Source organism: Agelaius phoeniceus, chromosome 12, assembly GCF_051311805.1.
Source record: "Agelaius phoeniceus isolate bAgePho1 chromosome 12, bAgePho1.hap1, whole genome shotgun sequence".
In the NCBI taxonomy this organism is placed as follows: Eukaryota; Metazoa; Chordata; class Aves; order Passeriformes; family Icteridae; genus Agelaius; species Agelaius phoeniceus.
This window is the reverse complement of record NC_135276.1, coordinates 15453270-15563840: the sequence shown is the minus strand read 5'-3', so window position 1 is coordinate 15563840 and position 110571 is coordinate 15453270. Positions and strand designations below refer to the sequence as shown.

General features: G+C 48.1%; 7 protein-coding genes and 2 non-coding genes across 11 annotated transcripts; 3 read left to right on the top strand and 6 right to left on the bottom strand.

Moving 5' to 3' along the window:
* Nucleotides 1-1376: 1376 nt before the first annotated feature.
* On the bottom strand, nucleotides 1377-4478 carry PLLP (plasmolipin). The gene is made up of 4 exons (XM_054640955.2): nucleotides 4038-4478; nucleotides 2571-2744; nucleotides 2076-2195; nucleotides 1377-1990 (listed from the first exon to the last, which is right to left on the bottom strand). Exons 1-4 carry the CDS (start codon nucleotides 4461-4463, stop codon nucleotides 1877-1879), a joined length of 834 nt encoding a protein of 277 aa, XP_054496930.2. The 5' UTR covers nucleotides 4464-4478; the 3' UTR covers nucleotides 1377-1876.
* Nucleotides 4479-5014: 536 nt separating this feature from the next.
* Nucleotides 5015-5097, top strand: TRNAL-CAG (transfer RNA leucine (anticodon CAG)). The gene has a single exon. It is a non-coding gene; the product is annotated as a tRNA-Leu (tRNA).
* Nucleotides 5098-5249: 152 nt separating this feature from the next.
* TRNAL-CAG (transfer RNA leucine (anticodon CAG)) lies at nucleotides 5250-5332 on the bottom strand. The gene has a single exon. It is a non-coding gene; the product is annotated as a tRNA-Leu (tRNA).
* A 1033-nt stretch (nucleotides 5333-6365) lies between these two features.
* On the bottom strand, nucleotides 6366-9190 carry THAP11 (THAP domain containing 11). Its single transcript, XM_054640587.2, has one exon. It carries the CDS (start codon nucleotides 9188-9190, stop codon nucleotides 8459-8461), a length of 732 nt encoding a protein of 243 aa, XP_054496562.1. The 3' UTR covers nucleotides 6366-8458.
* Nucleotides 9189-22369, top strand: CENPT (centromere protein T). Its single transcript, XM_054640582.2, is given in 14 exon segments — nucleotides 9189-9374; nucleotides 9377-9514; nucleotides 10085-10211; nucleotides 10747-10840; nucleotides 11012-11145; nucleotides 11950-11983; nucleotides 12983-13125; nucleotides 13593-14018; nucleotides 16696-16872; nucleotides 17196-17396; nucleotides 18000-18087; nucleotides 19338-19502; nucleotides 20239-20343; nucleotides 21969-22369. Coding segments are annotated over 14 exon segments (2142 nt in total). The 3' UTR covers nucleotides 22093-22369.
* A 1870-nt stretch (nucleotides 22370-24239) lies between these two features.
* RANBP10 (RAN binding protein 10) lies at nucleotides 24240-88137 on the top strand. Of its 2 annotated transcripts, none has more exons than XM_054640584.2 (14): nucleotides 24240-24570; nucleotides 25453-25564; nucleotides 40561-40613; nucleotides 58509-58676; nucleotides 65916-65938; nucleotides 72194-72378; nucleotides 74004-74116; nucleotides 76423-76531; nucleotides 77546-77694; nucleotides 78486-78681; nucleotides 80032-80156; nucleotides 80956-81098; nucleotides 81572-81683; nucleotides 82904-88137. In XM_054640584.2, the coding sequence occupies exons 1-14, from the start codon at nucleotides 24366-24368 to the stop codon at nucleotides 83032-83034; spliced, it is 1824 nt and encodes a 607-aa protein (XP_054496559.2). In that variant the 5' UTR covers nucleotides 24240-24365; the 3' UTR covers nucleotides 83035-88137. The 2 variants fall into 2 exon arrangements, with proteins under 2 accessions (XP_054496559.2, XP_054496558.2); XM_054640583.2 differs by having other exon boundaries at nucleotides 24241-24570; nucleotides 80953-81098.
* An 851-nt stretch (nucleotides 88138-88988) lies between these two features.
* LOC129125548 (C-C motif chemokine 3-like) lies at nucleotides 88989-90625 on the bottom strand. The gene is made up of 3 exons (XM_054641032.2): nucleotides 90340-90625; nucleotides 89654-89759; nucleotides 88989-89317 (listed from the first exon to the last, which is right to left on the bottom strand). Exons 1-3 carry the CDS (start codon nucleotides 90485-90487, stop codon nucleotides 89209-89211), a joined length of 363 nt encoding a protein of 120 aa, XP_054497007.2. The 5' UTR covers nucleotides 90488-90625; the 3' UTR covers nucleotides 88989-89208.
* A 2274-nt stretch (nucleotides 90626-92899) lies between these two features.
* LOC129125551 (C-C motif chemokine 5-like) lies at nucleotides 92900-98431 on the bottom strand. Its single transcript, XM_054641036.2, has 3 exons — nucleotides 94008-98431; nucleotides 93585-93696; nucleotides 92900-93222 (listed from the first exon to the last, which is right to left on the bottom strand). Exons 1-3 carry the CDS (start codon nucleotides 94072-94074, stop codon nucleotides 93117-93119), a joined length of 285 nt encoding a protein of 94 aa, XP_054497011.1. The 5' UTR covers nucleotides 94075-98431; the 3' UTR covers nucleotides 92900-93116.
* A 124-nt stretch (nucleotides 98432-98555) lies between these two features.
* Nucleotides 98556-106089, bottom strand: LOC129125393 (uncharacterized). Of its 2 annotated transcripts, none has more exons than XM_077185019.1 (3): nucleotides 105648-106089; nucleotides 102793-102915; nucleotides 98556-102139 (listed from the first exon to the last, which is right to left on the bottom strand). In XM_077185019.1, exons 2-3 carry the CDS (start codon nucleotides 102810-102812, stop codon nucleotides 101050-101052), a joined length of 1110 nt encoding a protein of 369 aa, XP_077041134.1. In that variant the 5' UTR covers nucleotides 102813-102915; nucleotides 105648-106089; the 3' UTR covers nucleotides 98556-101049. The 2 variants fall into 2 exon arrangements, with proteins under 2 accessions (XP_077041134.1, XP_054496794.2); XM_054640819.2 differs by having other exon boundaries at nucleotides 102768-102915; nucleotides 105648-106081.
* Nucleotides 106090-110571: the final 4482 nt, after the last annotated feature.

The following is a 110571-nucleotide window of genomic DNA, read 5'->3' as shown; positions in this document are numbered from 1 at the left end:
TTTCTGCAGTGCCCTGCTGCTGCTGCAGGGAGCCTTTTGCGCTCTGTATAAAGTGCCTGAGCTGCAGTTCGAGCTCCTTGTTCTTTGTCCTGTCTCTGCTGAACACAGAGAACAGTTTATTCCTTCTGTTCCTGCAGCACCATTGCTTAACTGGAAATCATCCAGTTCCAACCCCCCTTCCACTAGAGCAAGTTGCTCCCAATCCCATCCAGCCTGGCTTTAGGCAGTAAAAGATGCTCAATTCTCAGGGATGTGGCTTTAACTGAGAAGTCAGTGTGTGCAGGGAAGGTTTTTACAAGGTGCCAAGGCAGAATTCATGCTGATCAGCCATCAGCTACTTTATAGGGACAGCACATAATTTCTTTGGTCACATCCTTCCCAGAGAGACATAGATTCTGGAGCCTCAGTTGCCTGGTGATGCAGTTGAATCCAGAGAAATGCTAACTAAATTAATTTGGAACATTTCAGAGTTTGGAAGGCTGAGACCTGTGTCCTTTATCAGTGTTTGTAAGTAAATTTTCTGTCTAGATTTTGGAATTCAATAGTGACCTCCCCTGTTAATTTCTATCAATTTTGATTTTATTTTCATACTGTTCCTGTTATATATATATATATATGTCTATATATTCATAACTGTGGAAATTTGACCCTTGATTTACTTACTGACAACCAAATAAAGGCAGATGTGTCATGGGCCAATGCCATGTGTCCAGTTCCTTTTCAGGTCTCACCTCCCATCACTGCAGTTCCATTTCCTGATGGTGCCTCTGCAGACAACCTGGTAAAACTTTTCCCCTGCAGAGCATGCAGTAAGATTTGCAGTGTAGCTCACCATGCACCAGCTTTGGAACTCACTGAATCTGCTTTTACTACCTTGTACAAGGAGGGTGTGAAAGGAAAAGCTGCTCTGCCTGGTTGGGCATCACTTCTCATTCTGACAAACTCCCAAAAGGTGAATTTGTGGTCTGCAGCACAGGGGGAGCAGCGTGGTTCTTCCCTCTCCTGAGGCCCTGATCCTGCCTGTGTTCCCAGAGCCTTTGCAGACTTGATTGTAGTTTCTGAAAATGACCTGCAGCTAATGGGCAAAAGTGACTTGCTGGTTAATTGGGTGAACTCAGGAGTGTGTGGTGCTGAGCCAGGAAGAGGGAGTGATCAAAGCCTTGGCACTTTGTTGGTGTTCTTGTGGTCTTGGCTGCACACTCTGAGCGTGTGTGTGCATAAAGCAACGAGAGGTGAACCCTGTGGCCTTTTTCCTTCCATAGCCCACATGGAGTGGAAAGGTTCAGCCACCTCTGCAGTGACATCTCTGCTGTCCCCACCCTGCTGTGTGCGCTACTTCCTCACAAAACAAGTTTTCTCATGACAGACTCCAGTGCTGGATTGAGGAATGTTTTTATTTAAAGCATAAAATTTCTATTCAAATTGTTAGAAATCAATACAAGAGCAGTTATTACTGCTTCTCTGGCTTCACTTCTCATCTTCCAGCTCTGCCACTGTTTCTGCACCCCGTTAATTACATTACTTACACTGTAGCTGTGAATGAGCAGAGAGGGGAGCCTGGGCTTGGGTTAGTCAGTTTTAGTATTGCACAGTGCCAGAGTGGCTGAGGCCCCTGAGTGGAGCTGCTGTGGTGAGGATCCAGATGAACCCCGGGGATGAGCAGGAGCTGCAGCCCCAGCGAGTCCGTGTCCCCGTGGCGATGCCGTGGGGTCGTGCTGTGGGCACGTCAGCTGGGAGCATCCTCAGAAACCACAGGGCAGCATCCACGTCAGCCAGTGCTGCTCCCACAACGAGCCCTGGTGGCACACGAGGCTCCGAGCCTGGCACAGGCCGGGGCAGGGTGGCCCCGGGGTGGCCGGGCTCTGCTGCCCCCTCCTCACGCGTGGTCGCTCACTTGGCTGGTGGCCGCGTTGCTGCCCAGCCCCTTCCATGCGCGGAAGCTGAAGAAGGTGCTCACGCCGTAGGTGATCATGGTGACACAGGCGAAGAACTGGAAGAGGAGCACACATCCATCCCCGTGTGAGCCGGGGGCTGCCCCGGCCCGCGGCCCTGCCCTCCCTCCCGCCGGTACTCACGGAGGCGGCGGCTCGCCGGTTGTAGTCCCACTGCCGCCAGGACGTGGGCTGCACGGCGGCCGCGCACGTCACGAAGGCGGTGAGGTACAGCACGGTGGCCACGGCGTTGCAGATCATCAGCTGGGGAACAAAGAGGAGCTCCTGAGGTCTCGGCTCAGGCTCGAGCATGCTGGGGCAAAGCAGCAGCAAAAGGCTCGGGTTCACATTCCTCCCCATTCCCCAGGAGAACGCATTAAATGCTCCCCAGGTTGTGCTGGGAGGTTTCTGGATGAACCCACAACTGCAGCAGTTGGTGGCTGTAACTTTCTGGATTGACACAGGACTTTCTGGTTTGAGCATTTTCTAAGCAATTCAAGGGCAGAATGAAACAACGTCACTGTGCAAAGTGCAGGGGACTTGGTTCCATCAGCCCAGGAGAGACTGAAGCCTTCCCAGACTACCTTTCCAAGATGTTTCCCTCGTGGGATCCCCCCTCACTCCCTCTCAGCTACGCACCAGGAGGGGCCAGGGGACCATGTAGAACTTCTGATGAAGCTGCAGGAGGTAAGTCACCAAGAAAAGGAGTGTTAGGATCCAGAAGAAGAGGGACACAAACATCACCCAGCCGTACGCCGCGTGCAGGTGATACGTTGTGGCCGCGATGAGAGACCACACCAGCAAACCGAGCACCTGTGGGGGAAAAGGGGAACCTCTTCAGGGGCTGGCTCCTGCAGGGGGAGCACAGAACATCGCCCACAAGCCCAGGCACACCAGCACCAACAGCAGTTGGGTTCCCCTCACTCCAGGAAGGGCAGGAGAAGGGCTCCTTGGAAAGCCGCGGTGCCCCTGTGTAAGCCCGCACCGCCCATTGTCATGGAAGGAACACAACAGCCTTTGTCCTGCCCGCATCCAACGCCCTGGCTGCCCCGACAATGCCTCCTTGTCTGTCACATCCATTTCTAACACTCGTGATCACAAAATATGTGCTGGGGAGAAACATGCAGGGGGCTCCTGCCGGAGTGGGAGGTGGCACGCGTGAGCTGCTGCCGAGGAAAGCAGGGGGAAGGTTTGACAGTGTGGGCTGAGCGCAGAGGTGGGAGCAGCTGCAGAGCTGGAAGGTCTCGGCTGCTGGCCTTGCTTCCATCTCTCTTTCCTGGCGCTCCTACAAGGCACCCGCAGCAGCATCCTGCCCAGCCCCTACCCTGAGCGTTTGTCCCTATGCCACCACCAGCTCAGCCATGCCCAGAGGCTGGAATCTGGAGCCAGGAGCCAGAAGCCGGGGCTGCGCCAGCTGTTTCACAGTGGCTGCTCAGGGCACATCCCACAACGCTGCCCCGAGGAGAGGGGACAGGCGAACAGGCTCCCAGGCCCAGGGCAGCACCGTGGGGAGGTCACGAGTGGCCCAGTCCGCAGCCGAACTCCCTCCCCCGTGTGTTCATGCGGCACCGCGGTCCCGGGGACAGCACCAGCGGGAGATTCTTGTGGCTGCCTCCGATGCTGAAGCAACAGGCAGTGATGCTGCTGCTCGATATGATGACAAGGACCCTTGGGCTCCTTTGAGAGCCGGGGAGGACAACCTGGAGAGCTGAGAGTGTTCCAGGGAGTGTGAGAACCTCAGGGGCACTCCCAGCACAGCCCCCCTGGAGTCACCGGGCTTCACACCCCCCGACCCATCGGCTGTGCCCTACGGAGATGCCCGCACGGATCAGCCCGTGCCTGGCACTGGGAACCACCCACCCGGCACTGAGCGGAGTTACAACCGGCAAGGGGAGTGAGGACGAGAATCCGATTTTTCCTCTGGTTTTAGAGGGAAGGAGGAGAGAGGAGGCTGCACTATCTTAGGGCTGGAGATTACCCAGATTAGACAGCGGAGATGGGGTCGGAGTGGCAGCCGAAGAGAGCCCGGGCTGTTTCCAGCTGAAGAAAAGCGCCCAAGTGGGCGATGCCCTCCCCCCTGCGCCGCGCCCCCTCCCCGGTACTCACGGCCTGGGCGCACATCAGCCCCCCGAGCGGCGAGAGCAAGAAGGAGCCGTTCAGGGCCGGGGGGGGGCCCGGCGAGGCGCTCCGGGCTCTGGCGGCGCCGGGCAGCCCCGCCATGCCGCGCACCGGCCCCGGGACGGCCCCGGCACGGCCCCTCCGCGGGCGGGGCGCGGGTGGCTCCGGGGCGGCCGGGCTGACCCCGCCGCTGCCCCCGCCCCGCCGCCCCCGGCAAGCGGCGGAGCCTCCGCCCGGCGCCGCGCTGCGCTCCCGGTGTGCAGCCGTGTCCCCGTAGCGGGGCACCGCCGACAAAGGGCGGCCCCCACCGTGACAGTCCCTGCTCCCCGTATCCTGGCCATGCTCTGCTGGAGCAGCCCGGGGCACCGGAACCTTCCGTGCAGCCGTGTCCTGCTCGGTGCTCACCGGGGACATTCGGTGGCCTCCGGCGCATCCCGGTGCCTGACGTTGCTCCTCTGCGGGGGCCGGGTGACACGCGTCTCCTTGTTAAATCCTGAAATAATTTGGGTTGGAAGTGATCTTAAGGCAACTCGTTCCAACCTCCTGCCATGCAGGGACACATTCCACTAGAGCAGGTTGCTCCAAGCCCGTGGACTTATTCCAGCGTGGCCTTGAACATTTCCAGGGACAGGGCAGCCGCAGCTTCTCTGGGCAAACGGCGTAGCGCCTCATCAGCCTCCACCCTGGGAGATTCCTGTCAGCCCGTATCCCGGGCTGGTCCGGGTCACTCCGGGTGACAGCAGGACCCTCTGGACGATCAGCCACTGCTCCCAGTTTGGTGTCATGCGCCCAGGGCGCCTGGACCCCATCATGCAGGTCGTTAATGCAGCCCGTGGCTCAGGGCTGGGCCCGGGGCTGTCCCGGGCTGTCCCGAGGTACCCCGGGCTGTCCCAGGAGTGACCAGACACGACAACTCGATCGCGATCTGGGATGGGGCGCAGCTGCAAATTCTAGTCCAACGGCAGGTCAGGATGGCCGAGCGGTCTAAGGCGCTGCGTTCAGGTCGCAGTCTCCCCTGGAGGCGTGGGTTCGAATCCCACTTCTGACAGCTACTTTTGCGCCGCCTGCGGGCGCTTTTAGCTGCGGAAGGCGGACGGGAGCGGGAATGAAAAAAAAAAACCTAAAAACTGACCAAAAGCGCGTAATTAAAAGCAATCAACTAAACAACTATAACCGAGCGTAATGCAAAAATATTCAAGCTGTCAGAAGTGGGATTCGAACCCACGCCTCCAGGGGAGACTGCGACCTGAACGCAGCGCCTTAGACCGCTCGGCCATCCTGACACCGCTGGGCGGCATTGCCGGCCTGTGCTAGTTTTGAGGGCATTGAGCTAACGTTCCGTCGCTTCTATCAGACCACAGGCTGTGACACCGCCCTGCTGTGACACCGCCCTGGGGAGCTTTTTCCTAAGCCCGAGCACCCTCTGCGTGAAGCACCTTTCCGTAACATCCAGCCTAAACCTCCCCTGACACAGCTTCGGCCATTCCCTCAGGTTCTATCCCTGGTCACAGACAGCAGCATTGCCCCTCTAGTGCCCCTCCTGAGGAAACTGAAGCCCACAATGAGCTCTGACCTCAGTATCCTTTGTTCCAGGCTGAACAAGCCACTCCTCACATGGCTTCTTCTCTAGACCCTTCACCATCCTCACAGCCTCCTTTAAATGCTCTGTTACAGCCTTAGATACTTCTTGTACTATGGTGCCCAAATCTGCTCCCAGAACTTGAGGTGAGGCTGCACGAGCACAGGGTGGAGTGGGACCATCACCTCATCACCTCCCCATCCTGCAACTGCATTTAACATTCCCAGTTCAACCCAAAAATGGGATGGTTGAGGCGCAGCTGAAATTTTTTGCTGCATACATTTGCTTGAGACTAATAGCTCTAAACCAATCTGAAACCAGGAACTCTGGCAAGTGGAATTACAAGTTCTAAGAGTATATGCAAGCTCTTCCCTACACTAGGCTGGTTCATGGGAGGCCATGCCTTCTCCTTCCTCCACCAGGCATTAGACAGGAGAGTCATGCTGGGGGAAGCCCTGGGGGAAGCCTGGTTCCCTGCTCAAATCCCTCCAGGTTGCACAGAGAGCACCCTGTGACTGATGGCTCATCAAAATGGCTCCAACCTCTGCGCAGGTAGGTGTGTGGTACACTGAACTGACCTCAAACTCCTCTTCCTCACCCTTCATGAATGTAAAGATATTCCTGCTGTTCCAGCTGTGGAGCTGACAATGAAAAAAAAGGTGTTACAAAAGAAAAGACAAAGCTACAGCCACAACCTTTCAGAAATATATATAAAAACCACAAGGAGACAGGAAACGTAAGAAAACAAAATATACTTTATTAAAATTAAGCATGTTAGCACCTCAGTGTAACCTGGAGAAGTCAAACAGTCCAGCAGGTAACCAGTCCAGCAAGGCCAAATGGCTGAGTATCCTGAAGTGCCTCCTGATGGTAGAAAAAGTACCATGACTGTCAGGACATGCACGCTCTGAATGGGCTCAGAGGCACAACCAGCCTCGTTTGCAAGGAGGGATGTTGTGCTGCCTACTGTCTTGATGGGAGCCTCTAGAGCTGCTGGACCAATCACATATGTTAGATCCCATGGTGGAGCAGGTATCTGCTTGTCCTACAAAAGAAACCAAAAACAAACCCAAAACAACAAGCCAAACCAACCAAACGAAAAAATCTCCGCTAACTCGACTCGCAGAAAAATCAGTATAGCACAGAGCTGGAGAGCCACATATCAGATTGGAGAATAAATTAAACTGAAGTAACAGCAAGGACTTGGTACATGGATAGACATGTAGCATCCTCACAGATGACCATCCAACTTGGCACACACGTTAATAAAAAATGACCCATGCATCACATAGCAGGCTGTGACAACCTGGAGCTGAACTGGCTTCAGGATCTACAGAGAAACCTCCGGCTACAAAACCCCACGGTGCCCTTTTGTTCGGTTGTATACAGTGTTGAAGCTGATGGTTGTAAAGCTACATTAGCCAGTGTTACAAAGATTACATAATTTCAAACTAAAGATACTTTTTACATTTAGAAAATACCTCTATAAAATTTAGTAAAAGTGACATCCAAATCTACTGAGCACAACGCACTCCGGTTCCAGAAGGATCTCACAGAGCCAGGGAACACCTGGGAATTCTTCCCTCCAAGGTGAATATGGGCACACTGTGGTGAAGTGCCCTTTGTTCTTAACATCCATCATCATTTTCCACTGCCACAGGGCCATGCTGGGGCACCACACACTCCCCTTCTCCTCCTCCTCCTCCAAACTGCTGAGGGATGTGTTCCACCAGCCAGGCTGGAAGTGCATAACCAAGCCAAACCCGTGGCTTTGCTACCCTCACTCCACCCTCTTTCTAGCCAACGCTGATTTGGTTTCCTGTTGCAGAAAGTGAAGGGACTGATGCTGGCTAGAAACAGAAACTACACAACCATTCCACATAGATTTGTTACAATACTCGTAAATCTTGGTTTAGAACACACAAGCAGGTTTTAGTATGGTCTTGCCTAATGTACAGATTATTAGTCATGCCAACTAGTTTAGGATTAGACAGGAAAGGTTTGCAACCACTGCAGGTAAAGTCACTTCTGTTTCATCCTGGATCTCAGAACGAAAGCCAAGGATTGAAATTCCAATGTGTTACAAAGCCTCCATTTCATTAGAGGGAGTCTTAAGCCAATGAGATAAACTACAGCTGTTAAGTGCCACCGTGTTCCTTGTACCAGACTGTAATCCTTACTGGTGTCGAGAGCATGGAGACATCTGTAACCAATTCACACACGCTGCAGAGAAAGCAGAAACTACACGGTACAAGAACACTCTTTAATCTGGGGGTTCTGTCACGCTAGGAACAGCAGTCTTTTATGGCATCAGTAATTTACTGAAGAAACACATCACCCTGAGAGGGTTTCTAAAGCTTTCCTCCACTGAGCGAGGCTGAACGCGACATCGCCGACCATCCTGCGATGGGGACAGCGCCCACGGCAGTCGGACACGCCTTCTCCAGGGTAGTGTTGCTGTTACCTCACTTGACACAGAGCGAGTTTATTTGCTGAAAACCGATACCCTACGTCCACTTAGTGACGGCTCGGGTCCCATCCACGCTACGAGCAGCGCGTTCCGACGCCGCACACAGCGGGTTTGATGGGCCCGGGGCGAGGTGACACCGGAGACAACGTCGGGGCGATAACGGCGCTGGGCACCGAGCTGTGATCCAGTCCAGGCAGGGGAACCCGACGGCCTTGCCCGGCCGGGGGCTGCTGTGGCGTGGGCTGAGCCGGGCACGGAGGGGCCGCGGTCCATCCCATCTCTGCCGTGCCCGGCACCGCAGCGGGGGCGGCGGAGGCTCCGGGATGGAGAGCCCCGCTCCGGGCCGGGCGCCGGCAGCGCTCAGAGGCCGTGGCGCTTGCGGGTGCCGGCGCTGGCGGCGTGGAGCAGCCGGTCCTTCTCGCGGATCTCCTCGCGGAGCTGGGCCTCGGCCAGGCGCAGGCGGCGGATGCTGCCCTTCATCTCCTTCATCTTCACCTCCAGCAGCGCGATGATGTCGCGCTGCTCGTTCAGCTTCCTCAGCAGCTCCTCCGACGTGGTGCCCGACGACAGCGAGTACGAGTGATCGGGGGGGCCGCCCTCCACCGGGCTCTCCTCCCCCGCCGCCGCCGCCGCCGGTACCGGCACCGGCAGCCGCACGGGGCTGGGCCCGATGGTGGCGGCGGCCCCGAGCTCCACCTGCACCGTCAGGTCGATGGGCTTCACGTCCTCGGCCGCGCCCCCTGCAGGGGCCTCGGCGGCGGCCGCGGGGCCCTGCGGGGCGGCGGCGGCGGCGGCGGCGGGGCGGGGGCGCCGGGCCCGCTGAGCCTTGCGCTCGTTGACGCCGCGCAGCGGGAAGATGGTGGGGACCCGCACCAGGTAGGACTTGCGGCCGCCCTGGAAGTGCTCGCTGCAGACGCGGTGGCCCGTGGTGGGCTGGAAGGTGCTGAAGCAGCCGCTGACGCCCGCCCGGGAGACGTTCTTGAGCCAGAGGCGCCGCAGCTCCTCGTCCTTGGGGAAGGTGTAGAAGTGCAGCGCCTTGTCGCGGTGCGAGTTGTTGTAGCAGCCCGGTACGCAGCAGGTGAAGCCCGGCATGGCCTCGCGGGGCGGGGGGACACCCGCGGCGAGCGGGGCGAGCGGCCCCGCCGAACTACAGCTCCCACAAGGCCCGCGCGGCCTCTCGCCGCCGCCGCCGCCGCCGCCCCGGAACTACGCGGACCACAATGCACCGCGCCGCCGGCGGAACTACCCGCCCCACACTGCGCCGCGGCCCCTCCCGGCGCGCGCGCGCGTGTCTCGCGAGAGGCGGCGGGAGGCGGGAGCCGTTCGGCCGTTACCGGGCCCATCATGGCTGACGGGCGGTCCCGGGCTAGGCCCGGCCTCAGGCGCAGCGGCCACAACACGCGGGCGGCGGCACAGGTGCCCCGAGGGATCTGCAAGGGCAGGCGGGAGGGGAGGAAGAAAAGAAAGAAGGGAGGAAAGGAGAGTCGCTGTTGGGATCGACCGTCCCGTGGGACTCGGCCGGTGCCGCCCGCCCGGTCGCTCCCGGTTTGAGACAGCAGTGATGCCTCTGAAGCAGGAGCGGAGGCTGCTCCCTCACCCTTGTTCGCCTTTAATCGTGGAAAACGGGCCGAAAGGCCTGACCCAAAGGCGCTCGGCAGGTTTAGGTGGCGGCTGTGCTCTGAGGCCACTCAGGATTCCGTCCACAGGAGGGTTTTATGCTGGAACCCCCTGGATCATTCCACAGGAGGGTTTTATGCTGGAACCCCCCTGGATCATTCCCCCAGCTGATTTGTCTCCCGTCCACACGGGAAGTGCCACCTTTGTCAAAAAGCCAACACGCGCAATTTCTCTTTGGAATTTGGAAAAAGTTTCTTACCAGCTTGCCTAGCTTGTTATTAGAACATGGGTGGTGGATACTTTTGATGTTGCAGTCTTTAATAATGAAAATACTAGCTTTGAATTGCTTGTCTCTTGATTTCCCTCTAGACTGGATCGAGTGTAGAAAATAAGAGTAAATCTGTCAGGAGCACCTTGGCAAAGCAGAGACTGGGAGTGTTCCCTGATCTCAGAAATGGCACCCCACGGCTTATGCTCAAGAGAGTCATGCAGAACCGTAAGTGTCTTTTTTTCCAGGAGAATTGAGAACAGAAAAACAATGGTTTTGGAAAAGTTAAGAAAACAGAAGGTGTTCCTTGGTGGCCCATTATCCTTTCCCCATTACACAAAACAGAAATCAGATTGTTGTATGACTGATTTGTGTAACAGAGGAGTCACTGCAGGGCACCTGAATGCAGAATGCAACTGCTTGAGAGATCAGGCCTTGCACTGGTGAAATCAGAGCTTTGAAGATCCCCTTCAAAACCCTCTTCACTTGGTCTTCTTATTGTGGTGACTGAGCACATAATCCTGGTGCTGCCTTTGACTGTAGGATCAGGTGTGAGTTATTCTGCTGCAGTGCAGGGAACCCCCGTGCTGCCCCCTGTCACCACTGGCTTTGTCACTGCCAGCCTTCCCAGGAGTAGAACCCAAACAGTTTTCATTAGGTCTTTATTTTCACCTGCTAGCAAATGTTATTTACAGCCTGTAGCATAGGTGTGACATTCTGCTGTATTGAACTGAGGAAAGGAAATGTTCTGGTTTGTTGGCAGAGCCCCAGGTTTCACCGCTGGCACCTCAGATATCTAACCATGAAGACACAGAAGAAGCTCATTCAGAAGTCCCACCTAAGAGGGTTTCTAGCATGTAAGTAGGGTTTTTTTACAATTTACGCTTTTATTACACTATTATTAGAGCTGCAGTTTCTGTGGTGGGATTGGGGAGCAGGACTTCTCTACTTGTGTTTCAGTGATCAGAATTGCATCTTGTCAGGTGAGATTATCAGAAATTCCTCTCCAGCCTGGTTTGTTTTGGCAGGGGGGAATTGCAGCTGCCAGATGTTGCTCCTGAGGACACATCTGTCACTGTGTTCCACATGAAAAAGAAGAGAAGGAAATTCAGCATTTCTGAATTTGAGAAAGCAGCAGAGAGACGACTTCCCCAGTACCAAGGTAAGGTTGCAGTCAAGAATTGCCTTGCTCAGTGCTGCATTTGCTGTCAGCTGGTTCTCACCTGCTCAGCTCAGTTGTCAGGACCTGCCCAGTTGGGCAGTTGTAGGTTTGGAATCCAGATTGCAATATCTCATGCAAAGGGGAAAATGGAGAAAGTAAAAGCCCCCATCCTATCAAATTTAAAATAAACCTTTTAAAGCCAAGTTCTAGGCTCTGCCATGACTGTATGTAATTTCCTGACTACTTTTGCAACTTGGTGCTTTTTGAGCTTTGAAGTGTCTCCAGAGGAACCCTGTCTTCTTCTCAGTTCTAGAAACTTTAAAATACAAGCAGCAGCATACTTTCAATTGCAATTATATAAAATAATGATAAAGTTCTTTGTGAGCAGAACATGTTTGAGTTCTGGTTTCATCAAGAGGTGGAATAGGTATCTGTGTAAAACTCCAGATGTGTTTGGGTTGGGTTCCTGAAGGGTGGTTGTGACCAAGACCTAACATCTTGTTATCAGTGTGGTAAAAGAAAAATTATTAAATCTGAGAGTATGTGCCATGTTAAATTTTCATTGAAATAACTTATTTTCTTACCCTTTCAGAAATTGCTTATTAGATTTCTAATATACAATTCTGAAATGTAGACAAGAAATGGTAAAATGACCTCATTATCTAATTCTGTTTGCACCAAAGTAATGGTGTTTGAGGATTGTAGCATGGCTGGCTCTGAAAAGAGGAAGATCCCTTGGGATGTTCCTGTAGCCTGGTGTGTAAAGGGTAATTTCTCAACTAATGTGCCATCCACTTTTTCTAGCTCAGTCAACGTTGGACAGCACAGTTCTGACTCGGTGAGTTTAACCTAAAACGTCTTAAATTCTGTCTGTCCTGGCTGTGATCACATCTGAAGGGGTGAGGAACAGTGCAGATGCCTGGGTTCATGTTCAAGACCTGTGTTAGTGTTATAACACAGGCATCTGCCCCTCTGCTGATGGAATTTCAAGATGTTGCACCACACACCTTTTGATTTTCAGAAACTGTGCCTCTGCACTGTGTGCCTGGGTTGGTCTAACTTGTATTGCTACTATTGCTCCTCTTTTCACTTGCTTGGATCATTCCTTTTTTCCTTTTGTTCTCATGCTTCCAGCAGTAAATCAGCACACAATATACCTTAGAATGTTATGTAAATCAGTACACAATATACCTTAGAATATTATGTAAATCAGTACACAATATACTTTAGAATATTATCCCTGCCTGTTCATAGTTTTATTACATCAATTGCATCTATGCAGTATTTTCTGGACTTTAAAAGCTTTTTAGTGAATCAAAGAATTTACTTTCTGGTGTTGCCTGTGTACTTTGCAAAGGACCCTGGCCAAAATCAGCCCAGCCCAAAATCACCTTACTCACTGCAGCCCTTGCCTGGGGTGCCACACAAGATGCTTTTTGGGGCTGCATTTGTATTTCTGTCTTTGAACCCTCTGAACCCCCTTTTTAACTGGCTTGCCTGGAGAGAGGGGCAGGAGGTCATTGAGCATGGCCAGTCTTCAGGGTGCAAAACACCTGCAGTGAGAAACATTTCCTCTGCTTTAGGTGTTGCTATCAGCTCTCTCTTAAACCAGTCACAGTGTGTTGGTAGCTGTACTTTGCTGAGAGTATTGATAATAAGAAGATTCTTAAACTTTTTGGGAAGTTCTCCTACCATTCCATTGTTGTCTAGGGTATATCTTTACTCTCAAACTTTTTTTTCCCCTTTTTATTTTTTTTAAGATTTATAAAATTCCATCATGTATTCTGAGGGGGAAAGTGGGGTGTGTGATTTTGACATTTCCCCCCCCTTTTTACAGGTCCCTTCGTATGTCTGTGGGTTCCTTGCTGGCCCCAGACACCGTTGAGAAGAGGGGCTTGCTGCGGAGGCCCAAAACCCGCAAGGCTGTTGACATGCAAGCCTTTGAAGGCAGGGTGGAACAGAACCTGCTGAAGAGCAAAGGTTTCTTTAGTGCTGTTATTTCTCTTTTGGGAGGCAGTGCCTTACTTTAAAGGGGCTTTTAGTAGCATTTACTGAAGCATGGTCTGTGTTTTTAGAATTTCAAATTTACTAACACATTGACAGAAATAGAGTGGGATTTGGGAGGCAAGATTAGAATGAGGTTCTGCCTTGGCAGTTCCTTTGATTCTATGCACTTAAATGTGTACTTTGCCCAGTGTGGTCGTTTAAACCACAGGAATTGTTGGGGATCATCTTCATCTGTGGGTACTGAGGTCTCTGTTGTTTGGTAGGGAGAGTTGTGGGCACAGAAGTGGGGTCATACAGTGTCAGTGTTGGATCTGTTGAGGAGGAGTAAAATTTGGTTGAATGACTTAAATAATGAATTACACAAGTCCTGGTAGTACAGTGTGTCCCTATGACCTTGAACAGTTTTTCACACAAAATTTGTTTTAAAACTTTCTCAACAGGACAGAATGATCTTGTGGACTCACAGTCTGCATCTGGGATTCGAACAAGCATGCTGACCAGTGATGCAGAAATGATGATGAATAGCACAGAGCTCTTTGTTCAGCCCCAGCTGGATGAAGAGAGCCAAAATAAATTGTCTGCTCTTGAACCCCAGCTGTCAGATTCAAAAACTTCAGCACAGAGGAGCCCAGTTTCTGATGCAGATCAAGAGGCAGCAAGACTGGAGGGCCTGGTATCCAGTGTGAACACAAACCAGGGAACCAAAAGATACTCCAAGAGCTCAAGCCTTGATGATGAGCATGTTGAAAGAGTGACTCATGTGTCTCCAGAAACCCCTGAAAAACAGGGAGAAGAAAAGCAAGATCACTCCCAGCAGAGTAACCCAGGGGCACAGATTTCTGTTACTGAAGAAGAGGTGGTTTGCAGTGAGTACTGTGGGTTAAGGCTTAGCAGGTGTTATCTGAACTCACAGAGTGGTTGAGGTAGAAAGGGACCTCAAGGTTATTTTCTCCTGCCCCTCTGCTCTGGCAGGGCCACATAGAGCAGGTTGCCCAGATCCAAGTGGCTCTTACGAGTCTCCAAGGGTATTGACTGCAAACTGTCTTCCTTCTGTTCAGATGGAGCCTCCCATGTTCCAGTCTGTGCCTTTTCTCTTGGCACTGGGCATCAGTGGGAAGAGTCTGGCTCTGTCTGCCCTACACTCTGCCTTCAGGCACTTGTGTATATTGGTAAGATCTGCCCCAAGCCTTCTCCTCCTAGGCTGAACAGTCCCAGCTCTGTCAGCCTTTCCTTCTAGGAGAGATGCTTCAGTCCTTTAACTGTCCTGGTGGGCCTTTGCTGGGCTCTCCACTGTGTCCATCTCTCCTTTGTACTGGGACCCCAGAAGTGGGCACCCTAAATTGGTCACAAAAATGAGGAGATAATATATAGGACATGTAGACAGACTTAGAAGGAATCTCTGGAAGTTCCTAGTTCAGACCTTCACTGTGGTATGGTCACTTATTTGTCACAGCCAACCTCTCCATTGTCCCCAGGGCCTTAAAAATCTTTGGACAGAGGCAGTTGCCTCCCTGCTCACTCTGTACCAATGCTTTGCAATTCCTTTTGCTTGCCAGTTTTCCCCTGGTACCTCTCCTTGGCATTCATTTCCCTGGGCTTGTCCTGGTTGTGTAAATGGAAGCAGATTTTCCTCATACAGTTTGGATCAGGCAAAAGTTGTTTTGAAAGGACAAGGGAAGGAATGAACAGAAAAAGGTTAGTTGGTCAGAGAGCTCCAAAGGCAGGCATTTTTAGGACAAAGGGAAAGATGATACAGAGTGTGGAGGATGTGGAATAGGGGACTGGATCCCATGAAGGGAAGAATAGGGGGAGTGAGCTGATCTTTAAGATGCTGGAGTTAGTAAGGCATTAATGTCAGATCGTAATGGTGACAGTTCTGCTCTGCCACAGGAGGCTGCTGGTGGTGTTGCTCCTCAGGGTCAGCTGAAAAACAGTTGCAAAGATTTTTCCAACTGGTTCCTAAGGTCGATGCCAACTCCCTAAACTTCTTGAAGTACACACAAATGTTTCTTGTGTGTCTTCTTCTCCCTCCTTGGTTGGTTTTGTATTTACCAGGAAAGTTAAGAGAAAATTCCAAAAGTTACCAGGACACACATTAATGATCTGTTCTAGGTGTTTATAGATGGAACTCCTCTCTGCCCTCCAAAAGTTCAAGTACCTATTTGGGATCCCCAGTCACTCTAAATGTTTCCCGCATGTATTTGAGACAAGTTGTGTCCCATATAATCGAAGACCTAGAAATAAGTGATACAGAAGAAGAGATGATTAATACAGAGAATGGAGTGGAACAGGAAAAGATTTTCCAAGAGGGTAAGAAGTACTTTCATTGTAGAAAGGGAATGGAGTAAAATCTGATTTAAACAGAGTTTTTCAGGTGACTTGTAAAATAAAACTTATTTTACTCAGATTAAAATAAGACTTAATTGTACAGTAGATGCTGGAAATAATTTAATTCAAGGCATACCAGAAATACTTGGTCATTTCCAGACAAGCTCTCTAAAAGTGGGCTGTGACTGGAAGTGGAATCAAGGTTCATATGTTTTGGCAGATCTGTACTACTGCTCAGCTTCCCATAGGAAAGATGAAGAGCCCTCATCTGGCTAATCTAAGCTGCTTAATATTTCACTTCATTTTAGGCCCTGTGTTGATGTAGGCAGCCCAATATTGTGGTTAGTGAAATTGATATAACTGATTTTTGCACTACCTTTGGCCACATTTCCTTGTGCCCTTCACTTGGGCTTGGGGGTCCCAAGGCCTTGCCACACTTGAACTTTTCAGTGTGAAAACTCCCAGTTGCTGGAGAAGATGGTAAAAGTGCAGTTTGACAGCTTTTGGTTCTGGACTCAGCCAAGATTTCCACACCCTTCAGCAAGTGACAGCATTGTCATGTGTGTCATGGTGTCAGAGTGCCCAATTTTCACAAAGTAATTACCTGTGTGGCTTTCTGCTTAACTGAGCTACATAGTAACAGATATGTGAACTATATATGTAGTATAAAGGAAAAAGGAATACTTAAGTAGTCAGTAGCTCAAGTTTTTAAACACAAGCAAGTCATGTGTCTGTATTATTTCTCATCCTGCATGCCAGAGGCTTGTCCTGCATGGTTAAAACCACTCTAGGCTCTCTTCTCTCTACAATGGAATATATCTCTTATAAAATTGTTTATTCAGAAAAATGAAGGAAATGAGGAGGAGAATCTGAGCACAAACTCCAGGTATTGTTAGATTTAAAGGAAAAGAAATTGGTCTTTTACACAATCACCAAAATTGAAAATGGCCATAGAGATGGCAGATCTGGAGGAGCTCTGCTTACTGTAAGTAAAATTCCTTCACTGGGATCTGATGGGCCCCTAATTAGGTGGCTGTGGAGCAAACACAGGAAAAGTTGGGCGTTTCTCAGCTATGAAGGGAACTGCTTCTGCTTTTCTTATTTAGAGTTTATGGCTAAGTTTATTTATCACAAATAAATTCCAGTGGTGGTTGAACTGGTGGTTGGTTGGGGTTTTTTTGTAGATAAGATGTATGATAGAATTTCTTATTTTAGCTGCAGAACATGGTGCAAGTGCGGGACATTCAGAACATTTGGAGAAGAAACTGGCTGAAAAAGCAGAATTGCAGATAACTGCAGCACAGAACAGCAGAGGTGAAACAGAAATGGCTCCTTCAGCAGGAGAGGAAGTGGAAGAAGGCAGCACTGGAGCCCACAGCTCTCCCAGAGCTGGTGAGGACACCTCTAATGCTGGCAGCTCTCTGTAGTGCCAGAGTGCTCTCGTGCTGCATGGCTGGCATCAGTGCTGAGAGACACTTTGCTTCCTTTGTCTTCTGGAAGCTGGGCTAATTACTGGGGAAATATCAAACTGATTTTGTCATTTTAAGCTGGAAGACTGCAATTTATTTAAAGGGAAACCAAAACTGTACTGGCAGTAGTGTTTGGAAATGTATAATTACAGCAGGTATCTTCGATTAAAATTGACTAGTGGAAGTTCCAGAATCAGGCAAAGATCTTTGTTTCAGTGCTTTATTTTTTCTGTTTTGGAAATCTAGAACGTGAGATTACTGGAGGCATTGGAGCTGAAAGTCTGGGCAGGCACTCTCATGCCTTTTCCTCATTTAAAAAACCTGAGATGAGTCCAGTAAGTGAAACTGAACAAGGAGATGAACTGCAGGACCAGGCTATGATGCTGAATTTGGATAGTTCAGTGGAAGAGCCTGCTGAGGATGAAGCTGAACACCCTGCAAGTGAAGGTAAGGAATCTGCTCAGCATCTCTGTTACATTGTTTTCTTTCCTGCTCTCGCTTGTTAAGAAGTGAAAAAGTTCAAGAGTGAAGTTAATGCAGATTAGACTTGGGGGAAACTGCTATGGGTTCATAGAGAACAGGTGAGATGCTGGTAACAGGAGCCTTGCCTGGAGGGACTCATGAAAATCTGCAGACAGGGACAAGTTTATAGTCTGGCCCTTGCAATGTGACTCTGTAGCTCAGCTTGTCCCTTTGGCCAGGAGAATTTGCCAGTGGCTTAGCAAGATGACAGAGGTAACTTCCAGACTTTGCAGTTCTCTCTGGTTAAAAAGGGTGCAGCTTTGTGGCACCCTGAATTAACACAGCCATCAGCCACTGCAGTCTGGTCCTGATGTGTGTCCCTGCAGCCTGGCCAGCCCAGGGGCCCAAGGGAGCCACCAGCCCGTGTGACAGGAGCTGGGGGGTGGCACTGCAGCAGCTGTGCTGGCTCAGGCTGCTGTGGGGCACAGCCATGTGGGGAGCTGGCTGGGTTTCTCTCTGCTGTGGCAGCACTGCCTGCTCCAGGAGCTCTGGAAAGACACTTCATTTCCTCCAGTACTTTTTTCCCAGAGGTTTCCATGAAGACTCCTGCGTTTGTCCGTGCTCCAGCCCACAACCTCCTGCTGTCAGCAAAACCTGCACAACCTGCTGCTCCCAGGTAAGCCTAGGCCTTGTCCAGCCTGGCAGAGCTGGGGCTGGGGGCAGAGCAGAGCCTGGCTTTGCCAGCTGCTCTGGCAGCTGCCACAGGGAGTGAGCAGTGCTGAAGTCTTTGAGTGAATGTCAGTGCTCTTCCAGGGCAGTCTGATGCCTTGAGGCTTTCCAATGAACCTTCTTGTAATATTTTCTTGTGCTAAAGGCCAAACTTTTCCTAGGAGTTTTTCAGTTGGTAAGCCACTCTGGAGCCATAGACTCCAGTAAGGGATGCAGAGGCCCTTGCAGAAGAGGGGGAGTTACAGATGGCAAGACACTGATCACATGGAATGACATACTTGTATTGACTGCAGAAGCCTAAAGCTGTGTGCAGTTGCCATGTGCTGACTAAAATGGAGCTCTCTTAGAGGCAGAAGGTGAACCTGTCCTCTGCATTACTCCAAATTAGTTAACACTTGCACCCTCTTGACTAGAAATTTGGTTTCATCAGAAGCACCAGCAGTGGGTCCTAGGGAACCTAGGAGGAACCATGACTTCAGAGCTTTGTCTATTAAAGCAATAAACAAGAAGACAAAATTCTTTTGCCCACATATGGGTGGACTGGAGAGAGTCAAGTGATCCACACACCCTCTCTAGGGTTTTGCATGTGTTAGCCTGAGATTCTAGTTTTTTTCTGTTGTTTTCCAATTCCATATGAGTGAATCCATGGATTTCATTTAACTGTTCCATATTACATTTTTTCCTATTTTAGAATGGAAGACAATTGTAATTTCCTTTAGGACTTACAGCCTTGTTTAATGGAGGGGTGGGAAACCCTACAACCCACAAAAAAAGCCCCCACTGAAGTTTTTAATAGTGTAGAAGGATTCCCTGCAGAGCAGCTTCCCCTTCTATAGATGCAGAGGTGACCTGTGGTGCCTCAAACTTTGTGCACTACTGTAAAGGGAATACTGCAGGGATGCAGTGGAAACTGCAGTCATGTGTGGCAGAGAACTCCAGTTTGCTGACAGTGTGTTACATGAACACTCTAGAATCAAGGCAACTTGAGGCTGGATTGCTTCTCTCAAGGCCATGGTGCCACATGAACTGTTTGCAAATTGCCCTGTGTGGGCATGACAGTTTTGAAGAATCGGGAGGGAGAAAGAATGAAGAGCTCAAGGTAGTTCTTATCCCTTCCAGTTCAGGTTAGGGTTTCTCCAAACTCAGCCTGGTGTTCTCTGCCTCTCCCTTCTTCATTCAATGTGTGAATTTTCAAAGGTCTCCCCTGAAGCTGCTGCAGCCTAAGACAGTTCCAAAGAGATTGGGAACATCCCAGAAGAAACCACGGGAGCCTCAAGTACCAAGGAGTTTGATAAAGGAGATATTCAGACATTTTGCTAAAATGCCAGTAACCAGAGATGCAATCCAAATTGTTGAAAAATGGTATGTAGCAACAAACTGCTCTTTCCATTATTTTTACTATTGAGGTTTTTTCCTTTATTTTCTCCCCTGAAGTAAACTTGTTGAGAGTGCTACTGACAAGCTGACAGCCATCTCTCTTCAGCTGGAAAAAGTCTTGGGAGGCTTGATAAAAATGGGCAGAAATGTGGAAAGTGCTGTGCATTGCCTTGTGGGTATCTGATCAGTGCTGCCTTTCAGGTGCATCTGGGTTTTGTCCCACCAAACTGTAGCACACAGATTGTCTGTATCAATTCCATGAGCAGGGTGGCTCTGGACAGTGGCCATTGTGCTGGGCACAGTGAGGGTGTGCCATGTTTCACTGGAGTCCAGGTTTCTCAGCTTTTGCACCCTTAGACCTTGTTGCTTTCATGAGGAAAATCTGTGTATTGTCTGAACACTGTCACTGCAGCAGCCAATATCTGCCCCTCAGTGCTGATTTCTCTGTCACTGGTGTCAACCCCTGCTCCTGCAGCTGTGGGAAGTTTGGAAAGGGTTCTGGTTGTGCAGCTGTTTCACAGCTGTCTTGGCACTGAAGTTCCAGGGAGGCTGGGCTGAGAAGCCCAGCTTTGTTCATGGGCTGGAGAGTTTCTTCTCCCTCAGCTTTCCCTGGCAGGCTGTGACCTGCACAAGGAGCAGCTCTGGTGCAGCTTGCCCTGCAGAAGGGAGTGAGTAGCTGGTATTTACAGCAGCTTTGATGTGCTTTGATTTCCCCCCTCAGCTCAGACAGATACTTCAAGCAGCTGAGTGATGATCTGGAAGCTTACAGCCACCATGCAGGGAGGAAGACAGTGGAGGCAGCTGACCTGGAAGTCCTCATGAGAAGGTAATGGAAGGGTTGTTACTAATCTGCAGTTGTGTTTGGTGGTGCTTTGATAGCCCAGAAACACCTGGTTGTTGCCAGAATGTGCCACCAGCAGTGTTTGCATAGGAAGTGTGGGATCTGGGATTTACTCTGAGGCCACTTCTGTCCCAGGAGACATCCCTGGACTTGGGTTGCACCACTTGGTGATGGTGGAAGGGCAAGGGGAAGTAGTGAGGGGTTGTGAGTGCAAGGAGTCATCTGAGGAACCAAGAGGAGAGGGATTTGTGTAGAATGTGTAGAGGAAGTAGAGAAATGCTAAGAGGGAGGCTGGCCTGCACTGTTTGCATCCTCCAGTGAGCTCTTTGATGAAATCATCTGCAGCTGACACTATGAGCATTTTCACATGTCCTGCTGTCTCTTTTGGTGACTTGCTCTTCCTGCTGCTGCACAAGCTGATCCTTGGAATCCAAACTGACAGTTCCTCTCAAGAGCAGGAGAAAGAGCCCCCAGCCTGGGTGGGCAGGGCTGGCCTCTCCTAACAGCAACCTTCCTGGACAGCAGCCTGAAGAGCTGTTCTCAGAGCTGCCTCACTGCTGTTCTGTCCTCTGCACATTCACAGCTGCCCCAGCTCCTGCCTGGATTTACTTTATTCTGTGACCAAAACAGAAGGGATTTATTCTTGGTGTGGAAGCCCTCTGTGAGGCCTGAAGCAACCCACCACTTTTCATTTAAAGTCCTTACTCTGAGTGGTTGTTCTTAATCTCCACTGGAAGAGTTTCAAATGTGAAGTTAAAGTCACCTGGGGGATAGTACAGGGCACAGCTGATGACTCTGGCTTTGCATGGGCCTCTGTAGGTGAGCTGGTGCTGCTGCTTAAAAAGAATAATCTGTTGTTGTCCTGATGCAGAGGTTTTGTTTTCCCACCTGACTGGTGTGTGCTGAGGTATGAACAGGCCAGGAGGCACAGTGGGTTACTTGTCCTGGTGTGAGAATTCCATGCACTTGTTGTTTCACCTTGTTCTAGATGTCTTTATGCCTTTTTACTGCCTCATAGAGAGATCAGGAATTGTTGCTGGCTCATTGCATAAGAACAGCATCTCCCTTCCTTCCACATGGGAAGTATGAATAAATTTTGCACTTCCTTTCTTTCTACAAAACTGGGAGATGCTGATTTTTTTCAGGCCAGTCAGCTAAATGGTGTACAGGAAAACTCCATAGCCTACCCAGCTGGCAAATGCCAACCACCTCTGAGTTGTGACTGTAAAAAAATCTGGGTACTGAGCTATTTCCTTCTGTCCCATCATTCTGTGCACATCTTCAAAGGGTAGAATTTATCCCGTGGTAGGTGGATTGTGAATTTAGAAAGAATGAGCCTCTACTTTGGTCCTGATCAATACAGATGAATATCCCCATGGTAAACAGTGGGAAGCTGCTCTGCAGGACCTCTCTGGGTCTGTCTGCTCTGCTGTGTGGGCAGTCCTGCATGGCACCTGCAAACACGAGTCTGGAGCTGTATGTCACGAGCAGTCAGAGCATTTCAGCTCTTAAATGCAAACACAGCACTGCAAGAAAGCTTTACTGTGGCATTGAGTGGAAACACATTTCACTAACAGCTCTTGTTTCTTCCCTGCTCTCTCTGGCTGAAGGCAGGGGCTGGTGACAGACAAGATGCCTCTGAGGGTGCTGATAGAGCGTTACCTCCCCCTGGAGTACCGCAGGCTCCTGATCCCCGTGGCAGTGAGTGGAAACAAAGTGCTGCCCTGCAAGTGAAGGTGCAGGGCTGCCCCTGGCCTGGGCTGGTGGCTGCTCCCAGGGGCTGACTGGCTCTGGGTTCTTCATGTCACTGCTCCAGGTGATGCTTTTCCACACGCACCCAGTCAGGCAGCCACTGCTGGATGTTCTCCTGAGGGCTGGCAGCTTGTGTTGTGGCCACCACACCACCCTGCTGGGTCTCACCAGCCTTTGTTACAAGTAATTTGACTCTCCATATTTTTATATGTTACCTTTGGATACTTGTACAGCTCTGATAAATAAAATGTTACATGGGGTTTTTTTGTGATGCCAATGCTGTTTATGCCAGTGAGCTGAGAGGCTCCTGCATTGTGGTGTTCAAGTTGTTCCTAGCAGGCATTTGGGTGCTCTTCATGCCAGCCATGGTGCCCCTTTGTTTTCCACTGGTGTTCCTGTGCAGGCAATTGCTGCTTGGAGGAGCTGGTCCATGCTGTGCTCCTCACATGTACCAGTTTAGAGGGATGGAGATGGATACTGGATTTTCTCTTCAGTTCCTTCTGGGCAGTCAGTGTGGCACAAGTTGTTTCTCCCCATCTGAGGCTGTCCTAAACCCTGCTGCAAGTGTGGATCCATCCTCCTCCCCTCTGGGTTATGCTGTGGGTGCAGTACAGTCTCCTCAAACCACAGCCACGTGGCACAAATTTATAGGGACTCCTGGAAATCCAACCCAGCTCTTGGCAGCAGGGCTGGAGGTTAAACAGGTTCTGAACAACACTGAAGGAGGACACAATGGCCAGTGCAGTTAAAATCTCTTCAGCAGGCAGTGCCACTCCAAATGGCAGGCATTTTTCAAGGATTTTCTCAAAGCATAATTCCATTACTACAACAAAGAGCATTTTTTGCTGATACAGTGTGACTGAAGTGTTGGAAAGAGAAGGGTCCTTTAAGAAGCTCTGCTGGAAGCAGTGTCTGCATGTCCTGCATGGGTGGGATTCCCTTCTCCAGGGTGTGTCAGAGTTCACTTTCTTCTCAGCAGGAGCAGGAGCTGCAGCTCCCGAGGGGAGGAATGGAAGCAGGCAGTGCTTTGCACCTGCTGCCTGCCACGTGTTGGGCTGACGCTGGGGTTGGATGTTTCATGGGAATTCTTCAACTCACTGGAGCCTTTTCCTTAGGCTGGGTGTATTCCAAACAGTTGATACCTGTTTGGCAGCCTGGAGCCTCAGAGGCTGTAACTTTTTGTATCCAACTGGCTTGAACAGATACCTAAATATATATATTACAACTATAGATGTAGTCTAAATATAAAATCTAAATATATAACTATATAAATATTCTCACAAGGAAGGGAAGATCATTCTGTCAAGAGTACCTTGTGTCAGACCTGTAACTTCAGTGCAGACCAAGAGAATGCAGCTCTTGCCTTAAGCAGGTCCCCAGTTGCTCTGACAGTCACGGCTTTGGAATGATGACAGGGGCCTGTTTATTGCTATGGAGACATGGAAAAAGAATGGAAACATGGAATTACGTGTGTCATACACAGAAGAATGAACTCATACTAGAAGTCTGCTCAAGGATCTTGTTTTTCTTCCTGCTGGCCGTGGCTTCACAGCAGTAGTTCAGTTTTTGTGTACTCTCAAGGCATAATTGCATTTAAATTTATTATATATATATATATATATATAAATACATACGAAGACTATGTAGCCATATGGATCCAGCTGGGACTCGAAGGATCCTTTGTGAGCTGCAGGGCTCAGCCGGGGTCCCTGGTCCCCGGTCCCTGGCAGCGGAGCCGCCGGTGCTGTCCGAACTGTGCCCGCTCCGTTCCGCCATGGCGCGCGCGCTCCGTTTACCCATCGCCATGGCAACGGCCACGCCCGCAGGACCCCCTCGCGCGCCGCCATAGCTGCCCACGCAGCGCCTGACGCGCGGGCGCCGCGCGGTGGCCGAAACCGGCCCGTGAGCGGAGGCGGCCGGCGGGCTCCTGCAGGCGTGGGGCGGTCCTTGGGCTCCGCGCTGCCGCGGAGCACGCTGGGAATGGGAGTCTCGCACCCTACGGCGCTGAAGGGAGCAGAGCGGAACGGGGACACGGTTCCCAGCGTGCAGCGCGCCGAAGGGGGGGACGGGGCTTTGCACGCTCCGCCTCTCGGGAGTTGTAGTCTCGGTGAGAGACAGGGACGGGCGGACCGGAGTGACGAGGACTGCGCTTCCCGTCGGGCGGCGCGTCCCCATTGTGGGCACGCTCGCAGCCCATTGGCTGCCGGCCGCGGCCGGGCCTCGCTCCCCGCCCGCTGACACAAAGCGGGTCCAAGATGGCGGAGGCGGGCGCGGGGAGCCCGCACGGCGGGGACGCGGCGCCGCCGGGGCCGCCCGAGGAGCAGGAGCTGAGCCGGCGCCTCCGCCGCCTCTACCCCGCCGTCAACCAGGACGAGACGCCGCTGCCGCGCTCCTGGAGCCCCAAGGACAAGTACAACTACATCGGCCTCTCGCAAGGCAACCTGCGCGTCCACTACAAAGGTGCCGGGCTGGGGCGTCGGCGCCGAGTTCGGCCTCGGCCCGGAGCGGGACGGCCCCGGCGGGGCCCTCGGCCCGGCCGCTCCGCGGGGCCCTCCGGGCGCGGGCTGAGCCGGCAGCGGGTCCGGCGGCCCCGGGGCAGGGGCGCTGGGGGCAGCGCGGGGACGGGCGGCGCCGAGCTCCGGGAGCCTGCTCGGCCCCGAGCCCCGGCTGGGCTGCTCGGGCCGGGCTGCCGGGGCTCGGGAGCGGAGGCGCTGGGGAGCCGGGGGCTCTGCCCGGCGGGGTGTGTGGCCTTATATAACGCTGTGCTGTGCCGCTGGACCGGGCCCGGTGCGGGCAGACCGGCTGTTTACTCTGTCATCCTGCTCAAAGGCAGCCCAGCGCTCGGATGGCCCCGACACGCTGCCTGCCTGGGCTTTGGCTCCTCGGGTTTACACCACTGAGCTGCTCGCTGACTTGTAGTGCGATGTTTTCCTTGCTCGCTGTTGGAGCTGTTCTCCCTACCCACCCAGCGGAGAAGAGATCATTCCTTTTCCAGCCTGGCTAGTAAACACTGATGTCATTCCCTTCTTGTGTAATCATTTTTGTCTTCTCTCTGTGTACATTGGTCTTCAAATTGTGTCTGTGGAGAGGGGGAGAGGTGGTACTGAGAGTCTTTCTCAAAAACTTCCTGGTGAAAACAAAGGGAAAGCTGAAATGCTTGTGCCGTAGGAATTGTTCTTGGTGGCAGTGCAGAGTTGTGTATGCTGGTTCTCTGGAACGTGTACTTTAAATGGCTGGCTCCGTGTAGAAACAGATCCCTGCTGGCTTCAGACAGCGAGGCTTTAGATCAGGATACATGAGAGGCCAGATCCCCTCAGTACTTACATTTCTGTTCTTTCTTAGGTCACGGTAAAAATCACAAAGATGCTGCCTCGGTCAGGGCCACTCACCCCATCCCTGCAGCCTGTGGCATTTATTACTTTGAAGTGAAGATCGTCAGTAAAGGTAGAGATGGGTAAGTGCTCCTTGCAGCCCAGTGCCTGGGATGTGTGGCTGGCAGCTCTGCTGGACTCTGGCCTCCTTTCCGGAAGGGTTCCAGCTCCCTGTTCCAGGCAGGCACAGCACGGGCAGGTTTTGTCTCCTGCTGAATGGATCCAAACGAGGTGGAATGCCCTGGAAGCAGAGGCACTGGCACAGCTGTGTCCTGAGCTCTTGGAGATGGGGACTTCTAAAAAAAAAAATTCAGTAGATTGGGGGTCTCTGGTGTGATATGAATTAAAGTAGGTTTTCTTCTTGCTGGCAAGGTCTGGTCACTCTGGTTTCTGGAATTGTGATGCCTCAGAAATGAAGTGAAGCAGAAGGGAGGAGCCTTGAGCTTAATTTTGGACTGCTGCAGTGGTGTTGATGTGGTGAAGAGTACTGGAACACTGGGGAAAGCAGTAAAGGGGCATTTCTAACAAGGTCTGGAGTTCTCTTGTTAATGTGGGTTTAATTTTTACTCATTATGAAGGTGTCAGTCTGCTCTGTGTGGATGGCCCTGGCATTGTTTGTTGTTAAATGATGAATATGGCAGGAATATTATCTGGAAGGCAAAGCCACACAGGAGGAGGGATTTGGTGTAATTAATTAATCCAGTCCTTCAGGTGTGACATTTGAACTCCGACCAGTTTAAGGGTTGTGGGGAAGGCAGCAGATGTTCCTACTAAAAACCAAACAAAAGTGACAACTTGTTACAGTTGATTTTTTTTGCTATCATTGTTGAAGTGAGAAGTGGCCTACTTGTAAAGGGACTTGGAAGGATCTTGGTTTGTGCTGCATTTAGGCCCTTGATAATTACTAGGTTATCTGCAAAGGTGGATGCTGGGCTGAATTCCTCATAAATGCAGGGAAAAGACCATCCTTATTCCTTCATTTCACTGACCTGGCTATTAACTGCTTGTCTGTTTTGAAACACTGCCCTTGATTAGTTTATGTAACTGCTAAAATTGAAATAATTTGCAGTGAGCTTCAAGACAATTTTCCAAAGAAATCACATTACAAAAGGTCACTGAACAGCACTTAATCTTTACTGCAGTCTAGATCAATCTTAAAGGGAGATAATGGATTTTTCTGCTTGTCTCCCAAGATCAGAGTTTTCTGTTTTAACAGTTTGTTGTTTTTATTGTATTCTGTAATTACAGTGATTTTCCAGGAATAATTAATTCCAAAGAGACAGACCCATGTGTGTTAACACCACAACCTGAACAGGAGCTGCTGCTAGCTCTGATCTGAGGTTGGGCACTGGAGGGGCTTTGAGAGCCTCCCTGATGTCTGAGCCATTCCTGTGCCCTGTTTTTCTTTTGCTGGTCGAGACAGATCCAGCTTTTATCTCATACAGGGTGGTGCTGGGGATTTGTGGTTGTGAATTTCCACTGTAGCTGCTGCCTGGCTGTCACTTGAGAACGTGTTTTTGTGTGTCTCACCTTTAATAGTTTGAATTGTTCCTGCTGGAGGCTCAGTGTGTTGTACTGGTGAACTGTGGCAGGGATCTCTTCTGGGGAGGCTCCCCAGTGTTGATTCCATCATGGTGGTGTCAGTTCAAAGGATTGATTGAAGGTGCAGACATCTAAAGAAGGGATTGAGGGAATGAAGTTCTGAAGCAGTGTAAGTGGCAAAGCCTGTCCCTAGGAACAACACTTTAGCAAGGGGAGAGGAAGAGGAATCCTTCTTTCAGAATGGGTGTTTCAGCCTCTGCCCTAGAGCTGGTTATTTGACTTCTGTGTGAGGTAAGGATGTGCAGTTATTCCCTGTGTATCTCCTTCTGGAGTTTGTGATGGCATTTCACATTTGGGTTTAAAATCTGAGTGATTTGGTTTCAAAACAAGACTTACTCAAGAAAGGCTTTAGTGAATTGAATTTCAGGAAGTGTTGAGGAGTCTGATTTTGCTCAAAGCTGTTGTCTTCCTGTGCTCAGCATTGTTAGTTTAGGGCACTGCACTCTGGTTAGATACTGATACTTGCTAATAAACAGCAGAAATGAAGGTTTCAGATAAGAAATGGGATGGAAGCTCCCAGTGGCTCTTAATGGAGAATAAGAACCCCAGAGCTCACCCAATGCCTTCCTGCAGCCTGCCAAGGGATGTTGCCTGTGTGTGACCTGCTCTGATAAGAGCCTTCTTGAGCTGGCATCAGGCAGTGCCATTTTGGATTGGTGATGTCACTGTGGGAGAGAAACCTGAGCTATGGAGATGACTCGGGTGTCAGGACCACCTTTTTAACTTCTCCCCTGCTTTTCATTGGACTGAGAGGAGACCAGTGTGCTCTGGTTCTCTCCTGTTTTCTCCCAGTACATCATATCCTAGCAGGCAGAGCACACATCCCTGCCTCCTGCTGTTTTCCAGGCTGAGAACTCCTGTGCTCGCCCCAGAGCCAGCACAGGGGAAGAGGGAAGGAGGGATTGCAGCAGCACAGACACAATGTTGCTTTCTCCTGCCACAGCTGGTAGAAAAACTTCTTTTGCACTGCCCTGTCTCCCCTGCGCCTTAATGCACCTGCCCCAGAAAGGTGCTTTTGTTAAAGAAGCAAACAATGATTTATGAAAGCTCTGCCTTTGCCATCATTGGACTTTTCTCCCTCAGCATTGGTAAAATCCTTTGCTGGTGGATATTTCAAAGCAACTACAGCATCCAAAAATTCCATTTAGTGCATGTAAGAAACTTTTAAGACTGATCAGGCTTTCTTAGTTTTGGATTTTCCACTGCTCATGAGATAAAACCACAGTTCTTTGAGAAGGACAAGCATGAATCAAACTTACTTTTAGTTGAACAGTAGCTATTTTTTATCCTGGTGGATTTAGTCTTAATTGATAAGAGGTCATGTTTATTTACCAGGGTTTTTTTGTGTAGTTTTGTTTGGTTTTTTTGTTTTTGTTTTTTTTTTTTTCTGGGAGAGGGGAGGCTTCCAGGATACCATTGAAAAATTGTCTTGACAAGGTTTCTAGGTAGCATGGAACAAATCAGATCTGTCAGTCTGTTGATCTGTTGCTACTTCTTGATGGGGGAGATGGTTCTTATCCTCGGAGAGCAGAGCAGAACTCAGTTTGCAGTCTCTGGTCCCAGCCCTCCTGTCACCTCCTTGTCTGTGCTGAGCACACAGGGAGTGGTTCTACAGCACTTGGGGGTGATACATGTCAGGGCTGTGGGATTCTGCCCTTGCATTTGCTGTGTGTTTCTACCCCTTCCCTCATGCAGACACACTGCTGCCCTGTCCTATGGAGAGCTGGTTCAGGGAGATAACTGGTGGAAGGCTGGCCAAAAAATAATGGATGATGATTTCATCTGTTGATGTCACTGTCAGAAATTACTCCTTTTTTTTTTCTCTTTAAATTGAGGTCTACTTTTCAGGGTTCCCTTTATTAATTGAAGGCAAGTCAATGAAGGGATGGCCTGAGCTGGCAGACAAAAGGGTAGGATTGCAGCAACCCTCAGTCCCATTCAAAGGGTTGTTGAAGAGTTTTGTTTTAAGACTTGCTGGTAGTTAATTCCTGAGCCATTGTGTGCTTGTCTCCTGAGTGTTGTCGACTGGAACAAAAGGACAAGAGGCAATGGGTCACAAGTTGTGGCAAGGGAAATGCCAGCTGGACCTAAGAAAGAATTTTCCTTTGTGAAGATGGTTGTGCTCCTGAACAGGATGCCTGGAGAGGCACTGGCATCTCCCTCATCACGTTTGCTGGGGGAGCCCTCAGTCTGCTGCCTGAGAGATGTTTCAGAGTTCCTTATGCTTTGGGCAGAAGGGTGAAGAAAGAATGTCCCAGGGTCCCTTCCTGTCCAAACCTCTCCACGAATCTGTGGTTGGCTTGCTTCCAGCATTCCTCAGATGAGCAGATTGGCAGAAATGCCTGTGACTCCTCTGTTCCTGAGCTGCCACAAATAACTCAGGCTTTCATCCCTGTGCTGTTCATAACAGCTCAACCTTAGCAGTATTTGAAGGCCTGAACTCTTGTCCTCTCTCCCTCCAGTACGTGGTTCTGCTTGGTGTTGATTTGTCAGCACATCTCACAGCCTCTGTTCCCCCACTCCATGATCTCTGCTTGGTAAACAGGAACAGGGACACACTCACCAGGGCAGGGCAGCCAGCCCACAGCTTAGAGGCTGTTGTGACTCAGAAGGACAAGTCATCCTTGTTGTCCTCTTTGTGCTGGGGCACCGTGAGCTGTCTGTGGGTGACACTGTGTGTTCCTGACCACCAGTTTGGTTTCTTGACTGGTTTTACCTCCCCCAGCCACGTGCTGGGATTGTGATGGAGTGTGACTGGGGAGGATGTTCCAGAGGCCAACCCTGATGATGCATGGGTTCTGAATTCTGGCAGAAGTCACCTGTCCTGCTGCCTCCTCTCCATTTCTGAGCTGCTCCTGGAACAAACAGCCCAGCAGCCTGTGGATTGCCTTGGCTGTCTTTTCTGGGACTGGTTTAGTCTTGGATAGCTGCTTACTCATGGGTGCTTTGGTGTGCTGGCATCCTGACCTCTCTGGTGGGGACAGAGTGACTCTGTGCAGGCACAGCAAGTGTGCTCTGTGGGCAGAGGAGGTGCCAGGATGGCCCAGTGGTTTCATGAGGACTTTGAGCCATCCCAGGAAGCATCTCAGGCTGGCTTTTCTTTTTGCCATGCTGTGTTTTTGTGTGCCAGCACTAATGACTGTGTCCTGAGCTCCATTGTGCTCACAGTCTTTTTGCTGGATCAGTACCTGAAACTGATTTCTGCATTAGGTGAACACCCAGAAAGGCAGGAGAGGGAAGCTGGAAAGACATAAGCCACAGGGAATGCTGGTAACCTTCTTCCAGCCTCATTCCAGTTGCTTTGAGCTGTGCAGCCTGTTGTCCAGAGATGTTGGTCAGCACTAGCTTAGGTTGAGGACAGTTTACTGGGAGAGGGAGAAAAGAGTTCTTAGAGGAGAGTGGCTGAAGAGCTAATCAGCTTAGTCCATACCATAGTTTATTCTAAATCTTCCTTTAGCTTTCATACACAAGTGCTATAAGCCAGACTTAAAAATAGCTTAGTTTCTCTCTGACTGAAAAAGAAAAATAAAGGTCAGATGTGTTGGTTGGTTGCAGTCTGTACATTAGTAACAAATCATCTGCCCCTTTTCCTTGCTTATGTTTCTCCTTGCCAACTTTCCATTTCTCCTCAGCATATGGTGAGTGTGATGGCTCTGTGAAAAGCCATTTGCTTGTGTTCTCTAATGGTTTCCAGATGCTGCCAGAGGCCTGGCCATGGAGAGCTCTGACAGCACTGGCTGCCTGTGCTCAGGCACCTTGGAGTGCCTGTCTGGATGTGGCTGTAGGGAAGGGTAAGGGATATTCTGTAGGAACTGAGGATTTCTTGTGTGATCCCTGATTTGTTACTGGGAAGCCTGTAAATAATTTATTTCCTTCCCCCCTTTTTATTTTTTTCCATCCTGGTTTCCAGGAATCCAAAACCAACACAGAGAGGGGGTTGTTCTGATTGCAGGTAGGTCTGCTTGTTTGAATTTATGATGTTCTGCAGACACTCATTTAAACAACCCAACACATAAATAAAGCCCCCAAGTAGATTCCATAAACAGTTCCTGCCTTGCAGATTGCCCAAGCAAGTCCTCCTTGCTCAGCCACCAGCTGTGCCTTGGTGTAGAGACTCATTTTCTGCAGAGGTTTTGTGTCAGTTGATGACACCTCACACAAGTTGTCATTGTTCTGCTACACTCTTCTCAAAGAGAGTAATATTGAGAGCAGCTTTTCAGTATAAAGGAGTCATGAGCTTGGAATATCTGATTTGCAGTTGATAGCTTTTTAAATTCCTTTTTTATCAATGAAGTGGAAATTTAAACTGAGTGTTTTATAGCAGTATCATGGGCCATCCATTGTAATAGTTGAGTATCAATTTATCATTAAAATTATTTGTGAAATAAGGCAATGAAATGGAAGCAGTGATGGTGATATGTGACTTGTCCACTTGTGATGTGTGGATTTAGGTATGTCTGAGGTCTGAGATTTCCTAGATTTGACTGTGATAATTATTTTTGTTGTTGGGTTTTTTTGTTCAGCTTCTTATGAAATTTTGCACAGTAAAGAAGAAAAATTTTGGGAAGAGGTTATTTTTGTTTGGTTATTTTTTCATCCCCCCCGCCCGCTATTTCAGAGTATCTGTTATAGAATAGGTAAGAATGTGACAAAAGCAAACTCTAGCAAAATCAACATCTTTAGAATATATGTAAAACATTACTGTGCTCAGTTCTTCAGAATATGCTTGCAGTTAAATCACAGAATAATGGGAACTAATTATTTACATATTCTAAACTTGCAGATCTAAGGAATTCTGTTTACTAATAACTTTTGTAAGCTGGATAACTTATGTAGGAAAACCTTTTTCTTTCACTTGAGAAGCCTTGAAATGATGAACTGCTGAAGAATTTATCATCCAATGTGAAGCTTTGACTCTCTTTCTTCAGCTCTCCACTGAAGCTGAATTGTGTTAGTTGTGTTCTGTCAACTCTGTGGCCAGATTCATTTTTTATCCTGCTGTTCTAGCAATGGGATTTACATTGTACCTGTGATACAAGACTGGATCTCTGTTTCCACACTACAATCTGCCTGCTTGTTTACAAGTTCTTTGTATTGATGCTCTGGTCCACATGCAGCCTTTGTCCCTTGTTGTAGAGATGTCAGTGTGTGAAGATCTGTGAGTTCAGTGTGTGCTGCTTTCCCAGCACTCACCCAGTTCTGACTCTGCTGCTGTTTAAAGAGAAAGTGTTCTTATTTCACCAGTACAGCTCTTACAACCTCAGGTGTTACTTTTTCTCTGAGATGTGTTGCACATAATTAATCCTCCCTCCAGATCTCATGTAAATATTGCAGCTACTTCCTTCTGTAATTTCATTAATTATTATTAGGAGGAAAGAACTCCTCTTTTCATAGGAATTGTTACCATCCAAGCCTAAAGCAGAGGAAATTAGCCTATAAGGATGTGAGAATACCCTCTAAGAGACAGCTAGCTGGTGGTGGAGTGTTTTCTTGTGATTTGGGTATTGCATTTATATTATCCCCCTGTTTTTCAGAGGGAAAACAGGGGCTCAGGGTGCATTTCTAATCTGGCTGTCTGTTATGATGGACTGAAATGCAAGATTAGTCACCAGAATGAAAGAGTCTTCAAATGACTTGCCCTGTTTTGGATGCTTTTCTGTTAGACATTTGTGGTAATTCTTAGCATTGTTTTTTACTGTTTTCTAGGCTTTATTCATGGCAGAAAAAATGTTCTATTACTTAGAGTGGCAATTAAACAATCTTAAGTCCTTTCAGTCATGGAAACCTGTTTAACTTCCCTAATACATTTTCAGTGACTATGAGCAGTGCATTTGGAAGTGAGGTTTGTTAATCAGCAGGACAACCTGAACAAAAATCCTACTTATTCAGTTGGGTGTAACCAGAATAAATAATCAGAGAATGAGTATCAGTAATGCTTTGTGCTGTTCCCAGACTTTAGGCACCATTTGCCACTGAGATGGTTTGTGTGTGAACTTTGTTGGATATCAGCTGACTTGGAGAACGAGTCAGCTGCCAAGAGTGAAAAAAATAATAAATTGCTGGGACACCTCTGCTTCAGCCACATTTGCATTTGACCACAGGGTTTGGGGTTCTGTTGCACGTGGTGATGCTTGGGGTAGCAGATGGAGCAAGTGGTTATTCTTGACATATTTTAGTGGTGATTTTACTTACCCTGGTGCTTGTATTTGGCCTTTTCTTTCTTAAATGGTGCTCAGATCAAGTCTTCATCTCTGTATTTTCCATCTTTCAGTATTCTACAAGCATTGTTAATCTACATCATCAGTCTTCCTTTCCTGAAGGTAGCCCAGGCAAGGGACACTTTGACCCCTCTTACAGCTGGCAGATACCACTTGAACGTGATCCTAAAATTAGAAGGGAGCTGGGAATATGATACCTTGGTCTGTCAAAAATAGCTTTTCATTCTTCCTCTTGTCATTTTATCACTAATTACTCATAACCACCCTGAGAAGATGTTATGTTACCAGATTGCTGCCTCTCAGTTTTGTCCTGCTCACTCACCTTCCCTTCCACAGCCTTCAGCTTTTAAGGATTCTCTGCCTTTCTAAGGCTGATGTACACTGGACTCCTTCTTGCCTCAGGATACTTGTAGTTGTTTTTAATGAGCTCTTCAAAATTTTATTTTCTTCCCTTTATCCCCTTCTTTTCAGCCTTGCCTAGTTTGTCTTTACTGACCTCTTCTTGGGGAATTGGGATTCTTCCTGGAGCCCATCAGTGCTATTTCTGAAGCACCATCACAGAACAGCACAGTATGCACAAATAAAACCAGAACCTTTTCCACTCTAGAGATTATATTCCATTATGAAGTAGGTCCAAAATATTTGTTGTTAGACTGAGGAATTGGAGACTGTTGGAATCCAGCGTTTTACATGGCATAGGTAATTTTTCTAAGCAGATGTAACTTGTTTTTTCACTGCCTTAAAACAATGTTCCCCTTCCCCCACCAGAACTGCCACAATGTGGTTTCAAGTGGTGAGTTGATAAGGGTTATCATTTCTAACCACTCTTTAAACCTGGCATGAAGTCAGGACCCACCTCAGACAAGAATGATAGTTCAGAGCTTTGCAACAAGAGAGTGTGAAAGTCTCTGAAATGCCACCAGTGTGGTGTATTATTCACCTCTAACTTGATGATTTATTTGTTTATTTTAGATTTAACTGTGCATGTTGAAAGAGTGAGGTGCATGATAGCTGGGAGGACAGGATTCCTGCCACATAGGTGTGGTTATTAGAAAAATCTGCAGGATACAGGAAGCCTTTGAATCACAAACCTGTGGAAGACTGAGACATCCCTTGTTTAACTCATGGCTCAGCAGGATTGCTTGGCTTTGGCTGAGCCATGTAATAAAATGCCAATCCCAGGAATTTCTACTGTGTGTTGTGTTAATGCTGGTTCACAACTGCTTTACTGGAAGTCATGGCCTTCAAAACAAATTATTCAACCTCTCTGGTCTTAACTCTTTCATGTTTGGACCTTGGTGCCTGTTGGCATCCCTGGCAGTGTCATTCCAGCCTCCTTTACTGTGCCAGGGTGGGACTGGCTCAGGAAAGAAGAGTTCTGGCCTGGTGGCTGTTACCCAGCAATGCTAAACCAATGTATTTTTCCCCCCTTTGTTTCCCCAGCTTTCAGATGGGTTGAATTTTGTCTGCCATCTGGGTGAACCTCACAGCCACTTGAAAGAAGAGTGGCAGGGATTGTTTCACCATCCTGACTTGGTACCTTTCAACAGGTTAAACAATAAATACAGAGGAAACCTGTATTTATTATTTATACTGCCTTTCTTCTCCTGGCAGAGCCTTAATAAATCTGCCTTGCTAATTGTCAGCTAGTGTTAGAAATGAGTACTCAGTCCAAGTTCATTGGAGAAAGTCTTGCAGCTTTTTAAGGAAAGAAATACTTCCTTTTGTTTCAAGTATACTCCAAGTCCATGGGCTAATTGCATTTTCCCTCCTTCTGCCCTGCCTTTATTTTGCACACAGTGCAAAATTATTATTATTATTTATTTTGCACACAGCAGTGCTTCCCAGGTGCTGGGTGCTTTCCATGGAGATGATCTTTGCTCCTGGGATTCCTGAACCTAAAGGATGTAGTTCAGGTCTGCATGAGTTCTGTTGCTGTGTTCTCCTCTGTTCTACTCAGTGAGTTCTTCAATCCTGCACTGGAAAAGCCAAATAGATGCAAATCCTGGAATTTCAGCATTAGCCACTTGCTGTCAAAGGGCAGGTCTGTTCTGAAGGTTTTCTGCTGGGTTCACAAGGATTTTTGTGGGTTTGCTCATACAAAGTAGCTTTAAACTGCACAAAAAAACTTTTCTTACGTTGTCTTTTTGGCAGGTTCTCTGAGTATCATGTTTGTTCTGGAGAAACATCTTTTGACTCAAAGAATTGCTTCTCATATGGGTGGATTCCCCTTCTGGGACAAGCTAAACAGAGCCATCAGTGTCTCCCCTACTTCTGGGACTCTGTAATGCTTAGAGCAGCCTCATTAAGAGATCTCTTTGTTTCAGTTTAGGTCAGTCAGATGTTGTCACTCCTGTGAAATAACTTTTCTCATTGTTTTTCAGATGATTTCTGCCCAGTGACAATATATAATTCTTCCTGACTGAGTCACTGCATTTGAGATCTTTTATATGTTTAAGAGTTAAAATTTAATTCCGAAATGCAGTCATCATTTTGATTTTCCATATCTTTTCCAAGGGAAAGTCTTTTATTGACAGAAACAAAAACCAAATTACATTTTTTTTTTTTAAATATACAGATTTAAAATGTAGCTTTGAAAATATCTAAGACAACCCAAGTTGTCGTAGGGGCCAGAAGTGAATGCTCTTGTGTTTGGATGTCACTGTGCTGGAGCAGCTACATGTTGGTGTTCCCTGCTGAAGTCCTTGGCAGCTGGGAAGGGACCCAAAAAGCTTTGTGTCTTTGAGCTTAATCTTAGCACAGTCATGGTGCTCTAAGACCTAGAGGAAAAAACCCTGGGAATACTGCTGGGTGTGTGTGGGGCCAGCATCTTCTGCCATGAGAGCTTTTTACCAAAGTCCTTCATTCTTCTGAGGCCAAGGAGAGGCAGGGAGGGGATGGAACAGGCAGAGCTGATGTTGGGGCTGATTCAGGCACATTTTCTAAAGCAGCCAGTGCTGGGCAGGGCTAAGGTGGAGTAGGAGTCTGGAAAAATTTGGTGCTATGGTAACTGCCAGGGCTGCTGGTGAGTGGAAGCAAGGCTGTTCTGACTGAATCACCAGCATGTGTCTGCGTTTATTTTTGCCAGTCTGCTCTATTTGGAATTGGTCTAATGATGCAGCATTTTTGAAGCTTCAGATTAGGTGTGGGGGACAGGTCCAAGTATTCAGTGTTCACTGCTCAGAAGATGGTTTTAGGAGGTCACTTTAGCTTAGCTTTGCAGATTACCTATGATGCATAATGGATATAAGTGTATTATTGCCCCCAAAATTATTTTTTTCCTGTTTCCCGTTTGACACTGGGTGCTGACATTCCTGTGCATCCTTTTTTTTTTTTTTTTTTTTTTAAGGGGCTCTTTGGATCTCTCAAAAAGGAGCTCCAGTTAAGGGATACCCCACAGGGAGTCTGTCCACATCATTATGGTCTGAAACCAGGGGTGAGAACAGGCAGGCCACAGAGGTTTATGTTGAATGATATTCAATATAATAATTGATTCATTATTAAAAAAAAAAGGGTAGTAGTGTGCTCTTGATGATGCCCACAAATACTGTTAAACTAGTATTGCATTTGTTGCATACACAAAACTGATTTGGAACATTTGGAATCTAGGAAGTGAGAAGCTGTTCTGCACCAAGAAGTTCAGAAAGCATCTGGTGCTTTTGGGGGTGGTGGAGTTGAAGATTTAATTTTTTTCCCCTCCCAATTTTCAAGAGAATAGAGTGATTCCATTTTATTGATTTTAAAGCTCATTTCATCCATTACTTCTGGTACATAAATTGATTGTAGATGATAAAAGCAAAATAGCACTTTCTAAAACAAAACCCAGCAGTCAAGTCTGTGACAATTTGAAGTTCTGGATATAAGCTGTGGGCTGTGGAGTTGAAACTCAGCATGGTGAGGGAGTCTGTTTTTATTTTAGGTTGTCTGCAAATTCTGTCTACAGTTCTACAGCCATTATGGTCTTATTTTTAAAGTTTGTCTTGAGCTTTAAATGGGAGCAGAAGTTGAAGAGCAAAAAACTGTGAACCAGGAAGGTTTGTGGTCATGTTGCTTTTTTTTTTTTAGCAACATATTTCCATGATCTTGTGTATGTAGATTAAAGTGTAATCTTAAATTTAGAATTTGTGGAGTTGTAGTGCTTGCTTTTTATAAAAAAATACAACCTTCCAGTCTCAATTTAAAGCTATGTTGTCTGAAAATGGAAAGATACAATTGTATAAGTTTTGTATTTGGTTATGTGCATCAGATTTAGCCGTACACAAAAGAGGGGGGATGAGTCTGCATAGAAAATAATGAAGTTAAGCAGGATAAGCTGAAGTGGGTGATGACCTATTTTATCTGAGTTTGACAATTAGGTTATTTCCTCTAATTTCCAATGTTTTCCTTGGTGTTGCCACCCTTATGGTGCAATACAGAGCAGAGACCCAGCGGGGCATGGGGACAAAGGGCACCCCTGGAAGTGCTGCAGCTGGGGCTGTGGTGAGGCTGTGCCAAGGCTGTGTGCAGAGCTGTCCTCCCTGCTCAGTTCTGGGTCTCTTCATGTCAGCAGCAGCAGAGGGATCACACAAGCACCCTCAGGCAGCAAGGAGGGATGGAGCTGCCCCCTGGCCCTGTGCCAGCAGAGCTGTGCTGTGTGATGCTGAAAGGCAGGAATCTGACACCACCACATGACAAAGTGGCCACAGTTCTACAGGGCTTTACCTTCAGCTGAGCCAAAGAGATCAGGACATAAGAAACATTCCCTGTGCCAGGAGGTGCATCCTGTTCTTTGAACCAAGTTTGTCACATCCAACAAATTCAGGAGGTCTGCAGCTTGGTGGTGTGACCTGGTGAAGTTGGTGGGATGGTCTTTGCTAAGCAGCAGAATGGTCTTTGCTAAGTGTTTCAGACCTGCCAGTGTCAGGGTGAGCTCTGGTGTTATTGCTTCAGGCTTAGATGATGCTTTTACACCGAGTTGAAACAATTGGGAACTTTGAATCACAGCTCCCCTCAGGCTTGAGCAGTTGGTTGGCAGAGGTGGCACTGAGGTTGTCGCTGCTCTCATAGAGCTGAGGGCAGTTTTAGCTGTGGATTGGATCCTGGCTGCTTGCACACAGAGATGGAAAAAACACATGGCAAACCCCACCATGTTGTAAGGAAATCTCAGTAGAAATAGAGAAATTGAATAAGAACTCTCTTATCTGCCAGTGCACTAAGAAGGTGGCAAGGAAGAGCTGGAGTAGTCCCTGCAGATATAGGAGAGTCTTCTATATTGTGCCTGGAAGGCTGTAAAAATATCTCCAAATTCAGTTTATTACAGATGCATGTATGTCAGATGACACTGGGAGGCTGAATTTTTAGATGCCATAAATGCCTGCTGTGGAGAGGCTCTTGTGAGTCAGGGAGCTCATGGGGATGTAACTTCTGACTCGTGCTCTGAGCAGTGCAGAAGATATTTACAGCAAAGGTGTGTTCAGAAGTTGTTCTGCAGCACTGACCATAATCACTCATCTTTGGTATCCTTTGAGAAGTGCAGTAAAAGGCCCCCAGACCCTGCCACTTTAGTATTCATCCAAAACCCCCACCACCCAACAGCAAAAAAGCCAGAAAGCAAACCTTACAAATTAAAGAAGCTTGTTTAAGAATAGCTAATAAAATCAGAAGGGTAAATTTTTTGAGATGGTAGAGAGACTGTTTAAGAAGACATTTTATTGGAGGATCAGACAGCTGATCAAAACACCTGACAAAATTAGACATAAGGATGAGAGGCAATAGGGATACACACCTGAAGTTTAAATTTTATTCAATGAGACAAGTTGAAAGAACAAACTTCTAAGCTTAAATAACCCAATAAGGTTGACAAAATTAGTTGAGGGACATGTGGCTAAAGGTCTGAAATTTTAAAGGAATATTTTTCCTTCCCAGCACGTCAGGGATGGGAAGCAAGCTGGAGTCTTAGGAGAACTTCTCATGAAGAACTCTCAAAGCATAGGAATGTTTAGAGGTTCACAAATGCCACTCTTTTGCTTTTAAAGGATTATCATTCTGAGGTAAAAGAATTAATACAGCAACAATGTTGTTTGACAACAAAAAAAAAAAAAATTACAGACCATGCAAATTAACAGAAACAGAAGACACAAAATGGGAATGGGCTTAAGCATTGCAATAAGGAAGAGGAGAGTTTGTGAAGGCTGGGTTTGCCTTACTGTCCTGCTGGATAGGTGCACAATGATTTGTATGAGGATGGAATAAACAATCCAAACTTTATACAAAAAATGGCCTCTGAGCTGCCATTTTGAGTGCAGGGTCAAGCTGTGTCCCACTTCATGGAGAAGTGAGTTCAGTTCTCCTCTGCAGTCAGAACATAAATGGAATAAGAGACCAGGAAGGGGGGAATAGAAACCAAAGCAGAGAACATTGTTATGCTGTTATCTGTAATAATCACCTTAGGCTTGTGTTGTGTGATGCTGGTGGCTCTGGTTATTCCCTGCTTCTCAAAGAAGTTACAGAACTGGGAGTGTAGCAGGAGCACTGAGCTGGAGATGAGCTTCCATGAGAACAGCTGAGCAGACTCTGATTAACCAGCCTTGAGAAGAGACCTTTGGGGAGGGGTGTGAATCGGGACTTCAAAATCCTTGAGAAAGTGGTCAGGGAAATGCTTTTCCTCTTTCTTCCAATTTTAAAATAAAAAATAGGTTGGGCAGGAATTGAATGGAGGAGCTGTGGGATGCTGCCTTTTCAAAGAGCTTCCAAAGGTTCAGAAAGTGAGATTGTGTAAAATATATGCTGAACAATGAAAGAGTGTTCTTGGAAAGTACAACTGAGTGCTCTGTCCTCTGCATCCACTGTCAGCTATTTTTGGGGACAGTACATCAGGCTGGACAGACATCTGTCCTCATATACTATATCTGCACTTAGGTGTTTTTTACTGCCTTCTTAATCACCTATATAAATAGTTTTTTCTGATATATGAGTAAAAATACCCTACAAATACCAAATTGGGAATTAAAATGCTGATTGTTGTCCAGTCCTTTTCCTACCAATTAAGAGCCAAAGAGTAACTGTAGCTGTACATTGGAAAGCTGTCGACTAGAGGAGATTGATCTTTTATCTTGGATTCAATAAAATACATAAGTAATGGAAAATCTTTAGTAATTTTGTCATTCTTCAGTAATTTTTGTGTGGATTTGGTTTATTTTAGTGCTATATTTCTGCTGCAGGGAATCTTGTGCTGTGACCATTCTTTTGCTTGACTGATATTTTATTTGCTTTTTTTGAAGGTACATGGGAATAGGACTTTCTGCTCAAGGAGTCAACATGAACAGGCTTCCTGGTAAGTCACTGTTAAGGTTTGTTTTACAATCTGTGTTAAATGTTCATTTGAAATAAAGATTTTTCTTTATATATATGTATTAGTGAATGTGTGTTTCTATTAATAAAATTGCATTACTATAATTGTCTTATATCTGGAAGCTTCAAACCATTGAGTGTTATCTGAAATTGAGTTACTGGTGTTGTCAATGCAGCCATGATGATTTCAGCAGATAATAGAGATTAAAGCTAAACTAATAGGTAATGGGCAAGATGATGAGCTTTCAGACAGGCAAACTCTTTTTTGTGTCTGAAAAGTAAGTAAGAAAATAATTCTGCATTTAATCTGTATACTCCATTTGACAAATTTACATGAAAGAATCTGGAAATGACAGGATAATTGGCCTGTTGTATTGTCTGCATTCTTTCCTTCTTCCCACTGAAAGACTACAAAAATGTGATAGAGTGGTATTTCCAGTTAAGATTGTTGCTTCTTTTGTTTGAAATGTGTGTTTTCAGGTTTGCTGCTAAGTTGGTCAAGTGGCTTCTTTATCGAAATAAATAATTGGTAATCCTTCCTTGACAATATCCAATTTATTGAGCAAAATAACACTTTCTAGATATATATTGATGTAGTGACTTCTATGCCAGAAATTCTTTCAACTGAGCTTGAAATTGGAAGTTTGTATTTGGTAGAAAGTAAATGTTCTTCAGATCTCAAGTGAATGACAGCTGGTCAGTGGTGGGGGCATTCTTGGCCTTGGGTGCTACTTCTGGTGAAGTTGTTTTAAAGATGAAATTGAGCTCAGCCCTTATGGATCTTGGTGTCTGGAAAGGAGAATGTTTTGTGGGTGTCCTAACAAAAGAAAGATCTGTCTTGTGGAGAATGCTTTGAGTGACACCTGTGCTTCAAAGAATTTGCATCTTACTTCAGTCTGTATTTGTTAGTAATTGTTATGACAACTGCACCAGTCAGTCCTACTCCCCCCCAGCCCTGATCCAGGTGGGTTGTGTGCCATGTACAAGGCAAAGCAGGAATTGAGTCCCATCATCTCCTTCCAGGGTTGAAGTTCTTGGAAAAAGGCTTGTTTGGTTGTTAATGGAGCCTGTTCTGCTCAAGAAATGGCTCTGTGGTTTGTGTGATGGAAGGATGGGGGAATGTTTTGTAGGCTTGGCCTTGCAGATGGTTGGTTGGATTTTGCTGTTTTTAGGATTCCCCTGGGGTTGTAGCACAGGTACATCCAGGGGTCAGTGCTAACCTGAGGTGGTGTGTACTGAATGTCTCAGGTGTGCTGTGCTGAAATTGAACTGCCAGTGTAATTTCTTCTTCTTTTTTATTTTTGTCCCCCTTTGGTGACTAAAAATTACCCACTTCTGATAAATGGCTTTAAAACCCACATGGGCAGAATTTGTGGCCAGTCTGAGTCAAAGTGCCTGTACACAACTGTCATTTCTAGAGTGCATGTGATGAACATGGAATTCTTTTCTCTCAGTGAAATAAAGCATAAAGTGAACTTGAGACTTGAGATTATACAATTCATTGCTAAATAAGCACTAATTTGATCCTATGAACCTGTTGTTTGTTTGATCACATGCAGATTATGCTGCCAAGAGTCATTCTGTGGTCATAGTTAGGTCTCTCTCCCATCATCTGTGTAAGATTAACTGCATGGCTTTGTATTGTAGCTCAGTAATTATCTTCCTGGCTTTTGGACAATGAGTGTGATTTTTTTAAAATATATATATATATATTTAGTATATTATTCAAGTAACTGTAGTGAGAAACATTTCCAGGCTTAACTGTTATCAGGTCCTTCACAGCACAGAGTGAGTGAGAGCTCACGAAGAAGTGACAGACTTTGGAGTCTTGACTTGGCTTTGTGTCAGAGTGTAATTTTAACTTTTTGTGACCTGAAACCCTGCCAGGTTTCTCTCCTTAGACCCTTTCTAAGTCACTTCTGCTTTAACAGATTGATTTTCACAGAGTGTGTTGCCAGGGAAGTGTGTAACCACTACAAGTGGTGGTTGGGAGACCAGAGCCTGGTACAGGAGCCAAAGTTGGTCCCTTTCTTGTTCCCAGTTTCACTTGGTGGCACCCTGGGAGTCCTAATTCAAAGAACAGTCTTGCTGCTGGGTTCTGTCTCAAACTCCTTCTCCCTCCACAAGGACAAACACTTTGGCCATATCCAGTTCCAAGTCAGGGCATTTGTTCTTTATTGCCAGATTTATTTTGGCTTAAACCCAGCTGGGTGCTGGTGGGGGTAGTGCTGAGCTTTCTCTGGAGATTACAAATGTGATTGGAGCACATGAACTGAGTTTCCTGAACTACCCCTGTCTGCATTGAGAATAGAGATTGCTTTTAATTGGAGAGTTCCCTGTCCATGCTCTACTCAGGGTTTCTTTGTGCTGTGCTTTGAAATTCAGTCAGCAGGTCTGAAATAATTGTGGGATTATTATTAACTACCAACTTTTGTGATCCTGACATATCTTGATTTAAAAAAAAATATTAAAGACAATTAGAACATTTACTAATAAGCATTCTGCTTTCAACCAGTGGCTTTTAGTGAAATGTTTTCTGCTCACTTCTTTCCCCACGTTCAGTTTTTTTCACGTGTGCTCAGCATTTTGGTATTTGAGGATGAAATTACATGTTGCAGCTGAACTGATCTAACTCCATGTCATCAAAGGAGAGAAACCTGACCCTTCCCTCCTCTCCACCCTATCTGCACAGCCACTCTTCTTCCCTGGTGCAAGCCTTTGGCTCTGGCAGTTGTCACCTTGGCCAGGGCAGCTTCCAGGCCAGGCAGGAACCTGGTGGGCTGGTTCCTTCAGGATTCATGGAGCAATGCTCTTATTTGTGCATCCTGCATGTAACAGAGCAGTGTACTTTTGATGATATTATTATTGTTATTGTTATTGTTATTGTTATTATTATTATTATTATTATTATTATTATTATTATTATTATTATTATTATTATTATTATTATTATTATTTATTAAGGCCTCAGTCCAGTAAGTTTTCCTGAGCCCTGCTGAAAATGTGTTGGTGGTTTGCTACAGGTTTCACCAAACCTTTGTAAAATGAGATGATGATAAGTGTCCTGTCCTTAACATGGGTGAGGTTGCACACTGGGAATGAGTCTCCCCTGCATGTGATGTTCTGCATTAGTTCAAGTCTTCATGCTGTTGAGAAATAACATTTCATTTGTTTGAGCTCTTTGAGGGCACCCCAGCAGGAACAAAGAGCCAGGCAGAGAAGGAAGGGGGGATGAATCTCTAAGGTAGCAGCAAGTTCTTAATTCAGTCTAAGATGTTGTGAAACCACACCCTCAGGCATACCCTGCTTCAGTTTCTTAAACAGCACAGATAGGAGCTGACCAATCACTTTTAGAGACTTTAAACACCCTCTGGTTAATGAATGACCTGCCCTGCTCTGCAGCATTGTGCATGCTGCAGGGAGTGCCAGCTTTCACTCACCATTCTTTGGTTTTGTGAAGCATTGGTAATTTTTTCAGCTTGCTTTTTAAACAAAAAGATGCTGCTTGGCTTATTCACTATCTGTCTGCTCCAAATTCTCTGTTAAAAGAACAAGGTTTCAAACTCAAGAATATTTTATAGACTTGAATTAGTGTGCAGCCAGATAAATCAGGAGAATTTGGTGTACAGGAACCTTCTCCCTATTAGGGTTTGGCTTTTGGGTCTGTAGTGCTGTGAGCCAGGTCACCAAAACTAGAAACATTTTGTCCAGGTGTTCTGAGTCTTTTGTTCAGCAAAAGGTCCTTGTGAATGACCCATTTATCTGGACATAAAATAGAAATGAGCCCTGGGAATGAAGAATTCCCCCTGCTCTCCTCCTCTGTGAAAGCCATCCTTCATCCTCCATAATCCCATGTGTGGACTGGGCTTTCCATTTTAGCTTTGTTTGGAGATCCTTTCCTTTGAATTTTCTTGCTGATAGGTTTCTGTTGGCATTTGTAGGTAGGACTTTATTTCTTCTCAGTTTATCCTTCAAGCTGCCAGAGGAGGTGCAAGCAGGGGGAGCAAGACTGTTGAGGACTCTGTCCTCCTGTTCCTTTCTTTGAGAGGAAAACGTTGCTTGTTTCTTCCTTGGGGACGTTCCCAGGGGTTTTTCATGCTGGTGTGCTCCTCTCTGGGAGCAACCAGAGAAGGGAGGCTGGGTAGGTGTTGTATCATAAAATCATAGAATGTCCCACATTGGAAGGGATTCACAAGGATCCTGGTCCTGCACAAGTAAAATTCTCATGGGGAGATATTATTCCTCATCAGAGTTGGGGATGGGTTTCTGCAGAGGTTCTGTATCTAGATTTTCAAACCTCAATTCCACAAGGATCTGACAGCCTCATGTAACTCTTTAAGTTAATCCTGCTGCAAATGGGAAGTTCTGCTGAAGTCTTCCATTTTTTCCTTCTAGCCAGTTTTGGTTTGTTGTTGGAGGGTTTTTTTGTTTGTTTGGTGATTTTGTTTTGTTTCTTTGTTTTGTTTCTTTTGTTTTCTGTGAATGCTATGGAATCTTTCTACCTCAAATGTGTTTAAGGAAGTTTTTAGTTTGTGCTTTGGCTTGTCACTTTCTGTGACTCCACTGACAAACAAAGGACCTGTGCTAAAGGACTCAGTGTCGGTGCTAAATGCAGTAATTATAGAAGCTGAGACCTCACCAAATCATCTGATCTGAAGTGAATTCAATTAGCATTAGTCCTGCCTGACAGGTGTGTGTCTAAACCAGTCTTTCATTATTTTTCTGGCAACTTCTTCCAACACTGTCCTTGTGTTGGAAACTTTTCCTGATGACAAAGCTGAATATCCCATGTAGTCTGAGTCTATTCTTGGATCACGTGGAGGTGGAAAATAATTAATTTCTTTCCTCTTTGTAGCTCTATAAATGAAAACCTCTATCACTGCTTTGTGTCTTCTCTCCAAATCATACACCCCTGGCTCTTCACCCTTCCCTGTTTGTCAGGTTTTCTTGATTTATGACAACTTTTGTAGATGTTTTCTGAAATTTAATCACTGGATGTATCACAAGCACTGGATGTATCACAAGTATCTTACTTTTTATAGTAAAAGAAAACATTAAAATTCAGAGCAAGTTCAGGAAGTGGCTCTTATCCCATCTTGCAAACAAGGGCAAAAGAAAATCCTTGCCAAGCTTTCACAATTCTTAAGGCTTCAGCAGAAACAGGAGGGGAAGAAGCTACATGGTTACCTGGGGAAAAAAGGCTTTTGTTTTCTAGAGCAATCAGCAAAAGCCCTGAAGTAAGGGGTTAAATGCATGAGCAGTATGTGGCAAACAAGCAGTGAATCAGTCTGCTCTCAGAGCCTCTTGGCTGCATCAGCAGCTTGGACACACTGCTTGATTTTCTGTCTTTAGAAGTAATTTCTATTAAGTTTATTTATTTATGCAGCTGATGAAGCTCTGGCTTGTAGTACCTTATGGTGTTTGTCCTGCTGCAGAGCTCTTTCAGAATGTCCTTAAAAACAGTTGTCCAAAAAGGCATGTGGGATTTCCACAGGGTGTCACAGAAAGCCTTGGACAGGTGTTGGTTCCACATTCAGCTGGCTGTGCCAGTTCCTCTCCACAAAATTGCTTGTGCCTCTGGTACCCTCTAATTTATCCTATCAAACCAGTTTGTGGGGCTGCATGTGGAATGGGTCACCTAATTGGGTTAATAATAATGGGTGGGGGGCACTGCTTCATTCTGGGCTTGTTATTAACTTGGGTCTGTCCACTTGCCTGGTTCATCACAGGTAATGCAGGTTGAAACAGCTCCTTTGGGAAAATGTATTCTCCTGAATCACGTGGTTAACAGGGGTCAGAGGTTATTTTTAGATAGAGATATGTGTTGAAAACATCAATTCAATTTCTCCCCAATTAACAGTTTTCCTGATCATGGAGACATTTTTATAATTTTTTTCAGTCTTTCCAGGCATAGTGGGCTGAAGCTAACTTGGCTGACTTGTCTCCCTGAATTTTTATTTAGGCTGAGAACTTCTTCTGAAACTTCACTTGGGTAGCCTTTTGCTGACTTAACTGCTTTTTACCTGAAAGCATAATTTGTACCTCCTAAGAGGTCATCAGTGTGTTTAGAAATGGCAAATTTTAGCACTGCACAGTGGAAGAAAAGAGAGCAAAGTGGGTCAGTGTGATGGGTCAGCTCTGGAATTATTGAATCCATTTGTGCAGAATGGATTTACAGAAAAATTCCTCAGCACACAAGAGCTCGTGTGGGTGGGTGAAGATGATTGTGGTGCATAGAACAGTGGTGGATAAAAAACATACATTGCCAAGAAAAGAGAAGTGTTACAGCAGATTGGAGATTTCTGGCCTTTGAAAGTCAGAGCCTTTTGGATTTACCTCCATGAGTCTCTGTATTTTTGGAGAAGGAGTTTATTTATGTAAGTGAATCTCCTGGCTGTCACCACTGCCTGTAGTTTTATTTACATCTTTGGTTGTGCTACCCCCGTTTCTTCTAAACTAAACTGCAAGATGCACTCCAGAATCACAGTTAGTGCACTCCAGCCACTAATAAGAGTTCAGTCCAAAACACAAGGCTAAGCCATAAAGCCTACTCAGCCCCATTTGAAAAAAAAAATTAAAAAATCTCCTATGGGAGGAAGTGTCCTGAGACTGGTTTAAGCTGGTTGTTTCTTTCTTGAGTCTGCTTTTACTGTACTGCACCATCTGCTACTTTCAAAATAGCTTTTATTTATTTTTTTTAATTTAAGTCAAAATTAAGGTCATACTAAAGAAATTAATAAGAAATTTGGGCTTCTTGTAATAAAACAAAAGGATTTCCTTTGAACTTAAGCTTTCACATATTTTTAGTGTTAAGATTTTTTTTTCTCCATATGGAATCAATCTTGTGTTCAGTATACGTAAAATGCCATCATAGGAAAGTAATCTGAGGAGCACTTAATTTTTGTTTATCCTGGGTATACACAACTCATTAAATTTTCTTTCTTCATCTTCACTCTAAATTCTCTGTGTACATGTGTTCTATGTATATTTTAATGGCTGCCCTGCTGCATCATAATGTTGAAGAATGTGAGTTCCTCTGGGATTGCTTAACTCACTCTCATCTTTTCTCTTCCTGCTTCTACTCTCTGCAGATCAGCTGAACACCTTTTACAATTAAAATTTAAATACACAAAATTTTTAAAATTTGAAATTTTAGAATTATTAAAATTATACTATCTTTATTTTAAAAAAAATTTCTCTGTGTCTTTGGGAATCTTTGTCGTTCATGATTTATTTGTCCACTACCCATCAACTTCAGCTCAGTTCCACTGAACTGCTCAGTTGTCTTGTCATCCATGTCAGCTTTCTCTGTTTTCAATCATTTTTTCAGTTTATGTGCTGAGTTCACCTGAACTTGTATGAAAATTCCAGCTTGAATACTGAAACAGATTTGTTGCATGTGCTGTGCATTCATTCACATCCCATCTTTGTCCCTTAGAAGAACTGGGAGTTCTTTCTTTCCCATTCTTCAGTCTTTCAGGACTCATGAATGGGCTGTCTGACAAAGCTGCCTCCTCACAGCTGCTGTGTTTGGGGTGTTGCCCTGCAGAGCTTATCATGGCCAGAGCTGAGTGGGGTGGATGTGTTTGGAGATGAGCCTGGTGCTCAGGGCTGATATGGCTGAGCTGCTGTGGCAGGGGGTTGGACAGATGTGGCATTTCCACGTGCTGAGGGGTGACACCACAGTGATCAGGTCCCCAGATGAGGTCAGACCTGGTGCTGTCAGATGTGTTCAGAGCTGCAGAGTAACTAAACCAGCTCCTGAACCACAGAATTGGGATGAATTACCTTCTGAATTAAGGTTAAATTTAATACCATGTTTTATTTATGGATATGTATATGAAAACTAGAACTGTATACAGTAAAAGTTCCTGCCTTTTTCCCTTTCTGACTGACTTCAGGTCATGTGTTTGCTCATATTGATTGTAATGCTTGTCCTGCCTGCAGCCAGAAAAACTGCTGCCCATTTGGTTGGGTTTATAGGAAAGTGTTGGGTCTCTTTCCTCTCTTTTTTTCCTGTTGTCTGTTCAGTTAGACTGGCTTTGGGCACCCAGACTTCAGGTTTGCCTGGAGGAGCACACTGAGGCTCCAGCTGAGCTCTCAGAGCTGTGCCTCACCCAGAAGCAGTTGGGAAAGTGCTTTGCCATTAAAGTTGAACAAAACCATCCATCAGTATTTCAAGACAGCAATCCTGGCCTTGGAAAATAATCAAAGAAAGTGTTCCCAGTGGCCATTAAGGGCTCAGGCATCAGTGTGGGTATGTGATTCTTAGTGCTGGCCTGCACTTCTCCATGCCCTGATTTCTGTGCTGTGTCTCTTTCCGAGCTGGGCTGGCCTCTTCAGAGGTTCTGTGCTCTGTCCTCCTGCACCATGTTCCCAGAGATGTGTGGTATGGCTGTGCTGGAGCCTTTGCATGGGTTCTCTGTCATCCAGCAGGTTGTGTTGGTTGTGTGCCATGGGAAAGCAGAGTTTCCAAAGCAGGGCAGAGATGGCATTGCACAGTGGGGTTTGGGGTTTGGTCTTCACCCCTGCCACAGGTTGCATCTCCAGCTGTAGCACAGATTATGGAAAATCCAGGTATTTTAGTGACAGCTAAAAGTTGATTGGCACTTTAGAGACAGCAGTTTAGCTGTCAACACAAGTTGTAATCACAGAACTGCTTGTTCTTCAGATTAAAACAAATTCTTTAATGTGGCTGTACCTATTATTTTGGATAAAAGGTGGCATGAACACAGAGCTCAGTTTCACTACAACTCAAACTGCTGGGTAGCAGCTGGTTCTACTGATGGATAAATATGATCCTCTTCAGAAAACCCTGTTGCTTCACCTTGATTAATATGGAAAGCATTTTAGAAACCTCAGTTTAGAATTTAGAAGTCTTTGTTGCAACATCTCAACATCAGGAGGTGTGCTTCTTCTGGAAGACTTCTCTCTCCATAGTGTCTTGTATTTAGATAAGTGGGTTTTTGTTTGTAATTTTCTTAGCTCATTAAATACCATTTTAGGGATTGTTTTTACTAGTAACTGTACATGAACCCCCTGCATTCTGCAGTGATCTCTAACATTTCTTTTGGCTGAGTCACTAAACTGTCCTGCCTTGATGTCTCTGTAGAGTGACTCTTGCCCATCACCTTGCAAGACTTTGCTGGAAGTGTCTTAATATTTTATAAAGGTGTTCTTGCCCCTCAGCTGAAGGTTGAAAAGTTGGCCCATAAATGAACATGTGAATTATTTAGTATGATGAGATTTGAAGCTGTATATGTGATAAGCTTTTGATTGTTGTTCCTTACCCCTTCCACTAAATTGATACATGGAAATGTTCCTCCTCTGACTCTTTTCCCCCATCCCTGTCCTGCATCATTGTGTACCCCTGCCCTGTGGCCCACCCCCTCCACTGTGGTGTGCCAGGGAATATGGTGGATATAATAGAGCAGTGGTGACCTGATCATGCTGGAGAACGTTTCCTTTGTTTGCAGAAACAGCCTGTTCTGTGGCTGTGGTCTCCACAGGGCTGTAAATGCCTTCAAGCACATCTTGACCTCTCTGGTGTAGGGAAACCCAGATCATGTTCTGACTCTGGCAGAAGATGGAACCATCAAGCTTGTAAGTTAGGAGGACTTGCCATCTTGATTCAGATTATTTTTATCTTGATTACTGTATTCTGTGCTGTGGTGCATGCTAAGTAATAGTGAAATGGACTCCTTACAAATTTCTGGGGCTGGTGGAACAGACCTTTCCTGTTGAAAAGGTATTGCCTGTGTTGCAGCTGTCCAGAGCCTTCTGGTTTTGTTTTTTTTCTTTATGAGTCAGTGGGTAGTGCCACTTTATATAATGGTGTAGACTGTGGTTTGATGCTTTTTTGGAGGCTAGTTAACATGCAGTGAGTGGTTGTTAATGGTAGGACTTTCTGATCTGGTCTAAAAATCACTGTGCCAGATCAATATTGTGAAAAATTGAATTGTAGAGTGCTGCTCTGCTTGTTGTCTCCATGGTGGATCAGGCAATGCTTGTTAGCACCCACATTCTGCTCAATCTCTCAGACTCTTGAGTCATACTGATTTTTGGGTCACTGTGTCCTTTTCTTCCTGCTTTCTGTTAATATGAGAGAGATGTTATGATTCCTTTTTTTTCTTTTTTTCCTCTCCTTGGATTCTTGCCACACAAGTCTTGCTGTGAGGATTTGGACTGAATTTTGTCTCTTTTGCAGTTGCAAGTACTTTATTAAAAAACATGGACTGGCTTCTGAGCAAAAGCTGCAGCCAGGCCTGCCAAGAGTCCTGCACTCTCTGATGAGCATCATCTGCTGTGTCTGTGCAGGGGCCAGGCTGACTCTGCTTCATCTGCTGGGACCTGGGGTGAGGGGGAGGCCATGAGCAGCAGTGCCTGGCTGAGGTGTGTGTAATGCTGTGCTGCATTACTCCATGGCCCTGGACAGCATTCAGTGGGATACTGCAAAGGTTATGGACCTGAACCCATCCAGCCCCTGCTTAGGGAAGTTTGTGCTCCATGGGGTAAAGTGGTTTTATTCTCTGTACAAGCATTGGTCCTGTAGTGCAAGGTTTGGTCTTCTACTGCATTCAGTCATTTTGCCACCTTGTAGAAGAAATAGAAGCTGGTTGGGGATGTTTCTAGCTAGGCCTTCTTCATATCCCTGGGTAAGTGGGTTTTAGGGTCTCTTTTTTTTTTTTTTTTTTTTTTTTTACCCTTGACATGTTCTGGGCAGATGTCCAGGCCCTTGAAGTTGTGCCAGGGAGATGCTGTAATGTGTTGAGCATGCTGTTCCCTGCTCCTATTCCTGTCCTGCAGTTGGTGTTGTGGCTGTACCTAGACAGGTGCTCATGCCAGGGCCCGCCCTGTGCCCACATCCCCAGCTCTGTAACAGAGGCTGCTGTGGCCACTGAGCAGCTGTTTTTGTAGGCTCATTATGGCAGCAGAAAGATGTGTTACAGCACTAATAGTTGATTTGATTCTAAAGCATGATTGAATAAAGGAAAGCAAAGCAACCACCCTGCTCTCACCAAAACATGTGATGTGTAAGCAGCTTCATAGGGCTTGGCATAAATGCTGTAAAACTGAGTGACAGCTGAGATGCTCCAGCATCTCAGATGCTTCTTGGGGCAGCAGATTTCTTATGGCCAGGTATTTACAGACTTCTCAAACCCAGGCATTTGGTTTCTGAGGCTGTAGGAGCACCAGAGAGAGCTTGCTGAGCCTTCCCTTTGCTGGGGGTAAAGGCCTGTGTTGGACTGATGCACACCAGAGGCACATCCACTTGCAGAGCCAATGCACTGCAAGATGGAGTCATCAACAGAGGGTGGTTCTGCTTCTCCTGTGGTTCTGGCTCCTGTCTCACGTTTATGGTTGTCTTGTCCCTGCCTGGGAGTGCTCAGCCCAGGATGGTGTAGAACCAACATCCAAGTTCTCTGTGCACCAGATGCCATCTGTTCAGCCTCTGTTGAATATACCTTCCCCTCCCCTGACCTCATGCTCTGCTGCTGCCAGAGACCCATAGCTGGCTGAGCAATAGCAGCCTGCTCAGCACAATGCATGGAGAAGGCCCTGCCTCCAACTGGAAATTGGTCCAGCAGCAACTCTGGGCTCTGCTGCTGCCTCCACCCTCCACATCCCATTCCCCAAGCACTGGACAAGCAAAGTTTGTACATCTGTTTCTGTTGGACTTTGGATTCAATAAATCTTATAAAATAATTTTGTTTGGGTTATTTCAGTGTGTTGACACAAGTTCTTGTCCCTTTGCAGCTAGTGTTTGCACACCACTTGCCTTGGCATGGGCAGCTGTGGGAAGCTAGGATTGCTGGCCAGGGGAGTGGGAAGAGGAATGCCACAGGCAAAATACTGGACAAGAATAGAGAAGGGAGAAAAATGAGAAGTGTTCCAAAATATGAAAGAGAGAAACTTTGGAAAGATTGTAGAGTGGTCACCGGGGTCTGTCCTGAAGAGTAAGTCTCAAACTCTCCCATTAGTCATGATACAACAGACACAAACTCTATTTACAAATCTTCAGATTCTTTCTGAGGAACTTCCATCTGCCCTTCATAAGCCCAAACATACTCCACCATTCCTTCCATCTTCAGATGCCCCAGGTATCCCTGACTGCAGGGAGGTTACCACTGAATGTGTGGTCAGCAAGGCCCTGCCCTTTGCAGCAGCTTCTGCACCCATGACTGTGAATGCTTGGGCTGAGTTGCAGTAGAATGTGTTTCTCCTTTGGAATGTTCATGGGCAGGGAATGGTCCATGTGTCAGTGACAGTTCATCTGTCTGCCAACATCTTCAGCCCAGCAAGTGCAGAGCAGGAAGAGTCTGACATGTCTGGCTATAACTCAGTGGAAAAGTGTATTTTCCATGATCACTGGGCCTTGTGTGTCAGTCTTTGGCATGTCATCAGAGGGGATCTCAGTACAGATCCCTCTGGGTGTTGGCTTCCCTGTTCCCTTGTGCCCAGTGGCAAGTTTGACATGTTTGAACCTTGATGCTCTGAGGGCTGTCATCACTTGGCTTTCTCCTCCACCCTGTGTGAACAAAGCATCAGGCCAGAAAAGCCGTGGTGAAAATACTGCCCTTGGTAACTTCCATCCATCCATCCATCCATCCATGCATCCATGCATCCATCCTCCACCTGATGCTCCACACTTTGAAGTTTGAGCAGCTTATCCAGGTCCTGCTTTACCTGGGTGTGTGATGCAGCCATGATGCCAGTGCTGCCCAGAGCCTACCAGCAGTTCTGTGTTCATTGCTGGGGCTCTTGAAGCAGAGAGCTGAAGCACCATGTTGTTTCTGTGGTGCTGAGATGGAAATGGTCACCCAGCTCAACAGAGCCACCTCCCACTTGCTGCCTTCTGAGGCAGCAGAGTCTGATCTCAGGTACAGGAGTCAGGATCTGGCCAAAGAGTCAAGAGCAAAGCAAGGCTGACATTGAGTGGGAAAGGTGGGATTGAGCAGGGACAGATGTAGGATAGTCAGGGACAGTAGTAGCACACTACATCTAACTCTGGTGCTTGCTTAAGGGTGAGTGTTTATCAGTTTATCCTGTAACTGTGTCCTGAAGTAACTCAAGTCCTTTCTGCCACGTGTCTGGCATTGCATAATTCTGATCTGTTTATCAAGCAGCAGCAATGGAACTTGCTGTTCATTTTTTTCCCCTATGTGTTGGGATCAAGGTAGTCTGCCAAGAAGATCAGCATATCAACTTTTTCTTGTTAGCAGGCCAAACAGAGCTTCAGTTTGGTGTTGAGCATGCAAAAATGTCCTCCCAAGCCCTACTCATGGTTTTTATTTTTCTTTCTTCCAGTTCTTTGATTGCACAATTGGAGCTATTTTGCATCTTGTTAGTCAATATATAGGTATATTTTGGATTTGGGTGTTGAAGGGTTCAATTCAAAGAGATGTAAATTTACCCTATTTTTGTTCAGTAGCTGCTGAAGTCCTACCTGTAGTGCTTGTGATTCTCTGTTTGCATGTTCAAAGTGCTGTCTTCAAAATGTGCTCTAGTGAGAACAGTCTTAGAGTCAGGACCTTGAGGTTCTGCTTTGACCACATGGGCCAGGTGGCCAAATCCTTTCTGTTCTCTGCCTGTCTCTCCTATTTAAAATGATTTTATGCTTTTAAAGAGAGGATGGGGAAGGGAAAGGAAAGAACTGTAAACTGGACCCTGCAGCCACTCTAGGTCACTTGATTTCAGTCTATATTGTCCATCAGGAGTCCATGACCTGTATTTTGTAAGAAAAAGTGCATTGTCCAATTTTGTCCAGATTTCTGAAATTTTGAGAGGACTCTGCACTTGCACTTGAGAATTTTTAGACTTGGCCACAACTGCACAGGGTGCTGAGTGTCCATTGCTCTAGACATGGCTATGACCAAGAGACCAAAATGAGATGCTCTTTAAACAGCCTTGTTGGAATGAGCTACCAGTCACAAACTGCCAGTGTGTGGGTTCTCCCAGGGTTTTCTTAGGAGCAGCTGCCTGCCCCTCTCTGTCCTGGGATGAGCTGCTGAGGATTGTGAGGTTGAGGGTGGTGAGAGGTGCTGGGGGGAGCTGGGGGAGTGAGCTGAGGTGACGTGCCCTGACAGGGAGGTGCACATGAGAATCTGTGCAAAGGGAGCAGTGATGCATTTTGGAGTGATGACAATAACCTCATGGAAACATCAGGTCAGTGGTAAAAATGACAATGAAGGGAAAATGCTAGGATTAACATGTAGAGGGTTTGGGAGCAGTGCAGAGAACAGCTGCAGCCTGCTTCCCTTCTCCATGGGGCATCTTCATCGCCGTTCTCACAGGCAGCACTAAATCCAGAGAAGGTTCAGATGATGATGGTCAGAAAAGCAGGAAATAGCTAAATAAGTTAGGAGTCATCAGCCTGGAAAAGGGATCATTATGGGGGATTTTGCAGAGGTCTGCATACTGATGTATGTTATGGAGACACCAAATCCATTGTTTGTCATCCTCTCCTGTGCAAGAATTACAGGATATATCCAAGGAGTAGGAGGCACATTTTCATTGATTGCAGTTACTGTGTCAAACCCTTTCTTGCAGGACACAGTGAATGATATGAGTGTTTATATGTTCTTAATAGAGGATTGAACAATTTAATGGAAACAAAATCCTTCCAGGAGTACTGAGTGAACAGAATCTCCATCTGGCTCAGTTTGTCTGTGCTCACAGGTGGCTGGAGAGTGGTAATGCTGTTCAGTCAGGGTGTGATACATGCACATCCTGTACTTCTCTGGTCTCACTTCTTGAAGAGCATCCTCTTCCAGGCTGACCCCTATTCCACAGGGACAGCTGTAGGAGCATGTGGGTGTCACCTCCTCTGCCTTCCAGGTCACAGCAGTGACTTCTGCAGTACTTGAGTACAAGTGGCACAGAGGTTAAACTGTCAGGAGAATTGGCAGATGCAGCTGTGGGGAGGGGTTTCAGGAAGTTCTGATTCAGTCCTTATTAAAACACTGCTGGATTTTGTAGAGGAAGAAGCCGTTGAGTCACTGGAGGCTCCAGGGGTGTCGTGGGAGTCCCAGAGGAGGTTGTAATATGCTGGACCCATTCCTAGGTGGCGATAGCAAATTGTTAATGATGCAGGAAAAGCCCAAGTTTTCAGGAAGTGTTTTGAGAAAAGTTAGAGTCTGTGTGTTCAAAATACATGTGGTGAGTTACTGCCCACTCTTCTTGTAATCCAGGATAATGCCAAATGCTTTCAAGAGGGATACACTATTTAAATCAACCGGCCCTGAAAACTTTAACCTAGAAGTACCAGAAGTGCTGATTCTTGTTTTTAATTCAGATTATTAGGCAATTTCAGAAGGCTGGCTGAAACCGGCCAGTGCTGGAATTACCAGTATGCTACTGCCCTCATGTTTATTTTGGGCAGAATTTTAGGAATAGAGATCTGTTTTTTATTAATAAATAACTTAAGGTTAGGCATAGGATTAATGCCACTCAGTTTATGTTTACAGTGAGTACAGTAAGTTCACTCAAACAACTCTGGTTTGTTGTTTAAGATGACCATGGTGATGTGATAAGGCTGACAGGGTAGATTTAAAGCCCCTAGTGTGGTGCCAGGTCCAGGTTCAGCACTACACAACATTTGAGTTGAAAAAGTAAACTCTGTGTTACATCAGCAAAGTGCTGGGTGAGCAAATTTCCTTAACTGGTTATGTTAGTGGTTTTGTGGGGAGAATAAGATTCAAAACAAGCTTTTTCCAGGCATTGTTGCTGCATGTACCACGTTTGTCATTGTCTTCAAGGTCTTTATTCAGTCACTTTTCACTGGAGTTCCCCACCACCATTGGTGCTACGGCAAGAACTGACACTGTGAAGCTCAAGTCATAAAGGAACAGGAGGAGGGTGTTTTCAGTAGGATCAGCTGTGATCTGTAGGTAATGAAACCTTTATTTCTCACACTGCAGAACCAGTAATGTCTGCATTGGCCCAAGCATTTAGTGAGCTCATCCTCATGGTGGGACACGCTGTTGTATTTCTTATGGGAGCTTACCCAGTGCATGATGTGTGAGCACTTCACTGCTCAGATGCAGCTGATGACAAGTTCTTGGTAGGTGCTTTGTAGTGCCAGAAGTGTTTTGTATGCAGAAGATCTAGAAGTGTGTATTTGGATTGTATTGTGAGTACATTAAGAGATTAATTGATTTAAGTTACCATCTGAATTAAAACTTCTCAACAGCTCCATTGGAGAAGTTCTGAATTGACACTCATGTAACAGGTCTGGTTTTGGGAAGACTAAAATAATACATCAGTGATGGCAACAGAGCAAATAAAAGGGATAGTGGAAAGGAGCCACAGTTTTTAAAATTCAAAAATATTTCAATGATATTTTTACTGGATGGAGTCTTAGCAGTGAAAGTTTGATAACAGACTCTAGAGCCTCTATCACTTCCTCCTTTGTTTTGGCAAGTCAGTTTGGCATTGTTTTTGTGCTTGCTGAGGGTGCTGCCTGTGCTGTTGTCCCTGTCTCTCATGAAGATTTGAAACAGGACTGGTGCTACTGTCAGCAGCTTGTTTGGAGCTGATCCGAGGGAAGACAGAGCTGACTCTTGGGACATCCCAGTCTGTTCCTGTTGGATGTGTGGGACTACATAAAGGAAATTACTCACCATTTCTAGACTAGAATTTGCTGGGAGTCCTTCATGCCTTTCCCTCCCAAAGTTTGCTCTGAGGTCCAAAATCTTGGACTGTGGCATGTTTCAGTCTTGCTTCATTCCCTGACTTTCCCACTGGCATTCATTTGGTGTGGTATAATAAACAGGGCCTTAGACATGCACTGACTGTTTTGTGCTTTTCTGAGAAGCCCTGAGCATGTGAGTGCTGATGCCTCAGTGATGTAGCACTGTTTTACAAGATTGAATTTCTAGTGCCCTCATCTTGTTGTTGGTTTTGGAGGAAAATCCTGGCTCACAGAAGTGCTCCAGCCCACCTTCACAGGGCTCTGCTCTGTAGTTCTCAGGGTGCTCAGTCTTTTTGTGCCTCATTGCAGGATGTGCATTTCCTGCACAGTCTCTGTGTTTCTTACACAGTCCCTTTGCCAGAGCCATCACTCCACATTTAACAGAATCTGCACCACCCTTGGGTGTATAAGGTCAGAGGATGGCCAAAGCACCTTCTTTGCTTCCCTAAAGATCCAGCCATATCCATATAATACACAGATGTCTGTATTTAATGTTATATCACTTTCTGGAAGAACTCTGTCTCTCTGTGAGATGTGGCTTTGATTGTGCCATTCAGAAGAATGATCAAAATGAAATTACTGGGATATATAGAAAAGAACAAGCGGGCAGGGTGCAGCTGTAACCCTTAGCACAATGTTACTGGCAGAAGAAATAAAATATATTAATATTAGAACAGACCACTTTGCATTGAACTCCCCTTTGACATTTGAGGGTTGTGTTTTAAGTTGTCTGCAGAACAGGAAATTATGTATCCCAATGGAAACAGAAATCCTTATCAACTCTTGGAATGGAAATAAAGATTTGAGGATGCAAAAATTGCCTCTCTCCATTTGGTGCACCTGTGACATCACTTACAGACAAAGCTGAAACTGTCTGAGAATTATTTTCTTAAATGCTTTTGTGGGAAGAATTTGGTTTTGAGAAACACAAGTGTTTTACAAAAGGAGTTTGTTTCACCTCAGGCGAGATAAAAGAGAAATGTGTTGAAATGCAAATGATCTGTTCTGATTAAAGACCATTATTTTTTTTCAGTTACTGGTATGTGAAAATTATATTGGAATGAATCAGGAGTGGCAATCAAATTTTAAAAGCCCCACAGCAAATGGTGTCCTGAGAGTTATAGTAGTTCCATGTGGTTCTGCTGAACTGGCTTCACTGCTGTCCTGTCCTTTTGCCTTTTGCAGGATGGGACAAACATTCTTATGGGTACCATGGAGATGATGGGCACTCCTTCTGTTCCTCGGGGACAGGGCAGCCCTATGGCCCCACATTCACCACTGGAGATGTGATTGGCTGCTGTGTCAACCTCATCAACAACACCTGCTTCTACACAAAAAATGGCCACAGTTTAGGTAAGTGAAGGTGTTCTCAGGAGAGGGATGCTCCAGCCCTGCTCTTGCTGCTGTTTAATACTTTGCTGTATTGTAAATCTTGTCCCACACCTGTGAGTAAGGTTAAAATGGCAGAGCAAAAGAGCACTCAGCAGCTGTCAGCAGTTGTAAATTGGCTCCAAGACAGAAATGCTTCCAGCAGGTAAAATGGTTTCCATGCTGCTCAGTTTGTTTAGATATAATAGAATTTCATCCACAGCTTCTTCTGCTTTCCTCTGCTACTGCACAGTAGGTGGGAGGTTGGATAAGATGTCTAATGGCTGGACAAGAGGGAAAGAAAGAAAGAAGTGGGAAGTTTAATTAGTGTTTTGTTCAACTACCTACAAAGGCATGAAATTGGTGTCTTCATTTTTGAAGGGACTTGTCCATCTGAAAGCCTCAGCACGTTGGTCTGAGCATTCCCAAAGCCAGACATTAATTCAGCACAAGAAAGGTCTGACTTAAGCATTGAGCTACAATGTGGTTCATTCCACACTTGTTTCAGTAAATGTCTTAAAGTTAAGGACTGAAAACTTTTGCCCAAATTAATACCTCAGATGTTTTCCAGGCATCTGTCATATCCTATTTGTCTAAAGTAGAAATTTTTGGCCATTTCCCCCCAAAATACAATTTCCTTGGATGACATATTCTCCACTCCATGAGATAAATTCTTGTCTTTTTTTTTTAACACATAAGATGTGCAGTTTTTGTAGTTTCATCCTACTTTTTGTACTGGGATTCATTTGATTTGGCAGGGAGGGATGAGCACTCCTTTCCTTTGCTTCTCCTTGCTGTGTCAATTCTACTTCGTTGAATTCAAGATCAAATTGGTAGAAAAATACCAAAAATACCCTGCTCAAAACACTTAAGAGAGCAAAGATGTTTTGAGTTGCTGGCTGGGCTGAAGGAAGGAGTGGGATTGGAGTGCAGTGTGTGCCTGGAGAGTACAGGATTTCTGGTGAGCTCTTGGGAAAAGTACTGGGCTCCCCAATTTTAGAGAGAGATGGACTAAATGGAGAGAGTCCAGCAAAGGGCTGCCAAGCTGATGGAGGGTTTGGAGCATCTGTCCTAGGAGGGAAGGCTGGGGGAGCTGGGCTTGTTCAGGCTGCCCATGTCAGTCCAGTACTGGTAAGACAAGTAGAGGCTTGAAAGCAACAGCTGATGCTGTAAAGCAGGAGCTTTTGATTAGTAGTGACACAAGATAAAATAAGAGCAACTGAGATAATGAAATAGTTAAAAAGATGTCACAAAATCTTTTTTTTAGTTGCTGTCCTTGATTTTTAGCCTGTATTTCCGTGTAGTGGTTTGTGCAGTGCTCCTCTGGATGTTTTCTGTTGTTTAAGTGGGTGGTTTTCCAGCTTCACTGTTTTTCACCCTGATGATGCTGTTACTCCTGATCATAACAAAAGTGTGAGAGTCAGGAGGAGGCCAGATCTTCTATTTAATGAATACAAGTTTGTTCATTTGGTATTTAATTTCTTTTTAATGACCAGAGTCTCCACAGTATAATCTGTATCAGCTGAAAAGTTGCTGCTTTCTCCTTCTCTATTTTGTACCCAGGCCTGTGTTGTGCCTGGGTCTCTGGGCAGATGAAGCCAAATAAAGAGCCCAGTTCAGTAACTTCTGTGTTACCTTTTGTCATTACCACCCTCTGATTCTTAGACTTGTGTCCTTGCTCAGAGATTTGTTTGGTTTGGGACATTCCGAGTTCTTTACAGCAGAGAAGTTATGTAGTCTTCCTTTCTGAAACTGAGGTGTTCCTTTTCCTTCAAAGATGGGGCTTTGTTGGATGGAAAGCTTGTGTTTTTCTAATCTGACATTGAATGACCCCTTGAGGGACAGCCTACCCCTGAATAATGCCAGTGGGAAGAAACAGGAAAGGTAACAGAAAGTTACCATGCTTAAAGCAGCATTAGGTGTAAGCATGGCTGTCCCCTGGGTGTCCTCTTGAGCTCTTTGGGTGTACAGGACATGAACTGTGTGAGAAAAGGACAGGTAGAAGCCTCTCCTTAGCATTCCCAGTTGGCTCCTGTGTGTAGCAGCTTTTCTTTGAGCTGGAGTGGCACAATGGTTGTACTGGGGGAGGAGAGATGGTGTGGATAGAGGAGACAGGGGTGGAAGTGCAGAAGGGAGCAGCAGAGCTCAGGCCTTGCTGGGTGACCCCACAAAAGCTGCAGGAACATTTTACTGCCTTTTTAACAGCAGAATGAAAACCTTATCTGAGGAGGCTGTTGGTCAGGGCCAGCAGTGTCTGTTTGTGTCCCTGATAAATAAACAGCATCCAGAATGCTCAGAAATGCTGAGGAGAGGAGCCCTTGGCCAGGGGTCACACAGCTCCTCGTGGGCACAGAGCAGAGGTGTGAGGAGGGGGTCAGACAGGTGTCAGCAGAGGAACCAAGGCCAAATGGAGGCAGGAGCAATGATTTGTTTGAAAGTCAGAATGTTTTCTTCCCTGAAAGAAGCAGCTCCTTGAAGGTCTTGAACTTCCATGACATCTAGTGCTAACCTGAGAATCTCATTTCTGTGTTGTGTAAACGCAGGGTTTGCCAGGAAGGGGGTGAATGTGTGTTTTTCTAGGTGTTCCCTGACATGGAGCTGTGGAAGCCATGTGTGTCTCCTCTAGGAGATGAGGTAATTGTGTAATCCTACTGCAGATGCCAAGAATATTCATGAGGCTAATCAGCCCCTTTGTGAGGCCAGTTAGCTTGAGAGCAGGGTTTCAGAGTTTGAATTTGTCTTTCTTTTGGTGGAATTACTGTAGCTTTGTCTTTCTAATTCACTCTTCACCATTTAAGTCCTCTCCTTTTCATCTATTAATTAGACATCCCCCCTTTTGTTTTCCTTGCAATTTCTTCTGTTGCTTAACTATTATCTTCCATTGTCTCCATACTTTTTCATTTAATCAGATCCATCAGGAGCACTGTATAAGAACTGTTTTCTTGGCCATCACAAATTCTGGATGTTCTGGTTGGAGCTAAGTCTTGAACTTTATTTGGAGACGTCACATGAAAACTGTTTGACATCGTATGTAGTCTTAATTCTCTGTTCTGGAAAATGTCTTGAATGTCTTCTGGCTGCTGATGAAACACTTTTGACAAGTTCTGAGCAGAGTCCTGGCAGTAAAAAACATAGTGAGATGTGGCTAGAAGTGTGATGAGAGTGAATTTGGAGAGAAGCAGGGAGAAATGTTGGGGCACCAGCCATTAAGCAGAAAGTCTTGGACCAGGACAAGAGGAGGAAATGTGACTGCTGCAGGTCTCTGGGTTTAAGTGGATGAGTTTGCTCAGGGACTAATGTAGGAGTGTCTCAGATCTCAGACTTTGACAGCAGACCAAGGTAAATGGAGCAGCATGGCTATAAAAAGAGCATGCAACCCTCTGAAGTCTTGGCATAGAAAACTTCCTGTAGTTTGAGTTCTAGTGCAGGCTCTTGGAAAGACCAAGTTAACCTAAAAAGTAAAATAGCCATTCTGCAGCCAGTTTAGAGACTAGGAGGAACACTGGGAGTAATGCAGAAACCTGTTGTGAGAGACATGCAGGTGTCAGTCCCAGATTTAATAGGTTTGACCCCAAGGCTTCAAATGAAGTTTGTGGACAGCAAGAGCATTGGGATGTTCAAAACAAGACTTCACATTAATCAGATTTAAAACCACAGAATCCTGGAGTGGTGTGGGTTGGAAGGGACCTTTAAAATCATGTTGTTCCAACCCTTCTGCTGTGGGCAGAGACACCTTCCACGAGACCAGGTTGCACAGGGCCCCATCCACCTTGGCCTTGAACACTTCCAGGGATGGGGCAGCCACAGGTTCTCTGGACAACCTGTGCCAGGGCCTCACCACCCTCATTCCCTACCAAAATGAACAGAAAATACCAGACTTGGCCACAGCCTTGTTCTGTGTATGACAATTTTACCCAGTGGCCTCACTGGAGGATCTGTTTCCAAGGGCATGTAGAGCTGTGTGGGTTTGGCAGTGCTTCTCCTCAGCAGCACGTTGGAGAAGTATTCAAGTATTTTCCTGGGCTGGCATTTCCTGGTCTGCTCTTTAGGATGCCCACACTGCTGAAGGAGTTGTGTTCATTGCAATCCACCAGCAGTGCTTAAGGATTCCCTGGATCACAGTTCCCTAAACAGATGCTGGAGGAGTTCCCTGCTGTGCAGGCAGTGCTGTGGCTGAGTACCCAATGTACATTTTCTTGTGCAAATTGAGTTCTGTAAGTGGTCAGCTGTGAGGCAGAAAGGATGATTGGTGCTGGGTGGAGAGCAGAGATGGGCTGGAAGGTCCATAAACATTCTGTGCATGGGGTCATGTGTAAGTGCAGTCATGGAAGGTGGAAGTCCTTTGTTTGGTTGGCAGGTGAAAATGTCAATCACACTGTGCCCTAGCACTGAACCTTCATTTAATGTCTTTATGTCACTGCTCTTCACACACTTGCTCTTGCTTCCTGACCTCTTGGTTTGTCCACTCCTTAAGTTTTTAAGGTTGTGGTTTTAAACTGGATCCAGGCTTTGGAGGGACTGCAGAGAAAGAAAACAGTTTCACATTCAAGCTGTGATTATTTCACTTTCTGCTGTTGGCTTTCCTGATGCAGGTGTGTAGCAGTGCAGGTGCAGAAACTCTGAGCAGACATGTCTGTGCAACAGACCAAGCATAAAGCATTTTATTAGTCTGAGTTACATAACAGTATGTGGAAAACATGCATTTGTCTCATTGTAAAGGCAATGTAATATGTTTATTTATAGAATCATAGCATTATTTTCTCTGGGAGGGATCTCTGGAGGTCAAGCATCCAACACCCTGCTGAAAGTAGGCCCAAACTAGATCATGTTACTCAGAAACTCATTAAGTTTTTACTGTCTTCAAGAATGGAGATCATCTGGGAGCTTTTCTGGTCCTGATTCAGTGTTTGACCAAAATTCATACTGAATTTTTCTCATTAGAATTTCCCATGTTGCAGCTTGTCTGTGTTGCCTCCTGTCTCCTGCCCCCATGAATCTCTGAGAAAAGCCTTTTTTGCACCCTCCTATATGACAGTTGTAGGCAGCAATAGGTGTCTGCCCTAAAGCTTTTGAGACTGAACAGAGGCTTTTCCCTTAGCCTGTCTTTGTCTTGCTGGCCTCTGCTGGACTCACTCCAGTCTCACTGTGTCCTGTGTTGGGGAGCCCTAAAGAGAGCATCATAACTGGAGTGTGCACTCACCAGTGTTGGAAAAGAAGGGAGAAATCCCATCCTTTAACCTACACTGTCACTAAAACACTCAGGATGTGGTTGATGTCCTTTGCTGCAAGGACCCACTGCTGGCTCCTGCTCTGCTTGTTGCCCAGCAGGACCCTGAGTCTTTCCTGCTTTCTCTCCAGGCAGCCTCATCCTGTCCTCTTTCCTGGGACTATCACAGCCTGGTGGCAGGGCTCTTAGGGTGCTTTTGTTGAGGTTTGGGAGGCTTGTGCTGGATCATTTCTCCAGCTACAGCACGGTGCCCTCCAGCCTGGTGTCCACTCTGCTGTTTGGTGACAGCTGTGAGCCTGCTGGGAGCACACTGTGTCCCATTGTCCAGGTCATTGGTGAAGACAGGGACAACTCTTGCACTTTGAACTGCTGATCACAACTCTTCCATCCTGACAGTTCAGGCAATTTTCCACCCACCTTGTCCATTCAAAAACCAAGTGCTTGTCCAGGTGCTGGAAGCAGCTTCCAGCCACACAGATACACCAGCCTGGCCACCTTTGGCTCTCAGAGGTGCTGGGGGCAGAGGAAGACTCCAGTGGACAGCAGGCTCAAGGAGGTTGGTCTCATTCTGCCATAAGGGTAGGAAAACAAGCTTTCATCCACCTTTTCATCCAGCTGAGCAAAATAATTGCAAAGTGAAAAAAAGGTTTGAGTGAGGAGCAATATCTGGGCAAGGTGACAAGGTGAGAGAAATGATTGCTGAATGTTTTCCTCAGCCACGTGTTCAACATCACCTGTGCTCACAATCTTTGGTTGGGTTGTAGAAAGGGTGCTCAATAAACAAGGTCCAAACTGCCAGGATGTTCATTAAACCATACTGTCTATCTGCCATGGTGTTAATTTGTCTTTATTTGCTGTTTATTTAGTAAAATATTCAGGATTTCTTTCTGAGCATTTGATTTAGGTCTGCGCTGTTTTGAATAGAAATTACTTGTTTCCTATCTTGATTCCTAAAACTGGTTTAAATTACCATTTCAGACTGATATGGTAAGATTACATTGCAGCTCTGGGTTAAAATAGTCCTAAAATTAAAACCAGAGGGTGGTGTTCTCCTGCTTCTGCAGTCCTTCCAGTGCCAGGCAGAAGGGAAGGAGGAGAGGTGGGACGTGTGTGAGAACTGGGTGTCCTGGTGTGAGCACCAGCCTTGCTCTGGCTGGGGACAAGAAGCATTCTTGGGAGCACACATGGGGAAAGCAGTGATGGCAGCAGTGTCCCCTGTGCTGCTGGTGAGGGTGACCCAAAGCCTGGGGGGCTCTGGCTGATCCATCTCCCTGTGCTGCTGCATCCCACCCATGGCAGGAGAGGCCCCATCCTCTGGGGCAGTAACTGCACCTAAATCAGATACAGAGCTGTGCCTGCGCACCCTGGCTGTGGTGAGTGTTGTCTCCAGCCAAACCCTGTTAGCCATGCCAGGCAATGGCTGCCTCTGCTTAAACATCTCTTTTCTGATATGCCAGATGTAAATAAAAAGGGAAACCATACACGTTTTTTCCATCTTTTCTGTTTGGAGCTGTGTCAGCTGAGTTGAGGATGAGGCTGTTCTTTGCACAGTTTCTCAGGTGCTCCTGGCTGCAGCTTCTAATGCCAAGTGCTGAATATTCTTTCCTCTTCCTCTGGCTGATAAGAAGAAGCAGTTACAGCCTAAACCAAAGAAACTTTATACTAAAATTCTGTTTCTAACACCAAAGTGAGTCTTGAAAACTAACTCCTTCCTAGTAACAGGGGAAGCAAAGGAAAGAGGAGCTGCTTTTAGAAAACCAAATTTTTGGGATAGATGTTGAAAACATTTAGGCTTTTTCATGAACCTTTCTCCAGATGCAAAATCTTGCAGAGGAGGGGACTGGGGAGGGAAGTTACTTCTAAATACATGAAGCAGTGAAATGCAGGGTCAGAGCTGGGATTTGAAATGCAGTAATGTTTGGTAGCATGTTAAGGATGTAGGCAAGCAGGGAAAAAATCCTTTGTCTTTTTAATTCTAATATTTTTTCCCCCCACAGGTATAGCCTTTACAGACCTCCCTGTAAGTACACCTATTTTCAGTATTTTAAGTAAGGATGCAAACAGAAGGGAGGGGGAAGAGTGTGGGGGTGTGATTTTTTTTTTTCTGTTTGATGCCCTGTTGAAAAAAACATGATAACACACATTATTACTGAATGATGTGGATGCTTCTTTTTCTGCAACTTCAAAATCCTGTGACTGGGTTTGTGGGCTACTCACATGCCTCCTCTTATCCCTCACCACCTCTAAGAATTTGTTGCTCCTTCTCCTGGAATTAAAGCAAGGATGCAAACTTCATTACAGGTCATTGTCTTCCAAATGCAGCTTTGACTCTGAGGAGGAGAACATGTGCATAGTTACACTGATGTCTAGTCAGATCTCACAAAAGCACAAGAAAATGTTCCCTCTTTTCTAGACCCAAGTGTTCCTGGACAAGGAGGATGTGTTCAGTGGAAAAAGGTAAACCCAGGTCAGGCATACACCCACACATCCACTGCATCCATCTCATACACAGGACTTCTTGTCCCTAAGGTTGCACTCCTGTCTTTGTACTTAAATACTCCAAATTAATTTCCTCTGACAAACTTCTTCATTTTGATAACTTTTTTAGGCCTCCAAAGTGATAAATTTTCTTGGCTGACTTCACTGTTGTGTGGAAGGAAATTTGCTTTGCTTTGTTCTGTACTTCCTGTCAAAAAATTTATCTTGTTCCTCTAATTTTTGTGAGGAATAATGTCTAATACTCCCTGTTCACCTTCCCAATGGGATTTAGGGCTTTACAGATTTCTGCTGTATCCCAAATATAGCCTGCATTTAAATTGCAGTTATTTGATTGACCTTTTCACATCAGCTGTCAATACAGAGGAGAAAAGAAGCTTGATGGGGTCTTTTTACCTCTTAACTGTGGATGTGAGCAAGGATGGGAGACTTCTGCCTCCATATGGATCTAGGGCCTCCCTCTACATTTGCTAAATCACTCTGCTGCTCTGCTGGCAGCTTCCTGAGGGTGCCTACAGCTGACTTCAGCATTCTCTTTTCCAGTATCCTTCCCTTGGATTACTGCATTCTTCCTTCACCCTTGCAGGTACCAATGTGTTCCATGTGCTCTTTTTGCTCCCTTGGCCCACGGATTATTGGTTGTTCCAAACAGTTCAAGATGCCAAACCCAAGATAGACTTTGGTTTAAAATCTATCAGATATTTTAGAATTCTTGAGGCAGTAGAGAATATGAAGCTGATCACTTGCAGGTATCATTTTTTATAGTTCTCTGTTCCAGGCTCAAACACAATAATCCACTGATTATAAGGTAAAAAAAGAAAGTGTCCATTATAAAGTCTGTGTTCTTCACCTGCTAAAGCTGCACTTCTGAAAATTTAACTGCAAACAGGAGTGGGAACAGCAAACTTACCTGGGTGACCCTTGAAGTGCTCTGGTTTGAGCAGCTCCACATGGAATTCTTGGCTCTGGTCCATTCCTCATTACTCACCCCTCCAGGGGGCCTTTAAGGGGAACTTTCCCATGCATTACAGCCTGAGGGGTGGTGAAGCTGACTGGTAACACACATCAGTAAACCCCATTACTTCTGCAATTCTTAAGGTTAAATTTTAGGATTACATATCAGTGAGGTTACACAAGGAATTAAATTGACCCTTCAAAACATTGCCAGATTAGAAATAATTTCCTTGAAATGCTTGTTCCAAAATTCCCCTTCCAGAGGCAAATGGTGAAAGCAATATTTTGCAGAATTCACAATATTAGGAAGTTGAAATGGATAGTTTAATTTGAAAACCAGAGACACAGATGTTGAAACATACTTGCTTTGGCTTGTTTCAGTTTCCTCTAAAGGGTGTTTTCATTTGTACAAAAATACAGTGATAGGAAAAAACATTTTGGCTTAGCACAGGCTGAAGTTAAAACCAAAATAACTGCTTGAATTAGGAGTGAATTCCCACAGAGGAAAAAGAGAGAGTTTCTTCTTTTTTTCTTTTTTCTTTTTTTTTGCCAGTTTAAGTCAGTGCTCCGGCCCAACTCTTATTTACACAAGCCTGGATCAGGTCTGTCCTGCCTGGAGGTTTGAAGGAATAATAGGAGATGAAAAAAACCAGAAGAGCTCAGGGTGGGATTGTAGGAGTGCAGAGGGACAAGGGGGTGAAAAACCAGGTCAGGATGAACAGTGGGGGTTGTGAGTAACATCAGGGCAGGAGGTGGGCCAGGTGTCATGGGGAAGGTGTTCCTGAGGAACTTGGCAGGAAAAGCATCTCCTGGGCTCTGGGATTGTGTCTGCCTGCATCTGGCAGGGTGCTGGAGATACATGAGCTCCCCAACAGCTGCTAAGCAGAGAGAACACATCGCACATGGAAAAATGGAGTTTTACCTTAGAGATGATTTGAGAGATGTAGAGGGTAGGCAGCTTCTGCTCAAAGATGAACATAGCCAAAATTGGGGGGTTTGCTTCCAACTTCCAATTATTTTGGGTGTCTGATTCCCGGCTTTGGAAGCCCTTGGGTTTAAGATACTGAGAAGATAATAAGAAGTCTGAAGTATGGACTGTGGAGATATCTGATTCCTCATTAGAGATATTTCCATGTCAGCCAGTTTTGAAGGAATGGTGGGACTAAATGTAATTACATCATTTTCCTCTGGTAGCTCTTCCTTTATCATGCTGTATTTGCACATCTCTGACCCAGAGACTTCCTTGGTGTGGGAACAGGAAAGGAGATGTAGCGCATCACCAGTAATGCAGTCATCCTGATCTCTGTTTTCAATTTCCAGCCTGTATTTATAGATTCATTTCTTCCCCTTGTTGTTTGAGGTTTGATAATTTCAAAGGTAGAGGAGGTTGGTCAGGTTCTTAACCAGATCAGTTTTGAAAATGAGAACAGAAATGCTGCAGTCATTCTTGGAACCCATTCCAGGCCTAAATCATCCTCATCTCTGCAACAGGGAAGAATAAATTGAAGGAATTTTTCAGATAATTGCAGGAATGCCCATGTCTCTTGCTATAGAGGAGGAGAGGGTCATCCTAGGTTTCTGATGGGGCCTAAGGAGGGAGGTCTGTCCCTCTACTGTTCTAATATCTGATGTGGGTTCAGCCCTGAGCAAGGCACCGCAGCCAGGCACCTTCCAGATTTCATTTCCATACAAGTGTCCCTGTGCCTTGCCCAGTGTCCATTTCTGGCTCCACTGTTTTAGGGCAAAGTGGAAAAAACCCAACACCAAACAGTTCCTGAGTGGCGAGAGAGAGAGAGAGAGAGAGTTCTCCCCCAGCCTGCAGACTCCCAGCACATGCTGGGAAGCAGAGAATTTGGGAGGATTGTGTCTGCTTTGCAAACAGAGCAGTCATTGGTGCTGCACAGAAGCACCTTGAGAGGGAATGGAGCATGCTTTTAAAAATGGGATTTTGGTGTGCACGAGTGTGAGCGGGTGCACAAGTGTGCATGAGTGTGAACGGGTGTGCACGAGTGTGCGTGGGTGTGCATGAGTGTGAGTGGGCGTGCCTGAGTGTGTGCGGGTGTGCACGAGTGTGAGCGGGCGTGCACGAGTGTGCCTGAGTGTGATCGGGCGTGCCTGAGTGTGCATGGGTGTGCACGAGTGTGTGCGGGCGTGCCTGAGTGTGAGCGGGCGTGCACGAGTGTGCCTGAGTGTGAGTGGGTGTGCCTGAGTGTGCATGGGTGTGCCTGAGTGTGAGCGGGCGTGCCTGAGTGTGAGTGGGCGTGCCTGAGTGTGAGTGGGCGTGCATGAGTGTGAGTGGGTGTGCATGGGTGTGCCTGCGTGTGAGTGGGTGTGCATGGGTGTGCACGAGTGTGAACGGGCGTGCCTGAGTGTGAGCGGGCGTGCACGGGCGTGCCTGAGTGTGTGCGGGTGTGCACAAGTGTGAGTGAGCGTGCATGAGTGTGCCTGAGTGTGATCAGGTGTGCATGAGTGTGCGTGGGTGTGCACGAGTGTGCCTGAGTGTGAGTGGGTGTGCACGAGTGTGCATGGGTGTGCCTGAGTGTGAGCGGGCGTGCGCGGGTGTGCACGGGTGTGCACGGGCGTGCACGAGTGTGCCTGAGTGTGAGCGGGCGTGCACGAGTGTGAGCGGGCGTGCCTGAGTGTGCATGGGTGTGCACGAGTGTGTGCGGGCGTGCCTGAGTGTGAGCGGGCGTGCACGAGTGTGCCTGAGTGTGAGTGGGTGTGCATGAGTGTGAGCGGGCGTGAGCGGGTGCGCACGGGCGTGCCTGAGTGTGAGCGGGTGTGCACGAGTGTGCGTGGGTGTGCACGAGTGTGCGTGGGCGTGCACGAGTGTGCCTGAGTGTGAGCGGGCGTGCACGAGTGTGGCGGGCGTGCCTGAGTGTGCATGGGTGTGCACGAGTGTGTGCGGGCGTGCCTGAGTGTGATCGGGTGTGCACGAGTGTGAGCGGGCGTGCCTGAGTGTGCATGGGTGTGCACAAGTGTGAGTGGGCGTGCACGAGTGTGTGCGGGTGTGCATGAGTGTGCCTGAGTGTGATCGGGCGTGCACGAGTGTGAGCGGGCGTGCCTGAGTGTGCATGGGTGTGCACGAGTGTGAGCGGGCGTGCACGAGTGTGAGCGGGCGTGCCCGAGTGTGAGTGAGTGTGCGTGGGTGTGCACGAGTGTGTGCGGGTGTGCACGAGTGTGAGTGGGCGTGCCTGAGTGTGAGTGGGTGTGCACAATTGTGCATGGGTGTGAGCGAGTGTGTGCGGGTGTGCATGAGTGTGAGCAGGTGTGCAGGGTGTGAGTAGTGTGTACGAGTGTGAATGGGTGTGAGCAGGTGTGCCCAAGTGTGAGCAGGTGTGCAGGGGGTGAGTAGTGTGTACGAGTGTGAGCAGGTGTGAGTAGTGTGCACGAGTGTGAGTGGGTGTGCCAGGGTGTGGGCAGGTGTGAGCAGTGTGCCCGAGTGTGAGCAGGTGTGAGTAGTGTGTACGAGTGTGAATGGGTGTGAGCAGATGTGCAGGGTGTGGGCAGGTGTGAGCAGTGTGCCCGAGTGTGAATGGATGTGAGCAGTGTGCCCGAGTGTGAGCAGGTGTGAGCAGTGTGCCCGAGTGTGAGCAGTGTGCCCGAGTGTGAGCAGGTGTGAGCAGTGTGCCCGAGTGTGAATGGGTGTGAGCAGTGTGCCCGAGTGTGAGCAGTGTGCCCGAGTGTGAGCAGGTGTGCAGGGTGTGAGCAGGTGTGAGCAGGTGTGCCCGAGTGTGAGAGGTGTGAGCAGTGTGCCCGAGTGTGAGCAGTGTGCCCGAGTGTGAGCAGTGTGCCCGAGTGTGAATGGGTGTGAGCAGGTGTGCCCGAGTGTGAGCAGGTGTGAGCGGTGTGCCCGAGTGTGAGCGTTCCGTTTGAATTCGTGACGTTCGTGGCCGTTTCCCAAGCAGAGCTGCCATTTGTGCCGTGCAGCCGTACCCTGCCCGTGAATGGAGCGTGCTTCTGCAAAATGGCATCAGTGATGAGAACCAGGCATCCCTGGACCTTTTCTGATGCTGTTTCTCTTTTCCCAACATTTGAGCGGGCCCAGGGATTCCATTTGTATCCATAAGCTTATTCTTAATATAGCATGAATTCAGAGAACTTCTGATACACTTTGAACACCTATTTTTAATTAAATCATCCTTAAAAGTGAATTCATGGCTGAATTTTAGAGACACTTTCATGGTGGTAACCTTTTTGTTTTTCTCATGTCCTGTTGATGGGTCAAAGCTTCCATTTGGATCTGTAGACTTATTCTTAAAATGAAATTAATCTATCAGTAGTGTAATTTCTTGTGTGGATGTCTTGGGATCTTGGGATCATCAAAGACCTAACCTCAGAGCTCCACCACTGTCTGTTCCCTTTTCATCAGAGATGTACAAGACTGAGATAACAATTTCCAAGGAATAAAAGAGTTGAGTTGAAACAGGAGGGAATACACAGATCCATTGATTAAGATGATGCACCTATTATTATTATTAGCCATTATTATTTCTGTTGTTTTTATATTATCTGCTGGCTCTTGAAGCTTGGTAGAAATTGTAGAAAACTAAGCCAGAAGTGCCATCCACACAGAGCAGTCATGGCCTCAGTCCCAGGTTGCTGGGGGATTGAACCCATTGCTCTGGTTTGATGCAATAACTTTTCATAAATGCACAATAAGTCACAGGATTTCTTGAGAAGTACCCAAAGGGCTGTTGCCTCTTCCAATTCCATTATATTTATTTCAGTTTAAAGAGCAACTTTTTGGTTTTACCAAACCACATAACTGGAACCAGGAGGAGAAAGCTGTGTTTAACACGGGTTTGTTTTTCTTCCTTCCCAGTCAAACCTGTACCCTACAGTGGGTCTCCAGACTCCAGGAGAGATCGTGGATGCCAACTTTGGGCAGCAGCCCTTTGTGTTTGACATTGAGGACTACATGAGGGAGTGGAGGGCGAAGATCCAGAGCACCATTAAGCGGTTTCCCATAGGAGACAGGCTGGGAGAGTGGCAAGCCATGCTGCAGAAGTAAGTTACTGCTTTGCTGTTCAGCTTCTTCCCTCTTGTTAGGCTTCAAATACTTCTTAAATGCTCATTTGTGCTCTCTTATGGCAAAAGTTGCCACTCTGTGCATTTTGCTCAGATTGTTTTATCCTCTGTTGTATTGTTTAAGTCTTTCCTGTGTAGATTGCTGCTGTTTCTAATGTAAAAGATATGGGAGAAGTTTTCAGCTAAAGATTGCATGGAAGCTTGTAGGAATGGAAGGACATACATTTTGGGGTGATACATTGCAGGAGGGGGAAGACACCATAAACACTCCTAGTGCAGGAGAAAAGCCAGTGTGTAAACCAGCTGAATTCAGAAATGAAAGAGCAAGAAATAGCCTAAACCAAAGGCTTCCAAACCTAACTGGAAGCACAATTATGGCACTTTATAAATTTATGAATATTGAAAGCAGTTCTCATTGCAAAAAGGATTGAGTGGAACTTGATGAGAGCAGTTGGCAGGAGTTGTCAGAGGTCAGGAGTGTTATTGATGCTGCTATTTGCCTTCCAAAATAGGACCAAATTAGAGGGCCAGGACCTCCCTTAACAAGAGCTGTTGATTCTGCTGCAGTGGGACCAATTTATCCCTGTATTGGTTCCTTGTGTTCTCCAGAATTTTTTCTTCTGATGGGCACAGTGGGGTTGTCAGGGTCACCACTCTGGAGCTCGTCCTAGAGAGCTCTTGGGCAGGAGCACTGGTATTTAAAACAACTTCCAAAAATTACACACCTGCCTACAATGTTATGCCTAAGAATGATTGCTGACTCATAAAATACTTCTTTCTTGTGCTGAAAGTAGCCAAGTTGAGTGTGTGCTTTGAGCTCTGGCTTGAGCAGATCAATGCCAGCTTCATCATGAGAAGCCTGTTTTGAGATTCATGAGAAGCTTTGAAATCCTGTTGCTGGCTTTTTAGATTTTGTTAAAATCCAATGAGCATTAAAATTGAGTCACTGTGTCCTAGGAAGGCACAAGTGTGTTAGAAATGGTCTGTTCAGGAAGATGGTTTTGTTGTATTTGTTTTGTGACAGTGATACTCCTCCCTCCCCCAAGATTTTTTAAAAATACAGCTTCAAATAGTGTTAATGTTTTTAAAATCAATGCTGACAGTCACCAGATTAAAGTATCTGTGAATGTGCAGAATTCATAAGAAGATTGAACTACTAAATATATAATTGCTAGCAAATAAGTGATGGAAGAAATTCAGGACTAGAATCTTTTCTTCTTTTTAAGATCTACTTGAAAGCCATGAACCTCTCTGAGGTTCAGAATTATGTCTCTATAGGATGTCACTGGCAGTAACACAGTCTTGAGTCCAAGTGACCCTTGGACAGCAGTCATAAATAAATACTGTATATGTGTTGAGATTCTTCATTTTTTTTCCCCTCTGTAAAGTGAATTTAGAGCTTCCCTCCTGTTTGCAGAGGACCAGGTGCCTATCTTGTAAATATACACAGTTTAGACCCAGAAGTAGAACCTTGGTTATGTCCTAAGCAAGCTGAGTTTCTCAGTGAAATTGCAACTTCTGTTGTGTTGGTTTCTTTTTGCTCCAGTGTGGGGACTCTGTTTCACTTGTACCTTCTCATCTCTTTGTATTTTCTTTTTTTCTAGTATGGTTTCGTCATATTTGGTTCATCATGGGTACTGTTCAACAGCAACTGCCTTTGCCAGAGTCACAGACACCACAATCCAGGAAGAACAGACCTCAATAAAGAATAGACAAAGTAAGTCTCTCAGGTGTCACTCCTCAGGTGTGTTCTGTCTGGGACTCTGCAGAGGAGAGAATGCTGTGGAGGTCACTCCATGAGAGTACAGAGCTGTGCACAGCACTCTGCTGGCCTGGAGCAGAGCTTGGGAATCTCTGCTAGGAGCACTTTGCCCATCACCCCTGCCTGCTCTCCACCCTCTGCCATCTTTGCCTGGAGAACTGCCCTGTTCTTCCTGTCCCTGTCTGCTCTGCTTGGCCTTTACCTGAGCTGAGATCATTGTGCACCAGAGATCCCTTTGGGTGTGAGCTCCTCACTGCAGGCTGGTGCAGCAGGGGCAGGTCCATCAGCATGGGCACAGGGACTCAGACACATCCATTTAGTTTCACTGGAGCTCTCAGTTAAGGACTCTTCCAATCCCTCTGCACATTGTGATTTCAGGTAACTTTTACATGCTGAAGGGTTTTTAAATTCACAGCCAATGTGTTAAGCTCACACTAGGTGAAGAATTTGTGCTCTGTGTCTGTTTTGGTTGCTGCTGTTTGCTCCCAAGTGGTTCATCTCTCAGCTGCTGGGGCTGTCAGCACTCTTTTGGTCCTGCAGAATAAGGCTTGCAGCTTTCTCCTGCTGTACCTTTTTTTTAAACTTTTCTATTCACAGGCTCAGCCTGCAGAGTGGCAGAACATTGGTGTGTTTTCTGCATTCTCCTGGCTGCTGAATACAGGCCACATGCCTGTCCATTTCCCTTCCCTTTGTGAGCTGCATCTCGTGTGACTGTCACGTACCAGAGCATTGTGCCCTTTGTGCCTTGCTCTCCATACATTCATGTGCTTAGCCAGCAGTCAGGGTCATCTGGGGACTCTGCTCTTAAATAACTTGCAGTTGCTGCCTGTTAGTGCTGATGGGCTTGGTGCTTTCCAGGTCATGCATTATGCAGCCCTGACCCCAGCAGTGCTCCCAGTGCTGGGGTTTAACTGGCAGAGCCTGACAGGAGGGAGACACACACACGAGGTGCTGCGGGCTCCTGTGGCTGAGGACAGGTGACAAGGCAGATGGAGGGAAGGAACACAGAGCCCTGAAGTTGGGGCTTGAATAAAAGGTGTGAGGAAAACACAGATGGGGAAACAAAAAGAGGGGGAAATGTAAAAGGGAATGACATCTGTGAGAGTTGCCAAACAAGGCAAAGCAGAGCTGTCAGAAGCAGCGAGACGAGAAAATGGACGTGCAAGAGACTGAAATGAGAGCTCTTGTGTTGGTGTGAGAGCCCTGGCTTTGGTTCCAGATTTCAACTATTATAATAATCAGATAGACACTGAGAAGTGGGAGACATGACAAGTCATTGCAGTTTTTTACTGGCATTGTTAATGAAGATTTGCCAGTCTGGGCTTCCAACTGCTCCAACACTTTGCAAAAGCCACAGCCTGTTGTTATCAGAGGCCCTGCTTGCAAAGCACCTCATGGGCCATTCCAGACCTTCCCTCTGCTGTTTATAAGGAGTACTGGAAAAACAATACAACTTTAGTTTTAAGTACATTTAATTTTTATTTCTAAGTACGTTTAGAAAAAAGAAACGTGAGTCCCTGTGGATCAGCAGCTTCTCTGAGCTTTCAGGGAGCTCGAGTTGAGTCTTGCTCTTTGCTCAGGTTTTCTGACCTGCTGAAGGAACATATATGGGACATGAACACCCAGCATGACAGGTGTCTTCTGCCTTGTGTCTTTGCACCTCCTGGAAGTGTACAAGTCACTGAGCTGTTTCTAGTGTAGTCAATAGCTGGTACTGGTACTTCTCTCTATTCAAAACATGGTTTTGTTGATATAATTACTTCTGTTTTGTGGTGGGAATATTGTGGAAGCAGGACTGTGACTTAAGACCACAGACCCTCTAAGAGTACCCCATTTATCTCATACTGAGCCATATGTGTGCTTCCAAGCTTGAACCAGACAGAGACTGTAGTATGAGGATGACCTAGGAACTTGTCCTCTGGAATTGTCACTTCCCCAGCAGCCTCCTTGTTTCCATCCAGTTGGCATGTCCTGCTTTTGTTTCCATTGCTGCAGAGCTCTGTGACTGAAGAGCACCCCAACCCACCTTCTTCATCCTTCAGATCCTTCTATTCTTGATGGCTTTTTGCTACTAAAAGATCCTTTCACATTTTCACAGGGTTTTCCTCCCCCTAATCCATAATAAACCAGATATGGTCTCCAGTTCTCCCAAGCCCTTGTGCAAGGTGGTCGTGGGGACCTGGATGGAATGGATGGGACAGCTCTTTTGGCTGTTCCTGTGGGCTGGTCCTGTGTGTCACCAGGTCTCCTTTTGCTTTCAGGAATACAGAAGCTAGTATTAGCAGGCAGAGTGGGAGAGGCTATAGAAGCCACCCAGCAGCTCTATCCTGGCCTCCTAGAACATAACCCCAACCTGCTCTTCATGTTAAAGTAAGTGTGAAAAGCTTTATGCTCCCTAATGCTGAAATGTGTAAATGAGGGAGGGAATAAGAACCTGTCTAAACATCCAGTCTGGCTGCACACCTTGCTCTGAATTCAAACTGTTTGAGCTCCCTGTGGGAGTCCTTTGCACAGTGCTTGTAGCACCATAGATGTAGCCCTTTTGTTGCTGCTCAGACCCAGTATAGCTTTGTCTCATGAAGTCAGGCATAGGTGGGTGAATTTTAGTTCTGCCGACTGCCAGAAATTCCTTCAGAGGAGTTTCTTTACTGGTCTTGTGGAGATCTTGCAGTGCTGGAGCAGTGTCAGTCACTGTGAAGGTTCCTAGAAAGGCAGATGTATGGAAAAGGCTGTCTGGGGTAGAGATTAAAGGAAGAGGTGTCCCAGTTCTCCCAGCTGTACAGAGAGGTTCTCCCCAGACTTCTGAAACATATGAGGACAATTCCCAGTAAAGCTAAATGAGGAGCTGTCCTCACTGTCACTGTGGATATTGCATTTTTTACTCTTCCTTCTCTATTTTCCATTGGCCAATCCCAGTATTTTTGCATTGATGGAATAGTGAAGGAATGATGGTATTTGACATATTTAGTACCTTCTCCCTGAAAAAAACCCTCCACAATTGAATCTCTACTTCATCTTTGGTTACGGGGCTGGGAAAGAGATTTTTTAATACCTCAGGAGCCATTTACATCACAGAAAACCTGAGATTGGAGTACCTGCAGAAGAGCTGGAGGTGAAAGCTGCCAAGGAACAGTTTTTCCTTAGCACAGTAGAATTAAACTTGCTTTTTTGGGAATATCTCACCATCCATTAGCATCAAAAGCAAGCTTTCCAAACCCCTCCCTCTGTAACATCATCAGAGCACTCACAATACAAAGACACCAGGAGCCTGAAATGTCTTTTTGAAAGTTTCTAGGACTTGCCCAGTGGGGCCCTGAGGCAGGCTGAGTGCAGAGCATGCTGGCTGTCACGCCCCCTCTGTCCCTCTTGCTCCCATGAACTCAGGTGCCGGCAGTTCGTGGAGATGGTGAACGGCACGGACAGCGAGGTGCGCTGCTTCAGCGCCCGCAGCCCCCGCTCCCAGGACAGCTACCCCGGCTCCCCCAGCCTGAGCCCCAGGCATGGATCCAGCAACTCACACCTGCACAGTACAGGTAGGTTGTGGGAATCCAGAGCCCTGCCAGGGGCTCAGAAGCCCTGGCACAGAGCCCAAAACACCTGTGGTTTTGGTTGTGACCCGTGGAGCAAATTACCAACCTTGTATGAAGATCAGCAAGCCACAACAGTTTAGGTAGAATAATAGTGAAGTTATCACGGGGTGGAAAAGTAGAGTTTGGGGTTTTTGGTATGGGGGTTCAGGAGGCAAGATGGAGGGAACTGGGTGTGTCCAGCCTTTCTCCTTCTTCTTCTCAGCCTCCATCTTCTGCTGTGATGTTGGCACTTACAGATTGGTTTAGAGTAGAAGCTCACTGTCTAACACAGGTGATAGGTATTGGAAAGTAATTGTAAACATTGTATGCACAGTTTTTAGTATAAAGACATAACACCACCCTGGGGGCAGGCAGAGTGCCTGGAACTGTCCTGCTGGACAGACCTCGGCAGGGCAGGAGAAAGAATTTTATAGATAAGATACAATAAACAGCCTTGAGACCGGGAAATGAAGAGCCCTGACTCCTTCTTCAAGTGCTGGGCTGCCAAAAGAGACTTTTGAACTCTTCTCGGGGTCACTGTGAGCAGCTGGAGACCCTGACAGTAAGTGGGTCTTGTGTCTCCACATGAGGAGAGCAGATGTCAAAGGTGGATGTGTCTCCTCTAAACCCCATTGAATTCAAGAATGATAAACCATAATTTAAGATCTGCAATCTTATTTTGCTTTCTTCCTTCGGGGCCACAACAGAGTGACACTGTCAGTCTGGTCTCATTTTTCTTTCTTCTTGGCTTTCAGGAGCAGATAGTCCAACCTGTAGCAATGGAGTCATGTCCACAAAAAGCAAACAGAGTCACAGTAAATACCCAACACTGAGTTCATCATCTTCATCTTCCTCCTCCTCTTCCCCTTCATCTGTGAACTACTCGGAGTCCAATTCCACAGATTCTACCAAATCTCAGCAGCACAGTAGTACGAGTAATCAAGAAACCAGGTATTGTTTTTCCTCTGGAGACACCTGAGGGGGGTGGCATGGTGAGAAAAGTCTCAGTCTGCTTTCTAAGGAGCCAGAAGGGCACCTGTCCTGCCCTTTTGAACAATATTGTTATCTACAACATCTACCCAGCACACACAAACCTGTTCTGGCTGCCCTGCTGTGGCTCACGCTTGAGGTTCATCTCATAAGGAATATTATGATGCTCTTGTTGCAGGCACCAGGCTGTCCCATTACACTGATGCCTTTGCATCCCAGTGTTTGCCCAGAAGCTTTCCCAGTCAGCCTGGTGTTGTTTCTGCTGCCTCAGCCAGGCACTTGTTCCTGCTGAGCAGCTTTCCTGCCCTGTCCTGTGTGAGGCAGCAGCTCAGGCCACAGTGGCTTGGTGCATTGCCCTCTTGTGTCATTTCCTTGGGCTGCCTGTTGCCCTGGTCCTCCCAGGTGAGCCTCTGTGCCAGCAGTGATTTGTTTCATGCTGTGGCAGCAGGTCAGACTGAGCCTCCCTTCTCCAAGAAGCCGCAGGTGATCCATCAGTTCAGTGCAGTCACTGCTGCCTTTTCTGGAGTGTGGAGCAGAGTGAGCTGTGCTGAAAACTGAGCTTCCTTTGGGCTCACTCTCCACACTGCTGTTGCAGGGCTGTGTGAGGCCTCAGTGGAGCAGAGGGTGTCATTGTGATTAAAAGAATCTCTTGCTAATTGCAGCTGGCACTTATTCTTCAAGTGCTGTGCTGAGCATGGCTTGCAGGGCAGTTTGTAGGCTCAGTTGTGACCTCTGGAGAGCCACCTAGCATGTAACTGAGTGAGAAACACTTGTTCAGACTCAATTTACCAGAATCACTTAATGATGCTGGATTTGTCATTCTCTTTTTTTTTTCAAATGTAGAGCCCATGTTCCAGTAAGATCTTCTTATAATTTCAGTTAATCAGTAGTTAATCAGCAGTCTCAGTCAGCCTGCTGTCTTGGGCATTTAAGTGCTCAGTGGTGCCCTGTTTGCAAGGACTGGGGATGTATCATAGCCAAGTTTTCCCTCCTGCAGTCTCTGAGTGTGCTACCTGTTACCTGGCTGCTGTTTACTATCCCAAGGATCACCACTTCCTGAAGGGAAAATGCAAAATGTTCTGCACCTGGAATTATGACAGGCACTTAGGGAATAGAAACTTGCTTCATAAATTGTCTTCAGAAGCCTGCAACAACTTTTGCTGCACTGACTTGGACCATGTGGCTCCCTGTAGTCCAACTGGAATTTTTCTGGTGTCCTGGCCATTGCTGGGCACTGTTTGGCACATAAGCCCTTCATTTCTTCCCTTTTTAATCTAGACATCTGACCTTTCTTCCCTCCTTTCACCTCAGTGACAGCGAGATGGAAATGGAGGCTGAGCACTACCCCAACGGAGTCCTGGAGAATTCATCCACCAGGATAATGAATGGCACCTACAAACATGAGGAGATCCTGCAGACAGATGAGTCCAGCATGGGTAGGTCCTCAGGGGCAGGAGGGGTGAAGGGAGATAGGAGCTGGTGTCAAAAGTTAAAACTGATTGGATTGTGGGGAAAAATCATGTACTTTAGGCTGCTTCAGTTAATGAAGTGCCTGCTTCATAGGGAAAATTAAATCTGTCCTGGAGCTAAAATTAGGTCTGGCTTTTCATAGACTGCCAGCAGTGCTGGTGGTGTTTTGGAGCAGGGAAAGCAGGAGTCAAAGGTTTGTTCCATGATGGTCATGAAACTGAGCTCAGAGCAGTCCTGGCAGAAATGCCTGCTGGGCAGCTGAGCTGGGGCTGTGCCAGCTGAGCTGGTGTTCCTGTGCCAGGCTGGGGATGTCCAGCTGCAGGGTGGCCTCAGCACAGCTGGCAGCCATGACTGTCTTGTTTGTGGATGCTCTAGCCAGGAGGGAGCAGATGAAGCAGCTACACTGCCTCTGAGACTGGTTCATCCAGGATTTGTTAGACCAGGGCTTTCTGGCTTATATACCCTGTGTTACATGCATGAAAGGGTAACAGACTGGTTACAGGCAAGCTCCCAGGATTTTATCAGGAGACTTGATTTCTGGGTAGTTCTCAGGCATTAAACAGAGCTCAAATCTTTCCTGTATCTACCAGGCACTGTGACAAACCCAGAACTGGCTGTTGTAGGGAAGGGATCACAGAAAGCTTCCACTGGGATTATTTTAGGGCAGGAAGCAGCTACCTGCTGCAGAAGGGTATCCTGACACACAGTGGGCATTGGTGGGGAATGCAAGATGATTGTTCCTTCTCCACTGCTTCTCCTTAGAAGACAGCTGCCCCCAGAGGCAGCTCTGTGGAGGGAACCACGCTGCCACAGAGAGGATGATCCAGTTTGGGCGGGAGCTGCAGATCCTGAGCGAGCAGCTTTGCAGAGAGTATGGGAAGAACACCATGCACAAAAAGATGCTTCAGGTAAGCCTGGACCTTGTGCTGCACTGCAGCAGTTCTCTGGGCCAGCTCTGGGGTTGTGGGTTCCCTTGCAGACACCTGAGTAGCCCCCACTTCTGCACCTGCTGAACAAGACGGGACCTACATGGGGATCAGAGATCAAAACATGAAAGCAGAGCATCTACACCCAATTCTCAGCACAAGGGAGAAGAAATACAGCTCCTGCCTGGCTTCCTGGAGCAACTGCATGCTCTTCTTCACTCCCCCTGCCTTCCCTGGCTGGCTCCCCTGCCAGGTGGAGAGGGCACCCTCTTTAACCCTACTGTGTTGGTGGCCCACTATGGTTCCTTGGTGCCAAGAGGAAAAAGGCCATTTCTTTTCAGGAGGTAGGCACCTCTCACTGTGGTGATAGCAGGAGGTGCCCCAGCTGGACTTGATGGTTTTCCTGTGTGTTTGCAGCCCTCCTGATCTCACTGTGCCCTTCTGTTCCCTCCCAGGATGCCTTTAGCTTGTTAGCCTACTCAGACCCTTGGAACTGCCCTGTTGGCCAACAGCTGGACCCGATCCAGAGGGAACCTGTGTGTGCTGCTCTCAATAGTGCTATTTTGGGTAAGAGCTGCTTCCTGTGGGAGTGTTTCCCCAGACACACCTGCTCTCAGGGGCTGTCCTGTGGCAGGCAAGCCTGTCAGAAATATTTGTGTTTAGGTTTGGCCTTTCTTTCTGTTGCTGGGACTGTCTGGGCAGTAGTGCAGGAAGGGGAGTAGGAGGGAAGCCTGCAGAGAGCAGATTCCCTGATACACTCCCATTTTGACTCCTTTCCTTGCATGTTCCTCAATGCTGCTCCCAAGGATGCACCTCAGGATTTTCCTCCCCTGCTTTCTGAAGAAACAGAGATCTCTTTGGTACATTTCCTGCCCCTCTCCCTTCATGCTCTGAACCCACCTGAACCATTTTGTGGACTTTACCAGGGCTCTTTTCCAGCTGTATGGATTAGCAGAGTTCAGCCCTGGTAACATCATATTTTCTAGGAGGGGCTGCATTTGCATCCTCTGCACAGTCTGGCTCCCTGTGCCCAGGTAGATTTCCTATGGGGTCTGTGCATCTCACATCAAATGTTCCAGAAGGAGATTTAGAGATTTGCTTTTGGGGAAAGGAACAACTTGATGGACATGCCCATGAGGGCTCATGTTCTCACTGAGCAGAGGAACAGAAATTACATGTTTTGGGAAGGAGAGTCCCTTCCCCTGATGGTCAGCAGCTGTTTGTCCATTGCTTGAGGAGCATGGACAAGTTGTCACCAGGGGAGATGTGGTGTCTGGACATGCTGCATCACACAGGTTACCAGGCACCTTGTGTAGCTTAGCTGAGGGTCCCCTCAGAAATGTCTGTAAAGGCATGGTGATGAGGGACTGAGGTCATCCAGGGCCTGGGCTGCTGTGCAGCCTTGCACAAGTGGGAGAAACGGAGAGGTTGCCTCCCAGCTGGGACCACATTCTCCTGCCTTCCCTTATTCCTCCATGCTTTGATATCTCATGTTTTAAGGGTTTTCTGGCAAACAGCATCAGCAGTAGCTTCGTTGCCATTTTGTTGCTCTGGCCAGCACAGCAGCACTCTCTCAAAGGCCCTGCTGAGCCCTGGGATGTGTCGTGGCTGCTGGGCTGTGTGCAGCAGCAGCAGCAGCACGGAGCTGGCAGGATTTGGGAGCAGCTTCCTTGCAGAGCCAGCACCTTCTGCCAGGGATCTGGGCTTGGGACAGAGAGAGGCCTGAGTGCAGGTGAGCCAGCACCAGCCTGAACCTCTTCTGAGCAGCTTTTTCTTTGTCCCCACAGAATCTCAGAACCTGCCAAAGCAGCCCCCGCTGATGCTCGCCCTGGGCCAGGCCTCGGAGTGCCTGCGGCTCATGGCGCGCGTGGGGCTGGGCTCCTGCTCCTTCGCCAGAGTGGACGATTATTTGCACTGACAGGAGCTGCCGTGGAGTGCTGCCCTTCACCCTCTGCTGCTGCCACTCTGCACCACCACCTCCCTGCCACCAAGCCCCTGTAGCACACACACACACACACACACACACTGCCCGTGCCAGGACGGAGTGAGTCCCTCACTGTGTGGCTGTTGTGACCCTGGGGAGTCTGGCAGGGCTGAGCCATCTCCCCGCCGCTGCTGCCGCGGCTCCGGCGGCGCTCAGTATTTCGCTGGTTATTCTAATGTAGCACCTTCTGATGTAGGGATTTTTCTCTTTTTGTTTTGATTTGAGTTGTTTCTCATGGTTCCACCGATGTTTTATCTGGAGAGTTTTGCTGAGCTGGTTTATGCTGATTTACTGAGGAAGCTCATCAAGTTGGTGACAGCTTGTTCTTTTCTTCCCTTCTCCCTCCATCGTGCACATACAGCATCATCCGTGCTAGTAATCAGAACTCTTCTCACAGTGGCAGTTCAGAGGGATTTTTTTTTTAATTTTATTTGAATCATGTTTATTAAAAAGGTCTCTTCCACCTCCACAAAGTCATTGATGTATTTATTGCCCACAGACTCGGTCCCAGCCACACACACACCATACAGCCCCTCAGGTGAGGTAGGTCCTGTCACACACTAATGATGGAAATTGGAGAAGCCTGGTCCTTCATAGTGCCTCTCTTTGGAGCCCAAGGCTCTCAGTCTTGGCTTTGTGAGTGGGAAGAGTAGAAGATTAACATTGCCTGCATTGGTGATTGTGCTGTAGAAGCATCTCACAGCCCTGAGAAAGAGTTAAATCCAGCTCTCTGAACATCTGGAGGGACAGGACTGATGAATATGAAGTCATCTGCCACTGTATGGTAGAACCAGGTCATGTGAGTTGGCCCGAAGCATCCGCGGGCGATGCCCTGGTGGGCTGACAATTTTTAATTAAATAACAAATCCCCCGTTTTTCTCCATGGAGGAGGGCTCTGCCACTAACTCAGTCATAACAGTATTTCCTGCCCTCTCCCATCTCTGAAACAGTGATCTAAATGAGCACTTCTAAATTTTGGAAGTATCTGGAGAAGCCTGGGCTGAGCTGTGCTTGTCCTTGCAGGTGGGACAGGCTGAGGTCAGGTTCCAGGTTGGGGTCAGTACCAGCTCTGTGGGGCCTGAGCCATTCAGAAAGGAGCAGCAGTGTTTCTTTAGGGATTATTAAGATAATTATCAAAGTTCCAGTCCCAAAAGAGACCAGCAGGGATCTGTGGGTGACTAACCTCTGAGTAAAATGGACTAATGTGTCCATGCTGTGTGCCAGGCACAGGGACTTGATTGCTCCTAAGCATTCAGACCACCTGGGAGTGTTTCTGAGCTTCTGTTCCCTGGCCAGGCTGCCTGGCAGCACCGTGTGCTTTGCATCCTCTGCTGTACCATTAGGAGATGGCAGGTTCAGCCTGGCAGGTTCTGCACCAAATTAATTTTAGGTCAGTAGCTCTGGGGAGGACCCAAGGGAGCTCAAACCAAACATGAATTTTACTGCTGTTCACAAATTTTGTTTTGGAAGGTCAATGAAAGACGAATAGGTTTTGTTGAGGTTTGTCCTTAAAATGGAGGTCAGCCTGTGCCAAGGCTTCAAGCACCAGGAGAATTTGTGTGCCACTGAGAGGGAAAGTAGCAGCAGCCCAAAGCTTTAAGGATTTTCTGGGTTTGCAGGGTGGATTTTAGCTGGCACATGAGGTCTGAAATTAAGGCAGAGCAGGAGGCAGGTGCCAGGACAGGCTGAGGCAGTGAATGTGCAGATGATGCTGGGGGTGGTTGGGAGCATTATCCCTGCCTTTTGGTGGAGGTGTGCAGTGTGTAGGGGCAGTGGCCTAAGAAAACAGGAGGTTTAGATCTGCAGGAGATGCTTTAGTCAGATCACTGGTACAGCTGTGAAAAGCAGAGGGAGCTCTGGCACAGCTTTTCTTCCAGGGAGACAGAGGCAGAGAGCTGCACCAAGCAGGATTTAACCTGCCAGGCTGGGGCTTCTCCTGCAGCTCCTCTGCAGGAGCAGCTCATGTGCCTGACAGCTCATCTGTTGATTGCCAGCTCTGCTGATGGATCTTAGCCCAGCCTGCCATCCTTGCCTTGCTGCAGGTGCAGAGATAACTCAGTGGAAAGGTTTCCTTCCCAAAGCCTCAGGTCCCTGATGTCCCAGAGCTCTGCCTGGTGGGATTCTCCTGCAGGCTTTCCATTCCTGAGGCTGACAGCACACTGCTGGGCTCATTGTGGGCACTGAGGTACTCCAGGACCTTGCTTTACCTTCCCTGTTTGGGGGAGCAGCTTCCTCTGCTATTGGTCACCACTTGCAGCAGTCTGGCTGCAGTCAGACCTCTCTCTCATCTTCATAGCAGCACCATCTTTATTTTTTGTTCCTTCTGTTTGTGGTTTGTTTAAGCCAAGTCTCTTCATCATGTGTCATAATAATGCCCCATTAGGTCTCTCAGCAAAGCTTTGCTGACTGTCCTGGAGCACCTTTTTAAATTTTGGGTTCACTACCAAAAAAAAAAAAAAACAACCAAGAGATATTCCTAGATATCTGGTTATTTTGGTGCCAAGAAATGTGTGATGGATGCTATTTGGGTTTTTTTAATTTACTTCAAGTGTTCTGGTGGTTTCACCAGTGGTTTCTGCTTCTTTTACTCAGATTCTGACTAATGTGGCCATGACTCAGTATGGGGAAGATAAGCATGTTTGTGGTGGGATGTAGGTCCCAACCTACCCCTGATCCCTAGATGGGATTTCTCATGTGGTTTTCTCAGGTTGTATTTCAAAGCCTCTTGCCTTTGAATCTCCCTGGCTGCTCTTTGATGGTTTATGTTAGCTTAAACTTGGATTATTGCAGTAGTTTTTAAAAACAGAGCTAAAATGAAATGGGGTCTGTAACACGGAATGTGGCTGTACACCTAACCAGAGGCTACATGGCAATTCAAAAGTTACTTTTATAAAAATGATTTGGGTTTTTTTCTTCCAAGTGCCTCAAACAACCTGATCACTGCTCCCAGGAGTCCTTCAGCACAGCCATGTTTTACTGTGGAGCCTGTAGGAGAAACTGCTGGTATCATTCCTCATGGTTACCTACACCTGGGATCTTCCCATATCCTTCCTTCTCTTTTTCACAGTGACATCTCAGTCTGTCCTCAAGCTGTGTCCTTGTTTTTCACATTTTATTAAGGCATCTTTACCATTCTTTAAATAGCTTTGTTCTTGAGGCTGCCTTGAAAAACTGGAGCAACCAGAGCTGCTGGAGGTAGTTCTAGGGATTGAATGTATCATTTTCCACCCTGGGTATCAGGGATGATGAACATCTCCTCCTTCAGCAAAGAAACCAGGCTGGATTGCAGCTGTGCTTTGGTGCCTGTCTGTGTTCACATGCAGCACAGGTTGCTTTGACACACATTTCAGAGTTCTGCTGTCCTGGGTTGGTGGAGAAGGTGACCTGTGGCAGCCAGGCCGTAGAGCAGTGTGGAAGTGCCATGAAGCTGTGTGGTGCACCCCGTGGGATCACAAGTTCTCCCCTTAAGAAGCAGTGCAGACTTGAACTGTCCTGTGGCAGAGACAGAGGGCCCTCACTCCAGTCCTGGGTGCACTGAGGCCCCGTGGAGCTGGTGACAGCCTGGGAGAAGGAGCAAGGGCTCCTGCTGCACCCAGGAGTGCCCTTTGCAGGGGAGCATCTTCCTTCCAGCCCTGCCAGGTGAGAGCAGCCTCAGTGGTGGGCCAGGAGAGGGCAGGTAGAGAGCAAGTGTTGGGTCTCCAGCTGTACCAAGGTGTTTCTTGTGTGGGGACCTGCCAGGGGACACGCTGGGTGCTGCTGGGACCCTTCAGATCCAGAGGTGGCTGTGAGCCTTGTCCCATCTGCTGTGTAGGGGCAGAGCTGGAGGAAGTGCTGCTGGGGCTGTGTGAGGGGGGCTACAGCAGATTTGGGAGGAAAAGGGAGGAGCTGAGAGCCTTCAGGGCTCTTCATAGACAGCACTAGCTGCTCTCTACCATCCTGCCCTGCAACAAGAGGTGGCAGGTGATGGATGAGTGAACCTGGCATGTCTGTCCCTCTCCCCACATCCCAAACCAAAGCTCAGAGCCTGCAGCTTGAGCTGGAGCAGTGCCCAGCAAGCCAGGGCATCATCCAGGTTTGAGGAGCACACACACGTCCTGCCAGCTCTTTATTTCCAGGCGGGAAGCTTAACTCGCTCCTGCTCACAGGAAACCCACAAGTCCTGTGTGGAATTTACACTCACATCACCACAGAAACATTCCTGGAGGCCATGCAAACCCCTGCTCCTTGCTGAAGGTCCCATGGCCAGGCAGACACCTTTTCTCTGGTCACTCCACTTGGGTCCACACGAGTGCTTGGACGTTTTTGCTCGGGAGGACTTCAGCCACATCCTTCCTCCAGAAGGGAGCACAGAGGGATTTTTATATGCTGGGCTTCTCACAGGCTTAGACTTGGAGAAAGGAGAAGCAGCAGCAGCTCTGGGGATAATCCAGATTTTAAAGAGAATTTGAAAACCACAAGTATGGTGACTTCCAGACCAAGTACGGCACCGTCCCTGGATTGGGATCGTGTCTCTCAGTCCCACCTGTGCAGCTGGGGAGGCAGGAGGAGGCTGCAGCCCCTGAAGCTCCCACACACAGCAGTGCAAGCCCCAGGACCTGCCCAGCACGCAGTGAACTCTCCTCTCCTCTCCTCTCCTGCTGGTTGCTCAAAACTCAGGTATGAAATGCTCAGCTGGAGCACGGGGTGCGAGCTCTCCACAGGTTCCCCGGCAGCCCTGGAGGAGCAGCCACCGCTGGGCACAGCTCCCTGTGCCACTCCAGGCTTCTCCAGGCCCTTGGAAGGGAGTTTCACCTCTTGGGTACAGCATTGGCTACGTGGACATTACACAAACTGTGCACATTGGTTCAGTCTACGCTTAGTATTTGTGAATTAAGTTATCTGATGCTTCGCATGAAAACTTCAAAAAAGGGGCTGGGGGGGGTGGATTTTAACTGAGAAAAAGCCTATGAAAATATACTGGAAATATGGTAAAGAAATCGACATTCTGCTGTATATTGACAGAATTATTTTTATTAAAATACACATCCATGTGCAAGAGCCAGTGTGGAGCCGTGTGCTTTGTCACTCTCTGCTCTTCAGGGAAGGCTGTGTCCCCTCTGACAGGGGGTGCACAGTCCTCCAGGTGTTTGTCCCCCAGTATCTGACTCTGTTCCAGCTTCCCTTTCTACCACTGCTCTTCCCATGTGCTTACAGTCCATGGGCAAAAATGTCATTTGGCACCCCTGTGCCATTCAGGGTCCTAGAAAATACAGCCATGAAGTGTTTTCTAGCTGTGAGCATAAAACACTGATGAAGCTTTAGGCTGAGGATCATTTGCCCCATTCCTTGCTATCTGCTTTCTGAGGTTTTCCCTTGTATGTTTGCAGCTCTGCCATGAGAAGATGGGTCAGCAGCCTGGTTTTAATGTCTGGGATCTCACCCTGCTCCCACCCTTCCCTGGCCCTGCAGAGGGACAGACAGCCAGGACACCTCTGTCCAGCTGAAGGGGTTGTGTCCTCACCCTCCTGGCACTGTGGACATTGTCCTTATCTCCCTCAGACACTCTGAGTGACCACCAGCACATTTGCAAGCTGTCAGGGTATTAAAGGTTTGGTAGATCAGTATCTTCTCCCAGAACCCTCCCCTTAATTCTGGAGCACCTGCAAAGCCCAAGGGGCTTCAAGCATGCCCTGAGGATGTACAGCTTTGCCTGGGGTGGTGGTAACCTCACCCATGGGTCCTGGACCCGTGGGTCAGGGCCTGGCTCCTCTGTCACAGTCCCAGTGAAGCACACTGGCACCAGGCACAGTTTGCTCCTGGAGAAATAAGAGCTTGTGGCAAAGGCTTTTTTCTGGGTTTGTTAGGATCTGCTGCGTGGTCTGGAGAATCAGGAGAAGTTCAAAAAGCAATTGGTAGCAATGAGTCTTTATTATAAATGTTGTCCCACAGGCACCCCGTGGCGGGGCAGTGACAGCAGGAGGAGCTCGGGGGCGGCAGGGCCCTGGCGCGGTGACGCCTGATCCTGAGGGCCCCTCCTGCAGGGACGCTTCCCTCGGCCGCAGCAGCCGCCGGAGAGGAGCTGCCAGCACTGTTGGCTCCCTCGAGAGACAGGACGGCTGAATGGGCAGCTCAGATGGTGGATGGGTCTGATTTTTTGCTTTGAAGCCGTTTTACGATTTTATTCACCCAGTCCTTCTTAGGGTCGGCACAGATCTCATCACCATTGGCCGCCACAATCCTGCAATGAGGAAGTGAGGAAAAAGAGTGAAAACAGGAACCATGAGCCATTCCCTTCCTGTGCACTATTTCTCCTCTCCCTTTTTGCAGCCCCATCCAGGATCGAGGCTTGGAGCCATCTCCAGCAGCCTGTGCCCTCCTTGGGCTGGTGAGTGTCTGAGTCTTCCCACACCACCAGCATTAGCAGACAGCACTAAAACCCATTTTTCCCCTCTTTGCCCACTCCCCAGAGCTGCTTTCCTACAACAGCCCCCCCTGGCTGGGACTGAGCTGTCTGTGGGAGATGGAATGGGGCAGCAAAAGATGTGGGATGGGGAGCAAACCCTGGGATACTCACACAACTGCAGGCTTGGGGCAGTCCTTGGATGTCTCGTAGAAGCCCTGAGGGTGTCGGATGCGTTTCTGTGCATAGTCAAAGCAGCATTCCACAGGTGCAAAGTGGGCTGGGGAAGGAAGGGGGATGTTGTGAATTGCATCACCAGATAATGGCACCACCAGGTTTGGAACACAGCACAGAGGCTGTGGAGCCCCTCAGCAGCTCCCATAGCATCCCATGGCCGGGGTTTGTCACCCAGGCTCAGGACAGGGACGTGGACAGAGGTGGGGCAGGGGACAGCCTGGGACCTGGCCCCTCACAGCCCAAATTGCTGCAGCCCCCAGAGCACACGGTAAGGCTGGGGTGCTCAGTCTGGGGATGGGGTTTGGGGGCTTTCCAAGGCAGGAGCACAACTTGAAGGGTGTTTTGGAAGGCTCCAAACAGCTGCATGTTCTCCCTCCATCCAACCCCTTGCTCAGGAGAACCTCCCAGAGCCTCCTCCAAGCTCCTGCAGCCTCTCCCCAGGTCTGGCTTTGCTGAGAGCACCCAGCACCTTTTCCATCCATCCCTGCATCCTGGGATGTGCTGCCCTGCCCTGAGCAGGGGGTGCTGCTCCTGTCAGCAGCACCAGCCCCGCTCCCCTCTGGGGTTCCTGCCTGACCTCCCCAGTGGGGGCTCAGAGCCCTCACCTGCAGCAGGTTCCTTACCTGTGGCGTGGTGCAGGGAGAAGGTGAGCAGCAGGGTGAGCAGCAGGACAGTCCTAGCAGGGAGCATGGTGGCTGTGGGGTGGCTCTTCCTCGTGCCCTGTGCTGCCCTGCCCGCTGGCTCTGGCTGTGGCTCTCTCCTCCCTGCCATTTATCCTCTGCTGCCGCCCACTCAGGCTGCATTTCCAAAAATTCGGGGCTGCACCAAGAAGCCAGGGTCAAGGGGCTTTCTGCTGTTTATTTTTGGGCACATCAGCAGCAGATGGAAAAGTCTGAGGAGCAGTTCTGCATTCAATGGAAGAGCCGTGACGTGGCAAGGGAGCTTCGAGGAACTGAAAACAGAGGTCCTGGTGAGAGCCAGCACAGGATGATGCTGAGTGAGATGAGGGAATCAATCCAAGGCTTCTCAGAGGGGAAGTAAGGTGGAAATGGGTTTCTTTGGAGATTATTTCATCTCTGCAAGACTTCTCTGAAAGGAGAAAGGAGAAGGAAACAGATCTAATGTGGTTAAAATGCTGGTTTAGAAGAAATGGTCTGCAGGACATGGGGTCTGCTGGCCTTGCATGGGGCAGGGTGGCCACACAGAGAGCTGGGCACAGCCCCACTGGGTTCTGGTGCCGCTGTCCCCAGGCAGGGCTCTGCAGGGAGAAAATGCCTGGCCCACAGCAGCCAGAGTGCTCTTCTGTGGGCTGTGCATCACCCCCAGGCTCTCCTGCCCTCCCTGCCCACCTCCCCAGTGCACAAACCCTTGGGGCCAGCAGCCCCAGGCTCACACCAGCTCCCAGGCACGGTTAAAAGCACACAGCTGTAATTAAGGGAGAACTGAGCTCGTGACTTTTTCCAACCCAGCATCTCCTGACTCAGAAAATCTCATGTGCCAGCCCTGAGCTCCCTTTCCAGGTGTGTCTGAGGCACACACAGTTGCTCCTCCTTTCCCTATTTATTCCTCTCTCCAGAGGAAGGATCAGTAGATGCCTCCACTATCTGTTCTTCCTGGAGGAAATCAGTGCATGTTGGATGTTTGAAGGCCTGGAAAGGCCCCACAAGGCTCTGGAGGACTGGGCCTCCCTCCCTGCCCCAGCAGGGGACCTTTGGGTCTGGCTTTAGTCTTCTCCAGGCTCCTCTGCAGCTCCTGGGCCATTCCTAGCACACTCCTGAGCCATCCCCAGCAGTGGCACAGCCTCTGCCCAGGTGCAAATGCAAAGGCAAGTGGAGAGAAGAGGGGGTACAGACTCTGCAGAGGATTTTATGGGTGTCCAACCTCACTATAATTAATAATTGAGTACAAATTTTCTGACTGAGCAAAACCCCTGCTTTAGAAATTGAAATGGATAGACATGGACCAAAAAAAAAAAAAAGGCATCCTAGAGGTGGGAAATATTCTCTGACTCATAAAATGCTTTGGATTTTGAGGGGACAATCACAAAAGTTAATACTTTAACAGAGAACATGAACTGTTGATGCCGGTGTGCAGCCGGTCCTGCCCTGCCCAGAGCCCTGGGGTCTGTTCTGCATCCCAGCCCCTGTCAGGAGAGGGCACCAAGCCCCAGCAAACAGAGACTCCATGGCTGAGGACTCTGCCGTGGAAAGGCAGCAGTTTCAGCAGTTCAAGAGGCTTCTGCAGGCTGGAGCCTCTCCTGGTGCACCCAGAGTTCTCCACCTCCTTGGTGGCTGTGGCACCCCAGGTTCCAGACCTGCAGCGTGCCAGGGTCACCCCCCAGCTCTGCTGTGAAAGCATCCCTGGAGCTGCTGCTGCAGCCAAAATCCCCTTCCCCAGGAGCTGTGAGTGCTGGCAGCAAGGGGCTGCCTGAGCATCATCTGGGCTACTGCAAGTGATGGTTTCTTTATCACTTGGTGGAATTTTTTCGGTAGGTTTCTTTTTTTGGTTGGTTCTCCTTTTTTTTTCCCCCTTGTTGGATTGTTACAGGAAAAAGAAGAGGAAGTAGGGGGGACATTCAGATTTGCAGAATTTGTCTTTCCCTGAGGGAGCTCAGTTACACGTGAGGGAGCTCTACTCCCCATGGCTGGACCCCTGCCCCCCCATGAGAAGGAGAGAATTAATCCCTTATTTTGCTTGGCTTGTGTGCCAGTTCTGCTTTATTTATTAAACTGTCTTTAACTCCTGCTTTTCCAGTTCTGCTCCCCCTCCCACAGCCCTAGCAGGGATCACTGCTGAGCTCTCCATGGCCCCTGGCCGGGGGATATTGCAGGAATCCCTCGTGTGATTCAGCCTCCCCTGTCTGTCCCTCCTGCCCAGGCAGCTCTGCAGGGAAACCCTTCCTCTGCAGCCCAGCAGAGACACCACAGGCCTGGGCACATGTGGCAGACAGGCTGTGCTCCTCCACAGGACAGCAAATGGGGCAGGCTGAAACCCCTAAGCCTGAAACTGGTGGCAGTCTGGCACCTAAAAACCCTCAGAGGAGTCTCCAGCCCCTTTAGGGTCCCCTTGAAATCCCATCCATCCCCTCCCTTCCTGCTCTGAGACCCAGTGGGAAGAGCCAGCCCCAGCTGCTGGCAGCAGCACAGCTGTGGGGCTGGGAGAAGAAAGGACACCACTCTCCAATACCACATGAAATAAACTTTATTTTGTGACTGTGAGCAGCAGACAGGTGCAGGCTGGGCCAGCAGCATTCCAGGAGCTGATGCCCAGCTGTGGGTGCAGCTCAGGGCTCTGGTGCCCTCTCCCAGGAGCTGAACATCCTTAACCCCTTCTGAGAGGGGATGCAAACCTTCCTTCCCAGCAGATGTTGGGGAGCCTGAACCAGGGCACCCACTCCACATCACGGGGCACGAAGTTCTTTCCTCTTTAGAAGCTCTTTAACTGCTCTCTTCACCCACTTATCCTCAGGGTTTGCACAGATCTTGGCTCCTTTCTTGGTGTCAAACCTGCCAAGGTGAAAGGTGAAGCTTTGTGAGGAATGACAGCTGTGATTCCACTTGTGCACACACCATCCTCCCTGCCCTGCACCCTTTCTCCTTTCCCTTTGTCCCTGTGCCTGCCCCTGGGTTCTTGGTGTCCTACAAGCAGCTCATCCTGCAGCCCAGCACCTCTGGAGCTCCTGCAGAGCCCCCAGGAGCTGCAGTGGCCTTGCAGAAGTGCCCAGACAGTCACAACCTCCCCTCATGATGCTGGAACATCACAGAGCTTACAAAGACCAGTCCCTGTCCTGTCCCCACATGGAACAGATGAACTGAGCCTGTGGCAGCCCAGGAGGCAGCACAGCAGTAGAGAAGCTGCCAGCACTTACACAATTGCTGGGAAATAGCATTCCCTGGTGGTGAAGTTGAAGCCCAGGAGGACGTCCAGCCGCAGGACGCCCTTGATGTAGCCAAAGCAGCACTCGGCTGGAGTGTAGGGGGCTGCAGAAAACAAAGAGGCACAAGTGAGGCTGGCTCTGAGGCAGCCTGCCCTCAGCACCTTCCCCCAGCACAGGGCTGATGGACACAACATCCCCCAGGCTCTGCAAATGCTGCCATGAGGAGCCCCAGGTGCCCTCCTGGGGCAGGGGGGTGCTCACCCAGCCCTGCAGCAGCTCTGCCAAAGCCACCCAGCCCCAGGAGCGGGGTCCATCCCTCCCTGCACCCCAGGAGGTGCCGCTCTGCCCTGCTTGACCACCCCAATGGGACAGCCCTGAGTCCCAGGCAGCAGAGTGGCCCACCAGGGGCTTTACCTGCATGGGAGCACAGTGAGAAGGTGAGGAGGCCAGCGAGCAGCAGGACTGGCCTTGCAGTGAGCATGGTGGCTCTGGGAGGGCTCTTCCTTGCAGGATGCTGCTCTGCCTCCTTGGGAGAGCTCAACTGAGCTCAGGCGAGGAGCTGCTGCAATTTATCCTCTCTACTCCTCCCCAGTTCTCCTCCAAAGAATTTGAAGCCAATTCAAGGAAAAGCTGCAGCTTCTTTGCCCGTGGGGATTTCCATGTCACATGGGGTCACTGGGATTGCAGACAGACATTACCTGGAAGGCTAAATAAATTGTGTCAGCTTCTGTCTTCACCCACACAGGGAAAGTCATGAAGGAAGTGAAATCCTCCTCTCTGCAGATGTAAGCTCAAGAGCTCCTGGGCCCTCAGAGAGGGGATTCATAGCCATAGGAAATACAAAACTTGGTGTTCCATGCAAGGTCACTCAGCCCAGAGCCAACACAAATGTGCTGGAGATGCCTGGATGGCTTGTGAATCCTGGAAAGCATTAAACAGAACACAGTGACTGCTGCCACCAGCCCTCTGTGGCCTGAAAGGGGCGAGTTGGCAAATACTGGCAGCAATTGTATCACATTCCATGTTGGTACTATGGAGAAGAACCCGAGTTTCCACCAGAAATCCCTGTTTATAACTGGCAGGGAGGGGGGAAAGAGAAGGGAGTGCAGCTGAGCCTTTCCTTGTGGGCAGGGCTGGCTTAGCCCAGGGCAGGGCAGGAGTCAGCACCAGGCTGAGGGGAATGGATGGAAAACTCACTGTTCAAAGGTTTGGGGTGTGTTTCCATCATCTTCCTCCCTCCACAGCCTTGAGGGATCCCAGCCCCTGCAGGGAGCTGCTGAAAGGGGACAGCCCCTCTGTGTTAGCCTGGGGGACAGCTGTCCCCCCTTGTGCTGGGCTCCCCTTTCTTCAGACCTTCTGAAGGTCCAAGGAGCCCCTCTGTAGGTCCTTGCCAGGCATGCTCAGCTCATGCTCAGCTTTTTTCACCTTTCCCTCTTTTTAACCAGACTCCAGGTGGATGCAGGGGGGTCCCATGCAGATCCCCTGGCACCACAGTCCTCCCTCACTCCCTGTGAGGTACTCAAGGGGCCACCTCAAGCCCTTCTTCACACTGGCACCCCCCAGCCACTCCCTGGAGCAGGACATTGTGCCTGGGACTGTCATCCCTGGATGGCTTTTAAAATAGTTGGGAGAAAAACCACCCAGTGCTGAGAACTGCTCTGGTCATGCTCAGTTCTCCCCAAGCCCAGCTTCATCAGACACATTTCCTGCAAATGGAGGCTCAAGATCCACTGCTCTGGATGGACCTTCAGAAGCTCCTGCAGGTCTGTGTTTCTTTTTCTGGCCAAAGACCTGGCTTAGGATGCTCTGCTTCCCTTTTCTCAGGATTTGAATTCATGTCTGTGGAAACCAGATGATTCACAACTCCCTGGAGAACTTTTGATGTTTCTCTTTTTTTCACTTTGGAAAGGGAAAGGCTGGTGTGTAGGCATTAATTGTTAAGTGTTGGAAAGCCCCTCTGCTCTCCCCAAGTTTTTCTTTGTCTTGAGCAGACTCTGAAGAATGTGATTGTTTACCTAAAAAATAAACAGAATCTTGTTTTTCTGCAGGAGGAGGGAGGCAGAGGGGACACATCAGATGCAGCCTTTGCCAGTGAGGGGACAGAGGAGTTGGGCAGAGCAGCCCTAAGCTGGGTTTGGGGTCTCAGTGGGTGACTGAGCCCTCCCAGCTGTGCTGGAAAACCACCACAGACATCCTGCACTTGGGGAGGCCCTGCAAGAGCAGCTGGGCTGCAAGGCAGGAACAAGAGGCATCACCCAGGGGCTGAAGCTTGTCCCCAAGGAGACAGTGGGAGGGTTTGGAATAAGTTTCCCCTGTTTTCTTCTGTTCTACTCAGTCACTTTGGAATTTTTCCATTTACAAGATGAGACATCCTTGTCTGGCTTCTTTCTGCCTGCAAAGCTCCTTCACATTTCTTTGGGGTGCTCCCTCCACGCTCTCCATGGAGAAGCCCTGATAGACTCAGGACACAATCACAAACCAAATGTGATTCTCTTCTTCCTTCCCAAAATCCCTGTGATTCCAGGAACAGCCCTGGCAAGTCCTACAGCCTGGAAAGACACTCTAAAATTACAAAAATAAGAATCTTCCAAAGGCTGCTTCCTACAGACGGACACTGGGGAGCCCCAAGTGCTGTGAGTTGTTGGTCTGAGATCTTCCTGTGCAGGAAGCTCTGCCTGGAGTCACAAGACACAGAGGCTGCAGGAAGGCTCTGTGCCTTCCAGGAGCCCTTGCCCAGGCTCTGCCTGCACTAACTCACTGGGCAGGCTCCTCCACAGGCAGGGGGATAGAGCAGAAACTCCCTGTGAGCATGCAGGAAACCCTCACAAACACAGCCAGGAACAGGCAGGGGTCAATGCACCTGCAGCAGAAACTGGAAGTCGCCTTATCTGGCTAAGGAAGATGAGATAATAGTTCTGATGTCAGCTTCCTCAAACACACTAAAAATGAGATATTTCTGCATTTCTATCCAACAATATCAAACCACTACCTCAGGGTTAAGTGAAGGGGTGTGAGGGAGACTCTGCACTGGAGAAGCTTCTGTGTGGAGTAGCAATCAGGGAAAATGATGCTTAATGAGAACTTCAGGCTCCTTTTAGAGCTCCTAGAGTTTAAGCAAGCATCACAGATGCTTCAGCTCAGCTTTTAAAGCAAAGCTGAGATAACAGAAAAAAAATAGGACATGGAAGCAATTCCAAGTCTAATTTTTAGTGATTTAATTCTGAACAGAGTTAGCCCTGATAATTTCAAGATGGCACTAGAACAAGTTATGAATTTATCTGCTCCTTAGTGTTTGATTAGAATAAAACCCCAGCAATCAGAAAAATAAATGCAGTTAATGAATGTGATGAACAAGACACGTTAAGGGACCTGATGTTGTAATGAAAGTGTGTTTTTGTGGGGTTATGGTCAGAGTCAGCAAGGTGACATCACATCCCTCCTTGGAGGGTGACCTCACTTATATCTGTCTTCTTCTTTTTTAAATTATTTGGTTTGTGGCAGAATTCCAGAGTGAATTCTGGAGGCTCAAGAAATGAACCTTCCTCCATCACCTGTGACAGTCACCAAAGAGGTCCCAACAACCTCTGTGGTACCCAGGGGGACTCCAGCAACAAGAGCAGCCCTTGCAGTGACACAACAGGGACACAATTCTCATAAAAGGGGAGATCAAGCAATCACAAAGCCCAGCAGGGCCGTGGCTGTTCACCCTGTTTGTCCTGCCTTGCTCAGCCAGCAGGGTGAAGGTGCTGCTGGCACCAGAGGCTGCACAAGCACGAGAGCTCTTGTGCAACATTTCACAGGAAAGAAACCACGCTGAGGCCTGTGATCAATCCCAGCCCAAACCACAGAGGATGGAGGTGGCACCTTCTCTTCTTCACCTGACACTGCCCTGGGAATAGTCAGAGTTTGGAGGAGATGATGGCAGAGGTGTGTCCCTGGCAGGTCCAGCCTGCAGGGAGCAGAGGGAGGGACAAGCCAGCAGCCAAGGGTGGCATTATTTATCCCCTGGAACAACCTCCACCCCTGAGGCACCCGTGGAGCTCCAGGGGAAGGGGTGTGGAGGGACAAGGCACAAGGGCCTTCCCTGCACAGCCAGACACCAACACCAGCAAAGCCAGGGGGTGTGTGCCACCCACAGCCCATGGGCACCCAAAATCTCCAGAGAAGCAGCCCCAAGAGCCCTGCTGGGGCCAGCTCTGACTGGGGGAAATGACTGGAAATGATTCATCCTGTCAGGCCTGGCTGGATTGCATCACCCCCTCCTTCCTCCTGCTCTGTCCACAGGAGAGGGGAAATGAAATTGAAAAAACAAAAGCGCTTTCATTTCTTTAGAGTTTCATTATCCCCAAATTACCTTCCTGGCCTGGTGACTCAGCTGCAGGAAATTTTCATTGACTTCTGCATCTACCTGGAAGGGCACAGGGCTGAGAGATGGTTGGGATGAGAGCTCCTGAAATGTAGGGAAGGTGCTCATCCCTCCTGCTCCTCACAGCTCCCCACTCCAGGCAAACCCCTGAGAACTCACTCTTGCATTGAGCTGCTCTTCCCAGCTCTCCAGCACCAGAGCAGCACACAAGGGCAGCCCAAGCCCTGGCTGGGTGGGAGAGGTCCTGTCTCAGCCCTTGCCCTCTTGCCTCCTTACAGAACAGACTTGGAGCATGGTGTTTGTTGTCTCTGAGCTGCTGCTTGACTTTAGCTTTGCTTAAACAATGCCAAAGCCCAGTTTTCTCTATTGCCTTAGTAAGATGGGAGACAAACTCCCTGTGAGGAAATATATTTCCTGCAGATATCTGCAAGATCAAACCCTAAAGCAGATGGAGCAATAGCCTGGCCACATCCAGCTGTGCCAGCTCTGCCATCTCTTGGTGATGCTGGGATGCTTTCCACAGTGCTCAGTCATAGGTGTTCATCTCTGCAGGGACCAGGCTTGGAAACCCAGCCCAAGGCTCAATCTCCTGAGGGTGAAAGTTTTTAACATAATGACTTTATTACTTTTATTTCTATAAAAATGTACAGCTCATATCTCATGCACACACTCAATATACAAACAAACTGTAGCTTTAACAGTCACTCTGCTCTACAGCAAGTGGTACTTTAACCCCCAGAAATGGGTGACACCCACAGGCTCCATCCTCCCTCCCTCCCAGACTGCAGAGAGGAGCAGCAGTGTCCCCCTGTCCCCTGTGAGAGTGCCAGCACTCTGCCTGCAGGCAGCCAAGGGACAGGAGAGGGGCAGGGAGTGCACAAGGACAGGGCCAGCCTGGAGGAGCAGCTGCTCCTGGTGAGTTGCAGAGGGATCACAGCAGCTGGGAGCAGGGTGCTGCCAAGGACTGGGGGGCTCCAAGTGGTCTGGTGGTGCACATCCATCTGCCCAGCCCTTCACATGCAGCACACAAGTGCCCACTCTGCTTGCTGAAGGGCCTGGGCAGTGCTCCAGCCCCCATGGACATGCTCAGGCCATCTCAGACCAGCAACAAAACAGACAAGGCACAGTGTTTGCCAGGGCTGCCACAAAGGTCTCGACTCCAAGCACCTCAGACAGGACATTACATACATTCAAAAAGCTATAAAACCTTTTTTACAAAAATAACATTTCTAGTGTTTCATATAAAAATAATGCCACAGCACATCATCTCACGAGCTCCAGCTGTGCACAGGTGGGGTGCACAGGGATGTGGCACTGGCAGGGCCAGATTTACCCCCCAGGAAAATCAACCCCAGCCAGGGTTCGATGGCTGAGCTGCTGCACAAGGAAGGATTTCACTCCAAATTAATCGTTGAAATAGATCTGATTGCATCCTGTGCTTGCAAAGGAGAGGAATCCCTCAAGCCAACAAACTGCAGAAGTGAGGGATGTGTGATGGCAGACAGCAAGCACAGCTGTGGTGTGTCCTCTCCCCCTGCAGGGCAGGAGGGATGCCCTGAACATGCAATCTGACAGATCTAACAGGACACACTCCTCAAGATCTGCTTTACAGCTGGCCCATCATTTTTGATCATCTTGCTTGTTATTTTCTTGCTTTTTCCTTGCTGATCTTGCTTTTATTTTCTGCATGCATATTTGTACTTAGGGATCTAATCCCCTGAGGTTGGTTGGGATCTGACCCTTGATATGTATCTACTAACAAAGCATCATGTCATGAAGACCTTTGCACACTCCAGCAGAATTCATCCTGGAGTCAAAATTTAATAAGGGCTTTCAAGACTTGACCACGGATAAAACATAAGACTTATGTACAGCACTGTCAGGATGTGTTAAAATCAATTTGGGGTTTAAAAAAGCCAGGTTCTTTAACAGTGCTTTCATAGCCTGGTGATCAGTGCTATCCAAAATGGAAAAACTGAAATGTGGCTGAAGCATAGGACCATGAACAGGCATTTTGTGCTTTTTTTTTTTTTTTTTTTTTTTTTTTTTTTTTTTTTTTTTTTTTTTGTGGATCAGCAAATGTGCTTATTTCTAGAGAGAAAATGGGATCAAAAGAATGTCTGCTGTGGTAATTTTTTCATGACTACATCCAGAATTGCCTTTAGCTCCACATTTCCTGGGTTTTGTGCTTGCAGAGAAGAGCAAAAATGTTCCAATGATAACACAGGAATAGCAAAATTATTGGGTGGCTTCTTGATTTCTCCTATTTGTGAAGATTCATCAGCATTTTCCTGCCCTGGTGATGGATGCAGCTGGGCACAAGGTGCATCAGCTGGCAGAAGGGATTTATTGCATTGATTTGCCAAGAACCAGCTCTCAGAATTCATCTGCAAGAAGAAATACCCAGAGCTGCTAAAAGGAAGGGCTTGATTTCAAGGAGGAGACAGAGTGTGGATTGCCAGCTTCTCTGAATAGAAAATCTGACCTTCATTCCCCTGATCAGATGCAGTGTTGGTCAACTGTTTCTGAAAAGCTGGGCTACCCCTCGTGCCTCTAGCAAGAGAAAATGATGAGAGTAAATTCCATCAGCCCAGGGAGAGCCAGCACCCAGCTGGCCACCAGCTCCAGTCTTGGTCTGACAGAGCAGAGACCTGAAGTGCAAAGAAAGAAGCAGCAGAGAGTTTAAGTGCAAATTGTGTGGGTTTGGTGCTCCAGGTGGGTGAGCCCAAGTCCAGCAGTTTGGGTGGGTGAGTGGCTTCTTGCCTGGGCCATGATGAACCTCAGAACAATTCCCAAGAGTGACTTGGAAAATCAGCTGGCAAAGAGCCAGCAACAGCAAGAGAACAGCCACAGCCTTTGTACAGAACAGTGCCAGTAGAAAAGAAGGGTCTCCTTTATTTCCAAACACTGTGACTGGTCAATGATGAAGTAGATGTATTATTGGGCATTCTGCTCTACCAAAAAATCAGTTTTCTTTGTGATTTTTATTCCCAGGCTTGCTTCCTACTGGTCACCAGTTCAGCATGAACAGCTTTTCTGGAGCAACACTCATACACAGTTGGGGCCAGAAATGTCCATGCCATGAAGCATTCATATTACTTCCATTGGATAGACATTGTCTTGATGTCCTGCCTGCTGGTAGAGCAAGCCCTGCACCATTTCTCTTGATGTTTCTTCTGGTTTGACTCCAAATTTCAGATACAACCATACAAGAGCAACACTGCTAACCATCAGTCCACATACCACAGAAACTGGGGTGACAAAGTGCATTTGAGATTTTGACAGGAAGGTGGGCAGGGGCAGATTGTTTGGCTTGACTGTGATCATCTGCACTCTGGCTTGGCTTGATAGTGCCTGGTGAGTAAAAACTCCTGTGTTTGAAGGCTCTTGCTTCCCTACAGGCAATGAATGAGCAAGTGCTGTTGTCCCTGCAGAGGGACCAACAGCCCTGTTGGTATGGACAGAAGCAGCTTTGTCTGTGGCAGTGGTGGAGCTCAGAGTAGACACTGAAGTAGTTTGTGGTGCTGTCTCTGTGACTGTTGTGGTCCTCATACTGTCCCAGTTGGAGGGGAGATCTGACCCAGAACTGCTGGAAGCAGTGTTTGGTGTGTTGGCTCTGGCTCCTGTAGGGTCCAGGAATCCATTGGTAGCAAGTACAGGTTGGATTGATCCTCTGGCAGCAGCCATCAGGTCTGAATTGGACTTAGGAGAAGCTGTGTGTTGACCAGTGGGGCGTGGGCTGGGCTGCCTGGAGCCCAGGCCTGCTGCCACAGTTGCTGAAGATGCAGGAGAACTTGAGGGCTCTCCCTTGGCTTCTGGAGTGACCCCAGGGTGCACAGCCTCCTCCTGTGTCACAGGGCTGGATCCTGCAGGGAGCTGGGGGGGCTCCTGCCTGCCCGGGGGGGGCTTGCTGGACACCTCTGTGGTGGCAGCAGGAGCATGTACTCTCTCCCTGAGAGTTGTTCCAGCCCCTTGGAAGAAACCAGCTGGAGCAGTGGCTTGAGATGGAGGCAGTTCTGGAAGACCAACGTGTCTCTCAATGCTGCCAGGCTCTTCTGCTGAGGTGACATCACGTGGTGGCATCACTGTGGCATCTTTCCTTTTCAGTTTGTCTTTGATCTCCTTCACCCAGCTTTCATTTGAATCTACACAAATCTCCTTATCCTTCATAGTAACAAATCTGAAAATATAAAGGGATCACTCAATGAATAAAGAAAACACGGGTTCAGGTGATCAGAGCTGTGGGGAAGGTGTGTAGATACAAACACCAAGTGTTGTTTGGATGATTCATTTCAGGAAAGGCAGGCAGGTTCCTCTGATATCTGACTGAATGAGCATCAGCTGAACATGACTCATGGATGAAGGGTTTTCCCCTAATAAGTTTTTCACTTTCAAAAGCATTGTCCTGCTTGGACACAGAAAGCTGCACAGGCACCAGCTGCCCTGGGGCACACAAACATAAAGGAAAAACTTTCAGGTTTACTGGGTATTGTGAGACTTCCCAAGGTCAACCCAGCAGCTTCACTTTGGAGCCACCCCCTGGGCTGCAATAAAATGGTGTCAATGGTGCATAAACCACAGCATAAGCACAAAACAGCAATTATCCCAAAGGAAAGAAATGGAGCTTTTCTCATTTCCAGACAAGCTCACAAGTCTGACTCTGTCTTCAGACAAAATATCTGCTTTCAGAGGAACACGTGAGCTCTCCCCCCCTGCCATTCCTCTGCCCTGTCCTGCCCAGTATGTCCCTCAGTCCCTTTCCCCACCCATTTAACCCTGATCCCACTTGGAAGTGGGGCAGCACTTACATGGTGCATTCTGGGCAGCACTTACATGCAGCATTCTGTCTGCATGTGGAGTCGAGCTCGTAGTACCTCCTGATCAGCCTCTCTGGTATAAACTTCTTTGACACTTCTACGCACGTGTTTGAACACCTCACATGTGCTCTGGGTTGCCCTGAAATAAAAATTTCACCTCATTTAGTGTTAGCTTTTTATCAGGGCCTCTATAAACCAGCACTGTTTCATTTCTCCCTTCTCCAGGGAAGAGTCCAAAGCTTGCCACAAAAGTTTCCAATCCCTGCTGAACTGAGATGAAGATAAATCCTGATGAACACAAAGCCAAATTTGCTTGTAGTCCCCACACATGCAATAAGATACCCATAAAACTGAGGGGAAAAAAGCACTGTGAAGACTGTGGGACAGCATTTCAGCTTGTCCTGTACGAAGTGCAAGCCCCTGGACCTGCAGTTCCTTCCCCTGTGGCTACCAGGAGGACTGGTCTCAGCACAATACCCAGAAAATACATTTCTTCATCCCCCAAAGACCTGCAGCAACCCTCACCAGCGGGCAGGGTGCTCTGCTCTCTCCTTATCAGTCTTATCTCTTCCTCCTGCAGGACCTCCCCTCCAGGTGAGCATCCTGCCTCTCTGCTCCCACGGTCTCTGAGCATCACCTGGGCTCAGAGAAAGGGTGCAGGGCAAGAACTTTTTGGGAATGATGCTTCACTCCCACAGGTATCTCAGCAGCCCAGCTTCCCAAACACATCTTTTCAACTCCACCAGAAAATACAGTTTCAGTTTGCAATGTGTAAAAATAAACCCCTTCTTGACCCCTTCAAGGGGCAAGGGCAGTCACACCACTGGGGCCATTCATGCCTGCATCCACCTCCAGCCTCACAAAACAGGCACTTGCACAACACATCCTGACAACTTGTTCCTGACATCCCTGGGGGCAGGATTTACAAAAACAATCCCTGATTTATCTGGAGCCTCTGTAAAGAAAGGAACTGGCATCTGGTTTCAATCAGGCTGTCTCTTACAAAATGCTGCCCCTGATTCCCAAGGGAATGTGGCAAATTTTATGCAGTTCAGTTAGGAATGATCCAGGTACCAAGTACAAGAATGAGCATCAATGCAAGAGCACTCTGAATCATTTGAATAATTTACTGGGGAAATGATTGCAAAGAAATCCCAAGCAAACCCTCCTGTGGCCCCTCTACAGAAGCCCATTTCCACCTCTCAGTCAAGTCAAGTTAAAGCAAAACTCTTTTTTCACACAATAATGTATTCTGTGGCATTTTAGGGTCAAGAATTCCCTGCTGGGAATTCAGGGTGGCTGACTTGCCAATCAGCTCTCATTGGCCAGAGGATATTCAGCTGGTGGCCTCCACTTCCAGAGCACGGCTCAACAAAACAGGCACAGTGACAAGCGGGCCACACCGTCCCGTGCATGGTGGGGAGCAGCCCCTGTTCCTTAGAGAACCAAATCTGCTCCTTTGAGAACCCTGAACTGATTTTACAATTATTGGCACCAATGCAAACGGTTTCCATTTGGCTGAGCTGCTGGTAGGTTTCTCCCAGAGTGGAGGAGCTTGGAAAGCACCTTCCCAGGACAGAGGGGTGCCACAGGAGCATGGAGCCTTCCTCTGGGGCATACACCCCACTTCTCTGAGCTGCATCTGACTCTTTGCCAAAGGGATCTGGGAGTTTCTCCGCCCAGGACCTCTGCTCTTAAGGAACCATTGGCACCTAATTTTCAGCACAGTTCCTCCAAAGGAGCTCCTCCAGGGAGCTCCACCCAGGCCTTGAGCAGGGCCAGCACTGTTTCCTCATTTGGGGGACAGGGTCAGCAGAGTCAGGCAGTGCCAGGCAGGCAGGGGGGTCCCAGAGCAGGGTAAGCTGCCTGCTGTCCCTCCCTGGTGTCCCTGCCTGGTGTCCCTGTCTGGTGTCCCTGCCTGGTGTCCCTGCTGTCCACCTTTCTCGGGCCAGCGCTGCAGAACCTGCCCGGAGGTGTGCGGAGGGAGGAGCTCCATCCCCTGCTGCCCGTGCCATCCTCACTGCTCCCGTCTGCTGGCAGCAGGACACGGATTTCAGGGGCTCTTTGGGAAGAATCACCCCTCGGCTCCGGGCACAGTCCAGCCTTGCCTGCGGTGCTGGGAGCCTGCGGGACAGCCCAGCACGGCCCTGCTGAAGGGTGGCGAGCACTGACCGGTGCCACAGCCACGGCAGCGAGCCCGGCCCCGGCAGAGCCGGCCCAGCACGGCCCGGAGCCCGCAGGGATCTCTGTCCGAACAGGAGAGCGGCTCCCCTCACACACAGCCCGCAGGGATCTCTGTCCTGAGGGCAGGAGAGGCTCCCCTCACACACAGCCCGCAGGGATCTCTGTCCTGAGGGCAGGAGAGGCTCCCCTCACACACACACACACACGCACACACACACACTGCAGTGTGTGACAACAGTGACAGTGACACCCCCCTGCCTCACAGGGACGGCAGCACCGGCACCTGCAGCACACGGTATCGTCTCCTCAGACGCCCACCCACCCTCGGCCAGGCTGCAGCCTTCCTGCCACGTCCCCAGCACGTGAAAAAAGGGGGACGAGAAGCACATTGTGTTTTTTTCCTAACACAGGTTATCGGGAAGTGTCTCCGCCGCTCTCCCCATCTGCCCTCCGGTGTGACAGAAGCCATCTCGGGGCTCTCGGATGTCCCTGCTGCCAGGATTGCGGCCATTTATTGGCTTCCCGCACACGCACCGCTTCCCAAACCCAGCCCGATCCTGCCCTGAGATCCCCTGCATCCCTCCCTACAGCCTGATCCAGGGCCACGGCCCCCTTCCCGGCCCCATGGCCATCCCCCCAGCCTGGCTGTCCCCGGGCAGGCTGGGGACGAGCGGAGCTGTGTCTCACCTCCAGCCAGGGTCACCACCAGGCACAGGGCCCACAGCAGCATCTGGAGACAGGCAGTCTTCATGTTCCCGTGGTCGGCAGGAGGAAAGGCAGGCAGGCAGGGATTCCCGGCTGTATTTCCCACTGCCGGCTGCTTATTGCATCCCCCGGAGCAACACAGACGCTGCCGCTCATTCGGGATTGTGAAGCCCCGAGACAGAGCTTTAGTTGTTATTCACGTGTCCAGGGGTGACGCCAGGAGGAGGAGGGAACAGGGAGAGGGCAGGGAATAGCGGCGCTGTGGCGCGGGATGGCTCCTGGAATTCCCCAGATGTACTCACACCAGCTTTTCCCATCGCACACACAGCAGCCCAGACTGCTTGGCAAATTATTCAGGCAGGGACTTGCAGTGGTCGGCTGCTCCCTCCTCCTCTCCCACCAAAGCATCACTGTCCTTAGTAGGCTGGTAAAACTCTCCCCACCTCCAACTGCAGCTCCCCGCTGCTCAGTAAGCTCATTAATTACCCAAAATGCCAAAGCAGTTATTCCTTTCCTTTCCTTTTTGGCAGCCATCTTACAACAGCAGTCATTAGGCCAAAAGAGACGGAATTTGCTAATCAGGATCGTGAGTTCATCAGCTGCACTTTGATCTCAGGCCAGGCTGCCTCTAAGGAGCATCACCAAGGGAGGGGATGAGGGATGAGCAGGGACCCGGTGGCTCTGCAGGCAGCTCCTGTGCCCTGGCCGTGCTATCTGCAGTGTGTGCTCGCTAGGACAGCCTGATTTTCCATGAACACGGGGGCTCAGACATCGGGGTATTGCTGCTGCTGGGAGCAGGAGAGCCCCAGCTCAGCAGGGACCAGGCTGTGTCAGGACTTCCCAGTGCCAGCCCCTGTGGCAGGTCAGGAGCGGATGTACCAGCACTGCAGCCACATCCTGCACCTTTTCTTTCTCTTTCATCTCCAGTCCCACGAGACAGAACAGTTTTCCCCTAACAATTCCCTCAACTGAAAGATGAAGATAAACTCCAGACTGAGTCTGTGACTGCCTCGGAAAATAAATATTTTTGGCTGAAGTTTTCTTAGGCTGGTGGAAATCTGGCATCTCTGTGCAGTGGGAAATTCCAATGGTTCTAGTTGGGATTTTCATTTTCAAGAGAGAAAATCCCCAGGTTTCCATATATTGCATTTGGTGAAAATCCCAGCCTGCAACTTCAGTCGTTTTTGTTGTATTGTATTAGAAGAAAAAGGCCATTTCAAAGAAACGAAATAAAAATTAAGGCTTGAAATAGTCTGTTTGATCTAGTGAGAACAGAACATGCTGAGTTTGTTGGGATGTTTTCTGGCCCTTCCCCAAATGGTGTTTTCTCAAGGTCCACAGGAAACTTTTGTCCCAGGAAATGGCATTGCCTGGAGCCATTGGGCACCTCGGCTGCTGGAAGTGATGGCACAACCTACATGTGCTCACATCCCCCCTGAAGGAACAGGTCCTGACTTTTCTACAAAGGGTTTGCTGCCAGAGATAGGTAAAACTGAGGAAGGGCTCTGACATTCAGCTAAGTGGGAGTGCTTTGTTTGCCAAAGGCATACCTTGCCATAGGTGTTGTTGTTTTAAGGCAAAAACTGCTCTCTGGCTGCTGCTGCTCCTCTGCAGGTTGGGCTGGAGGTCTTTTACCTGGCAGAGAACTCCTCTAGGTCACTTTAGACATCTCCATTTGCTTCCTGTGAGCTCAGCAGCTGGACTTGGAGGTGACATCTGCACGAGGAAATTCCACAGCAGAAGTGTGGAGGGCAGCTGCAGCCTCAGTGTGGCTTTGTGGGACACCACGAGCCACCAAGGGCTGGCAGCAGCGAGGGCCTAAGCCACCACCAAGCCCTGCATTTCCCACCAAAAGCAGGACACAGAGGGACAGCAACTGCCTCCAATGGGAGCAGGCAATTCCAGTGAGCAGTGACAAACCTGGGCTGCAGCTGGCAGAAAACTGCCAACCCACTTCCCATCCCGTCCCATCCCAATCTGCTCCTCCACACCAGACCCTTACTGCACCTCTTTGAGGTCTTGCAGCATTGAAGAATCTAAAGTCAGAGGATCTGATGTATTCCAGGAGATATTTCTGATAAAACTAGTGGTAAACCACAGACATTGTGTCACTCTGACATGTGGGAATCCTTAAAATCAGAGGGTTTTGGGAAAGCTGAAAAAGGCAGGCTGCTTAGCTCTAATCACAGTTCTGCTGTCTCTGAGGCCTGCCTTCTGCAGCTTTCCCAAAACACTGATTTTAAGGATTCCCACATGACAGTGAAGGATCTCAGGATTCTCTTCAGATTCAACAAATTTTAGCTTCTTTAGTTACAGTAGGAATTGTCTGGGCACTTGCTTTCTCAATTTGATTTAGTTCACTGTAGTTTCCAGGAATAGCAGGTTGTTTTCAGAGCAGATCTGGACTTGTAGATGAAAATGTGATATGGATGAGTGCAAGCAGGCAGGTGAGCTCCTACATGAGCAATCCCAGAAGAATCACAGCATCCAAGTGATGGAGTGTGCAACCCTGCGAGCCAGGGACTTCCAAGCCTTCAGGGAAACAAAGAGAAGGAAAACTGAGTAACTGGGAGCCAGGGCCAGCTTATCCCAGACTGCTCCCATTCCTCCTTGGGAGATTGCTCAAGGCAACCCTTTGCACCCCAAAGAAAAGCAGTAGATAACAGGAATAGGGTTGGGTTTTTTCCCCTCTGTATGTAACTACAGTAAGGAAACACGGAAAACAGAAAAACATCCACAAACATTCACCTGTGCTCCTGCCATGGAGCGTGGGCAGAGGGACCACACAGCGGACACTGGGCACCACCAGGGGGTCCTGCAAGCTCTGGGCCTTCCAGCACTGCCCAGGTGTGCCCTCAGCACCCACAAAAGGATGTCACACCTGACAGTTCAGTGTCCATGCTGGAGGCTGGGTTCTCTGCCTCCAGCCCCTGCTCTGCTCTAAAGTCCTTCTTGTAGCAGGACAGATGTTCTGCTACCTAAACACTGGTTTTGATGCAGAACAAAAGGAGAACAAGGTCTGCTGGGGACAGTGGTGACAGGCACCAGGCACCCTCAGAAGCCTTATCTGATGTCACTCCCTTAGCTTTGATTGCTGCAGCCCTTAGCCAGGAACTCTATTGTTCCAAATCACGTCTACCACAGGTCAAAGTGCCAGATGCTATCTTACCCAGCAGAGACCTGAAAGCAGCTCCAGCATTTCCCACCCTCCAGAGCTGTTCAGAACCAGCTTGAGCTGTGCACAGGGCCAAGGTCCCCACAGGTGGAGGGAATCTGTGACTAATGCCTGAGGAATTGCTCGTGAAGGAAAAAGCACCTTGAACCTACAAAGATTTATATGCAAAACTACATATAAGAAAAGAATGTGGGCTGTGTCCTAAACAAACAGGAAATGGGCCCAGAACACCTCCCACCTCCTACAGGGAGTTTCCCTGCTGGAAGTGTTTGCTGTTTGGTTCTTTGTGAAAGAATTGTTTGTTACAGTAGATTTATATTCCTTGAAATAAGGTCAAGACTGAGAATTAAAAGGGAAACTAAGTGAGAGCTGGGAGCCTGTATCTGACTTGAAAGAAAGGTGCCAGAGTGGATCAGATGAGAATGTTGATTTTCCACTTCATGGGAACTTCCACTTCATGGGAAGCATATTCAGGAGGTCCCCAGGCTCAGGAGCTGGTGACACTAGAGCAGGGCCCGGGAGCAGGTACTGACAGCATCCTTGTCTGCCCAAGGACAGCATTGTCCTCCATCCCAGGGCCTTGCTGGATGGAGGCAGCAGGAACATTCAGTTTTTGGGACAGCCCAGCCAGGGTTGGTGCTGCAAGGGAGACACACTGACACGTGACTCCAGCTCTGGACATAGGATGGGATTCTCTCTCCCCTGACAAAGCTCCCAGCTGCTCATGGCAGCTCATCCTCACACTAACCCACCTCTCCTCAGTGGTGTGGCAGCTCAGTCGCTGCTCTGACACAAATCAACCCACCCAGCCCCTCTCTCCTGGCCAAGGACACCCTTGCCAAACTCAGGAGAAGGTTCCTTAGAGCCAAATGTGGCCTCTAACTTTGGAGATGCCCTTTGGAGAAGCCTCTGTGGTTCATGTAGAGTTCTTGAGCCATTACTGTAATAAGGGAGAGAAATAAATGGCAGGGGATCAAGAAAGGCACCACATGATTTCGTATTTTCTCACATTTAAGAATGAAGCAGGAAATGAAAAGCAGATGTCTGGATCTGTCTGCAGCCAGTGTCTCCACAGGGGATGGAAAACTCCAATTTTGGAAGTACTGACCATTCTGGGGGTTGTGTTATAAGGGAACTGCTTTACGTAGAAAATGTTTTCAAAAGTAGTAGAGAACATCCCACTAGCTTTCACTTCTCTGAACACAATGGCTTCCTCCTTCTCTGTAAATGAGAACCAATGTGAAGCCCAGCACACAGTGCAAAGTGCTGATACTCTGTGTTTTCCACAGCTACCAGTCAGCATCCCAAGGCAGCCGGGCTGTGGGATGCAGCTCTTCCCTGGCAGCATCACACCCGAGCTAGCAGCGAGCCAGCAAACTGCTGGCTGATCCCAGTGGGACACTGCAGAGCAAGGTGCACACTTGCAGTGGGAATTGCTGCCTCTCCTTGGCAGCTGGAGCAGTCTGGACTGAGGAAAACTCATCCTGTCCCTGTCCCATGGAGGCTGCCGAGGGCTGCACTGTCTGCTGCAACAAACGAGATTCAAGTAGTTTGAAAATATTGTGTTTAAAGAAACAAACAGGGAGCTGTTCAGTGCATACCATGGCTATGCTCTTTCTAAACAGGAAAGGGTCACTTGCCTCCCACAGAGCAAGGCAGCCATGGGAGCAAGCTCCTTCCAAGGAAAGGGGATGGGGAACTCCTGGGAAAGGTGCCTGCATGGCAGAGGTG

Coding starts and splice junctions, on each gene's coding strand:
- LOC129125551 (XM_054641036.2), bottom strand. CDS start 94,074: ATGCTCACTGCAAGGCCAGTCCTGCTGCTCGCTGGCCTCCTCACCTTC. Junction 93,697..94,007: donor CTCACTGTGCTCCCATGCAG/GTAAAGCCCCTG, acceptor TGTTTTCTGCAG/CCCCCTACACTCCAGCCGAG. Junction 93,223..93,584: donor TGCTATTTCCCAGCAATTGT/GTAAGTGCTGGC, acceptor TCACCTTGGCAG/GTTTGACACCAAGAAAGGAG.
- THAP11 (XM_054640587.2), bottom strand. CDS start 9,190: ATGCCGGGCTTCACCTGCTGCGTACCGGGCTGCTACAACAACTCGCAC.
- LOC129125393 (XM_054640819.2), bottom strand. CDS start 105,711: ATGAAGACTGCCTGTCTCCAGATGCTGCTGTGGGCCCTGTGCCTGGTG. Junction 102,916..105,647: donor GGTGGTGACCCTGGCTGGAG/GTGAGACACAGC, acceptor TTTTTATTTCAG/GGCAACCCAGAGCACATGTG. Junction 102,140..102,767: donor TGCTGCCCAGAATGCACCAT/GTAAGTGCTGCC, acceptor TTATATTTTCAG/ATTTGTTACTATGAAGGATA.
- PLLP (XM_054640955.2), bottom strand. CDS start 4,463: ATGTCCCCGGTGAGCACCGAGCAGGACACGGCTGCACGGAAGGTTCCG. Junction 2,196..2,570: donor TGGTCCCCTGGCCCCTCCTG/GTGCGTAGCTGA, acceptor TTTGTTCCCCAG/CTGATGATCTGCAACGCCGT. Junction 1,991..2,075: donor ACCGGCGAGCCGCCGCCTCC/GTGAGTACCGGC, acceptor CTCCTCTTCCAG/TTCTTCGCCTGTGTCACCAT.
- RANBP10 (XM_054640583.2), top strand. CDS start 24,366: ATGGCGGAGGCGGGCGCGGGGAGCCCGCACGGCGGGGACGCGGCGCCG. Junction 40,614..58,508: donor CAACATGAACAGGCTTCCTG/GTAAGTCACTGT, acceptor TGCCTTTTGCAG/GATGGGACAAACATTCTTAT. Junction 80,157..80,952: donor GACAGATGAGTCCAGCATGG/GTAGGTCCTCAG, acceptor GCTTCTCCTTAG/AAGACAGCTGCCCCCAGAGG.
- LOC129125548 (XM_054641032.2), bottom strand. CDS start 90,487: ATGGCAGGGAGGAGAGAGCCACAGCCAGAGCCAGCGGGCAGGGCAGCA. Junction 89,760..90,339: donor CTCCCTGCACCACGCCACAG/GTAAGGAACCTG, acceptor TTCCTTCCCCAG/CCCACTTTGCACCTGTGGAA. Junction 89,318..89,653: donor TGCCCCAAGCCTGCAGTTGT/GTGAGTATCCCA, acceptor TCCTCATTGCAG/GATTGTGGCGGCCAATGGTG.